Here is a 124,905-nt window from a genome sequence, read left to right on the forward strand (position 1 = left end):
AAATGGCAAAAAGCCATGAATGATGAAATGAAAGCCTTAATTGACAATGATACGTTTAAACTTGTTACACCTCCAACAAATAGAGACATAGTGGGGGGAAAATAGGTTTACACCGTAAAAGTAGGGCAACATGAAGAGACCCATGAAGCCCGGTATGTAGCAAAACGATACTCGCAGACTCCCGGTATTGACTACAACGAAACTTTTCCGCCAACTGCAAGCATGAGTTCTATCCGTGTATTGCTTCAACACGCTGTTCAAAACATGTTATTGCTTCAGATATTTGTAAAAACAACTTATCTTAACGCCCCAATAGACTGCGAAATTTATATGCATCAACCCGAAGGATATGAGGAAGTAGATAAAATGGTGAAAAATTAATGTACAGGTTGAAAAATCTTTGTATGGATTAAAACAAAGTGGAAAGAATTGGAATAACGTATTGCATGAACAATTAATCGGGAAAACTTTCAAATAATCATTAGTCGACCCATGCGTTTACACGATTTGAAGGAAAAGATGTTACTATTTTAATAGTATGGGTAGATGATATTATCATTGTTGCTACAATAACACATTAATGCAGAGTGTCAAGAAAACTTAAGTGACCGTTTTAAGATGAAGGATTTAGGAATATTGTCCTGGTTCTTAGGGACTGAATTCAAATGCTCAGAAAATTAAATAAAATTAGTCAAAGGCAATATTTTATAAAGTTACTAACAAAATTTGGCATGTCGGAGCGTAAACCCAAACCCTCCATCATCTTCCGATACAAATAAAATGTCGCATGATCAATCGCTTGAGTTAGAAGATCCGAGTCTTTACAGACAAATTGTCGGTAGTCTTATATATGTTATGACAGGAACTAGACCTGATCAGTGCTTTATTGTAACATAGCTGTCTCAAAAGATGGCAAAAAAACCGACAAAGCAAACCTAATAGAGGCCAAGCATGTTCTTAGATACTTTTAGGATACAATAGATCAGACAATTACATTTAGAAAATGTGAAAGTGTTTTAAAATTTATTGTTTTTTCTCATTCTGATTGGGCTGGCGATGTGGATGACAGGCATAGTATTTCAGGTTACGGTTTCAGGTTTAGTGAGAACGGTGGTTTGGTTTCGTGGACGAGTAATAAGCAATCTACAGTTGCTTTGTTAACTTGTGAAGCTGAGTATATGGCATTGACCGAAGCTATTCAGGAAGCAAAATTTTTGAAACAGTTGTGTGTAGAGTTGCGTATTTGTGGAAGGGCGAGTGTGTTTTGTTGAATGTTGATAATCAGGGCGCAATTAACTTAGCAAAGAACCGTATGTACCACAAAAGGTCTAAGCATATACATATTATATATCACTTTATCAGAAGTGAAATAACTTAAATAGAGGTTGGTAAAATAGAAATTATGTATGAAGACATGAAAATGTGGCTGATATATTTACAAAATCTGTACGTAAGATTAAACTAAGTAGATTCAAAACATTTATAACTGGTATATAGGTATTAATTTGTTAATTTAGTTAATGAGCAAGTGGGGTGTTGAGTCATGCTCATAAACCACAGAAACATGTTAAGAAATAGTATGTGCGTAGTTTGGTTTATCAATGTATCCGTTCAAACAGGGCTAACAGCCAAGGAACAGTTATTGACGTTAATTAAATTTCCTTATGTACCAAATACATAAATATAACATTCCTCTCAGACCCATTCTTTCCTCCATTAATCACTATTCGTATAAACTAGCAAAGTTTTTCATCCCTCCTAAAAGCCTTCACTATAAGCAACCTCATCATCAAAGACTCTTTTTCGTTTGTTGAAGAAATCCTAAACTGCGATATCAAATCCAGTAATGTTGTCCTTGCTAGTTTTGATGTCGTATCCCTATTTACTAACATACCTGTTGACGAAACTATCCACATAATATCAAAAGCATTTTTAACAACCACCAGTACTTCAACGGACTCACTGCAACAGAATTTGAAAAACTACTCTCTCTAGCTGTTAAGAACTGTCACTTTATCTTTAACGGGAAAATGTACCAGCAAATTGATGGTGTGGCTATGGGAGTCCATTGGGCCCTCTCTTTGCTGATATATTCATGTCCTTTCACGAAAATTCTGGCTCAATAAATGTCCTTCTTCATTCAAACCACTACTTTACCGACGCTACGTTGACGACTGTTTTTACTTTTCATTCCTCCGATCACGTCCCTCTCTTTCTTGACTATCTGAACCGACAACACCCTAACATCACATTCACAGCTGAAGTCGAACAAAACAAGCTCTCATTTCTTGACATTGATATCTCTCGTACTAATGGAAAATTCACCACTTCCGTCTACCGCAAACCTACTTTCACTGGCCTTTTCACTAACTTCCACAGCTTCATCCCACTTGCCTGAAACTTTCATTAGTCTCCTGCTTACTTCACCGCATCTTCAATCTTTGCTCTACTTACGAAAATTTTCATACACAACTCGATTTACCAGAGTCACTCACCCAAAACGGTTTTCCTTCACACATAATTGACCAAATCACACTTCGCTTCCTGCAACACTGCCTAAACCACCTGTCTTGACTGCTCACAAAATGCCTATCTATTTCTGTCTTCCTTTCCCGGCATACTCCTTCAAATTCGCACACAAATCAATAGCCTTTGTGCCAGCCTTCCCACATATATCCATTAAATTTGTTTTCCGCCCTTCTCAACGTATCTCTTCTTTCTTCCCTTTAAGGACAAAATTCCCAAACCTCTGAGATCTGGTGTAGTCTATTTATTCAAGTGTCGAAGCTGCAACGCCTCGTATGTGGGTCAAACCACGTCATCTACACACCAGATTACGGAGCACGGGAATATCCCCATACAGGCAACCAAGTTTCCCACCCTGCATCATCAAGCATTCTTGCTCACATTAACGCAACTGGACACACCCCAACAGAGCGACTTTAAAATAATCTCCTCTTCCAACGATACTTATGAACTCTCCATTCATGAAAGCCTTCTAATCAATAAATACAAGCCTTCACTTAATGTGCAAGAACTCTATTCCATTAACCTCTTTTAATTTCTCTTTATTTTACTTCCTAACTTCCTTATCATGTATCCATTAGACACCGCCTCCTTTATTAGTAATTTAACACCTTTTTGTAAATATAATATCTTGTCTTAACATCCTATTTATTATTTGTCTGAAGATGTCTTGAGTAAAGACGAAACGTCACAATAAATTTAACTTTACAATTCGTTTTTTTTGGTCTATTTCTATGGCTCTAATCAGAACTTTATGTTGGGCATTAATTTTTATCACACGAATTCCTTATGTACCATATATAGCTTAAATAGAGGAACTATTCCGACCAATAATAATATTTGTTATTTGTAATAAAGACTATAAATACTGCTCTGTAAAATAAGAAAAAATGGATCAGTTCGATCATTAAGTTCACTCGTGATTGTTACTAAAGGAATACCGAGCATATTACGAAAAGAGATATGGCGATAAACTAGAACTCAACACATTTACACCAACAAAACAGTACCACGTGTCTGTTTCCTACAAATAAATTGGGTGTGGCAAAGGCCTCCTAGAAGTTTGAGTGACAGTCGGGCATTTGAGCTTAACTCCATGGTGTCGTTTGCATAGGCAATTAATGAAAAGCTAAAATGACGTCTACTGAATTAGGTTATATGAAAAAGAGAGAGAGAGAGCATGAAGGAAAAGGCTTATATAAAGGGCCATAGCTCACCTGCAATCTACGTACTATATGAATGAAGAAAAAATTCTTTTTGATAAAAGCCATGTTATATAAAATTAAAATTATTGCACATAATATGCATAACTGAAATTCTGTAACATGTCATAATTTTGTATCATCTTGTTGATTGTTTAGCCCTGCCGTACCAATGATATTTGAAAAGACTAGTGAAATTAATTGTTGGTGATAATGGAATAGTCTGTATTTTGAAATGATAAATTATCCAATGTGTTATTGAATAAATCCCACCATAATCGCCAGATGTATCAACATAAAACATATGAAGTGCGAATTCCACCACGAAAATGACATTCAGGTTTTTTATAACAAATATAACAAAATTCTAGACATAAGAACAAACAATGACACTCTGATAGGTGAACTTTATAATCAACATACCTTAACAAATTTAGGAAGATTAAAGATAACGCAACCATCTACATGATGTCTTTGCTTTTTCTTGATAATAAAGAAATTAGAATGTTCAATAAATGCTTGAGTTTAATCACCTGCTGTTTTTATTGTAAAATATTGAATTCTGTTCATAACAGCGAGACGATAAAATGAGATGGGCAAATTTTAAATTTTAGCTATGACTGATGAGAATACACGAAGGGATGATTTATAACTTTTACAACAAATTATGTTTCAGTTAAATTTGATAAACCTTATACACAGTTTACATATATTTATTTGAATTATTGAAATGTTCTGGAAACTAAACTATTAACAAACGCAAAGTTGAGTCAGCCAAGACAAAATATGTAATACCATTTTTTACCAATAAGATAGCTCAAAAAAAATTAAGATTATAAACAACAACTTTTCCAATAATTATTTTTGACGACTGATACTAGGTAAGAGGGTTAATTTTCTCACATCTCAGTAATCAGAGATACTTCAATACTGATAGCGTTTGGACTTGACAGTTCATCATGCAAAGTTTTGTCATTTTGTAAACTTTTGACACAAACAAATATTTTAAATAGTCTATCTTACAACAAGTTGAACAATTATAGACCAGAAAAAAAATCACGTGTACTATCACGTGAAGAAGTAAGTTTTTTTTCCAAGTGGGCGCAATTTCTAAAGACATAGCTAGCAAAACGTTTTTATGTCATCATCTGTGTTAGGAATAAGATAAATAGATAGATGACTATATGAATGAGAAAAAAATTCTTCTTGAAAAAGCCATGTTAGATAAAATTAAAATTATTGCACATAATGGTATGTATAACTGCAATTCTGTGACGTGTCATAATTTTGATTTATATTTTTGATTTTTTAGCCCTGCCGTACCAATGATATTTGAAAAGACTAATGAAAATAATTGTTGGGACAATGCAAGAAAGGTCAGTATTTTGAAATGATAAATTATCCAATGTGTTATTGGGAAAATCCCACCAAAATTAACAGACGTATCAATATAAAACATATGAAGTGCGAATTTCACCACGAAAAGGAAAATTCAGGTTTTTTAAGATAAATATAACGAAATTCTAGACATAAAAACCAACAATGACACTATGATAGGTAAACTTTAAAATCAACTTACCTTAACAAATTCAGAAAGATTGAAGACGACGCAACCAACTACATAATGTCTTTGCTTTTGCTTGATAATAAAGAAATTGTTCACTAAATGTTAACTTATAATCACCTGCTGTTTCTATTGTAAAATATTGAGTTCTGTTCATAACAGCGAGACGATAAAAAATGAAAATCTTATATGTGCACAAAAATTTTAGGTACCATGTAAAACTAAGTACACGCCTAAGAAACGACCAATCACAACACAACACGTTTCTTTGACTTGAAAAAATTTTTTAACATTAACTCAAACTGTCAATGATTCATTTAAATCTCTACAATCTTACAAACGCAAAGAATATTTGCCAAAAGTGAAATATATATTTAACTATTTTTGATAACAATTTCAGGTGAATGTGATTTTTGATGTTCGTGTTAGGAGAGAACTTTCTCTTTGATTGAAGTGTGAAATGTAAACGACATTAATGTGTTTATGCAAAATATGTGACCTAAATGTACATCTTTTTATAAAGTTTCCGTTTTGCTAATGTTAATTCTTTGCTTTATTTTAGACATGAACATTTTTCTTTAAATTACACACGAACGTCAAGTTGCATCATATTAAGCATTATTGAATTACCTTTTAACTAAGATTTCTTTGGTTACTTTAAGTGCTCATAATATATGCTAAAAATCTTAAGCAATCAATCAATCCATAGTTAACTAAAGAAAAACTATATTGATAATAGTTGCACTAAACACTAATGTTGTAAATGTTTTGGTTAAATTGAACACTAAACAATCATAGTAGGGTTTTACATTGATTTAAATATCCAAATTCCTCAAAGATGTTTAAAATCTGTTATGTTTTACGTTGATGGAGCTAAATATGTTGAACTTGAGATTTAGATAAAAAGTAATAAAAGAATAAAAACGGTTTTTTTAATTCTTCAAAAGACCATAACAAAAAAAAACTACAGTACATAATAAACATGCATAACTGAAATTCTCTGACGTTTCTTCATTTTGACTGAACACGTTAATTTTGTAACTTTGCTGTATTAATATAATTTAAAATAAACGATTGGAGTAAAATGGTATTGATGTGAAAAAAGCCGTATTTTCCACGTGTAATGTATCCAAAATTAATTTGTGTTTGAAAATCCCACCAAAATGAAGAAAATTTATCCATATAAAACATACGTGGCACTAATTTATAAGTTATATTTAACTACAATATTCGTGACATCAAAACAAAACAATTGACACATGGAAACGAAACATTAAATCATAAGGTTAAAATACACTATTACATAAAGGCGAGTAAACTTTAAAATCAACATACCTTCACAATTTCAGAAAGATTAAAACGACGCAACCGACTACATGATATCTCAGGTGCGGCGTTCTAGTCGATTCTGTGGAATAATTTAAATGATTTACGTTTCGGGTCACGTGATATATGTTACCCCTACCCCTACGAAAAAGGCTCCTACAATATACCGGAAGAAAAACCCCTTTCCTTTTACCAACCAAACAATTCCTCAACAATTTTATTGTATAAATACTATAAACAATTTTAACCAGAAGCTGAAGCAGTTGCTAATTAGTCTCGAAATCTTTATACAACAACGATGGAGATGTAGGGAATTTTCAGTATTTTCTGATTAAATACGATATGTATAGTTTCAAAACTTATTTTTATTTAAGACTTTTTATAATTCAAATTTTCGACAATTTTCATTTTCAGATGGATGATAAAAGTTTTTACAAACTTTTACTTTGCCAGACGTCATTTCAATGTAGAGTGCATCTGTGGAATCTTTATTTCTTAACTGTAAATCGTGTTAAGTCCTTTAAGAGACATGTTAGTAGTGGAAGAGATACTAAAATAGAATAGGATAAACCTATGTGTTTCTTGCCCTTTGTTACATGTCTAGCATGTGAGGAGTTTTGTCTTCATAATTTCACAGCCTTTACGTGGAATCCATAATTGTTAAATATGTGATTTTTTAATCTCACGCAAATAACACATTTATTAACATTTATTTCTTATAGAACAAATGTAAATGGTTTTAAAGTTTCAATGGATCATAATGGATCATAATGGATCGCCATTTCCACTATTCTGTTCAGAATCACCCTCCATTACGGTCAGAATCATGCATGTTGCATTATTTATTAGTTTGCTGTCCTTATAGCGATTGTTTTTGAAAACGAATAAAGTTGGAAGATGTCGTACTGTTCATCCTGCTCATAAAAAATCGTGAAGTTTTTGAATTCTGTGGTAAAACTGTAAAAGTTTGCCTTGATTTAATTTTGTGTTTGACATCCTATCATTAAGCAACGAATTTTTTATTGCATGAATTTGTTCAAAGATATTTGCTACGGAGATAAACCACTGAATATTTATGCATCTCGTTGGAAAATTTAGCCTGAGACACAGAAAATAATAGCGAATAATTTCCTTTGTAAACATTTTTCACTCCTCCTCCCCCCTCCCCAAATTAACGTTCTGGTTATTGTCTTGGATTGGTGAAAATACAAAGTTTGATGCTAGTGCTGCTTTTTCCTGTTTATATTTTACTGTAGAAATGAACTCTTCTTATATTTGATACTTGGTTTGCCAATAGTGTCTCTTTATACGTTGGTAGTGGTAGACAAAAACATCAAAGGTTCCTACACAAGTGGACCTTCTGTTAAGATATCTATTCTGTGATGTGATCATAAATTATGTTAATGTTATATGAAGTATCCCACATGTCACATGACCATGAATATGAGCATTTAATATACACGACAAGTTTTTTTAAAATAGACATGTTTCACATCTCATGATAAGTGATACAAGGTTTATATAAAAGTAATATGATACATAAATTAGAACAATAAAAGGAAATAAGATAATATAATGATGAGCGTCCGAGTATTATAAACTAAATATTGTATTGAATTTAAAAACTTGAACATTAAGGTCAGGGTTAGTTTTGTTAATTTGGAGTGCTTCTTTGATTTTAAGGGTGAATGAGGTGTCAGCAGTGTTGACGATTTTAAAGCAAGAGAGTGAATAGTTGGTTTTACATGAGTGAGATTTAAGAAGGTGTCGGTAGATATGAGAGTTTTTGTTTGTTGTGGTTATGTTCCCGATTCTGGTGGATAAATGGCGAGAAGTTTCGCCAATGTATCGGGAATTACATCCCGCGCAATCAAATTCATATACCACCATAGATTTAATTGAATCAGGGATTGGGTCTTTGAATGAGAAAAGTTTTGATTTTGAATGATGTGAAAATTAGTCGAATGTCAATATCTGTACAGAAGCGTTTCATGTTTGTAAGTCTGCGTTGTGTGTGTCTTGAGTAATGTCCGATGTATGGTAGTTTGAAGTATAGAGTTGTTATTTTGGAATTTTCATTTGTCTTGGTTGTGATCGTCGTGTCAGGAGTTTCGGTGTCTAGTTTTAGGTTGTTGCTTTGTTTGTTGTCGAGATATCGTTTTACAGTTCTGTTAATAAAGTGTAGTGGGAAAGAGTTTCGTAAAAAAGTGCATGTGATGTTTTTTATGTCTCGTTGAAAGCCATTGTTCGTATTGTTAAGTTTGTATGCTCTGTCAATTAGTGTGCGTATAAGTACGGTTTTGTATGAAAGTGGTGTGAAACCACTATTCACCCTCTTGCTTTAAAATCATCGACACTGCCGACACTTCATTCACCCTTAAAATCAGAGAAGCACTCCACATTAACAAAACTAACCCTGACCTCAATGTTCAAGTTTTTAAATTCAATACAATATTTAGTTTATAATACGCTCGGACGCTCCTCATTAATTTATCTTATTTCCTTTTTATTGTTGTAATTTAAGTATCATATTACTTTTATATAAACCTTACTTTTATACTGAAGATGGCATCATGAGATGTCGAAACATGTCTATTTTCAAAAAGTTGTGTTTATATTAAATGTGTATTGGAAATCAAATTATTGTAATAAAATTAATGCCCCATAAAAGTTCTGATTAGAGCCATAGAAATAGACCAAAAATATTGTAAAATTGAATTTATTGTAACGTTTAGTCTTTACTCAAGACATCTTCAGACAAATAATAAATAGGATGTTAAGACAAGATATTATATTTACAAGAAGGTGTTAAATTACTACTAAAGGAGGCGGTGTCAAATGGATTATATGATAAGGAAGTTAGGAAGTAAAATAAAGAGAAATTAAAAGAGTTAAGTTGAATGGAGTTTCCTTGCACGTTAAGTAAAGGCTTGTATTTACTGATTAGAAGGCTTTCATGAATGGAGAGTTCATATGTATCGTTGGAAGAGGAGATTATTTTAAAGTCGTCTAAGTTGGGGGTGTGTCCAGTTGCGTTAATGTGAGCAAGAATGCTTGATGATGCAGGGTGAGAAACTTGGTTGCCTGTAAGGGGATATTCTCAAGTGTTCCGAAATCTGGTGTGTAGATGACGTGTGGTTTGACCCACATACGAGGCGTTGCAGCTGACACTTGAATAAATAGACTACACCAGATCTCAGAGGTTTGGGAATTTTGTCCTTAAAGGAAAGAAAGAAGAGATACGTTGAGAAGGGCGGAAAACAAATTTAATGGATATGTGTGGAGGGCTGCAGCACAAAGGCTATTGATTTGTGTGCGAATTTGAGAGAGTGTATGCCGTGAAAGGAAGACAGAAATAGATAGGCATTTTGTGAGCAGTCAAGACAGGTGGTTTAGGGGCAAAGGTGTTGTTAAAGAAAGCGACGTGTGATTTGGTCAATTATGTGTGAAGGAAAACCGTTTTGGTGAGGTGACTTTCTGGTAAATTCGAGTTGTGTATGAAAATTTTCGTATAAAGTAGACAAAGGTTGAAGATGCGGTGACCACGTCATCTACACACCAGATTTTCGGACACTTGGGAATATCCCTTACAGGCAACCAAGTTTCCCACCCTGCTTTATCAAGCATCTTTGCTCACATTAACGCAACTGAAAACACCCAATAGACGACTTTAAAGTAATCTCCTCTTCTAACGATTCTTGTGAACTCTCCATTCATGAGCCTTCTAATCAATAAATACAAGCTTTTTTAATTAACGTGCAAGGAAACCCATTCCATAACCTCTTAATTTCTCTTTTTATTTTGCTTCTTCCTTATCATATAATCATTTGACCCGCCTCCTTTACCAGTAATTTATTACCTTTTTGTAAATATAATATCTTGTCTTAACATCCTATATATTATTTGTCTGAAGATGTCTTGATAAAGACGAAACGTTACAATAAATTCAATTTTACTATATTTTGGTCTATTTCTGCATGGCTCTAATCAAAACTTTATGTTGGGCATTAATTTTATTACACGTTTTCATAAAAATTTACTATTGCTATTGCGCATTCAATATACCGACAAGTTTTTAAAATAGACATGTTTCGACATCTCATGATGCATCTTCAGTATAGGTGATAATAAAAGTGATACAAGATTTATATAAAGAAATAATATGATACATAAATTACAGCAGTAAAACGAAATAAGATAAACTATTAGGGAGCGTCCGAACGTATTATAAATTCAATACAATATTTAGTTTATAATACATCGGACGCTTCCAAATAATATATCTTATTTCCTTTTTAATATTATGAATTTATATCATATTACTTTTATAAACCCTGTATCACTTATTATTTCACTGAAAGATATCATGAGATGTCGAAACATGTCTATTTTAAAAAACTTCGTGTATATTAAATGCGCATTAGCAATAGTGCTTTTACGAAATTATCCATGAATATCATATTTCCTCTACTACCTCGTGACCATGCATGATGTGTATCGATGTAGAACATAACTATTATATAGTAGAAATTTATTTCTTTTATTATTATATAAGATATATGAAAGTTAACAAGTTGATTTTCCAAACTTGATTCGAGCTAGCTCCAAATCTCACCAAAATCAACAAATTTATCTTTATAAAACATTTACATACGTACATAGAGCGAAGTAGAATAATTTACAGAAAAACAAAATAATCGATAAATGGACATGAAACATTAAATCACAAAATCAAAATACAATATAACAACGAAAGGTAAAGTTTAAAATCAACATACCTTCACAAATTCAAAAAGATTACAAGACACAACCAACTACATTATATCTCAGGAGCGGCGTTCTTGTCGATTCTGTGGAATAATTTAAATGATTTACGTTTCCGGTCACGTGAGATATGTTACCCTACCCCTAGGAAAAAGGCTCCTACAATATACCGGAAGAAAAACCCCTTTCGTTTTACTAACCAAACATATCACCCCCATTCGCCTTATGAGACATGGCTAAAAGCCGGTAAAGTACGGGTACAAAACGTCGGCAGATAGTCGTGGAAGATACATACGTTGTACTTTGGTCGTTTAACTTATGTTATTGTGTCATTGGTAATATCGATAATATTTTCTCATTTGTGATTTTCTTGCTGATAATTTTAAAAGATGCCAAGGTACACCAAATAACGGCCTTATAGCTGTTAGACTTTTCAACATTTATTTTCATTTTATAGATTTTTATGATAATTTTTGTTGGAGCAATAAAAGGTTTAAAGCAACTGTAGCTGTCACATATCATGATGAGGATGGCCATGTTGAGAGAGAGGAGGTGCATTTGTCAGAATTGGTTACTGAGGATCATAGATGAGGCTGTTCTTTTAACAGTCCTGATAATTGTGGTGCATTGGAAGGCCATGAACTGGGAATGGAACAAGATAACAGTGATCTTGAAAGTGATGTTCACCATGATTGTGAAGAATCATCTTATTACCAGAAAGTTGAAAGAAAACAAAAAGCATGGGAAATTTTGTGACATTTAATTATAAAGAATACATTTCAGTTTGCTGGGAAAAATTGGAGCAATCTGAAGTGTATTCATTGTGATAATGAAGCAAATTTAGGTGCAGCGATTGTGGTCCAATGGCAAAGTATTGTGAGAACTGTATGTTAAAGATGCACACAACCATAAATATTTGTCATCATGTTGAAATATTTAAGGTAACCTTTATGAGCTAGATATTATAAAAGTGTTTACAGTTAACTCTCTCAACACTTGCAACAAAAAATGCAAAAATAAAATGAGAGTTTACATTGTGAAACATGCTACGAAGCACTAATCTAATATTTTTTATGAATGCAACAAAGGGGATTGATTACAACTAATTTCTTCGAGGTTATTCATTGCTTTGTAGGATGGCATGTTTTGGCCATATAAACTCATGAACATACTGGTGTATGATTGTTCATGCCAAACAGCTCGTTACAAAAGAAGTGTCTCTGTTGTTGATGTTTAAGGTAAGTTATATGTAAAATGTGCTGCAAAAGTTTTTTCATTTTAGCTGGGATGGTTCAACACAATTATAATTTTGGATCTTTTTCAATTTTGAGGCACCTTTTGTACTGTTGAGGTACAGTTTTGCTCATGCTCTCCAGAGTTTGTTCAACTTCTGCAATTTGGCATTTGGGGTGAAACACTTACAAAACCAAGAATTGCATTTGCAATTGGTTTTTTGATTAGATTCATTCTGTGCAGATGGAATGCCAGGCATCAATAAAAAGCATTTGTCAGTCATTTGAAGAGTTTAATGATAACCACATATTCTCTTCTTATGCAACACCAAAATTGTATCCTGTCATTATAGATGCTTTTAAAGAATTTAGGTAACTGCATGTAGGTCACTGATTTATTGCACTGCTGTACTTCATATGAATTGCTGGGAAAGTTGCAGTCAATTTTATAGCCTAAGAATCTCATCTTAAGAGATGTATTTAATTGGAGGAAATCAAAATGCTAAAGTTTATGATGGGAAAGGATTTTGCCTCAAGTATTACTATCTTGCACTGTATTTTGTATATGTCATTTGTTTAAGAGTGGATAATTGCTTTCTTTGTGTCATTGTTTTTTTCAGAATTTCCAGACATAAACTAAACATGTTGAGCTGTGTTATTCCTGAGCTTGATGAAGGAAATATCTGTCTTACTTGTCCCAAAGTGAGTATATTCGTATTACTTGTTTAACAATGACAATTTAGTAAAAAGAACATTAGCAATGCTATCTCAAACACCTTTTTGACTGCATCATTTGCATCATTGAACTCAAATAAATTGCATGATTTTATCCTTCACCATTTTATTGAAGACTGATGGTGTGACTTTGAGTCTCTTGATGCTCTATTTATTGGAAATTTTACTAGTTGTTGCTGTGTTTTCATTTTCTGGTAAAATCCCTTTTTGTAGTGTATTCCAAAACTGTGGTAATACATATGCCAGGTTATCAACATTATCTGAGATCCAACATCCAAGTACAATCCGTAAGTATGCGCTGTAATGTGTGGTATTGCTTTGGTATATTGATGGAATATTCTTTGTGGTTGGCTTAGAAAATAATAGCATGCTCTTGAAAAAGGCATAGTTATAGCTTGATATAGCCATCAGAATCATTACAACCACGTCACAAACATTGCTACATGTTTGGAATTGATACTCTTTCGAACAATTGTCTGTGCACTTGTGTCCTCCTCTAACCCGGCATCTGCTATCAGGATCATGTGTCATTGTTACTGAGTAGTTGAGTTGGCTATGCTGTCGCAAATATTATGTGCCTTGATGAATTTATCTAAAATGTGTAGAAGAGTGTTCGGAATTTGCCAGCCTAATGAATCCCCATATGTAATGTTTTTGTCATTAGTATAGCAAAGTACCCAATGGTTTCCGGGGTGCAAATCATCTCCAAGGAATGTGTTGCCATTGCTTTTTTCTTCCAACATTTATGGCAAAACAGAATTTTGAAATGAATTCATATTTAGCATGGTGTTGGGCTGTTGTGGGTGGTTTTGTTCCATTGAGGTACATAATATGTATCTTTTCTTTTGGTTTAGGTTTGTTGTCAACCAGCATGTGGTCTCTTGACACCAATCTGTCAACACATAACCTGGACATCTCATTGGATGACAATCCTCGTTCTTTCATAATCTCACTGTATGGGGTTCTGTACAAACTTCTGAAGGCTGTAATTGAAGCAGCTGATGGATGTTCCACCACCGTGTCTGGTTTGTTCAATGGTTGTGAAACCAGGCAATTTCCTCTTGACTTCTACTTATGCTTTTTAAGGTGTAGAATTTCTGCAGATTGGTGATGCAATTGATATCTAACCTTCCTTGTGATTAGTTGATACATGCTCCTTTGCTTGCCAGATGCCTCAACTATTTTTCTCCATTGTTGCAACTGGTCCATACTTGGCATAGATGTTACATGGCAAGGATCAACAACTGAATCATCATCTGTACTGCAATTTACACTTTGGTTAACCATTTCTCAATCTTTGGCAAAAAGACTCAAAAGCATGACCTCTAGTTAGCTTGCTCAGTACGGGCTCTATCTTTTTTGAAGCATTTTTGAGAGACAAAACCTCCAAATAAATTTTGTACATATAATTAACAAAACTAATTTCCATTTCTATACTATGAATTTTTAATGCAGGACTTTAATCCTATGTCATGTCAGGGCCTATATTCATGTTGCCTTGCACCCCATCCCATTACACTGCAAAGGTCTGAACTAAATAACCTAAATAACTGCATAATTTGCATGTAGTGCAATGCAGTGGAGTTCCGGTAAGTCAGAATACGTTTATGTTTAGTAGTTATTATAAATTTAAAATACTATAATAACAAACTGCTGATTGTTATTTATAATTACCAATTATTCAAAAATATTGCCAATACGGCAGTTGTCAAGTTGTTTCATGTATTCTGACTTCCTCTGCAGCGAAAATAGTGTTTGCAATTCAGTTAATATATGTGCATATGCTTAGTGTGATGAAGCAATTAAACTCAATACCTTCGTATTGTTATTCCACATACACACTACGAATAATAAAGAACTTAAAACGTTAAGATATTTAGCTTTATTATAGAGCAATACAATGGAAGAGAACAAGAAATTGACATTGCGCATACGATGTGTTTTTACAAAAAGTTAAATGGGTAAAATCGTATTTCGCGCAAGACGATAAAACAATTCGCGCGAGTAACGATGGTGACATTTAATATTTATCTTTCAGTTCACGTTTCACGTGACAAATTTCAATATGGCTTCTGTGCTCCGATCTCTCGATTTGGCAGTCCCAAATCGTTGGTTACCCATAAAGTGGTTATTCTGATGAAGAGAGAAGTAATAATGATAAATCTAAAGAAGATGAAAAGACAAATCAGAGAGAACTGTAAATATGGATGCTCTAAAATCTAAGTTTCTTTTAAACAGCGCGCCAATTGTTGATGCTAAGGTAAAGTGTAATAGTTTTTATCCAAAGTCCTAACTAGGCAACTACCAACACCAAGGCGAAGTCTTTGATACGATTTGCTATGCTTTAAAGGAAGGAATTGATTGGAGAAGGCACATCGATCCGTCAATGAAAGAAGTTACATTTAATGCAAAGTATGACAAACTCGTTTCTGCTTCGGTACGTTAATAATTTAATCATTGTCACCATTTACATGCACATGGACAAAATCATGATTTTGAAGAAGTCCACTATTTTAGATTGGATAAAAAATCCATTTAAAACGAAGCATCAAAGAGCACATAAAAATATGTTGTCTGGCTGTGTTGAGCCAGCTCATATCAGTAAATTTCAATTTGATAATCAACTAAAAACATTCTCATGTTACGGTAAGAGCAAAAGCAAGCATAGTTTGAGAAAAAATGTATTTGTTAATGAGTTATGTGTGATCTTTTTGGTTTTAATAAATCACAGGTTATGCATAGATCCAAGTGATGACACAGCTTACATTAGAAGAGATTAGTTTACAATATATGTATATAATATTATTTACAAGTGTGCTTATAAGCATAACTGTGATATAGCATACATCTTCAACGATAGTCATGTTAGTGCAGGAACACATCTCTCAAAATTTTATGTGTTTTACATTGTGGGATAATTTATTGTAGTGTAGATTGATACTAAAACCCAATACAAACCAACTTTTTCATCCTTTATTAGTTTCAGACTAACTTTTATACATAATTCACAGTATGTAGAGGGTATGAAACCTCCTACACATCAAACATGTTCCTCAGTAGAATGCACCAAGACTGAAATAGAATAATGCTGAAGTATTATATCCACTCAATTACTTTGAATGATTCAAGCTGATAAATGTTTATTTGGGTGGATATGATGAATGTGTTTGTCATGAAATTACCTTAAAAACATAATGTAGTACATGGCTCTTAATTATTAGTAAATAGGCTTGGTATTGTTTTATGTTTATATCAATTGTTATCCATTAAGATTTGTTGGGGATGTTGAGAAAGCAAAAGATAGCAAGGGATTGACTGTGTTTGAAGCTACAAAACAGCGGGCAGGTGATAAGAGTAAGAAAGAGATAGGGGAGATCCTGGTGTGATTGATGGATATAGGGTACGATTACTACAATAATCATAACTTTTGAAAGGTTGTCCTACTTTCTCTTATTCTCTGTTATCCTATAGGACCATGGAGTAAGTTTGTTGATGAAGAAACTATTGCTAAACCATCTGAGGTATTTCATTTACCCAAATGAAGAGTTTTATAATGATATCTTTAAAATCAAACAATTATTTTTCTGGCGTTTTACCTTGGTGAATACAGGAAGAGTCGACAATCCTTGAGGAGTATGAATTATCGAAGAAAAACAAATCGAAGAAAGATGATATTAAACCTTCAGAAGAGAAATCCACATTACACAGTAACTTAAAATTTTCATACTTTCTTGTGGTTTCCTAAACTTTACCAAATGTTATTATTTTTCAGTTAAAGATGCATATGACTATCAAGGAAGATCATATCTTCACATTCCACAAGATCTTGGCATTAATCTCAAGTCAGATAGTCCTCCAGAACGTTGCTTTCTACCAAAACAACATATTCATACGTGGTATGTAAACTGTTACTTTCTGTTACTTTACTGTAAAACAAAAACGGAAGAAATATGAAAGTTTACTTACTAAAATGTCATAGAAACGCCATGGAACGTCTGACTTAGAGTCATCAATATACTTTAAATTTTGTAGATTTTAAGGAAAACACACAATAATTGAATTAAGTTTAAAGACAGTTTATGATATAATTCTTGATGGTATTGAGGAAGTTCAATTATACATTACAGTATTCATTAGAGAAAGCGTCTCATCCAAATGTAAACTTAAAATATGAGCGTTTTTTAATATGGTGCTTCTCTTTGATTGGAGACGTTTAGGTGATCATTTGATATGTTTATAAAATCATATTTATCAGTGTATTATTTATTATAAAGTAATGATTTGTTCTAGTACTACGTACGTATGTTTGTAGATATTGTATTGGACTTCCTTAGCACTTGTTTTAAGAAACACGGCTAACCTGACATTTACTTATCATTTCACTCTAAAGATGACTACTGCCAAGGTTGTCAAAATGTCAGTCAACATCAACACCAACAGTTCTTCACAGGACTCTACTAACCTCGACAAAAACGTAACGATACTTCCTGATGCAAATATTCACTTTATACAGCACTTTTTAATAACATTTAAGTATTTGTTTTCCTGTAGTTCATCCTTCTACCGTCGTGATAAAAGAAAGCAATGGAGATATTCTTACTTATGTATTATTGTATTTTTTTATCTTTCTCTTAGGTCTGGTCACACTAAATGTGTTTCTGCAATAAGATTCTTTCCGAAATCTGCTCATCTTCTTCTGTCGTGTAGCATGGATTGTAAAGTTTAAGGAAAAAGTCATTTTCTCCGTCTTACATGTCGTTGTTCATTTTAAGTTTGGTTGTACATCGATGAATGTTCCTCCAACATCACTGGAGGTGAGAATTTTTAACAAAATACCATCACGACAAGCAATACATTTGAAAGAATACAATTCCTTTCAGAAACTGCAAGATGATATTCATGTAAGCGCCAACGGCTCTGTTTTTGTAAAATGTAACATAAGACGAGGAATTTTACCCAGGTAATGTGGGATATTTCACATTCATTTGCTTACTGGTCACATTTTTATTGATTCAAAAGGTTGTTAAAAAAATAACATTTGCATTTTGTTGTATCTTTTGCAATGTACATAGCGTTCCTTCTTAAGTGTTTACTGTCCTAAATGGGTCTTGATATCTTTGGATATTATATGTTCAATAAATTATATTTATTTTAGAATGTTAGAGAAGATATTAGACACACGTATTATGGTAAAGAAAGCTATGAAAGATTGTAAAAATGATAAAGTAAGTTGGTTTTATTAAACCTTTGTTTTCGAAACGATCTTTTATGTTTTTATAAGATCCAGTAGCTAAAACGTCATGGAGTTTTCTTCATGTTCAAAAAAGATGCCTTTCCTCTCTTGTTTGTTTTCTTTAATTATTCAATATCATAAATAATTTACATTTTAGACTCTTCTTCAACTTCTTGATGCTCGACAGCTTGCTTTAAAGTTGATTGCAAATGTCACTTATGGTTACACATCAGCAAACTTCTCAGGACGAATGTCGTGTGTTCAGGTAACTTTGATCTTGTCATGATAGAAATTTAAACAAACGATAGCTCTCCCCATTCCATCTAAACAGACCGTGCACCGTAAACTTTGTATTCATGATAGAAATTTAAACAAACGATAACTCTCCTCTTTCCATCTAAACAGACCGTGCCCTGTAAACTTTGTATTCATGATAGAAATTTAAACAAACGATAGCTTTCCCCATTCCATCTAAACAGACCGTGCGCCGTAAACTTTGTATTCATGATAGAAATTTAAACAAACAACTCTCCCTTTCCATCTAAACAGACCGTGCGCCGTAAACTTTGTATTCATGAAAGATATTTAAACAAACGATAACTCTCCCTTTCCATCTAAACAGACCGTGCGCCGTAAACTTTGTATTCATGAAAGAAATTTAAACAAACGATAGCTCTCCCCATTCCTTCTAAACAGACCGTGTGCCGTAAACTTTGTATTCATGATAGAAATTCAAACAAACGATAGCTCTCCCCATTCCATCTAAACAGACCATGTGCTGTAAACTTTGTATTCATGATAGAAATTTAAACAAACGATAACTCTCCTCTTTCCATCTAAACAGACCGTGCCCTGTAAACTTTGTATTCATGATAGAAATTTAAACAAACGATAGCTTTCCCCATTCCATCTAAACAGACCGTGCGCCGTAAACTTTGTATTCATGATAGAAATTTAAACAAACGATAACTCTCCCATTCCATCTAAAACAGACCGTACGCCGTAAACTTTGTATTCATGATAGAAATTTAAACAAACGATAGCTCTCCCCATTCCATCTAAACAGACCGTGCGCCGTAAACTTTGTATTCATGAAAGAAATTTAAACAAAAGATAACTCTCCACATTCCATCTAAACAGACCGTGTGCCGTAAACTTTGTATTCGATAGAAATTCAAACAAACGATAGCTCTCCTCATTCCATCTAAACAGACCGTGTGCCGTAAACTTTGTATTCATGATAGAAATTCAAACAAACGATAGCTCTCCCCATTCCATCTAAACAGACCGTGTGCCGTAAACTTTGTATTCATGATAGAAATTTAAACAAGCGATAGCTCTCCCATTCCATCTAAACAGACTGTGTGCCGTAAACTTTGTATTCATGATAGAAATTCAAACAAACGATAGCTCTCCCATTCCATCTAAACAGACCGTGTGCCGTAAACTTTGTATTCATGATAGAAATTTAAACAAACGATAGCTCTTCCCTTTCCATCTAAACAGACCTTGTGCCTTAAATTTTTTCATGATAGAAATTTAAACAAACGATAGCTCTCCCGATTCCATCTAAACAGACCTTGCGCCGTAAACTATGTATTCATGATAGAAATTTAAACAAGCGATAGCTCTCGATTCCATCTAAACAGACCGTGTGCCGTAAACTTTGTATTCATGATAGAAATTAAAACAAACGATAGCTCTCCCCATTCCATCTAAACAGACCGTGTGCCGTAAACTTTGTATTCATGATAGAAATTCAAACAAACGATAGCTCTCCTCATTCCATCTAAACAGACCGTGTGCATAAACTTTGTATTCATGATAGAAATTCAAACAAACGATAGCTCTCCCATTCCATCTAAACAGACCGTGTGCCGTAAACTTTGTATTCATGATAGAAATTCAAACAAACGGGCTCTCCTCATTCCATCTAAACAGTCATGTGCCGTAAACTTTGTATTCATGATAGAAATTCAAACAAACGATAGCTCTCCCGATTCCATCTAAACAGACCGTGTGCCGTAAACTTTGTATTCATGATAGAAATTCAAACAAACGATAGCTCTCCTCATTCCATCTAAACAGACCGTGTGCTTAATAACTTTGTATTCATGATAGAAATTCAAACAAACGTAGCTCTCCCGATTCCATCTAAACAGACCGTGTGCCGTAAACTTTGTATTCATGATAGAAATTTAAACAAACGATAGCTCTCCCGATTCCATCTAAACAGACCGTGTGCCGTAAACTTTGTATTCATGATAGAAATTCAAACAAACGATAGCTCTCCCCATTCCATCTAAACAGACCGTGTGCCGTAAACTTTGTATTCATGATAGAAATTTAAACAAACGATAGCTCTCCCGATTCCATCTAAACAGACCGTGTGCCGTAAACTTTGTATTCATGATAGAAATTCAAACAAACGATAGCTCTCCGATTCCATTTAAACAGACCGTGTGCCGTAAACTTTGTATTCATGATAGAAATTCAAACAAACGATAGCTCTCCTCATTCCATCTAAACAGACCGTGTGCCGTAAACTTTGTATTCATGATAGAAATTCAAACAAACGATAGCTCCCGATTCCATCTAAACAGACCGTGTACCGTAAACTTTGTATTCATGATAGAAATTCAAACAAACGGTAGCTCTCTCATTCCATCTAAACAGACCGTGTGCCGTAAACTTTGTATTCATGATAGAAATTCAAACAAACGATAGCTCTCCCATTCCATCTAAACAGACCGTGTGCCGTAAACTTTGTATTCATGATAGAAATTCAAACAAACGATAGCTCTCCCATTCCATCTAAACAGACCGTGTGCCGTAAACTTTGTATTCATGATAGAAATTTAAACAAACGATAGCTCTCCCGATTCCATCTAAACAGACCGTGTGCCGTAAACTTTGTATTCATGATAGAAATTCAAACAAACGATAGCTCTCCCCATTCCATCTAAACAGACCGTGTGCCGTAAACTTTGTATTCATGATAGAAATTTAAACAAACGATAGCTCTCCCGATTCCATCTAAACAGACCTTGCGCCGTAAACTTTGTATTCATGAAAGAAATTTAAACAAAAGTTAACTCTCCCCATTCCATCTAAACAGACCGTGCGCCGTAAACTTTGTATTCATGAAAGAAATTTAAACAAAAGATAACTCTCCCCATTCCATCTAAACAGTCCGTGTGCCGTAAACTTTGTATTCATGATAGAAATTCAAACAAACGATAGCTCTCCTCATTCCATCTAAACAGACCGTGTGCCGTAAACTTTGTATTCATGATAGAAATTCACACAAACGATAGCTCTCCCGATTCCATCTAAACAGACCGTGTGCCGTAAACTTTGTATTCATGATAGAAATTCAAACAAACGATAGCTCTCCTCATTCCATCTAAACAGACCGTGTGCCGTAAACTTTGTATTCATGATAGAAATTCAAACAAACGATAGCTCTCCCCATTCCATCTAAACAGACCGTGTGCCGTAAACTTTGTATTCATGATAGAAATTTAAACAGACGATAGCTCTTCCCTTTCCATCTAAACAGACCTTGTGCCTTAAATTTTTTCATGATAGAAATTTAAACAAACGATAGCTCTCCCGATTCCATCTAAACAGACCTTGCGCCGTAAACTATGTATTCATGATAGAAATTTAAACAAGCGATAGCTCTCCCGATTCCATCTAAACAGACCGTGTGCCGTAAACTTTGTATTCATGATAGAAATTTAAACAAACGATAGCTCTTCCGATTCCATCTAAACAGACCGTGTGCCGTAAACTTTGTATTCATGATAGAAATTCAAACAAACGATAGCTCTCCTCATTCCATCTAAACAGACCGTGTGCCGTAAACTTTGTATTCATGATAGAAATTCAAACAAACGATAGCTCTTCCGATTCCATCTAAACAGACCGTGTGCCGTAAACTTTGTATTCATGATAGAAATTCAAACAAACGATAGCTCTCCTCATTCCATCTAAACAGACCGTGTGCCGTAAACTTTGTATTCATGATAGAAATTCAAACAAACGATAGCTCTCCCGATTCCATCTAAACAGACCGTGTGCCGTAAACTTTGTATTCATGATAGAAATTCAAACAAACGATAGCTCTCCTCATTCCATCTAAACAGACCGTGTGCCGTAAACTTTGTATTCATGATAGAAATTCAAACAAATGATAGCTCTCCCGATTCCATCTAAACAGACCGTGTGCCGTAAACTTTGTATTCATGATAGAAATTCAAACAAACGATAGCTCTCCTCATTCCATCTAAACAGACCGTGTGCCGTAAACTTTGTATTCATGATAGAAATTCAAACAAACGATAGCTCTCCCGATTCCATCTAAACAGACCGTATGCCGTAAACTTTGTATTCATGATAGAAATTCAAACAAACGATAGCTCTCCCCATTCCATCTAAACAGACCGTGTGCCGTAAACTTTGTATTCATGATAGAAATTTAAACAAACGATAGCTCTCGATTCCATCTAAACAGACCGTGTGCCGTAAACTTTGTATTCATGATAGAAATTCAAACAAACGATAGCTCTCCCATTCCATCTAAACAGACCGTGTGCCGTAAACTTTGTATTCATGATAGAAATTTAAACAAACGATAGCTCTCCCCTTTCCATCTAAACAGACCTTGTGCCTTAAATTTTTTCATGATAGAAATTTAAACAAACGATAGCTCTCCCCATTCCATCTAAACAGACCTTGTGCCGTAAACTTTGTATTCATGATAGAAATTTAAACAAACGATAACTCTCCCCATTCCATCTAAACAGACCGTGCGCCGTAAACTTTGTATTAATTGATTGTGTCTATATTATATATATTGTATATTTACCAATACACATATATATTTTAGATATAATAAATATATGATATATTTACTACAGATAATGGGTAAATATATAATATATATAATATAGATACATGTTGATTATTATGATTATGTTAAGCCTGAACTAAATCACGTGCTCAGATTGAAAATCTGTCAAGTGTTTATTGTCATACTGGATTCATTTTACTCTTAAAACCATCTGAATATTCTTTTCTGTTTTTCATCAGATTGCTGACGCCATTGTTCGTAAAGCACGCGAGACCCTGGAACGAGCTTTCAATCATGTGAACACAAGGGATGAGTGAGGTGCTCGTGTGGTATATGGGGACACCGATAGTCTTTTCGTATTAGGAAAAGGTGCCAGTAAAGAGGAAGCGTTTAAGCTTGGAAAAGAAATTGCTGATGCTGTTACTGCAGAGAATCCTAAACCTGTGAAACTAAAGTTTGAAAAGGTCTTTATCTGTTATAAAATTGTATCTATTTGAGAGATTTGGACTTTATAATACATTTATGTATAACTAGGGATGATTTTTAGGTATATATGCCTTGTGTTCTTCAAACAAAGAAACGTTACGTTGGTTATATGTACGAAACATTAGAACAGAAAGATCCAGTGTTTGATGGGAAAGGAATAGAGACTCTACGGCGAGATACATGTCCAGCGGTCGCTATGGTATGGAACAATCGACAATATTTACTGTGTCATCCAATCACACAGGACTCTGCAGGTGGGGGAGGAGTAGTTTTGAGTTCAAAGCAGTCTGTGATTTTAATTTTCTAATAGATTTTAGAGAAGTCTTTATGGATTTTAATTGAAGAAAGAGACGTGAGTCTTGTAAAGAGCTTTGTCCAGCGGCAGTTCGTTAAAATGATGAAAGATAGAGTATCGATTCAGGATTTCATCTTTGCTAAGGAATATCGTGGCATGAAAAGATATAAACCAAAAGCATGTTTTCCAGCTTTGGAAATTGCAAGGTTCATTTTATTGTTTAAATGAAAAATCCTCTTTATATTGTTGTCATGATTACAGTTTTACTATTTCTATTTTTGTATAGACGTCATTTGTCACGTGATCGTCGCGCGGAACCTCGCGTGGGAGAACGTGTACCTTACGTCATTGTTAACGGCAGTCCCTGGACTACCATTGATTCATTTGGTTAAAGAGTAAGTTCAAATGTTGCTGTCTTTCATTATTTTATGTTATGTATCATGACAAAAGCTGTTGGAATATTATTAATAAATACTTTAGTATAAATATGATTGTCTTCATTAAACAATCTTCTTGTTTTAATTTTCTTCAGTCCTATTGATGTGTTAAATGATAAAAATCTACGCCTCAATACCATCTACTATGTTCAGAAACAAATACTTCCTCCATTGGATCGAGTTTTTTCCTTGATTGGTGTTGATGTATTTTAATGGTATACACAACTACCCCGCTATATCCCTCGACATCGTGTTATTGCAAGGAAACAAAAAGTTAGTTGTCATAAGTACATTCATGAATTGATGTAAAAGCTAAATTAATTTATTTGAACAAATTTTAGTGTTCTATTTCTCGGTTCTTTACAACTCTACACTGTCCTGTATGTGAACAATTAACACAGCACGGTTTGTGTCAAAGTTGTCGTAGCAACCCTCAAAAGTCTGTCTTTATTCTGGCAAGTAGAGTGGGGAACTGGGAAGGAAAATACAGTCATCTTAAAGAGGTATGCATAATAAATAACCTAATAATTATGGTTTGTCTTTTTCATGACATTTAATTTATTTTCATATTGTAGATATGTTTTCAGTGTTGTGGAGCTAGAGATGAACAACTGAGCTGTATATCACTGGATTGTCCTGTTATGTTTAAACTAGACAGTTTAAAAACAAATATGGAATATGGAATGACATTAAGAGACTTTCAAAAAACAATTGAAGAAAGTTATGGTCAGTCAGAGGTAAACAATATAACCACCAAACGTTGATGGTATATTATCATCGTTGAAATCTTGATGAAATAGAGATTTCAAATTTTTCACTAGAGCATTTTCTTGGCGAAGCACATTTGTTATAGATTTAACTTTGTGAGGTTAAACCAAAGACGGCCCAAAAAATCACATTTGGATGCGGACATGTTTTCGCTCGATGAAAGCGGAAATCCTTTACATCCAGTGTCGTAGTTAGACATAGAGAAAGACATGAACATCTGGGGAGCATATTTTCTAACGCCAAACGCGTGAGCCTTTCTAGCGACGTCTATAAAGTCATGCCCACAATTAGAAAATTTCTAAATCAGGAGTCCGTCAATAACGATTTCTAGTGTTTCTGGAGTATGATTTTCCATATTTCCTCAGCGCATCTACAAGCACCAAATTCAGAGCTTGTAGATGCGCTGAGGAAATTTTTAATCATATATTTTTTGCATACTTTTTGTCTTCTTAAGCTTGTTTTGACAAATGCATATCAGACTCATAAACACTTTGTTATGGCACTCGTAATATCCGTGACAACGTTAGGAAGATTTTTATTTTTCTCTATAACTTTGTACCTGCATATTGCATGTCATATCCAAGCTTTCCTTTGATTAAACGGAAAATGGTTTTTATTCACTCTTACACCTTCTGCCTTTATAATTAGTCGTTCTGTATTTCTAAAATAATATTTACAAATGCCTCAACAGCATCTCCTAACCATTTTATTACCACTATTCTACATAAACAGTACTGCTGTCCGAAATGATTGTCCGAATTTTGTAGTTTGATCTCTTTCTTTGATTTGTGTGTTTACGGTCGGAAAGATGGATTGTATTCCAGACAAAATCGTCGGTAAAATGATATTAAGACAAGAGTAACAACAAAATTACACGAGCTGTCAGTGTCGGCCAAAAAATACCAACACAGTTGTATAATTTAGTTTTGTTCATGTGGAAGTTAACATGCATGACAGTATAGGTCTGACGATAAGTTTCATATTTTTACCAACACAGTTGTATATTTTAGTTTTGTTCATGTGGAAGTTAACATGCATGACAGTATAGGTCTGACGATAAGTTTTATATTCTTACCAACACAGTTGTATATTTTAGTTTTGTTCATGTGAAAGTTAACATGCATGACAGTATAGGTCTGACGATAAGTTTTATATTCTTACCAACACAGTTGTATATTTTAGTTTTGTTCATGTGGAAGTTAACATGCATGACAGTATAGGTCTGACGATAAGTTTTATATTCTTACCAACACAGTTGTATATTTTAGTTTTGTTCATGTGGAAGTTAACATGCATGACAGTATAGGTCTGACGATAAGTTTTATATTCTTACCAACACAGTTGTATATTTTAGTTTTGTTCATGTGGAAGTTAACATACATGACAGTATAGGTCTGACGATAAGTTTCATATTTTTACCAACACAGTTGTATATTTTAGTTTTGTTCATGTGGAAGTTAACATACATGACAGTATAGGTCTGACGATAAGTTTCATATTTTTACCAACACAGTTGTATATTTTAGTTTTGTTCATGTGGAAGTTAACATGCATGACAGTATAGGTCTGACGATATGTTTCATATTCTTACCAACACAGTTGTATATTTTAGTTTTGTTCATGTGGAAGTTAACATGCATGACAGTATAGGTCTGACGATAAGTTTCATATTCTTACCAACACAGTTGTATATTTTAGTTTTGTTCATGTGGAAGTTAACATGCATGACAGTATAGGTCTGACGATAAGTTTCATATTTTTACCAACACAGTTGTATATTTTAGTTTTGTTCATGTGGAAGTTAACATGCATGACAGTATAGGTCTGACGATAAGTTTCATATTCTTACCAACACAGTTGTATATTTTAGTTTTGTTCATGTGGAAGTTAACATACATGACAGTATAGGTCTGACGATAAGTTTTATATTCTTACCAACACAGTTGTATATTTTAGTTTTGTTCATGTGGAAGTTAACATGCATGACAGTATAGGTCTGACGATAAGTTTTATATTCTTACCAACACAGTTGTATATTTTAGTTTTGTTCATGTGGAAGTTAACATGCATGACAGTATAGGTCTGACGATAAGTTTCATATTCTTACCAACACAGTTGTATATTTTAGTTTTGTTCATGTGAAGTTAACATGCATGACAGTATAGGTCTGACGATAAGTTTTATATTCTTACCAACACAGTTGTATATTTTAGTTTTGTTCATGTGGAAGTTAACATGCATGACAGTATAGGTCTGACGATAAGTTTTATATTCTTACCAACACAGTTGTATATTTTAGTTTTGTTCATGTGAAAGTTAACATGCATGACAGTATAGGTCTGACGATAAGTTTCATATTCTTACCAACACAGTTGTATATTTTAGTTTTGTTCATGTGGAAGTTAACATACATGACAGTATAGGTCTGACGATAAGTTTTATATTCTTACCAACACAGTTGTATATTTTAGTTTTGTTCATGTGGAAGTTAACATCCATGACAGTATAGGTCTGACGATAAGTTTTATATTCTTACCAACACAGTTGTATATTTTAGTTTTGTTCATGTGAAAGTTAACATCCATGACAGTATAGGTCTGACGATAAGTTTCATATTCTTACCAACACAGTTGTATATTTTAGTTTTGTTCATGTGGAAGTTAACATACATGACAGTATAGGTCTGACGATAAGTTTCATATTCTTACCAACACAGTTGTATATTTTAGTTTTGTTCATGTGGAAGTTAACATACATGACAGTATAGGTCTGACGATAAGTTTCATATTCTTACCAAAACAGTTGTATATTTTAGTTTTGTTCATGTGGAAGTTAACATACATGACAGTATAGGTCTGACGATAAGTTTCATATTCTTACCAAAACAGTTGTATATTTTAGTTTTGTTCATGTGGAAGTTAACATACATGACAGTATAGGTCTGACGATAAGTTTCATATTCTTACCAACACAGTTGTATATTTTAGTTTTGTTCATGTGGAAGTTAACATACATGACAGTATAGGTCTGACGATAAGTTTCATATTCTTACCAAAACAGTTGTATATTTTAGTTTTGTTCATGTGGAAGTTAACATACATGACAGTATAGGTCTGACGATAAGTTTCATATTCTTACCAACACAGTTGTATATTTTAGTTTTGTTCATGTGGAAGTTAACATGCATGACAGTATAGGTCTGACGATAAGTTTCATATTCTTACCAAAACAGTTGTATATTTTAGTTTTGTTCATGTGGAAGTTAACATGCATGACAGTATAGGTCTGACGATAAGTTTCATATTCTTACCAACACAGTTGTATATTTTAGTTTTGTTCATGTGGAAGTTAACATGCATGACAGTATAGGTCTGACGATAAGTTTTATATTCTTACCAACACAGTTGTATATTTTAGTTTTGTTCATGTGGAAGTTAACATACATGACAGTATAGGTCTGACGATAAGTTTCATATTCTTCACAAAACTTTTTAACAAATTGTTGAAACTGAAATTTATAATTATCTTAAAAAAATGTTTGATTGTGAGATGAAAACAATCAAAACATTTAATGATGATGAAACAATGACGTAAGCTTTGTGAGCACGTGCTTAACACTTACTCATATAAGATGGTCAAAAGTGCGTCATATATATTCGCTGAATTTCAAAAATCTTGCAAGATCATCCATGAGTAAAATCATTGCAAAACTTAAAATAGTGTTGTAAAGTCTTGACAAGATCTTGCTTAAAATCTTGCAAGATCTTGCAGGAGTAAAATCTTGTCAAGAGCTTGAAAAGATCTTATAAATAGCGTTTAAGGATTACATTTGGTGTTAATTAGTGCAAGTGTTTTTGGCTATTTAGTTCTTCGAATATCTGCGTTCATTATATGCTGTGGTGAGAATTCTGTAGAAAGAAGTTTACATTTGGTGTTATTAGTGCAAGTGTTTTTGGTTATTTAGTTCTTCGAATATCTGCGTTCATTATATGCTGTGGTGAGAATTTGGTAGAAAGAAGTTTACATTTGGTGTTATTAGTGCAAGTGTTTTTGGCTATTTAGTTCTTCGAATATCTGCGTTCATTATATGCTGTGGTGAGAATTTGGTAGAAAGAAGTTTACATTTGGTGTTATTAGTGCAAGTGTTTTTGGCTATTTAGTTCTTCGAATATCTGCGTTCATTATATGCTATGGTGAGAATTTGGTAGAAAGAAGTTTACATTTGGTGTTATTAGTGCAAGTGTTTTGGTTATTTAGTTCTTCGAATATCTGCGTTCATTATATGCTGTGGTGAGAATTTGGTAGAAAGAAGTTTACATTTGGTGTTATTAGTGCAAGTGTTTTTGGCTATTTAGTTCTTCGAATATCTGCGTTCATTATATGCTATGGTGAGAATTTGGTAGAAAGAAGTTTACATTTGGTGTTATTAGTGCAAGTGTTTTTGGTTATTTAGTTCTTCGAATATCTGCGTTCATTATATGCTGTGGTGAGAATTTGGTAGAAAGAAGTTTACATTTGGTGTTATTAGTGCAAGTGTTTTTGGCTATTTAGTTCTTCGAATATCTGCGTTCATTATATGCTGTGGTGAGAATTTGGTAGAAGAAGTTTACATTTGGTGTTATTAGTGCAAGTGTTTTTGGTTATTTAGTTCTTCGAATATCTGCGTTCATTATATGCTGTGGTGAGAATTCTGTAGAAAGAAGTTTACATTTGGTGTTATTAGTGCAAGTGTTTTGGTTATTTAGTTCTTCGAATATCTGCGTTCATTATATGCTGTGGTGAGAATTTGGTAGAAAGAAGTTTACATTTGGTGTTATTAGTGCAAGTGTTTTGGCTATTTAGTTCTTCGAATATCTGCGTTCATTATATGCTGTGGTGAGAATTCTGTAGAAAGAAGTTTACATTTGGTGTTATTAGTGCAAGTGTTTTTGGTTATTTAGTTCTTCGAATATCTGCGTTCATTATATGCTGTGGTGAGAATTTGGTAGAAAGAAGTTTACATTTGGTGTTATTAGTGCAAGTGTTTTTGGCTATTTAGTTCTTCGAATATCTGCGTTCATTATATGCTGTGGTGAGAATTCTGTAGAAAGAAGTTTCCATTTGGTGTTATTAGTGCAAGTGTTTTTGGCTATTTAGTTCTTCGAATATCTGCGTTCATTATATGCTGTGGTGAGAATTCTGTAGAAAGAAGTTTACATTTGGTGTTATTAGTGCAGGTGTTTTTGGCAATTTAGTTCTTCGAATATCTGCGTTCATTATATGCTGTGGTGAGAATTTGGTAGAAAGAAGTTTCGATGTCGAGGCTGTAGAAAAATGGCGAAATCGTGAATGGAATGAGACAAGAAGATGAAGAAAGTTACCAACAAGGTGAAAGTTGTGTTGAAGTAGAACAAACAAAGTATAGTGGATTCAGAAGATTTTCTCCTTTAAAGTTTAACAAATAAAAAGTTTGAGAAGGAAAGACAAGGATTGTATAAACATACCTTGATTCTAGTAGATTGATTGTTAACTAAAACCTTTTTGTTGCAATACATAATCTAGCTATTCTAACAGTAACATGAAGTTTTATAGAATATCTTTCTACAGCTCCTCTAACAGTAACAGGAAGTTTTATAGAATACCTTTCCACAGCTCCTCTAACAGTAACAGGAAGTTTTATAGAATACCTTTCACAGCTCCTCTAGCAGTAACAGGAAGTTTTATAGAATACCTTTCCACAGCTCCTCTAACAGTAACAGGAAGTTTTATAGAATACCTTTCCACAGCTCCTCTAACAGTAACAGGAAGTTTTATAGAATACCTTTCCACAGCTCCTCTAACAGTAACTGGAAGTTTTATAAAATATCTTTCCACAGCTCCTCTAACAGTAACATGAAGTTTTATAAAATATCTTTCCACAGCTCCTCTAACAGTAACAGGAAGTTTTATAAAATATCTTTCCACAGCTCCTCTAACAGTAACATGAAGTTTTATAAAATATCTTTCCACAGCTCCTCTAACAGTAACAGGAAGTTTTATAAAATATCTTTCCACAGCTCCTCTAACAGTAATATGAAGTTTTATAGAATATCTTTCTACAGCTCCTCTAACAGTAACAGGAAGTTTTATAGAATATCTTTCCACAGCTCCTCTAACAGTAACATGAAGTTTTATAAAATACCTTTCCACAGCTCCTCTAACAGTAACAGGAAGTTTTATAGAATATCTTTCCACAGTTCCTCTAACAATAACATGAAGTTTTATAAAATATCTTTCCACAGCTCCTCTAACAGTAACATGAAGTTTTATAGAATACCTTTCCACGTACTAAACTGACCCTAAACTTTTCTTAATCATAACCTGGCCTGATTGTTGTTGCCAGTCTTTGTAGCAGTGTATTCTATGATTGTGCCAATGTCAGCGCTGTTTAATCTAGTCCATGCAATATTTTTACTGAAGATTTATATCAGAACCATTTTATTGTGGTGTATTACTTTATAAGATCATTGTCTCTACATAAATATTCATGAAAATACAAATTTAAAGTTGTACTTTTGACTCATGCAAGGGTGTAGTATAAAATGATTGAAATCCATTTTCTGGTCCATGATTATTCTCATAAGGTAAGATGACAATTTATGCTAGAGAATGTCGCAGTGAAAATTCATTTAAACTATACTCGTCTACTGATGTATATGATAGATTCTCATACACATCAGGCATATTGGATAAGTTTGTTGATCCATGATTATCACAATATGGTGTAGAATATCCATCATTCTTCATTATCAGAGTTTTTTCTTAAAAAACGAAGCATTCTGACACCAGCAGTCACCATCACCAGCAGAAAAAAAAATCAGCAGCAAATTGGCTTTTCATACCAAATAGTTTCATGTAAACAATAGAATTATTTTAAAGTAGATGGTTTGAAACCGGGAGTATCGTTATGTGTTTGTAAATATAGATCGTCCAGGTTGGTATAGTCCTGAAAAGGACTGTTTTTGTTGTTGTTGACTGACGTTTCGACAACCTTAGCGGTAATCATTTGACTCTGATTTTTCTGTTGAAGTAAAACGTACGAATTTAAACATGTTAAAGTTTCTTTACTTGACGTCATAACTAAAATTATCATTGTGATGGGCTCCTTAGGAGCATGTCACCTTTCACAAAGACAACAAGTAACCCTTCAATGCTTTTTAAGGCCTGTTTCAAACATTACATTTTACATGTGCTGAATGTATTTAAAACAAAAGATAATTAAAAGTTTTATCTCATTATCTTTTGTTTTAAATGCATGAACTTTATCTTAAACAGGCCTTAAAATGCATTGAAGGATTACTTGTTGTCTTTATGAAAAGTGACATGTTCCTATGGAGCCAATCACAATAATAATTTAGTCATGACGTCAATTAAAAACGTTAACATGTTTAAATTCGTAATTCAACAAAACTCACTTTAACGTTGTAGGAAGAAAGGTAAATTTTGTCATTTTATTGACGAATACTGAAATATGAGTTATATGGAATAATCAACTGGCCTTAGTGTAGGCCTCGTAATATAAAGGTTTCACTGTAAAATGCTTTCATCACGATTATAAGCCTTTGATCGTGTGAAACTTGTTACATCGTTCAAACTCAACTCACTAAAGCTATTCGTGCAATGAAGGTGAATGTTCTACCGTTTAAATAGTCAAACAGAAAACATATAACAATTTGCTCATTCGTAATATATCTGATTAAGAATTTATAACGCAAACTAACGTCATATGCAGAGTTATTCATCATGAAATCTCATACATGTGTTTCATATTTTCTTATATTGTAGATGCCACAAGGATTGTGAAATTCCGTTTACCACTTGTGCCATTCACTTCAATTACTCATGTGTCATGGTGATTCATGGCCAAGAATGTTCATTTGTAGTTTGGATTCTTTGTTGATGTCAGTTGTTTTTTTATATAATGATGATGGGCCCCATTGTTATATGAACCCACCTAAAGGTGGTCAACCGATACTCACAGAAGATCAACTCTGCACTAAGCATTCTTTGAGTAATGATAAAACTGGGGTATTGAAGGGCAGTCCCTTTTCCTTCACTTGAAGTTACCATAACAGTGCATTGTGAATTGTTGTCTATCGAAATGGCAATCCATCATATCAGTAGCAACTTTATTGGTTGATGATGCTCCTTACTTCGTATATGGATTGGTATCGACATTTTGAATGGACATCGCATGACGGCATATGTACGTATGAACATTTACATTGAAGTGATTGCACTATAAAAATGGACTACGTTCTACGAAGATGGAGACAAGCAAGTAGGAAAACACGATCTATATCTTGTGGTTTGTAAGTTGAGTAGATATAAGTGTTAAATTTAACTTGTATGAGTAACTGCATGAGATAGTTAAAAGGCATCCTGATGGTCTACTTTTTTAATTTGAAGCTTAACCATGAAAATCACCAAACTTAAAAAAGTGTCAATAAAAGATGTCACTTGCTGTGAGAAAATAGCTTGCTTTCACTCGCTATTTTTTAGTAATTTTATTGAACGTTTGTTAAGAAAATTGCAATGATGCAAGTAGGGTTCATTGAATTACTAAGATAAAAATTTTACAATTAATTTTAACGATGCATCGTAAAAACTACGCGGTGAAAAAAAAGAAAAAAGACCGACCAAGTCGCCTGGATCAGACTGACCAGGACAACCCTTGGAAATCAAGTATTAAAGTTTTGTTCTTTTCAATATAATTAATTTCTATTTTTGTTCCTTCATTATGCTGACATTTATAACGTGTTTTTTATAGAGTATCTATGTCTGTAGGCCTTCTAACTGGACTTTGAATGAACAACGAAGTCGGGCAGAAAAACCAAGAAACAAGCGTCGTTATTATAAGATGCACACTTGCTAATATATTTATCCATAATGTCTATCAGTATAACGCATTTTCAAATTCGACCGTTAAAAATTTCCGTATAACTAAATGTTCACAATTGTTAAATTTTCTGACAAAACACAAGAGTGAAAGCCAGCTATTAATTAACAAGGCAACATAGAAAATTTCAATGGAATAAAGTCAAGCAGACATCAAAAATTATTTTTATGCAAGTCATAACGTCTCTTTAGTCATTTCATTTTTAAATGTTATTCGCAGGTGAATGGTCAGGTCCCTACCTACTGAATAATTTTTATACATGATTTATATATGGCTGCTATTAGTTCTCGTTTTTCGTCTATTGATTACAATTTTTGTTATCCCTCTGCACTATTTCATTTTTTGTGCTCTACAAACGTTTGCGTTTCTTTTGTACGAAAAAAATATTTGCTTTGCCAAAACGGTATTCAGCCCACATTATTATTGCTCCGTAAATTTAAATTTTTTATACGACTGTATAAGACGCACGATCTGACTACACTGCATGTTAAAGAAGATCATCGGGATCATTGAAAACAACAAAAATATAAAACATCATAAAACACTACAAAAATTTGAAGCAATTCCTCCAAATTTTTTATTTTTCTTTTATTGGAGGGTTTTTTACCGGATCCGCCGGTTTTCCCTCCCATTTCGTTTTGGTTTGGAAAAATAAACAGTGTCCACATTTGGGGCCAAGTGACATTTGTCATAACATTATTTATCGTAGTTATCATGAATATTCACGTTTCTTTTCATTTCTTGGCTTTTGGGTACATCTCCCAAAACACTGCGTTTATTAAATACAATAGCATACATTTAAAAAAATTGGCACGCAATTCATACATGTTCGTAGCCTGCAATTATTTAGCTACTGAATGAAGTAGATTTATCAACATATCCAAAATAAAATTATATATTTAAAATTATTTAACGTCAAAATTTTCAAGATTTGAAAATGCCATTTAGTTGTATGATCAAGTAATTTTCTAACCCTGGAATCCAATATTTTACCACGTGATTGCAATGGATGGAATCTGATACTGCAATCTTTGAAGATTGAAAGTGCAGAATTGCAGAATATCGCATAAATTTTCTTGTCTTATGATGAAAGAAAGCCCACACCGAAGAAAGTCATTAAAATGCTTGATGCATCTCCACAAAATGACAACGAGCACGTGACGTGAGAACCACTTGACCAAATTTATTAAATTTCTCCTGAGTAACATTAGTGCATTTCTTTAGTTCAATTTTGGAGCCAGAGTGGTTTTACCAGGAATGAAGTTGAAGATCACATTCACAGGTAGAAAATTTCCATTATACCTGCAGCCAATATGGTTCTGCTACTGCTAGAAATAAAGTTGAAGATCACGTTCACAGATAGAAAATTTCCATTATTTCTGGAGCCAATGTGGTTCTGCTACTGCTATAAATAAAGTTGAAGATCACATTCACAGATAGAAAATTTCCATTATTCCTGGAGCCAATGTGGTTCTGTTACTGCTAGAAATAAAGATGAAGATCACATTCACAGGTAGAAAAATTCCATTATATCTGGAGCCAATATGGTTTTTCTACTGGACGTTAGATATTGTCTTGTGTGGACGTTAAAGTCATATCTTTGCATCTAAATATTATATGACATTCCAATATTGTATTTGTTGTTTGTGGTGAAATCCATAATATATTGTTGAAACAATTATTTCACCAGCTGATTGATTCATTAATTGTATTATGTAGAAAGTATAAATACCTGCTTTAGTTTAGCATTCAGTCTGGTTTTTTTGTACGTGATTTGGAAATGCTTTATTAAGTACGTAATATTTTGGAAAGCTGTCTTCTATACTTCTATTCTATTTTAATTCACCACTTTCCGAGGCAGGACCAGTGGGCAGGACGGATAAAAAGAGTGTGTAATGGATAAATTGAAAAAATATCCTCTAGGGAGGGGAGATACGACACCACATGCTGTTGATATTGGATATATGGGGATATATGGGGCTGTGTGTGGCTACACTCTATTATAAAAAACATGGACGTTCTTCCCCTTACGAAAATTATCAATAGGATCTTATTAGAATTCCAATAGGAATATAAGATTCCTGTAGGAAATCCTATAAGAAGGCAACGTGAATTCATTTTTATTCCGATTCCGATAGGAAATATATTAAGAAAATGGCGGCAATTTTAAAGCCTATAGGAATATTTGAATTCTTGTACGAAATCCCATAGGAATCCATAATGGTGATTTGTTTTGCAATTCCGACTGGAAATCCTTTAAAAAAATAGTGGGATTAAAAACCTTAATGAATATTAAAATTACTATAGGAATTCTCCTGGAAATGTTATTGGAAAAACATATATAGCAATCGAAATATATAGGAAATGTTATCTATTTTTCCCCAAATTTACAACTATGGTAGATTCTTTAGAAATCTAATGCATGAAATAAACGAAGCATTGTGGTATGGAGTTGGTGGTTGTGTAAAAGACAATGATAATGTCATCTCTTGAATCAAAGGCTGCTGATGTTTGAATTCTTTACCAGAATTTAAACAACAGCTTTACGAGCTGACATTGATTAAATTCCTCAAAGCAGAGCAACAAAACATGTCGAAATTTAGTCATTAGATAATGAGTTTTCAGAACCATTACGAACACCAACAGCATGCAATTGAAGAGGAATTGATTTTCGATTTCGCCACCATTGAATTAAGTTGTTTGCTTTGTTATAGTTGGTATGCGATTCATTCAGGGATTCCTATTACAATGTGAAATCTCATAGAAAAAGAAAATTCTTATAAGAAGTGCTTTAGAAAAATTCACAGGAATTTGTAAACTTATAGAAAAATATATTTTCAAATTCTTATACAAAAAGCTATGGGAAAATTGTAAAAAAAAATCAAATCATCCTCAAATTAGCTAAAAAAAATTATTGTGAGATTTTTTCATTTGTAATAAACGTCTCTGTTAATCATTTTTGCCACGGAATTGGTCTCAGATGGTGTGAGACGAACAGCTTGTCCATTTCCAAGTCCAGGACATACAGTACATGGGATATAAACTGTAAATCCGTAACGTTATTCGACGCTAGTTCTAATCCAGTTCGATCATTTTCATCAAGAATACAAGACCTAAATATGCAGAATTCGAATAGTTCCATTCGAATGTAGTAGCTATTATGGAGGTGGGGAGGGTTCATGTTCATATTCGCTTTAATCGTTTTCCATTCTCCTGACATGCCTGTGCCTGTGTCTCTTGATCATGTTAATGACCTTGAATCTAGTTTTTAAAATATATGTTCCATCGATTAAAGCGTTAATGAAACAAAATTTTGCCAGACTGTTTTCTAAATACATTACAATAACTATTCAAGCTCATCTAGCATCTTACAAACTATTTTTGTTAAGAAATAAAAGATGTTTACTGTGTTTGCATAGTCTTATCCAATCAAGGAAACCTTAGGGAGAACTTGGGTGCTGATCAGTGCAAGCCCGAGACTGAACTTTGAGGGTTGCACCTGCTCGAAAGTTCTCACAAACGTCTCCGAGGTTTGCATAAGCCAGTGCAAACATGAAAAACATCTTTTATTTCTTTTATAAAATAACAATAATGCGAAACAGACAAAACGTTCTAATATTCTTCTAACATGTATTCATGATCGATTTGCAAATTCTCTTAGATTGATTGATTGATTTGATTGGTTGAGCGCAGATTGTTTTTCAAAGGCTAATGCAATGCAGCTCTGGACCAATCAGCAGACACGTTTCATTATGTTTATTTTATAATTATCTTTGTTACGCTGATATTGAAATCTTTTCATTATGCAAATTTTCTGGTAATGAAACACTTTGCATAACTAACGTTTGATTTCAAATATTTTGAAGTGCATCAAATTTTCACACTCCTACCTGCCATGTATTGATTATTTTCTTGTACTAGTCAATAAATCTTTTAATTATGTTGAGAACTGATGCAGTCTAAATATGACTATGCAATGTAATGTCACAAGATGATATAGGTATTTCCATAGAAAAGGAAGGTAGAAACTTCTTTTATACCATTCACTGGCACAAGCTAGCTAACATGAAAATTAAGACATTTTAAGAGGTCAATGAAATGCAGTTTGCAATGCTTTATAAACACTTTGATCATTGTCTGTAATGTTATGTGACCTCATAGATTGTTGAAAGAGATAATGTATATTTATCAGATATAATGTATATAATGAAAGATATAATGTATGTGTATGAACACATGCACTTATAGGCTTATACACCATTGATAGACTGACTTGGACAATAGCAATAATAATATTTTTTTTTTATTTACATGAATTGAGCACACTGTCATACGCACAAGTTGACTTGAAGCACCAAGTTGAAAGCTCAACAAAACTGAATAGTGTCAATACAAAGAAATGTCTAATCTAATATCGTTATCTTTGTATATTTATTTTAAATCTATTTGCATCCAAATTCAATAATACAATCTGTACAACAAACAAAATTGCATGACTCGCCATTACATTCAACGAGTATCAAAAAATTCCAATCAAAATTTTATCGACAATCATGCATTTGACACATTGTGTTTTAAGGTTATATTTGAATACAGCAAGCTAGCAAAGTCCTTTACATTTCCAGTTAATGAACTCCTCAAATAACAACTTCATGTTAAAATTAAGTTTTTCACCACTGGGAATTAAATAGAATACAATCATTCTCAAGCATATGATACAACACATGGAAAACCCTCTGTTTAGTTTTGGCTTCATTGAATTTGGTTTTGGTTAATTGGCAGGGAAACTTCATTTTAAATGCACTCAATTGCTAAAAGTGTAAAAATGCAATTTCAACATGCAAATTTTATTTGACAAGTACTTCCGCATCATTTTTGATTGTATGAATTCATTAATAGACATAATTATAACTGGACATTTAAGGAGCTCCTGTTTCTTGCTACAAGTTTACACAAAAGTAAAATTACAAAGCACAATGTCTACTGCAAAATTACCGACAAAAGTTCCATTTTTATTTTTTGAAGCACAGATATAAGTGTATCATGTAATACAATTAAAATTAATACTTCAATTACAATGTATTAATGCCAATTATGTTAGGAAAGGCAATAGAGGTATGTTACACAAATGTCTGAACATATGCGAATGGAGACAGATTTAATTCTATAGTGTGGATAAAGTATGGGATAAAATTTTTAAGCACTAACAAACAATATCAGAAATAATATCTAAATGAAATTTTCCATACCATATCAGATGAAGTTGCTTGATCTATCTCCATCGTAGCACGCAACTGCTTTCGTCGTCTATATTTTGTTCTTCTTGGAAGATCAACAGTGGAATCAACTGCATATCGTTTGTATTGCCCTCTTGAACCCATAAGAAAAGCTTAAATTACAAAACCACGAACACAAGTTTTATCAAAAAGCTAAATTTTGACAAATTTTGAGGAATATTCATGACAGACTGCTCAAGACAAAAGGAGAAAGCGTTTGTTCAAGTCAGCTGAGAAATTACTACAATTAACACTTACCGCCATTACCACAGTAACATCAATGCTGAGCTGACATCGCCAAGGTGACAAAGCAAATTTCCTTGCCACTCAAGTAATCAAGTTCAAGTTGTTGTCAGCGTTTTGCAGCTCGCTGTTGTGAAAAGGTGACCAATTGTGAAAGTTAAGGATGAAGTTTGCGATTTTCGATTTTGGAGACAATACTTTTGATATTGGCCAAACATCATGGATACAAGATAAAAATTCTACAACATTTGACAACGAATCCTGGCTCTTTACCCACGAAATAATTGTCAAGTGGCCCATAGACTTCAATGCAGCGAAACGAAAAATGCGAAAAAAATTGATATAGATACAATCAAAACGGAAAGCGAAAGATATCCAGCAAGAATTTTAAAATTTGGAGGTTGGCATTTGATTTTGATTTTTGAAATGCCACTGCAAAAATATAAATTTAAAACGTATAAATATTTCGAATAATCGTTTCTGTATAAACTAAATTTATAAAAAATGAAAGTGACAATATGGCGGACACTTACTTTTTAAAAAAAGCATTGCTGGATATATACCATTTTTTGTCATGAGAATGAGTATCTATACTTTCTCTACAAGTTTAATAATAATAGCTAATCTTTATTGAGGATGCCAACATCACTAAAAAGTGGTTTACAGAGGGGTCCTCTAAAAGTAACTAAATATAATATAACTACTTAAAAATAAAAATAAAAAGAATACAAATTGAAAAATATGAATACAGCAGGGTTTTTCGGATTATAAAAACTATAAAAATCGAAGTATTCTACATTTTATTATTAGGTGACTTTGCCTCCATGGATTCATTCTTAGAGATGTATCTGAAAAGTGGGAAAACTTCAACTCCTAAAAGAGGAAAAGGTCAAAGAATCTCACAAAAGAATTATAAATACCATTCCGACTTCGATAAGGAGGATTATGAAGTCCAGTTTGGTTCACATATAAGTAAAAAAGTATGTTTTTTATCGTGATTGGAGATTACAATCTTTTTGGTATCACTTTTGGATTCCAGCTTTTTTAGAAAGTGCTAAATATTGTACTAAAAAGGCTTTACTGTCTATATGATTGTTTTTATTTAGCCCCCTTTAAAGAGAAGAAAAGTCCAGAAAGATAGTTCAAAGAAAATCTCCTTATATTCCATGGTTAAAGAAAAATATAAACAAACAGAGGTATTCATATTGTATTAATTACTTGATGCTTCATTAGTATTAATATGTCCCGAGGAGTAAAAGATCATTGACTGGTTGTTTTTTAAAGGGACATAGCTTAATGTTAAGAACTAACTTAGGGTTTGATTTGTTAACATAGTGTTAGCTAATCCTGGGTTAAAATTTTGTTTTTGAAAGTAGAGTTCAAGCATTGGCCTAACTAACTCTAAGTTAAGACATTGACCTTGAGTTAAAAAGCGCACGACTCCAAAAAGATCAATTAACAATGTGTTCAATCAAATCAACCAATCACAGATGAGAAACCAGCTGGCAAAAAAGTTGTTTTTCCTTTTTCTATCCATTAAGTACTTTCTCCATAATGGAGGATGGCCATTTTTGGATGTGATTCTTACGTCTATTTACAGCCAACAATAGTTAGAAGTAATGAGTTTTGAAATATTTTCGTGTTTCATAAGCTTTTGTCAATTAATCACAGCTAATGTGCGTTCTTCTCATGTTCAAATATGTTATTTTAGTAAGGCGAGCATTGTATGAGTACTCGTAAAGCACTTTTTTGGATAAATTCATACGCTGAGTTTGAATATATATTTAAACATTGAAATGAAATAAGTCAAACAAAAGTATATGTTGTCGCTACTCGTCTCATAGCACAGGGCAATCTTCTTGGGAATCTTAAGCATTGTGATTAATATAAATGTTTTACTGATTTTTTAAAAGTTTGAAACAGTGCAAAATGAAGAAGACAACTTAAACGAGAATCGTTCCGTAAGTATATAAACTTTTTGCAGTTCTTAGCAGTTGACGTTGCCCAGATAGAGTAAGTTTTGCTTTCTTATTTAACATATTCGAGATTTGCCTGGTGAAAGGGTATTGTCATTATAAATGCCCTAAATTATTGTTTCTGCAATGCTTTGTTTACAGGACAGTACGTCCTTTTTACAGCTAAAAAAAATCGAAAATCGTTTAAAAGAACTTTCCGAAGAATGTAGAAACTTAAAGATACAGACGACAAATTTAGCTGCGCTGATGAATTCTGTGAAAGGTAAATGTTGGATTAGTAACAAGAACTAGCAATGTTTTCAACAATTGAAATGTAAGTTCTTTCATTTTCAGAATTACCGTCAAATGGGGTTATTTGGGACTGTTTTTACATACACATTTGAAATAATGTACCAAGGCATGAAGTATGAATAGAGGTTTTGGTGGTAAAAGTTGAGTAAATAATCATAGTTTTGCATCATCCTCATTACTGCATCATTCATTTTATTTTGTCTCTACACTTTTTAAAAATATGCTTGAGTCCCAAATTACCCCATGTGGACAAAATTGGGACAGCCTTTGATTTTGCTATATATTCTTAGTTTATACCAGCCAGGATTATATGGGACACTTTATGTTTTATAATATTCTCCCAGTTATGTTTTTCATATGTGCAAGCTTCTGGGGTGAATTGGAAAAAGGGTACACTTCAGGAAAAATACACTTTAACTACAATTAGCCGAGTAATTACAGATCAGAAATCATAAATATCCGTATTTCAAATAGTAGCGAGAGACTTGCCGAGCGGAATTCGAATTCGTGTTATTAAAATTAATGCCCAACATAAAGTTCTTATTAGAGCCATAGAAATAGACCAAAAAAAACAAATTGTAAAATTAAATTTATTGTAACGTTTCGTCTTTACTCAAGACATCTTCAGACAAATAATAAATAGGATGTTAAGACATGCTATTTATTATTTGTCTGAATGTCTTAAACAAAACAAACAACTCAATAATTTTGAACATTTTTATTCTATTTCTATCAGAAACTTATGTTGAGCGATAATTCATTACACGAATCCGTATTTCAATTTTAAATCGTAACTAAGTAACATACAACATGGCAGCCTTCGAAGCAGTACCACATGGCAGAGCTTTGAAGAAAAAGGTACAAGCTTTAAGAGGTGTGGTTCATCCACGAATGTCCCAAATTACCCTGTGCAAACCTCTAAGCCAACAACTATCCTCTGACGAAAATACTAGTCATCAGAAAACTAAACCGTTCATCTTAGATTTCAAAGAGATACATAGTGTAACAAAAATTACAGTGTTTGTAAATTTTAGTATTTTCGAAGCGTCGCAACAGCACAATTTTTTTCGTGTCTTAAAAAATGTAGCAAATTCAACAAATATCAAAAATACAAGAATCATGAGATAAAATATTATGATTTAAAGGTTTCACTCAACTGAGAAAAGAAAAAAAACTTACTGGCTTTGTGCAAAAGGAATTTTTTAAATAAATCAACTGGGTGCTTGTCAAAGAGTATGGAATGCAAAGCATTAAATATTCGTCCCAATTTACACCACTGTCCCAAATAACCCCATTTGACGGTACCTATTATTGTCAAAAGCCTGGAAACTTTAATTAATGAACTCCAGTCAAGCAGTACTCTTCAGTCTCGCCACCTGTCAACACTGATTTACCAAAACACCTGTCCCCTTTATGCCTTAAAAGTTCTTGTGATACACCTACGATTGAGGAAAATGATAATACTGGCGACGGTGTGGAAGAGATGGTAAGAATAGTACCTTCTTAGTTAAAATAAAAGTCGTCTATATGAGCAATACCTCAGCACAGTTCAGTAAAAAAAAAGTGTATATCTATAATGTCAAGTTAATATCATTATACGCAATATTGGAAATTTAAGGATATGAATATAGCTACAGGGTGTATAAAAAAAACGGAACAGTTATGAAAACGCTGCTAAAGTTGTGAGTGTGCAAAATTTGCAAAAACACTTGGTTAAAATAGTAAATAAGACTTTATTACTGAAGGTAAAGTTTTGGTGAATAATAGACTTTTTAGAATAAAAATTGTGTTACCTAGAAGCACTGTTGAAGTAGCTTGCACACTTATATAACAAAGCTGAGAAGCCATTGCAACACATGGGGTTAAATTATGAGAGTAGTAGAACAAGGTAACAAAGTTTTGGGAATTTTAGGGTATGCATCGAGAAAGCTTACCTATTCAAATTGCAAGTTATTTTGAATTTTCCCTTTTTAAATTTCATTTTTTATAATTCTTCACTTTTGTATAAATGCGATCTTAAATCAAAAAAAAAACGCGAATATTTACTTAAGTCTTAAAAAATGGCATTTAAAAGGGAAAAAACACAAAATAATCAGCAAATTGGAAGCCTAGCGTTAGCGTACGCTTTAGCCAAATTTTTCGAAACTTTACTTAAATTCGAAGTTAGCTAAAACAACATCTGCCATATTTTAAGCAAATGTGTTTCATTTTAAGAGTCTTGCTCACACTGTTAATTTCAAGGAGTTGATTTAACTCCAGAAGGAGAGTTAATAAAAAGGTAGAGAATGACTCCTATTTTGGAGTTACATCTTAGTCCAAAATTATAGCTCCGCTTTTTGAGTAAGCATAACTCCAAAAGTGGAGTTAAAATAACTCTATAAAGGGTTGTTACAATTCCTATGATTGTAACTAAATCATAATCCTATTCATTGCAAATAATTTATTCATATTTTAGCTTCCTATATAATGTATCATCTTAACTAACACTAACCATTGTGCACTAAGGATTGCGTTCTGATAATGTCAAAACATGTTTGCGCTCAAAAAAATTGTCGATTTTCTTAAAAGAAAATAACATATATTTTTCAAATATATTAAAATGTTTTAAAAATATCAAAAAAACGTTTAGAGCGTTGCTTGAAATCCAAATTTTAACGAAGCACCACGAGGCCCACGCAATATGAGCTTGTTGCCATAACGACAGAATCAATTTAGAGTTATAATTACTCCTGGAATTAAATGTTACGGTTTAAAATAACTCCATTAATTATACTCTGATTTACGAGTTATTTTAACACTTTTGGCCGAGTTAAAATTACTCCAAGTGGAGTAAAATCAGAATCCAATCATATATTGGAGTTAATTTAACTCCAATCTTGGGGCTGAAACAAATTTTTCACTCCGTTAAAAGGAGTTATTTTAATCACCTCTTTGGAGTCAAAATAACTCCTTTAAAATGACAGTGCGGGAACACAATTCTTATTCTAAAAATGGTTATTATTTGTGAGAGTTCTACTATCAGATAAACCATTTAAAGTGCAAATATTTATTGTACCAAGATTTTTTTTGATCTTGGGGCTGATTACTTAAGCGACAATTTCCTAACTGTTCAGTTTTTTTGGTAGCTACACCCGTATAGCAATCAACATATCGGTATTTTTGTGCGTAGTCAGAGACGCCAACTAACAGCACAATTAAGGTGCCTTTTGTTTAAGATAGGCATTCAAAAACAATCCAGAAGATGCTTCTTGACTTCTACTGGATCTCATAAATTTATTTTGGACCAACAGGTGGAGAAGCCAACTAGGCGAACAACTGGGTTGCTGTCTGGTTGCTAAGGTTGCTGTCTTTCAATTTATTTTTGCTAGCGGCCCTGCAGTTTAAAATTCGACCTGATATGTTTCAGGAAACCATGTTATCATGTTGAAAACTGATGAATTATAGAGTCGTAGTACGTTGTAGACAATATCTTGTTCTTCCTAAATTTTCTCTTTTAACGGAACCTAGAACCTAACTCATGCATGTGAAGAAAAAATCGTAGCTATAGCAAATGGTAAAAGCATTAAATTTAAATGGAAAAAGAAATGACACTCCATATAAATTAAACAATATTTATTCCAAACGTTATTCATTTCTATTTAATTTTTTTAAATTTGTAATCTTCGAAATGTCCGCATTTTCTACTGATGATGATACCTTGTAACATGTAACACTTGTCAAAACGTTTAGAATGATTATTCTTTACTTTACACGGAGTGTCAATTGTTTCGTGTTTTAGTAAAACACTTTATAGCAATCGTAATTGAAGGGTAATATAACTTTTTTCAACAATATGCATTTCAAATTTAAGCCTTCTAAATTTTTTATTAGGTAGCACTGGCTCCTGGTATTAAGATTTTGCATTCGCAGAGGGATTTTTTGATTTTACAAGGAAATCCAAAGAACTACACGTATGCGTTAATGGACATAATTTGGTCCAGAGAAGTGTTAGCAACACATTCCTTAACAGGAAAAACGTTTAATGCTCACAAAGATAAAACACCAAAGCCTTCATTGGATGCTCCAAAAGTTGCTGCACTGTGTGGTAAGTAAAGCTTTTAACCTTTATTCTGTTATTTTAAGATGTATAATACAGTTTGTTAATACGGTCAGCCTTGAGGATTTTTTGTGGGATGGCTTTAGAAAATTAGAAATTAATACAGGTCCTCCAGAAAACTACAACATTTAATAGAATATTTGATGTAGTTACAAGTAAATTTGAGATGAATTGCAGCATGTTTCAAGACATATACCAATCCTTGTAAGAATTCTTATATGAATTCCTATAGGTTCTTACAGCATGCTATACGTTGTTCCTATAGGCTCATCGGCCAATTTCCAAAAGGATCCTTTAGGAAGTTTTAATAGGAAGTTGGAGATCTGGTACGAATTCTTATAGCAATAATTTGTATAGGAAAACTTGTAGGAATTCCGACAACGGGATCCTGTTGAGTCACCTGAATTTTTCAGGTTCATGAGATAATTGCTTAAATTGTCCAACAAAGTGCGAAGATCATATCTACATTTAATGGTTTGCAGTGATGAAAATTCGCCCGGAGCGTTGTATTATTTCTTTGTGAACAGACTTTTGCGATTACATGTAAGGAAAAATCGACCTAATCATTGCATAATTTTTTATTAGATCTTTGGTTTTCGTTACTTATTATGTACGATCATTTGTTCACTTGACTGTTTGGTGTTAAGTAATTATTTAAACATTGAATTATTAAGGAAATTGTTACGATCATAAATGGTGTCAAAAATTAATTAAATTTATTAAGGTTTTACACAGCGCAATTAGACCAGAGACTTCACAATTAAGTTAGCGAACATCAAAGAAACGTCTACACCAACACGTTTTGGGAAAACTTGGAGAAGGAAAATGTAATGCATCGGAGCTTATTTCTTAAACGGGGATTAGCTCTTTGATATTATTTGCCTGATGTATTTTTTAGATTGTCAAAGGAGGATCATGACGGAAGGAACCGCTATCACAATTACCAAAAAAATGCAACAATTATAGAAAAAACACGCACGGAGAAATTACTGGAACTTCCAGTGGAAAACCAAGCTATACCAGTAAGATTAATAATTTTAGTGATCTATTTACTAACATTCTACGATCACTGGAGAGTCTGGGCAATTTAGATGGCATAAATGGGTTTACGCAGTGCATGATTTTTAACATGGTTTTGAAAGTGCCATGGCTAGGCAGGAGAATCAGTGGGTATTTGTTAAACAGGCAGTGCGCTTTTGCAGAAGAAGAAACGCGGTGAATCAAACACGACCATTAGCAGTTCATTAAAAGAGAGAATAAACTACGAGACAGTTCAGCAAATGTGTTGTATTCTTAGTAAAAATGTTTATATTGCGATTGTACTCACCACAAAGCTATCGAGTGAAGGGTAATAATCTTTATAATATGGTCAAGACAATGTCTTACTAAAAAAACAACTTTGTTTTAAGTGCACCCTGGAAAGCCGTCGTAAAGTTTAATACCAGAGCCTAACCTCAATCCAGTACTGTGTGGATACTCATAATTCTTGAATATGAGACAAACAATGTGCAGTGGGAGTAAAAAGGTATACGAAGATAAGGAATGGCAAAGTGTACAAATGTGTAAATAAGTAACTGGCTTTATTAAATTTGGAACATATTTTACTTTCGCCTTAATAGACTATAAAAAGTACAGTTATGTTTTGTGCATTTTCTGCTTCGTTTCTGTTAGACACATTACAAATAAAATTTTTACGTTAAAATAACCTAAACAATGAACATTTTCACGCACTTTGGCCTAGCGATCAAATGATATTATTTTACACGAAATGTAAAACTAATGTCAAATATAAGCACCTTAGCTGTGATATTATTATGTCTCAACATAACGTCAACAGTGTGACAGTAGAAGTGCCTCTTTTATTTAAGGAAAATTTTCTTTGTGCACTAAAATTTGCGCAATTATATAACAAAGCTTTACTTTATCTAATCTTTTATTTCATTCCTAATTACATAAGAACAAGTGGACTATGTTAATTATAAATATAAACACTAATATTGTACTGTCTTGCAAGAAATTACTGTAAAATACAGGCGAACAAGGTTTGAAAATAATTTGCAAACTGAAGATCAGATCGGAAATCGTGCTGTTAAAAAGTAGTTAAATTTAACCACGTGGTTAAGTCGGTTGTATAAAAAAGTAATTAGCGCTAACTGCATTTAAAAGGTAGGTAAAGTTAACTATTATATGGAGCATAGTTAACTTTATAAAACACAGTTAATTTTGGCGGCTTAGCTTTCAACATGATGGGAACGTGCATGAACATGCCCTGTGTTCTTCACATCTAACTCATGGGCTTTTGTACAACTCCACCGCATAAAAGCCAGTTACTGTCTGCATCTCTTCATTGCAAATAAAAATAAAATGAGTCAAAGGATGAGGATGCTATTCATTTAGATAACTTAACTTTGTCGTTCACGAGCTTCACGTTGACACGTTTTTTCCAAATTCTCCATTGTTTTACCAAACACCGAGTTCTTCATCAGTTTATATAATCTTATCGAAATTGTTTGCAGCATGTTTTCGTTCGTCGGTGTTAAAGTATATATAGGATTTTAGCAAGGGAGTTTGTTGAAAAACTCCAGAGCCCCAAAGCTCTGGTTTAATATGTAAATATGATGAAAGTTAATAATTAATATTTAATAGCAAAATAATTATAGAGCATGGGCACATGTTGATCTACCTTATTTGAAAGAGCAATTGGAAGGAGATACATGTAATTAATGTCGTTCAGTTTCAATACTGCAATTTTGACAGTAAGTTTGTAGATTAATGGCATACATGCGTAGCACATTTGTTGTTCGAATCAATGTAGAAATCTGACATAAAACTCAAATCTTTTATAGTAAAATGGCCGAAAAAGTACCAAGGAGAGGACGGTAAGCATTCAGTTATTATTGAAACCACGTCCATAGATATTAGAAAGACTAACTGCGCGATTGCTGATAAGGCGTCATATTGCGTAGCAAGTGTCATTGCGAAACCTGGCAAAATTATTGTTACTCATTTACTGTATGTGATAAAATACAGATAATAGGTTTTCCGCCTTTTGCTTCATTTCATTGCCTTATAACTCTTCAGGTTGACAACATTTGTAATCGAATCGTCGTTACAAGTACTTAACGTAATTAAATTAATATTAATGCTACATTTAATATAATTCTGATGAAAATATCATTTGCGAAACTTTCTGTTAAGTGGAAACTTGGTAATTTTGGTGCGTATGCCACCCAAATTGATGATTTTATTGGCTTTTATGAATCATGAAACATATTACTGTAATGGATAAAGCATTTATAAATAGGTGCAGATATATTACAGAAGTATTTTTGACATAAAAACTTAGTACTTCCTACAATGCCCATACTTTTTATAAAACCTCAAATGTCCAATTGACACTGTAGTTAAGGATTCAATCACTAGTTTCTGGTAAAAGATACATTATACTTTTCAATATATGGCATGCAATTATAATGTTGAGTCTAATTGTGAAGCTAAAGTTACATTACAAGCAAAAGTTGACATTGCTACATGCTTTCATGTAGAAAAGGGTAGTTAATTCTTCATGGTTTACTAACAACTAACCAAGCAATAGACAATGCTGAGGGTGGTGTGGCTAATGATATTTCTTTATTTTTTACTGATACTACAATCAGTGGCATATTTAGCAAATATTTTTTGGTCAGGTATTGCATACAAAGACCCATGCCATAAACATCATGATTTTCAATCATACATAAAGTAAGACAATTACTTTATTGAAGTTTAATTTACAAATTTTAAATTAGAAACAAAAATTATAAAGGTTTCTAAGAAGTCAAAATAAAAATTACTGTCTTAGCTTTAGATCTCAACTTTATAATAAAACCGTAACATAGTAATACAACAACAAATATTCTGACATGCATGTACAGGTAAAGATTAAAAGAGAATTAAATTTTTGAACAGTCGCAATATTTCATCATCCCATCCTTGATGGAATTTAAAATTAAAACATTTATAAATCTTGAAACATTTGCAAACCTTTCAAAATAACATGCTTGATCTACATATTTACAATCATGCATCATCAAAATGTGGGAATTTAGTCCACTACAGTAATAATTATTATCCTTTGGATTTTCTTGTAAAAGGACAAAAAGTACAAATAACTTACAAAAAATCTTGACAGGTGAACTTAAGATGCAGGTTTATTCAACAGAATCAGCCTGTGAGCCAAGCAGGAAATAAAAAGGAAAATGTTATTTTTTAACAACAATGCTATACCACTATTTTATTGAGCAGACATAAGGACAATATCACAAGTTCTTACAATAAGACATCAACTCAGCTGTTGCAGTCGAAACTAACATACACAAACCAAAATTGTCATTATGAAGTGTCAATACCTTTAAATAGGACAAATACAACCAAATTATTTTCGGCAGCTGCTTCAGTCAACTCCAAGTAACTAAAAAAACTACAATTATCCATAACATATAGAAACTCCTTGTATCATCATGTTTAGTCCATCAATTAATTTATTTTTAAACCTGGGAAAGATTCCAGTTAACTGTCCATAATTGTGAAATAATCATATAAACCAAGCAATCACATTTTGAGAAAGTGAAACTTTGCACAATATCAAGAAATCCACAAAACTTGCCTTTATCAAAGCTGTCATAAGACTCATCATGCACTTTGTATGCAAACTCTTGTCCAGACTGTAAATTTAATCAGCATTTTTATCATTATATCATACCCTTTCATTATAAACTTAAACCACTGATATGTATGTTACAGTGGATAACGCACCATGTATAAAATCATAGATAAAACAAACATAGATTGCTGACGTGTATACAATTTATACGTTGCCGGCCGTAGCTAATTGAATATTCCAAGATGGCGGCTCAAGCGGGCAAAAGGACTATAATTTCTATTACGAAAATGAGGTTTTTCGCATTTTAAGTCATTGTACCCTTTGCATCCCAAATCTAGCCGCTTTTTTTTGGAAATGGGAAGACATTGCAGAGTTTTTGGGATGTAAACTTGGATGCATCAAAGGAATAACACGACAAATATCGCTTCGTGAAATTGTTAACAAATTGTCACCTGAGACCAATGATAGCTGTTTTCTTAAGTCTTGATTTATTCCAAGTATTTTTATGAGAATGAAATAACTAAAAGTTAAAAATATTGATTTGTGCTTTTTGGACTTCTGATTTAATTGTTAACATACACCAAAAATGGCAGAAACATCCAAATACCTTAATAGTCAAAACACTTGATGCTGAGGAGTCTGCCTGTAGCTTTTTACTACCTACAGACATGCGCAGGTCAAATGTACAATTTTTGAAACTATACATTGCATGTGCATGGTGAGCAGGTTGACTTATTATTTATTTACCAAAGTTTTGGTAGCTTTGGTCAACTGGACCATATCTATTGGCTTTTGGATTGTTTTATATGTTTGTATGGGACTAGACTCTTGAGGTTTGACCCAATATATTAGTCTCACAGGAGAAGATGGATAATAATAAATGAGAATCAATGATATGAAATCGGCTAAAATGCTTTTCAATTGATTCGGTAAATGTTTACAAAACAAAGTGTCATGACTGAATTTGTGTGCATGCATATGATACATATATTAGTCAAGATATGGTTTAGAAGCAGAATTAAATGCTGTTGCAAGAAATGTTGCAGCCATGATATAATGAGACAAATGGATTTCATACTGTTTCATTCATAATGACAAACCACACTCATTACTGTGGCCTGTAGGTGTGTAATAGTTTTTCTCACAAGACCCTAATGTTTGCCTTGATATGAAAAAGTAAGGTACATAACTGTAAAATACTCATATTTTATATGAAACATAAAATTTTTGTCAATTTTGCTTCAGTCATTCAATGTAATACAGTAACACATTTAAAGAAGTCATTGGATCCATGAAACATTGCTTATTTGCTCTTTTGGTTTTGTCCTTCATTATAAATCACCATACAGAAGTTCACATTAAACGAAACTCGGTATTTCTTACATATTAATGCTCGATTTGATTAAAATGACCACTTGGCAAAAATTTGAAGAAGATATTTGTCGTGTTATTCCTTTGATGCATTCAAATTTACATTGCGTAATGAAATGTAGCATAAACAAGGTGAAATACCATAAACATTACATGTCACATGACTTCAACTTCAAGACAAATGTCGGTTGTGCGATGTTGACATGTCGCACCAAACACGACAAGTAAAACATAACTTGCTTTGAAAGGTACAATAGAGTCAAATGAAAATTTCTTTCGCAAGAAATGACAGTATAGACCTGTACTATAAATCACCAATGTGTTTGGGCTTAAAATAATGCATTGTTCGTCATATTGTCGAATGAAAAAAAGGGATCTTCATGGAGCCATAGCTAAAAAATTTCGCCTCAACTTCAGAACTTTAAGTAAAATACGTGTTAAAGTTTGCGAACCGTTACAAATATATTACGTATACGGTATACCTACTTTTTTTTTCCCAATTTTGTAAAATGAGTATATGAGTAAATGCTCCAAATATGCGTGTTTGAACATGCTCAGATGTCATTTGCCAAGCAGTTCGGAACATTTTTTCCATAAAATATATTGTATGGTATTGCAGACCTGCCAATTCTCCCGGTTTCGCCGGGAGACTCCCGCTTTTGCTGCATTTTTCCCGACCTCCCGACAAAGATACTAAATCTCCCGGTTTTTTTAAAGCTTAGGCTTTTAGAAGTTTGTTGCCATTTTTATTCATCGCATGGAAAGAAATACTCGATGAATAGCATTCAAAACATAACGTATTGTAGCCGCGGTGAGCCGGGAACTGGGCATGACATTCATTTTCGTTTTTTCGTATAATTATGCAACACAAAATGGCTGCCAGTTAAAATTTTTGTGCATAACACTTGAGGTAATCATTGCCATTTGCCTAATAAATCAATCTAAAAATATGTCGTATACGAGAATAGAAATCTCCAGTTTTTTTGCCAGATCTCCCGGTTTTTCTGCATTAATCTCAAGGTTTTGTATTCCCTTGGGTTGGCAGGTCTGTATTGTATTATTGACATATTGAGAGCCCGATACAAGTTGCGAAAAACATTGGACCGACATTGTTGCTACGCATCTGCTCCATTGGGCTCTATAAGACCTGGAGGGGCAAAGGGGAATGGACCATTGAGCTCTATAAGACCTGGAGGGGCAAAGGGGCCTGGGCCTCGTGGTCAAAAACATGGCGGTAATGGCGGATTTTGGTGGTCAAAACTTCCACTTTAAATTTTTTTTCAATATTCACTCCCTCCTGATTTCCAATACTGTTTGTATGAACGAAAACAAGTGAGAAAAAAAACAATTACGATACCGACAGCATATCATGTGAAAATAATGCTTCAGCATTGCGTGAAAAACACAGTACAGACACACATCAAAATAAAGAAGATCGACGGTAGAGAAACGCATATTTTGGATGTAACATTTAAGTTATTTTATGACATTTTAGCCTTTTAAAAGTGAAAATCAAACGGCATTCTTTACTAGACCTGTCAATCTCGTCAAACTTATACATTATTTCATGCTTTTGTGTGTTTGACTGTTTGTAAACCGTTTGGTGCACCTATTTTTCTTGCTTCAAATGGATAAATCTGTTTAAAAATGCTCCTAAGGAAGCGAGAAAATGTTTGCTTCAGTCCTACGACATAAGTCAACTAAAAATTTACCATGGATAAGTATCATAAGTGTATTGTCATTACCTGATAAATCTACTGAAAACTCATAAAGAAAGTATGTTGAACTAGAAGAGCTACAAAAAAGAAAAAATTCAAAACACCATGACACTGTTGCTTGGTAATTTGTATTTTGTAAACATCTTGGCAGAATCTTGGATCTTTTACTGAACAGAACTACATTAATTTTCCATTGAAATTACAAACTTGGAAACTAAAGTGCATTGGTTTCTCTGACAAAAACACTGTCTATTGCTGCATGAAGGTAAAATAGTTACTTGACAGTGTAGGTGAAGAAATTTATCAAGTTCTATAGATATTATTGTGCATTACTTACAGTTTTTTGGAATTGTGTAATATATGTCATGAACAAGATATAATTTTTCAAAAATGCTAACCCCTTCGAGCACTACTACTCATCTGTTTTGCTTAAACAACTTACAGCTACCAATACTAATTATTTATATGTACAAACTAACATTTGGGAATTAAATGATAAACAACTTGTTAAATCTTTGTATTTTACATCAAGCCTTTGAATTAGTTCCTTTTATCTCTTGGTAAAAAATATCAATGAATGACTTACAAATCAAGTTTCTCAAAAATAGTATTTTGGACAAAGAAACTAAATAATTGGAAAGGTCGCATGTTGAAGACAGACTTTGCTTCTTTGACTAGGTTGCTTGACCATGAGCAAATTTAAATTTGTTTACAATTTGTTTAAAGAATTCTTTTTATTGATTTCTACTAATTCTTCATAAGACACAAAGAATTTCTTTGCCATCTATTTTTGCTTCCTCTACATTCAAGTTCATTGTAACCAATGCATCCGATGTGAATTTGTGGATCACCTGGAATCATACCAATTATGGATTTAATGAGATGAGACAATGATATGTTTAATTTTTCATGCATATTAATGGTATAATCATAAGCTACTGTTGAACAAAAATTTCAAGGTAGAAACAAATCTTAGCACATTGTTCAACACACTACTTTTATCTTGGTTTTGAAGTAGTAACCTGTTTACTATAACAATAAATATTTCATTTACAGAAACGCTAAGTAGTGCTTTAAAATTGTTAGCATAAATCCAACTTTCCAATCTCATTATAATTGTCTACACTATACAGTCAGTCAAATTGAGCAGGCAAACAGTTTAATAGTTATTTTTATTATACAACATATACCATAGTTCTCCTTAATTTTGCATGGCACTGCATTCACTTTCAACAAAACTCTGCTGTAAACTTTCCCTTCATCTTTTCAAAAAAAAACATGAACAAATTATGCCCCATTTTTGGGAGGTAAACTCAATTCAAATCAAATTCAAATTCAGGAGAGTTTAGCTTGATGCCTTGATGATGATACAAGATGGATGCAAAACTCGATAAAAATTGACAGCTTCGCCACGTCTGGCGAGCGATTAAGTGAAGAACAAACAAGACTGGACCAAAATAACTTTAACTTAAAACTTAGTAGTAGAAACACTCTTCAAGTATCGTGTTAAAAACAAAACAGTAAAACTAATATTGTGCTACTTACCGGAGTCAAGAAATGTTCCCTTTTCTGTCGCTATTTCAGCATCCGCAAACCACAAAAGTTGGCAGTTTAATAAATAAAGTTTTAAAAAAGTGTTTATGTTAGGAAAATAAATAGTTTTGATATTTTCTATACTCGCAATCGTGGTGGTCAAATCAGGGTGGGCGACAAAAATTTTATTTCATGAGCCCGCGTCTCTCCGCTGACTTTGACCACCAAAATCCGCCATGTTTTTGACCACGCGGCCGCGCGCTAATAATTTATACTAATTTTGTTGACGTTTCCCCTCCAGGTCTTATAGAACTCAATGATCTGCTCCCTGCTCATTATATTTGAGTGTTCTCTCTGATATGTATATTACACTGGATAAGGCATCCCGTGTATAAATATAGCACGAAAATTAAAATCTGAAGTTGGCTTATTTGCTTATGACCTTCGGTCCCACTTTACTAGAATTTTCTATTACAAAATCACAGTTTTTGTGTATTTAACCGTTCTACAAACTTTCGATTCCAGCAAAATTTTTATGAAAGAGACAGAATGACCGGCAAAGATCTGTAATCTTAAAAATTTTGACTTCTTGCCTTTTTTTTTAATGGCAGAAAATTGACATGGTACAAAGTCGACCTGCATTGTTTTAAACCAGGGGTCTCCAAACTACGGCCCGCGGGCCAGATGCGGCCCGTTGGGCCTCTCAATCCGGCCCGCAGAGACACTAAAGAAAATATAATAATATTATTAAACAAAACAAACTTTGTGCAGAAAGTTCACGTTATGACGCAAGCCAACTAGCAAGAGTGGCTTACGTCAATTTTTGTCCCAACTTCCTACTGAGACAGAGTCTGTTGACATGCCATATTACACTGCAGTAAGATGGCTAAGTTGTGGAAAAGTGCTTTCAAGGGTTTTTGAGCTAAGGAAGGAGCTATTTTCTTAAATAATGAAGCTTGTGTTATGTACTTCGTTTTATTAAAATATCCGCTCTTTGACCAGCGGTATGCGGTTCGTCGACCCTCAACATGCTGGATGAAAGTTCATGTGGCCCTATGGCTGTAAAGTTTGGAGACCCCTGTTTTAAACCAAACTGGCGATTATATGATTCTATGCGTCTTAAAATATGTGGAAGTATTACAGAATCCTAATAGTACCACCAAAATATTATCTGTAGTGACGTTCATGGAAGGTTGCTACAATTTACGTATTTAACAACATGTTGTTTCGGAATGTTATCGCAAGCATCATAATATTTTCAAATTACGTAGTTGCAAAGCCAAGAAAACAGAGCTTTATGGTTAAAACTCTCTATCTGTTTTCCTTTACATCTCATGAAAATTTTTCCTTAATCGGAAATTTTTAAATTGAATAAAAACGCGAAAACTGTGATTTTGTATTAAAAAGTATATTAAATTAGGACAAATTGGTAAAACATCCACTACGTTTTACAAAAGTTCGAGTGGATGGAACTGCTTTGGATATTCAGTCCATGTATTAAATTTGAGATCAGGAGGCTTTCATGGATCATTAAGTCAGGAGTGTAGGGGGAAGATGAGATAATAGTAAAGTCGTCAAAGGCAGCTGTGTGACCTGATATGTTGATGTGTGATAAGATGCTGGATGTTGCAGAGAATTAAGCTGTTTTCCTGTCAGGGGCGAAATCCCCAGCTGCTCTGAGATTCTAATGTAAAGATGGCGTGTGGTTTGACCAACATACGACGCGTTGCAGCGTCGACACATAAAGAGATAAACAACACCAGATTTTAGGAACTTAGGAATATTATCCTTCAAGAGAAAAAAGTAGGAAATTTGTGTAAAAGGACGGAAAACAAATGTAATCCTTACGTGAGGGAAGACAGCTTTGCATAGGCGGTTAAGTTTGGTGCGTATTTTGGAAAGACTGTATGCCTGTGTAGGGAAGGGAGAAATATACGAGGTTCTTGGGCATGCTGATAATAGGTGGTTTGGGGGAAAAATAACAATTTTATTTATTATTACATTCGTATTGTTCTTATTGTTTTGATCTTTCTTTATTGTTATCATTATTATTAACATTCTTTTTTTATTATTTTTATTCTTTTAAAACACGCATTTTAAAACACCAAGTTTTACATTCTAAGAGAAAGTATCAAAGCCTATGATCAATGGTTCCCTCTGGTTATTACTATTATTATTAAATATATTATTGTTATTATTATTATTATTATTATTATTTGTTATCTTTCGCTGACTTAATACGGATTTTACAACAAAGAAACAAGTCATAACTAATGGCTAAAGTTTCTTTGCTTTTTTTGCTCTTCATGGAAGGCGATTTAAACGTCGGTTAACGAGTTAAACGCATTTCATACAACCTGCCTCAGTTAGCTAAACGCTACGATAAAAGGCGTGCATGCACCGCAGTTTTAACCATTGTTTTACTATCTGTCGGATTAAGAATATACTCGTTGGATGACGGCTAAACGTCGTTTATTGTAAACGGCTTTGGTACAACAAGTCCCTGAAGTATCTAAGTTATATTAATAAGTACAAACTTTAATAATCGTGATTTATGCAGTTGACTTCTGTATGGCTATGCTAAAATATTCTTACTTCATTAATTCACTGTATTCTTACCAAAGTGACGGCGCAACGAAATTGACCCAGGGGATGGGACCGATTACATGAAATGAAAATTCACCACGGACATTGTATTATTTCCTTGGGAAGACTTTTACGATTACATGGAACAAAAAATCAACCTAGTCAATGCACATTTTTCAATACATCTATGGTTTTTGTCACTTATTCATTTTGAATGATCATTTATTCACTCGACTGTTGGGTGTTAAGTAATTATTTAAATATTAAATTATTTAGCAAATTGTTACGATCATAAATGGAGTCAAAACTTAATTTATTTTTTTAAGGTTTTACACAAAAGATGAAGATAGAAAGTTGTTGTCGTACCTAAAAGAAAATAAAAGAAAAGAGTACGGCAAAAGCTTTTGGAAGAAAATGGCTGAAGAAAATGTAATGCATTGACGATTATTTCGTAAAATGGGATCAGCACTTTGATATCATTTGTCTGATCTAAATTTTTCTAGATGATTGAGGGAAGAACTTGGAGTAGCCTGAAATTACGCTACTATAGATATTTAAGTAAGTAAGTCAACTAATAAACACATGTTTCCTTTCAGTTGAGTAAATGTCAAAAGAGATATAATAATTACATGTGAAGAAGATAAATATTTGTTTTCTATGGACTATTAAAGCCTAAGTTTGATTTTGATATCAAGAAACACACATTTAGGCCTTATTTTTGTCTATTTCTTGATTACAGGAAACATGACTGAAGAAAATGAGCCTCAATTGTTGAAAGAGCCATCATGTAAGTTTTTTATGATTTTAAGAGGACAATAACATGGAGCAATTTCAACCCAGGCTTAGTTTGAAAATAGCTTGAAAACGATGGATGAAACCACAGCTTAAAATATTCACGTATGCGTAATTACCTACCTATTGTTTATGGAGACGATAAAAAATTAACGACAACTGTTGAAGTCAATTATTAACAAACTTTAACACAAATACAATCTAACTAGTTCATCCAATGATTTCTCTCAATCTCCAACCATCAACAAAAACGTACCAAAATTTTGGATACCTTATCAAGGCTCATAAGGCACAAAAATTATTTATAACTGTCTTAAAAAATTTCGTAAATGTCTCATCAAACCAGTTTAATTTATTATTTTTTTTGACACAACAAAGTCGCTTTTTTTACTTCCAACAAAAACAAAATCTCACCACTGTCTCGTTTTAATGTCGAGTTACTTCCCCGGTTGTAACAAATCTTACATTGGTAAAAATGAGAGATGCCATAAAACCCGACTTTATGAGACTATTGTACCCTTACTATTGTAGATCACTTCTTAGAAAGCCAAAAAGTGCAGAACATTACATATCACAACAACAGCACACTTGATCATAAAACACTTTTTGAAAAACCTAATTCAAACATTACCTAACTCGTACTTAACAATTATAAAATATGTTCCTCTTACTTACTTAAACAGAAACCGACTTTACTAATGGAAGCACTCTTTATTAAATCACACAAAGCAAAACTTAATAATAGGCTTAAAGCCAGCAAAGAGCTGCCACTATTTGCTTTCACTGCCTCAATTAACTAATACCTCCTATCCAACACACATTCCCGCACTTCCGCTAAAATCATTTAACCCACACTTAAGTAGAGCTTCTGTTGGCTTGTAAATATAGTCTGTTGATGAATTTGTAACAATATCAAAATATTACTTTACAGATAAAATCCCTTTTTTCTTTCTCAAATATTGAGTTAAGCATGAGTCTTTTATTCGGAGTATGGTTCATATTATATTACCCAATCTTAAAACGTAATTAACTTTCATCACTGACCATTATATCTAATGCTTACATTGCATTACTTTCAGTTTCAACTGCATTAAGCAGTACGAAAGACGATGGAAATGAAGAGGTAATTATTTTGAAAATGATTTATCAATATAGACTGCTTTCTAAAGTTCAGAAAAGTAAGAAGATGTAACCAAAATTTTTTTACATTACCCAGTTTAATTTCTGCAATGTTGTACGTCTTGATAAATTTGTATATGCAATCTCTACGACTTCGCACACATTATTAGTGTTTTCTATCGGTTGCTTTTGGCAACTTGACTTTCGCATTTTGTCAGAAAATTTTTGTAAAATAAATAAAAAGCTCTGCTGCTTGAGTTTCAAATTAGCAATGAGACTGAGAATTTAACAGTTTTACATGTATTGTGGTTATTGCCAGTGATAAATCGCCGTTGAGCGTATGGACACAGGGAATGATGTTAGGAATTCATTGTAGTCGAGGAGCAAAGTGGATTTGGTTTCGTCTGTAAACAAGTTCTATGGTTTTAGTTTCCCACGTGTAGAATTGTTCTCTAAACACGAAAAAATCAAATGAATTGACTCAATGACTGAAGTTATATTTTACTGGTGCATGTTTATTATTGCCTGTTATGTTTGTATAAATTATTTCCTAGTACAGCACTGATTCGTTATAAGTACCGCACTATATTCGTTATAAATAACCGTACGTCCTATGTCCCAAGTGCAGGAGTCACCATTTTATTGTGGTGATAGCCGGGAGGGCACGTTGTATATACACTTTGTATATATATATATATGTATAGGAGTGTATAAAAAGTTTTGTCTTTAGTGTACCAAGCTTGTTTAAATTCGCGTGCATGTTTAGTCTGTGCGCGTCCGAGTACTTCAGTTTCTGTCCAGTGAAATGTGCGGTTGTTTCCGTGGGTATGTTCTGCCGGTAGTGAGTTCGGATCTCGTCGTTTTATGGCGTTTTTGTGTGCAGTGAGTCTTTTTTCGATTTTCTTTAATGTTTGTCCTATTTATTGTTTTTAGCTGTCTTTACATGGTATCATGTAGATCACGTCGGTTGTATTATGGATTGTTGTTTTGTCTTTATGTTTGGTAAAAGATGATTTGAGTTTTTGTGTAGGCTTGTGGGCGACGTTAATATTAAATGGTCAAAGAAGTCTGGCAGTCATTTCTGATGTTCCTTTTATGTATGGTAATGTAATGATTTTTACTGTTTCGTTGGGTGTCTTGTTCGTTTTTTCGGTTTGTGTTTTGTTTTGAAGTTTTTTATAATCTTGTTTATGAAGTTTCTAGGGAAATTGTTTTAAATAAATATGGAGTATAAGTAGTTGCGTTCTGTTTTTTTTAGCTTATTCGGTTTTACAATGAGTGTTTATCCTGTTAAAAAGTGTTCGAATGCAGCTTATTTTGTGTTGTGTTGGATGATTGCTGTTGAAATCGAGTATTTAGTCTTTGTGGGCGATTTTGCGGTGTACTTGTGTGTTTAGTGTACCGTCATCTGTTCTGGTTAGTAGGATGTCGAGGAAAGTAAGTTGTTTGTAAAGATCTTCGTTTTTGTGAATGTTATGTTGTTTGTTGTATTGTTTATGGTGTGTACGATTTGTTCAGTTTTGTCTTTCTTGACTATGGCAAAAATGTCGTCGACATGTCTTTTCCATAGTCTCTGATGTTTGTGTTATTTGTGACTGATTATGTTTCGAGGTGTTGCATGATGGTTTCTCCACTGAATTCTCCTTCCAAAACACATATTACAGACAAATTTTAGTCACACCAATGGGGTCACCACTATCCACTTTCCTTGCAGAAGAACTGAACAAATCGTCCGCACCATAAACAATACCACAAAGAACATAACATTCACTAAAGACGAAGAGCACAACAAATAACTTACTTTCCTCTACATCCTACTAACCAGAACAACTGACGGTACAGTAAACACACAAGTAGACCGCAAAATCACCCACATAGACCAAATACTCAATTTCAACAGCAATCATCCAACACAACACAAAATAAGCTGCATTCGAACACTTTTTAACAGGATAAACACTCATTTTAACACCAAAGAAGCCAAAAAATATATATAACCAGTATGAATCTTCACATCCATACCACTAGAAATAGCTAAACAAATTACAAACGAACTACTAACAAACGACAAAATTTGGCAAGCTACAACACAACTAGACAAAAATGACATCCTAGACTTACTCAACATTTGCCCCTCCACTGAATTCACCTTCCAAAACACATACTACAGACAAATTTCAGGCACACCAATGGGGTCACCACTATCCACTTTCTTCGCAGAAGCTGTCATGCAACACCTCGAAACACAATCAGTCACAAATAACACAAACATCGGACTATGTAAAAGATATGTCGACGACATCTTTGCCATAGTCAAGAAAGACAAAACTGAACAAATCGTACACACCATAAACAATACAACAAACAACATAACATTCACAAAAACGAAGATCTTTACAAACAACTTACTTTCCTCGACATCCTACTAACCAGAACAGATGACGGTACACTAAACACACAAGTACACCGCAAAATCGCCCACAAAGACTAAATACTCGATTTCAACAGCTATCATCCAACACAACACAAAATAAGCTGCATTCGAACACTTTTTAACAGGATAAACACTCATTGTAACACCGAAGAAGCTAAAAAAAACAGAACGCAACTACTTATACTCCACATTTATTTGAAACAATTTCCCTAGAAACTTCATAAACAAGATTATAAACAAACTTCAAAACAAAACACAAACCGAAAAAACGAACAAGACACACAACGAAACAGTAAAAATCATTATAGTAACATACATAAAAGGAACATCAGAAATGACTGCCAGACTCTTTGACCATTCAATATTAACGTCGCCCACAAACCTACACAAAAACTCAAATCATGTTATGATAAAATTGAAGGTAGAATTACATAAAAAGCTAGGTGTACGATTACAAATTAGATAAAAGTGCCTTGTGTCTATGGCGACAAGAGGAGACAAGTTCGTTACGTTTGTTGAGTATATATATGTATAAATATCCCAGGAATGCCTGTTAGACAGCATGACTGTTAGTGGAGCATTAATTTAATGGGAGACTCATGTATTCAGATGTGTTTGATTGATTTCTTTTAAAATTAAATTTCTTTAAAACAATCGGTTGCATGCAACAGAATATATGGTTAAACAACCAATTCCCAAATTAGCGTTCAATAATGCGTCTATAAACAACTAGTCCATGATGTAATGCTAATTTTTCATTTAGATGTAAATTCTTATTTAAAAAGCAAACTATGTTTCAATGTTTTGTTAAAGCCAGGATAGATAATAATTTTTTTAAAATCATTTCTGAAAAAAAGATTTGCATATACAGTGCATTGTCACATAAGTTAAGTAAGTCTGCCTCCCGTTATAGACCTTATCCCTTCCGTCGAGGAAATCTTGTCGCCAGACTGGTAGTATGGTAAAAATTCTATTTTTATAATTTTCTTCATTTTTACGTAACAGGAAACAAATATTGATGAGCTCGATATGAGCGAAACCTTTTGTGAATACGGTAAGTATAGCAGAAATGTTTGCTTTATAGTTTTATATAAGGAAGTGTTGTTGGAGAGTAACACTAGGCCATTTCTAGTATGTGCTAATTAAAGTCTTACTGTTTTTTTCTATTTCATTCGAACATCTGTTGTAATAAATTAAAATATGATCGTGTCTGTCAACGTGTCTGAATTATTTGTATATTTTTTCAGTGTTTTGGCTAACGAAGAAATTTTATCCTGCAATATAAATTGTTTTGTGTTCAATCATTGCAATAGGAACAATGTACTAAACAAACAAAGAAATAAAAATATTCCAAAATTTACATAGCAGTACGGCAGTACTAAAACTTGCCAGACTGACAAGGCCACAGCTTTTTCTTGCTCATGCTTAGCGACTTTAAAGATTGAAAGTAATCAAGTTTTGTGAAAAATATAAAACTAGAGTGCTCTAAAAGCATTCTTTAATCATTCTATGTTAATGCTGACTTTTAATCCATCAGGATTCATTGTTTTGTGCATTATGTGACTAAAATATTTTATTTTAGGGCCCATTCACACAAACACTTTAAATAGATTCGAAATCAATTCGAGTCCGTATGAGGGCTAAAGTGAACACTTGTAAGTGATGCAGAAACGAATTCGATCTGAACTAACTTGGGACGCTTGAGAATGTGGTCTCCAATCGTATTAGTTTAGTCTGCATGTTTAGTCATAATGTAAACATGCAACACGAAAAGAATCGGATCAATCTTGATCAATTACGTGTTTTTAGCTTTGTTACCAAACTTTTCATGCGATCACATATATCACGTGATTCTTTCTGCTGTGTTTGCTTGCAGCAATATTTTACAATTCAAAAAGTAACGCGGTGCGACGCTTTGCATTCTTTTGTAAGTATTGCAGCATTTTTTGTATTATACTTGATCTTTTTGCTGATTTTTTACGTTCTTTTGGTATTCCCGTAAAAGTACGCCCATTGCAGTAATCTCCGCCATTTGTTTTCGTTAAATATTGTTATTATCAAAGATTCAAAGATGGTCTAGGAAAGGCGCCAAATTTTATGTCGATCATGTGAAGCAAATGCAAATAGTAATTTTATAAAAAATATAGATGCTAAAGTATGTACCCACAATACCCTATAATTTGACTAAAATACCTGCTAATTAATATCTATCCCATTGAGTTTCTTATGATACTATGTTATCAAGCGAAAAATAATGCGGATAAAACTTTAACTGTGAACACTTGTGTTTTTTCCTTTTAAAAAGAATCGAATTCGAAACAACTAATTTGAGTAGCAAACTAATTAAGTGCGAATTACCATTAGTCCTAGGATGAGAGTTACTTAAAAATATATTTTTTGTATATATCATTGAACTAAAGTACATGGAACGCAACCTCAAGCAAATAATTAAAGACATATCTTACGCCAGACACGCGAGATTTTACCCCAGACACGCGTGTTTTGTGTTTCGAGATTCTCTCTCGGAGTATTACATGATTGACTACAAACGCGTGTCTGGGGTAAAATCACGGCTTAAAAAATTATAATGGTTTTGTATTACAGGTAGTGCTCCCTGTATTTTAGTTCAATGGGATATATTAATGTTGTTACCAGGTTTTTGTGATATTTTTTACATGTTTAAATTATTATATTGTGTAACCAACATATAAATTTTTGCGACAAATATTTGAATAAGGTAAATTACGGAAATCATACGTAGTTCACAAAAATTTTGATTAAAGTGGCAAATTAACAAAGATCATTCAATAAGAATAACAGTTTAACTAAGAATTAGTGTAATGTCCTAGATAAATGCTAGTCAAATAAAAGGACTTCATACAGCAAAAACATGGAATATGTCACACGAACGTATGATGTAAAGAGACATTGTTATGTATAGTAATATAAAAAATGTCGTGTGATGTTCTGATTTAACAAGTTACTCTTTGTTACCTAATCTTAAAAAAATCAGTGACTATTTTGTTCAATGCGTATAACCAATTACTTTCAATCATAATTCAGGAGAAGGAGGAGGAGGTGATGAAGAGGAGGTAATTTTTTTATTACTGATTTATCAAAGCAGCCTGCTTTCTGTAGTAGTGAAATTTAAGACGATTTAAATTTTTTAATCGCTCAATTTAACTTTTGCGATAATGTAGGTCTTGTTATGATTTAATTTATATACGTATATATATCACAAGTCTTTTCTATGTTGGTATACGAATCAGTCATTTTCTTTCATAAACTGATATAAAAGTTTCATGTATAATATCATCATAAACTTTGTATGTTGTTGCAAAAAGAAAACATTCCACTATATGATAAAAGCAAAAAATGTAGAACTTTTACACACAGATCTGTTTATAAAATAATAAGTGTAAAATATTTGCAAAAAGTGTAATGAAATTATTATTGTACGCGTAGTTTACTATATCTTTACAGGATCAACAAAAAATCGTTCGTGCAATAAATAATGTTTTAAATTTTTGTTAGTTCATAATTTTTCTTGCAAGACCGAATGCAGCGTTTTTGTATCTACTAATTTTCTTATTATTGAAGTTAAACGAGCATAGTTTTAAGTATTATTGCACAAATTGATGCATTAATTATTTTTATAATTTTTACGTAACAGGCCACAAATAATATGCGCCATGTGATGGACATGGACATGACGAATTGTGATGGTAAAAAATCTATTTTAACCATTTTCTCCATTTTTCCTGCAGGCTACAAATAATAAAACGGTCGATATGATCGAAACATTTTGTGAATACGGTAAGTATAGCAAACATGTTCACTTTATAGTTGTAATAAGCAAGCTGTATTGTAGAGTATTTTATTTATATTTAACATTAAAGTGATGTCATGTTTTCAACGATTAGCTCGTTTCTAGTAATGTGCTATAGTTTTACCGTTTTTTTCCATATAAGTTAATCACTCGTTGTAATGAATTCGAATACATTGATATATTCCGTCTTCAAATCTCTTATCAATTGTAATTTTTTAAATATACATTTATGTTAACTCTCGTGACTACGTCTCTGAGTTATTTGTACTCATTTATTGTTTAGCCACTGATCTTATAATAGATTTTATGTAGCTTCCATATGTACCAAAAGTAAAGCCTAATTATATAGGCGGAATTCATTTCTGTTTACCCACTTCAGATACAATTACTATAGAAATATATGGCTGATAACGTTTACAAACAAATATTTTAAAATATTCAAGACATTTCGCGACCTTGCTCTTATGTCAAATATACGTCATAGATGAAACAAGTTATGTAAATCAATTTGACATGAAAATATTCCCGATATGTGAAAAATACCGGCCTTCGTATTCATTTGAAAATTGCTCGTCCAGGAAGACATTAATTTGACCCATCTTTGCCAAGATATGACAATTCACAGCTAGGTTGCTAAGTTCAGAGGCAGTAATGATCTAGAATAATATTCAATGCTTAAAATAATATTATTATTATTCATACACAGACATAAAATTGTCTGTGTATGATTGCTCAATGCGGATGTTTTTTAATAATCAGTAATTCAATAACCGAAGAATAATCATTTTCTTATTCTTCGGTTGTAATGTAACGTGTATTTTAGATTTGGAAGAAATGCAAGATAAGTTAGATAAACTTATAATAACCCTCGAATCGACGTCACAAGAAAAGGTCCCTTTTTTTATTTTTTTTTTTACGCTATCTTTGTATGATTCCCATTAAATGTCTTGTTTTTGTTAAAGGATGAAGTAAATGAAGAGATGGAAAAACTAAAAATTGAATTAGAACGTGAGACTGCAGAGAAGAATGAGGCATTTAAAAGAATACAAGAGCTTGACAGCAAAGTTAACAGTGCTGCCATTCTTGTAAAGCAATTGTTAATGTTTTATGATATCATATTTTTGTTTCATGTGGAGATTTTTTCATTTCCTAGCTTGAAGCTCACAAAAAAGTCTTGGAAAAACTTAAAGAGATCGTCGAAAAATCTGGTGGGAAGATTCCTGAAGACTGTAATGTTGAGCATTTTGTCAAGAATAGTACAAGTGCCCCACCGGAAATTCCTAATCTTGAAGCACATGCTGGTCCGTCTCCCCCTTCTCCGTTAGCTGGATTACTTACTCCTGGAGTACCAACACCTCCTAGCGGACCATCACTACCACCACCTTTATCAGGAATGCCACCATCACCTCCACCTTTCGGGGGTGCAATACCAGGTGACATTTTTATTTGCGTAAAATAATTTTGATTATTGTGATGTTCTGAACTGAACATCTATCATTTGCTCTCTCTTGTTTTTCAAGGTCCACTACCTCCCCCAGGTGCCCCTGGCCTACCAGGCGCATTACAGGGAAAGGGAAAGAGAAATGTACCAAAGCCTTCGCAACCTTTGAAATCATTTAACTGGTCAAAACTGCCTGATGTAAGTGAAGTGTTATGTTAGGCATTGACATTGTCAGCGATGTCATTCAGTAACAATGTATATTGCCATGCATGTCTCTTTATGTACAAAATTTTCATTTCTAGACCAAAATAAAAGGAACAGTTTGGACGGTAATAGACGACTCGAAGGTACCGATTTTTTGTTCAGTTTCGAATGTTTTTCAAAGCAATACTTTCTTGAAGGTTTTTCATTCAATTTATTTAATTTTTGCTTGATCAGATTCATGAAATCATGGATTTTAACGACTTTGATCGCATGTTCTCGGCATATCAAAAATCTAAGAATGACCAGGTACATTTTGTGTTCGTTTTACACTTTCTTCAATGGTCTATATCCTTTGTTGAGAGCAATTTTAATTGTTCATTTTAGAAAGACGGTGGTGCAGAAGCTTGTGTGGCTCCGGAAACAAATCGCAAAGAATTGTCATTCGTAGATAGTAGAAAAGCCGAGGTTCCATGATGCTATCAAATATGTTGAGTTGAGAAGTTGTTTTTGCATTCAAATTTGCATCGAGATCTTGTTTTTGTTTAGAACTGTTAAATTTTGTTATCAAAACTAAATACTTCTAACGAACAGTTAGCGCAAGCTGTTCTCACCATGGATAAAGATGGCGAATTATCTGTAGAAATGCTTGAACAGGTTAAATTTCCCTTCGACTTCTTACATAGGAATTAAACATTTTTACTAACGAATCTATCTTCATCCTCTTTGTTTAGCTCTTGAAGTTTGTACCCACTCCCCAAGAAAAAAATCTGCTCAATGATCATAGTAAGGAGAAAGAACAGTTTGCCAAAGCAGACAGATTTTTATACGAAATGTCCAAGTATGTCGTATATGTGAAGTGACTGCTTTAATTTCGTGTACCAAACGTACAAATCTTTTTTTTTGCTTTTAGAATCAACCGTTACGAACAACGATTGGCAACTTTGTTTTACGTGAAACGTTTCCCAGAACGAATGGGCGATATAAACACAAAAGTTAAAGGTAAAAGATCATAGATTTTCTGGGAGGAATTCCAATTTCCATACTTACATAAATAATAGCAAACGCAATTAGGATTTGTTTTAGATGCAGCAAACTTTCAAAGAAATTATCTCCAATTATGAGGTAGGAGTAAAATAGTTTAAAAAAATAAGTCTGACATGACACGGTGACATCCTCAAAGCACCTTTTGAAATCTTATCCGAACGATAGCAAGCCGTGCATTTCTTGAAAAGATGTCATTTTATTGTTTGAAGTAAATGTCTGTTGTACGTGACTACAATACCTTTATTTCAACAGCTGTGATAGAAGCATCTAAGCAAGTGTTCCGCAGCAGAAAATTCCGTGATTTACTTCAAGTTGTATTGGCCTTTGGGAATTATATGAATCGTGGAGAAAGAGGAAACGCTACAGGGTTTAGAATTGCCAGTATCAATAAGATCATGGACACAAAATCAAGTTCGAACAGCAAAATTAATCTTTTAGATTACTTGGTCATGCTTTTGGATCAAAAGGTTTGTGTGGAATTTATACTTTAGATTCACTTTAGATTCACATTAAAAAATTAGTTTTGATTGTCTCGTCTTGGGTTCCTGCAGTTTCCGGCCGTACTGCAGCTTGAGGAAGAATTGGGAGATGTTAAGACAGCTGCTAATGTCAGGTGAGGATAGAATGGGCTCATAAATTATGGATTACCATCATTGATAGGAGAGATTGCTTGCTCCAACGACATTTTTTTCCAGTCTTGTAGAGTTAGAAAAAGACGTAAAGAAATTCAAAACAGAACTCAAAACAGTTGAAAAGGTTTTTAATTTGTCCTTAAAAAAATGTAAATGTCTTTAACTTACAACTGCTCCAATTTTTCTTACAGGAGTATGATTATCATGGTAAAAATAAGGATAAATTATCTGGTGATAATTTCCTTCAAGAAACTGGAACGTTTCTCACAGCTGCACAAGCGTCGTTCAATGAACTTGATGATTCCTTGAAGGAGATGAAAACAAGAGTGAGAATTTTGATTTATTTTTATCTTCGGCCATGAAAAAGGACACATTAAATATGTTTCTACTTTTAGTACGAGAAATCTGTTTCGGCGTTTGGTGAACAACCGAAGACCATTACCTCGAAAAATTTCTTTGGCATTTTTTACACGTTTTTAGTATCTTTTGCCGTAAGTCTCTTTTTGTTGTTTTAGTTCTGTTCAACGCATGCGCAGTAGATATAAAATAACAATAAATTGACAGAACTAAATATTAATTTCAGGAGGCGAAGAATGAGAATGAAAAACGAAAGAAAAAAAAACTTGAGGAGGAAAAAAAAGCGAAAGATGAAGCTTAGGTTAGAAACAGTGGAAGTGTCCTTTTATACATTGAAGAGGGAGCTATCATAACGATTTCAGGGTAAACATGGGCGTCATTCCTGCAATAATAGGGGGGGGACCATATTCATATATTCTGTTGTGCCAGGCTGATTTCTTTTGAAAATGAAATTATTTTGAAAAGAACTTAGACAAGCATAGCAGAATATATGAATATGGTCCACTCCTCATATAAGACAGGATTGACGCCCATAAGGGTGGATAATTTTGTCATGTGTTTTCAAGCTATAGTCTCTGGCCATAGGTCTGACATACTGTATTTTGTGGCTTACAACCAACGAGTTGGTTTGATTCAATAATTAGGAATGTTAAAGAACAACTTTGAAAACATCACATTTTCATTACATGTTGGTACACGTTGTGATTGTACATGCAGATTTGTGCAGTCCTAAAAAAAGACTTGTAATGTTGGTATTAACTTCCGTTTCAATGTCTTAGTGTTAAACATCGCTGGTCATTTTGACTTTAATGACTGCACTAACTACACTTACTCTCGCTTGTCTCACTTGTCTCACTTCCGTTCCACTCATGTTTTCTATATTGTTCCTTATCGTCCCCGACGTACTCGAATGTACAATTGAAACCCAGGTTGGCTCAGCAAACTGAGTCATGAATAAATATCTATTTTTGTAATTTAGGACCTTGAGCAAGTTGCCTTAACTTTGTTAAAACTGAAATGAAATTCATAAAGGTCTGATGCTTATAAATTCAAATATTTAGAGTAATCTCTGCTTTGTTTATCGTAAAATCATTCCCAAAATTCCCAACGTGAAAAATCATATTAGTGAGTTGCTTCTTTTTAAGGAACAAATACTATTTATGCCACTTTAGCAGTCTAAGCTTGTTATTAAAATTACATAAAAAAGGCAGTTACAGTATTTTTCACAATGTACTTGCTTTTTAAAGCATTTTATAGTGTATATGTTTGTAAATATTGAGCATTTTCATTTAGATATGTTTACGCAGAACTTTGTTCTTAGGTCTGGAGAGTAAATATCGAACAACAACCTCGTTTTTGCTCTAAAATTGCAAAATACTGTTTTCTCCAGATTGTGACTTTGATACCTAAATTAGCGTATTTATGGAAAGCTGTGTATGGTTTGCTTTCATTCAAATACAAAAAGTTACTGGTACCAGTTACATATGAAAGTTATTTGACCTAGAAAATGTGAAAAATCACTGTGTGATTTTTAACATGTGAAAAAACATCTTAAAATCTGTCTTTGTGTAAATAGACAAAGTAAATGTAAGAATTCATTGTGTGTAAAAGATATCGAGCTCAAATCAGCTTGATAAAGGCGCTATTTGATCTATAGATTAATTGTACATTTCATCATTTTATTTAGGCAAAAAAGTTATTCCAATATCTTAGGAAGAAAAGTATGTTCAGAATCTTTTTTATCTCTAATTGTCGGAAATTATGGAAATAAATTATGATTGTTATTTGAGACTAGGAACTTATCGTTAAAGCGGAATAAGGAACTTATGATTTTTGAGTAATTTAGAAGGGTCAAATTAAGACGGCATTGTATTTTGTTGATGCCTGTGAACAAGTAAGGAGCTTGAATTGGAATTGATGTATAACTTTGACTAGAAATTTAAATTGATGACATTTGAGAGTTGTGTTTGACTGCGCGCTAGCTTTAGATAGTATACAGTCCCATAGAGAACCGGCGGACGCATAACTGCTTTGTGCTAACGTGCAAAGGAGAAATTTGCTACACCAAGAACTAAGGTACCTGTACGTACATCGCTGCTTTTTATCACAGAAAACATATTTCGCAATTGTCAGTACAAATTTTAAAAAACTCAGTCTGCAGTTTATTCAGTTGAAAAAATAGTAAATTGGATATGTGTCCAACTTTACGGAATCAAAACTTTGAAATAAATTGTAGAATCCCAAGATAAAGAACAATGAAAAATACATCAATTTATGAAAAAGATATCGCGTGTACTTTAAAGTTGTCATGTCTTTTATGAAAAGAATTTTTGTAAAGGAAAAAGCCACAAATTGACAACAAAAAATCCCGTTTTCGGTCCATGCCTCGCGAGACCCCGAGATAATTGAGAACTAGACGTTAATTAAGGGAAATAGATAATCGTTGTTTTCCATAAAGCCCATGGTTGGTTTGCTCGTAATACATGAGAAACGGTAAGTATAAAACGTTTAAGGTCTTCTTAACTTATAAGTGTCAAAAAACGGCACAGTGTCAAAAGAAGTTAATTGAAACGTTGCTTGATTTATTTAATAAGAAGAAGTTTTGTAAACAAAAAGATAGAACTCAAAAGCAAAAACCCCCGTTTTCGGTCCATGCTTCCCGATACCTTCTTAAGCGTAAGGCACTAGAACGCTGCATGTTAACGTTTCGGTAGAAGATTTCGGCCCCTTCCACGCTATCCTACTTGGGGATGTCAATAGCAAGCTTCCGCCCATCAGACCCCGAGATCACCTGCGATAGGCTTTAGGGACCTTACGATGCGGCAACGGCAACTGCGACGGCAACCTCAATCTACTCTGAAGGGACTGGATCGACTAGTTGCCGTTGCCGTTCTCGTTGTAGCTAATTTGTCCTTACGATAAGGCGACGTTCGTAAAAAGCGCGGGAAATCTTTATGTTGATAAAAAGTTTTTCGCTAAACAGCTAGCTTCCATATTTATATATTTTCCATGATGCCGTGCATCAGAGACGCTCTGTTGCTTTCTCATGGTGATGGTTTTCTTGGTGTAGATGACTGCATGTTGCTATACGAAATATATAAACCAAAAAACCCGAATATGTGTTACAGAAAGTACGACAAGTTTTCCATTCACATGTTTTCTGACGATGAGTGCAAAAACAATTTTCGATTTTATCGCAACGATATATACCACCTACGCGACGTAATGCAGCTACCTCTAGAGGTAACTTGTTATAATGGTGTTCAAGTCGACGGCATTGAGGCGCTTTGTATATTTTTGATGAGGTTTGCTTATCCTTGCCGCTTTGCAGATCTGGTGCCAACATTTGGAAGACCCATTCCACAGCTATGCATGATAACAAACGAAGTTATCAACTTCACATATGAGCGATGGGGACATTTGTTGTCTTCTTTAAATCAACCCTGGCTTTCTCCCTCCAATTTACAAATATTTGCTGATGCAGTACACAGCCAAGGTGCTCCATTGGCAAACTGCTGGGGGGTTCATAGATGGTACAGTCAGACCTGTGACTAGACCAGGAAAAAAATCAACGTGTACTTTACAACGGTCATAAACGAGTACACGCCATAAAGTTTCAGTCTATAGCAGCCCCTAATGGACTAATTGCTAATTTGTATGGCCCAGTCGAAGGAAAACGACATGACAGTGCCATGCTGGCAATGTCTGGTATCTTGAATCAAATGCAGCAATACTCAATGAATCCTGAAGGAGATATACTTTGTGTGTATGGGGATCCAGCTTACCCTCTTAGACCACATCTTCAAGCTCCATACAAAGGGGCTGGGCTAACAGCAGACCAACTTGCATGGAAAAAATCTATGAGCTCTGTCAGGGTGGCAGTAGAGTGGGTGTTTGGTGATGTTGTTAACTATTTTAAATTTGTAGACTTTAAGAAAAATCTTAAAGTTCACTTGAGTGCAGTGGGGAAAATGTATGTTTGTTCTGCCTTAATTCATAATGCACGCACTTGCCTATATCAGTCAACAACCTCCACTTATTTTCAGCTTGATCCACCTGCTTTAGATGAATATATTTTGACAATGAATGAAAAGAGGTATTATAAATGCTGTATTGTGCTGCAATGTTTACATAAACGTTTGACATGTTTTAACAGAGTACAGAATGAATAGACCAAAACAATAACTAAAAACAACAATATTTAATACAAACAATACAAATAACAATGTAAGTTAGACCAAAAAATTAGTCCTAATCCTTCATTATTCTTATTTATGTTTATGTTTAGAAATATTAAATGTCTTAAAAACACTGTCTTTCAACAGAACAATGATATGCAAACAAAAAATCAAATAAAACACAATGATTGTTACGGTTTTTAGTTGAATTTTGTTGCAAACTTTTCAAATATAGCTACAAAAGAAGCACTTTGCTGCTGCTGCTGTAACATCATACCTTGAGTCACTTCAAATAGCTGTTTCATCTGTTGTTGTTGCATCATTTGGGAATTAGTTAACTGCATAACTTGTTGCTCATTCTGCTCTTTTTGGCGTTCAGCTTCAAGCCTTCTAATGCGTAGTTCTTCCTGCATAAGTTCGTAATGTCGTTCACTTTCCGTTCTTGTCAGCTCGACTTCATCAGCTTTCATTTTTATATCAATTTCGCCTTTTTCTCGCAGGTATCGCATGACATCCGATCCACTGGTCCTTTTCTTCTTTTTAGCAGATGGCTCGTTATTTTCTTCCTCGCCATTCCTCTTTTTCGTTTCTTTGAACGTTTCCATTGAGCAGCGACGCATTTCTACAGCCTTTTCAACTTCTGCCTGAGCTCTCTGTTTTTTCTCGAACGTGAGTTGTTCATTTAAATGATCAGCTTCCTCAAACTGAGCTATGATGTCCTCCATAGCCTCGTCAAGTTCACTCTTCGGGTGAAATACCACTGGCTCTTTCTTCTTCTGATTGTTTTCTTTTGTATTTCTTTTCAAGCAGTTGATATCGATCGCGAACAGATCTCTGAGATACATGGAATTTTGGCATTTCCAAAGCATTGAGCGATTTAGCAATGTTTTCCCAAATTTGGCCTCTTTCAGTTGATCCTCTTCTGTGAATCCATGGTCTAAATAGCAAGATTTCTCGTGATAAAGCTATATCATGGCTTGAGGACCATTTCATAGATGCGCGTGAAGCAACAGTAGTGCTACAAAGAGATATTCAGAAAAATATGTAAGCATTTTAAGCCATAAGTAGCCATTTAAGCATAAAGGCTGAGTCAACCATAACCTCATTTACATATATTAAGCCAAAGATAACAAAACTCACCTCGCCATTTGACAATCGAATGATTTTTGCAAGATTTTTGATTTTTTTTCTCTGCCGTTCTGAAGCGACGCCAAAGTTGTTGTTTTCACGTCGGTTCCGTCTTTTCAAAACGTGTAAACAACGTACAGATGGTGCGTGCGCATGCTCAGTTAAAAAAAGGGATCAAACTCCGGTGCCGTGGCAGTTGCCGTTGTCGCATCGTAAGGTCCCTTTTGCTCGGGGTACGCAGGGAGAGTGCGGTCGCGACCCGAAACGTCTGGACCCCTAAGCCACTGCATACATATCGCACCCAGCTTCCACTGCTAGTTGACATATATTAAACCTATATTTAGCTTTATATTTATATACATAAATTCAAAGCCTTATGAGAGTTGTGGTATTATTGAAGTCACTACTGCGCATGCCCAGACGATTTCTTCAATAATTTGCGACTAATAAAGTGAAATAAAGTGAAACATCCTATCCATCAGAGGCGGTCCAGGCTGGTGCAACTGATGCGAGTGCATCAGTCATAAAATTGAATAGTCAATCTTTCACAACATATTATAACTTACAATCAATACGAGCAAAATGCAAGAAATATATCAGATTGGAACGTTTATAGTTTCTAAATGCTTTAAATACCTTAACACTGAGAATATATGGACAACAAATGTACATTGATGATTGAGAAATATTGTTAAAAACCTTCGTCGATTGTTTACATGTGAGTATCATTTTGATTACTGCCGCATTATTAAAAAATGCGTCGCTAAATATGGCGTTTTTATGTGTCGAAATTTTTAGCGAAAATTTGTTTCATCATCCAGCTACACTGAGCTGAATTTGTATTATTACGTCACGGTGGCTAGATAATAGGGAGTTTTAGCATAGCCTACGAGTACGACTACGAGTACGATTTACGTCATTTTGGCGCGAAAAAATTGTTGCGACAAGAAAAACACGTAGCCGTCATCAATCTGAGTACGATGTTTTGTAAAAAATTCGTAGTCGTGACTACGATGTCTTTTTAAGCAAAGAAAGTAGGTATATTTCTTCATTCTGTAAGAAATTAGTTTACAGTACTATTTTCGAGCATCCAGGCTTTAATTTAGAACCCTTTTGAGCGCAGATGTACATTAAAAAGGAAAATATGACCTGCAAAACTTTCATGTATTTCGTACGCAAAGTGAAAGGTAAACAAACAATAAAATAGTACAAATATATCGTACATAAAACTTAAAATAGTGAAGATTTTTCAGTCTAAAGAGTCCTATATTCTCGCAAAACCAGTATTGTCGATTCTTTGATATCATTATTGACAAATAGAGCCGTAGCTGCTTCGCAAACGTCGGTGTTTTACACAATAAAAAGGCTCGTTCTGTTGTTTACAACTAAAGCAAAATTTTGACGAAGCGACAACGACAACAAACTTCCTCGTGCCATTCCCTTACACGGTCAAATTTCGTACTCGTTCTCGTAGTCGTACTCTTGCTAAAACTCCATTGAGTTCTATAATAACTGGAGCGGCTAACTTTACTGGGGCGAGGTCGCTAAAAAAATGGCGGCCAACTGACGTATTTCCGCTGAAATGATCGCTTTGCAGAAAAATAATATTCTCGACCTCCCCGTGGTGTCTACAGTAAATTATAAAGAATTTTTCAAAAACAAACACGATATCACAGAATATGGATATCGTTAGTTCCATATTCTGTGACGATTCTTTTTTGGCATTTCTTTTATAATGCCAACACTTTATTCGTTCATATGTTGATGTCTTAGTTTCCACAAAAAGGAACATATCGCTTCTCACAGGTGAGGTAGTTGTTTGTTTTGTTAGTCCGTCAACGATTGAAAAACAATTATACATGCACTTTTAAGACTGACTTGAACGCCAAATATACTGATGTTTTCCTGTTTTTGTCTATAAAATTCTGCAAACTTTTCTGTCATGTGTTAATGCATGAAATCGTAAATTACCTATCTATTTGCAAAATAGTTTCCCTAAAGCAAAAAAGACCCTGCACACATTTTGCTCTGTGAAAAGTATCAAAAAGAAATGATCAGCCCCAACAGTACCCATGATTTGGAGCAGAGTTTGTTATGTTCTATTTCCTGACAACATGCAGGGAAGACCAAGGAGTAAAGATGGCTGGAAGATGTTATTGACCAGGCAGAGTCTTCAAAAAATGATGTTGTAAAGATAATTGATTTATTGTCTGCCTTATCCAGAGTTATTTAATTTGATCATGGTCAAATTCTATGGATGGAGACAATGGATTCACTAAGGATGCCTTGAATGCTTTGAAGTTAAAGTTCATGAACCAAAAAAAGATGGCAAGAAGGTTGTGTGTGTTTTGATGCTTAATTAAATGCCAATTCACAACATATAAAATGGAAAGGCTATGAAGTTTGTGTCTATGTAAACATTTGTACTGAGATTGATGATGACTCGATGCAGATGTGAAGCTTCAAACTGTATAAGCCATTGGGTTTTATGTTACTTAATGTTTAAATCATGTCATATCTTTATCAAAATATTTTAGTTGAGTGTTGTTTAAATGTTACTAATATCTAATGCACTATACTGAAGCATTAAAGATTCAGTGATGAAACCTTTAAAATTACTGTACTGTGTATTTTTTATATATTTCTTATATTTCTTTAAGAAACAGTTTGAGCTTATTTACCTATTAGAGTACAGAATGGAGATTTATCATATGCATCATTGCTGCTTTTTTAAATAAATGTTTTTCACTTTTCAAAGCTTTTCTACAAATATTTTGCTTCTTATTTCTTTTCATGAGATTGATGATATAGAGGTAATATAATCCAATAACTTTATAATTTCTAGAAAGCTTTTAAGCTTCTAGCATAAAAGTACACTATAGGTATTTAATTCATTTGGTTTTATTGCCTTGCTATGACATATCCATATGCATTTCATCATTCATGTATGAATAAAACACCAAATGTGGATACTCAGAGAACAAAATGCACTACCAACTACTTATGAAATTTATTATTGAGGTGAAAACTGTGTTAATCATTCAAATTGTGCACTTATATTGCAAATATAGGAAAAACAAAACAAAGTGAAAAAGAAGGGTAGAAGTATTAAAACTAAAAATGAATTATAAACACCATTGGAAGCATAAGTGTTTTGATGATTATTTGCATTTTGCCCAATTTATATATCAATACAACAAAATCAAAATGTGCTACAACTTTACAAGTATTTGATGCAGTTGCAGTTCAGAACATCACAAAAAGGTTACTCAAAGTAATTTCTATACAATATTGTTTGTTTTCATTTACCAAACCTATGCAGACTTGAGTCTTTTTGAAATTTAATATGAAACTCAATTACAGAAAATCCGTAAATATCCAGAGATTTAATATTTAGTTTTTTAAAGAAACAAGTAAAAATCCTACAATTGTGGCGAAAAAAGGCCATTGCCTTTCCACGAAAAGAAGTAAAATAGCAATGATAACAAATAAGCTAAATTCTCTCCCGTGAACCACTGTGGAGATGAGCTATGATATACTTTTTTGTATAGACTAAAGAGTGTAATCGATCAAACAAGTTTGACGCTGGTAAGAAAACGACGCATATCTGCATTCATACATGTGTAGTCGACATATAACTCTTTCGTCGATAGTTATAAATGCATCCTCGTAGGAGCCGATAACTAGAAAGCTAGGTTGACTCGCTGCTACGAATTGTAGGTTTTTATCGTGATTTTTATCAAAAAATTGCTTGCCGAATCCCAAATACACACATACATTTTCTTCTCTCTCTCCTCAGGAGGGAGTGGGAAATTGTGAAATTTTCGGAAAAGCGGTCAATTTCGGTAAATCTCAGCGGCAACGGACGAAATCCGCCATTTTTTTGGCGTCATCAGATATCTAAGGCCGCGCTTGAGATAGCCGCTCCAGTTATTATAGAACTCAATGTAAAACTCCCTAATAAATCACTTACGTCACGGTGGGGAAAAAGTGCACCATTGGTGCAACAGTCCTGAGTCTCTTTGGCCGAGTGAACCACCTAAACGTCACGAATTTCATTGTTTTTTAGCTACGTCACGGTGGGAAATCGCTGCTGACTGCTGCACTTAAGCCCACGAACACCCAAATTTCATTCTGACTGGTGCACTTGAGCCAGCGTTATAAATCTTCAAACCTTCAAAATTATAATTACATGACTATGGCATTTGGCTTATTTATATATTGAAGTCATCATGGCTGAAAGTAGGCATATATACGATTTTGGCTCATTGATTCAAGACAGTAAAACCAGCGAGATTTCTTCTGTAAGAAAGGATTATGAAGCAAAAGTCTACTGCCATTCCGACTAAAACAGACCTGTTTCGAAAAGGAAAGCTGGCGAGAGATCTTAACGCAGAGTTGCTTATCCCTAAGCATATGGGAGATAATTGGCGGGCTTTAAAGTAAGTATCTTGAAGTGCTTACTCTTTACTATGCTTGCAATGTAATGCATAGCTGTAGGTCTATACTTGTATTTATGTAATGCTTATGGCTTACTCTCTTTAATGTTAGGAATATGATGGGAAGGGGCACATGGGGTGTTTATTCCCTGTTGAATTTATTTAAATTTCAAAGCATCCTGACCTGCATTAACCTATTAAATTGAAATTTACTGTATTCTATTTTACAATGTCAATTTTCAAACTCCATGTCCAATATTGTTGGCTATTGATGGCTTTAGCCAGTAGTGTAATGCAATGCTTTGGATTTATGCCATAACTAGTGTGCACATATTTATGCATGTTGTTGTGCCAAGTTTATAAAGTGTCATATAACATAAGATCACAAAACATTTTATTCACAACTATATGTTTGAATTTGGGTAATCCTGCATATTTATACTGGAGATTTCTTCGGATTAAAGTCACTGGTAGAAGTCTCTACGTACTTCCTGGAGAAATCTCCACTCTAATTCTGCTCACATGGATATTTTGATTTCAAAGTTAATATACATAAAAATATAAGAGCTAATAATTTAATATTACATTACTTCAGGATATTTCATAGATATTTAAATATTCCATGTAATATGTTGTAATATGTGCTCAATGTGACAGACAGAGAGGGCACATTTTTCATACATTTTGCTTGTTTATAAATACTAACTTTCTGAGCTATGCAATGTGTTGAATGTAAGAGCTATGCCGGACCAACCATGTAATTCATTAGAGTTTTTCATTTTCAAATTGCATGCCTAATATTGTCAATTCCCTGAAATTTAGCAAAGCAAACTGTAATTACATATTATTTCAGCCACAACAATTCCTTATTATTTCTTCCACACCTAGCTTGATAATGACTTTCATATGAAGTTGAAATATTGCTTTGAATCTTCTCTGTTGCTGTTATAACTGGAATCTTGAGTTTACAAGATGATGTTTTTTTGAGTGTATGCTCTCATTTACAATCATGCACAGTGTGCCAAATTTCTAAATTTACCATAAAACATTATGATCACAAAAGGGTGGGTACACAGCAAAGCATTTCATTTACATAGATTTGATGTTACTGTATTGTCTTTACATGATTATTATTATCTCAAAATTACCCACTATACATAAAGATATTAGAGCAACAGTTCTATATTGTAATTCTTTAACATATTTCATTGTATATTACATCACCATATTTTATTTTTGCATATGTGCATATGTGTATCCTGATCCTTATGTATAGAAGTCCTCACCATTGCTATTTGATTAAAGCTAGGAGGGTACGTAGTATTAGCTATTAGGTACGTACTTATACTCCCCTTGAAAGCTGGTCTCATAAATTTGGTTGGGAAAGTATAGTACTGGCATTACCATGCTTAGATTCAATTATCTAAAAAAATATTTATGGATTGTTAAAGGCAACCCAAAACATTACAATTTAAGGCTTGATGAATGTTCCCCTAAAAGGCTTTTCTTTATCAACATAGAGTCAATAGTGATTTTATTCAATAGACTTTCTAATTTTTATTGCTTGTGTAGAACTAGAGGTGATGGTAACTGCGTGAACATTTCTTTGCTATATCTACGTATCTTTTTCTGCTGTTGGTGGAGTGATATTATCAATGAAAGAAGAAGAATAACATTTATCATTACTTGTTGCCTGCCTTTAGTACGATGATTACATCGTGAACATTTCTTTGCTATGTCTACGTATCTTTTTCTGCTGTTGGAAGAGTGATATTATCAATGAAAGAAGAAGAATAACATTTATCATTACTTGTTGCCTTCCTTTAGTACGATGATTACATCGTGAACATTTCTTTGCTATGTCTACGTATCTTTTTCTGCTGTTGGAAGAGTGATATTATCAATGAAAGAAGAAGAATAACATTTATCATTACTTGTTGCCTGCCTTTGGTACGATGATTACATCGTGAACATTTCTTTGCTATGTCTACGTATCTTTTTCTCCTGTTGGAGGAGTGATATTATCAATGAAAGAAGAAGAATAACATTTATCATTACTTGTTGCCTTCCTTTAGTACGATGATTACATCGTGAACATTTCTTTGCTATGTCTACGTATCTTTTTCTGCTGTTGGAAGAGTGATATTATCAATGAAAGAAGAAGAATAACATTTATCATTACTTGTTGCCTTCCTTTAGTACGATGATTACATCGTGAACATTTCTTTGCTATGTCTACGTATCTTTTTCTGCTGTTGGAAGAGTGATATTATCAATGAAAGAAGAAGAATAACATTTATCATTACTTGTTGCCTGCCTTTGGTACGATGATTACATCTTGAACATTTCTTTGCTATGTCTACGTATCTTTTTCTGTTGTTCGACAAGTGGTATCAAGTGTGATTAATGGTCAAAAACTTGTGCTTCCTTTGTGAGATATAAAAGGTTTCTTTGCGTTTCACGACAAAAAATATGCCAAGCTTCTACCTTTTCAAAATCACTCGTGGTTTGGAATGACACCTTCCTTATTGTAAGTTTTGGCGAAGGTATGAAACTTGATAAATCTGATATTAGTAATGAAAATGTTTAAAGGTTAGTGGAATTTTAGATTTTATGTCATTGAAATTTGCGAAGAGTTTACAAACTAAGTAAAGCCAAGTTTTTTTAAATTCTGTTGTCAAAACGCAGGAAATCGCATTTCCGACGATCTAAAATATAAAATTTTCCGGGGGGTATCCTCCCAGACCCCCCTACAGAGCTCGCAGTGGTGCATCACGAAAATTGCTGGATCCGCCCCTGATATTAACGTTGTACAGACTGCATCAGTTGATGAACAAGTGCAGTTTTCGGCAAGTTTGCGTGAATGAGCATTCATTTCGTATTTGCACTTTCATAACGATTACATGAAAGTCGACAAATTTATACAGTCGCACTACATGACTTTCTCATATTGTTCTAAAGCACTTCACAAGTACTGCTTTCTTCACGGACAGTAATAGTCCACTTTATTTCTCGTAAAATGTTTCATGTTGTAAGGCTAGTCATGCAGTAAATTCGAAATATACACAACGTCGCAATTTTAGATCGACTTTCTTAACTATATCTCACTGACTTCCAAGATAAGTATTAACGTAGTTACGTAACTGCGTTAACTTATTTGAAACATACAACACACCTTACATACCTGAGCCAATAAAGACAGAAGTCCAAACCAAAAACATGTACATGATCATTTGCTCTTTATTAAAAAAACTAAATTAAATTAACAAATAGGGCAAGCAATTACTGAAGAATTTTTTTTAGTTCGATGTGCGTATCAAACAATCAACGCAAAAACTCACCATTTTCAAGAGATTTTTCTGAAACAATTTTGTTTACGTGCTGCTGCGTTTAAGTTTAAGCGAGAATGAGCAAATTTTTCTCCAAGGAGTCATTAACAAATTCTTTTCAAAGCCACTAAAGGTGTTGTGTAAATACAGGCGAAAAACAAGACGAAACATCAATATAGATTTCAAGGCATTAAAGTTTTGTACAGCACAAGTCTCTTTTGTCAGCACATATCCTGTTTTGTTTCCTTATTTTTTCATATCTTGAAATTAATAGTTAGCAAGCGTGATGAGGATTTAATGTGCTAAGGGGGGCAGCGACAGTATATATACAAGCACTACATAAGTTTATTATGATAGTGATTTTGCCTTGAGCTTTTGATATTTTCAAGATAAAAAGCAATTCATGAATACAAAGAAATCGCACGGTCGCATTTTGTCAAATAAAATAAGCAAAATAATTCGTATGTGTACTGTACACAAGAACACCAAATATGAAATAAAAACGTCCTAGATTTTCTTTACAAAGCTTACTCCACTATCCATTTCTGCATGGTATTCAGTAGCTTTTATTTGAAGTTTGGAATAAAAAGTCTTTTGTTATACTGAGAATCTTGACTTTACCCGTATGTTTGTTTCCACAATAATATTTACACGAATTGACGTCTTTTGAAGTTATATTTTCACGATGCTTTTGGCACAATTTTCGACTAGAATTGATTGAGAAAAATACGATTTGCGAAAATAAATTAGCAAATAAAAATTTTAAATGTAAATTTACACCAAGATCTGAGAAATATTCTCAATGGCACTCTAATTACGTACCCTGTATATCTTACAAATTACTTAGGCAGCAGCATTTTCCGATAACAGTTTTGATAAAAGCTATCAGATAAACTATGACCTTGCGCTGTACAAAAGTTTAATGCCTTGAAATCTATATTGATGTTTCGTCTTGTTTTTCGTCTGTATTTACACAGCACCCTTAGTGGCTTTGAAAAGAATTTGTTAATGACTCCTTGGAGAAAAATTTGCTCATTCTCGCTTGAACTTAGACAAAGCAGCACGTAAACAAAATTGTTTCAGAAAAATCACTTGAAAATGGTGAGTTTTTGCGTGAATTGTTCGATACGTACATCGAACTGAAAAAATTCTTCAGTGATTGCTTGCTCTATTTGTCAATTTAAATTTAACTTTTTTATAAACAGCAATTGGTCATCTACATGTCGTTCGTTTGGACTTCTGTCTTTATTGGCTTAGGTATGTAAGGTGTGTTGTATGTTTCAAATAAGTTAACGCAGTTGCGTAACTTATCTTGGAAGTCAGTGAGATATGGTTAAAAAACTCGATCTTAACTTGCGACGTTGTGTATATTTCGAATTTACTGCATGACTAGCCTTACAGCATAAAGTTGCGCACTCATCTGCCTCGGTAAGAAACGTTTTACCAGAAATAAAGTGGACTATTACTGTCCGTGAAGAAAGCAGTACTTGTGAAGTGCTTTAGAACAATATGAGAAAGTCATGTAGTGCGACTGTATAAATTTGTCGACTTTCATGTAATCGTTATAAAAGTGCAAATACGAAATGAATGCTCATTCACGCAAACTTGCCGAAAACTGCACTTGTTCATCAACTGATCATCATCATGCAGTCAGTCGTAAGCGACGAGGACTGTTCTATGGTTGGATTGAAGCTCTCCAGGCCGGTCTGTTATCAGCCAGTTGCTTCCAGGTTGTCACGTTGATGTCTCTCCTCTTTAGATTTCGTTTCATGACATCTTTGAGTCTGAGTCGAGGTCGGCCTTGGTTTCGTTTCCCTTCTACTAGTTGGCTGTACAATAGCTGGCGTGGTAAACGAGATCTCTCCATACGATGGACATGACCAATCCATCTTAAATTCTTTTGAATCAGCATGTCAGCCATGTGTGGCAGGTCAGTCAGACGGAGAATCTTAGCGTTTGCGATCTTGTCCCGCCATGATATCTTCAGAATGTCCCGCAGTTGTCTCATCATATACGCACTCAGTTTCTTCACTTGAAGCCTGTAGATTGTCCATGCCTCTGCTCCATAAAGGAGTGTTGTCAGCACCACCGCCTGATAGACCTTGGCTTTAACTCTGGTCGAGACATGCTTATTTTGCCATAGCCGATCGTTTAGTTGACTGAACGCTGCACTCGCCCTTCCCATTCTGTTCCTCAGCTCCTTTTCAATCTTAGCATTGCTGGAGATTGTACTACCCAGGTAGTTGAAGTCTGTGGTCTGGACAAGAGGCTGTCCGTCTATGGTGATTGCACAGGGTTTTGGGGGAGGGAGTAGAAGCTTTACTGGCTGGTAGAGGCACTCAGTCTTTTTGATGTTTATCTTGAGGCTAAACATAGCGGCAGCTTGTGCAAATTTGTCCACCAATGCCTGCATCTCTGCTGCACTGTGAGCAACCAGAGCACAGTCTGTACAACGTTAATATTCATCGAACACCGTTGCATTTTACTACTCGTTGCCTTATTATTTAATTAGGTGGAATTTTGCGCTAAAAAAATATCGCAAACAAAGCATTTTATTCTTCCGAACACACGACCTTCGCACATGTGTTAGAAGAATCGAAAAATACAACATAACCGAAACAAAGAAAGTAAATCACGAGTGATTTCGTAATTTTTAAGTTGTATACTGCATAGTAAAAGAAAAGAATGTGATGCATGAATGACGATTGTATGATTGTGGCGTGCCAAATGTCCGTATTATTTATACGCTATCTAAGTGCAAATACTAAATTAAGGTTTATTTACGTCTAAGGCTATTCGTCAAGAAACAAACTGCTTAGCCTTTAATAAGCACTTCTCGAAGCGGATTTAGGGGGGGGCGAAACGGCCGCTGCCCCCCCCCCTTTTGCTAGAAAAAAAAAAAATTGAATAATAATAAAAAATGGCAGGAAAGTTTTAGTTTTCAAACAAATTCAAAGAGTTCGCCCCCTTTTTCATAATCTCCTGGACCGCCCCTGGCCAAGGTTCTAAACTAACCATTCTTGAAACTAATTTTATTTGCAATGTTTCGAAACATTTTTTTCTGAGAAACTTTGCACTATCCTTGGATTCGTACTTTATATAGTTATAACAAAATTTGCGGACTTCATACTAAAAAACCTATTTTGGTATGTAGCACACACATTGATTCAAATTGAAATTGAGGATTTTTTAGATTCAAAGATGATATTGAAATCGCAACCAAGAAAAGAAACAAAAAGTCCAGCTATCTTAACTTGGATAGCTGGACTTTTTTTTTCTTTTTTGCTGGATAGCTGGATAAAACGATCCACAGGAAGCAAGTAACAAATAACCAGGAAGCAAGCCGCTCTTGCAAGTAAACAATGAACTATCCCAAGTAATTCATTAACTGCTTAAATATAATAAAATTGATAAACTACTGGATGCATTAAGTCTGAACAATGATCATCCAACTTCTCACTTGTCTTAAGGCAATGAATGATGAATTTGACATCCAAGAGACTGTAGATTATGCAAACCTTAATAAAACCTGCACAATTCTATTTCTTGATGGATCTTGTGGAACAACAACAACATCTGAGCATAGACTAACAGTTGGTCTTTTTGTTACTTGAATATAACTGAAAATAATATGATCAAATCAAAATAATATGATCGATGTTCAAGATAAATGTAGGGGTGGCACATTAAAATTCAACATTGGGTTGAAATGCATCCTCCATTTCTGTTAAAAAAGCTTTGAAACAATTACCTCCTATGTCTCAAGAAACTCAAAACTTGTGTCTTCATACACACGCAGAACTCAGCATTTGTAAGTAGAAATCCTAATTTTCACGAACCTTGTTATACCAGTAGAAGAAGCTGAAACAAATTGATCACCGCCAACACTTTGGGCAGTGCATTTCACCTTGACAGGACGGCCAGGTGAGACAATGCTAAATATAAGTTTTTTGTTTGAGATAAACCAGGAACAAATTTAAAGGTAAAAATATCGAAACTTTTGAAGAACACCAACCTAAAAGTAATGGAAGTTTGTCTTTCTCCTACTAGTACATCCCCACTTACAAAAGTCACGTTTGTTCCACCCACTTCAATGATTAAAATATGACAGTCTATTCGTACCTGTTATGAAAAAAGCACGCAGATAACAGCTGTAGATATTTTTATGGCTCATTGTCATACGAATATGATATTATACTAGAATAATACCTTGTGTATCTGAGCTTCTTCACTCAACTCAACTTTAATATTTCCAGATTGCTGGTACACAGGTATTCAAAGAACATTGTTTGGGTACATTCCAGTCAAAATATTCACCACTAAAAATTTATCACAAAAACTACTGTACTGTGTACGCTAATGATTTTTCTTTCAAAATGAGAATGGTTATCTGACTGAAATTCAATATAACTCATTCAGTCTCATTGTCAATTATTCCCAATACTAATTTTTAACAGTCAATACAAAACAAAAAACTCTTTAGTTTCAAATTTAAAATCCCCAAGATGCTTATTGACAGCAAATAATAATCAGCTATTCGTACTGGAGAGTTGCAAGTTGCTTCTGAAATTACGTAAAATGAACATACCAGATTGTGCTCGGCAGGTTTTAAAAAACTGCAGAAATATTAAAATAGATATTATGTGATAAAATACGCATTTCATCTTCAATTTTGCCAGAAGAACAGCAAATATTGTCGAACATTTTTACAAAATAAACAAAATTAACAAATGCATTACCGCGCACGCTCAAACTTTCCGCTTTTTTCAAAAGACCGCTGACACGTTCTGAGTCATTGTTACGTATGGTTGTAAGTTATCATTTCGTGTATGGAATGGTATCGACATGTTGAATGTACATCGCATAACGGCATATGTACGTATGAACATTTACATTAAAGTGATTGGACTATAAAAATGGCAGAAACACCAAGAAACAAGCGTCATTATTATAAGATTCTCACTTGCTAATTTAGTTATCCATAATGTCTATCAGTATAACGCATTTTCAAATTCGAGCGTTAAAAATTTCCGTATAACTAAATGTTCACAATTGTTAAATTTTCTGACAAAACACACGAGTGAAAGCCAGCTATTAATTAATGAGGCAACATAGAAAATTTCAATGGAATAAAGTCTAGCAGACATCAAAAATTGTTTTTATGCAAGTCATAAAGTAAAGTCGTCAATGATAACCTAACCATAGAATTGAAGACGTTTTTATGACATAATTTTTTTGTGATATTTCAAGTTTAGTGTTGTGGAATGGGTCACAATTTACAACGTTTGCTCGATAAAAATATCACATTTCATCAAGTCATTGCCTACGTGATTTGTTTCTTCACCAGTAAGTTCTTCTTCCTGTATAAACTTTTACTAAATAATGGAAAATTCAGGGCATCATGAAAATATTTTGAAAATAGAATATTCGAAAAATAGGGTTTTTTCTTGGGTGTGGTATCTCAAAAGGAATAATCTCCCCCTCTCCCCCCTTCTCCCACCTCCTTCCTATAAGGCTATTGAATACGTATAGTTTTGCTTCGTGTTTAAAGTTAAAAATGAGATGATTGAAATTCTAAACATTTTTAAGTATGTAAAAATACATTCACATTGGAACACATCCTTTCAACTTTGAAAATCTTATTGATGCTTATGGTCGTGACTCTAAGGATCTACGCTTTCATTTGAGTGATCTGGGGGATTCTGGGAATGATACGTACATCAACCCTATAAGAAAACAAGATGCAGTAAGACCACATGACGTCATCAATAATTTTATTCTTCAGGATTTCTAAGGTGTGAAATGATTGGTTTTTTCATCCACCAATCATCAAAGGCCAAGGCACCAAGGCAAAGGTTTATATGGAGTTTTGTTTTGTTCTTTTTGTTGTTTAATAAGAAAAATCTTAACATGTACATTATATACATGAAAAATTTATACTGTAAGTTTTCCAAAAAGCCCAAACACTGGCTTTGATATGTAAATATACAAATTTCTGTTCACTGTGATAAATGGTGAAATAAAATTTGTATTTAAAAGAATTGTGTGTGGAGAGAAGAGCAATAGTTTGGTTACTTGATTCAACATTTCTTTCTATTTACGTTTGGGGATTTACACCTTAATTGTTGTGACAATGTTCTTTTTTTGCTTACATTTTAATGTAGTAAATCTCATTTTTAATTTATATTTGATTTTTTTGGGATCAGAGGGAATCACAACATTTTGTATTGTGATTTTGTGGTAAAATCATTTATATAGCTGGGATAATCAGTTTCAAAGCAATGTAAAGTATAAACTATAGCAAAAGCAAGACATGAATGTCATAGCAAGGAAAATGACTCATTACTGTCCATATCAGTAGTAAAGACACCAGTAGAAATGACTCATTTACTGTTCTTATCAGTTGTAAAGACATTAGCCAAAAATGTCTGGTCATGTCATTTACTCCTGAACATGGATACATACTTTAAAGGAGGGTGTTGCCCTAGAAACATATTCCCAATATAATTTTTTTATACTTTGTACACAATTTCTCTTATGTTCAAATAATGTTTTGGTAAAAAACCAAGAAAAAGTTCCTTGTAAAGTGAAATACAAACTGTTACACACAATGCCAGAGCTCTTCAAGATACCCTGGGAATAAATGGCATAGCAGACTCTTTATTTTGGGTAAGAGGCACATATTCATATATTCATGTTCTGCCACATTAAGTTCCTTTGAAATCCATTGTTTTCAACAGATTAAGACATGCATATATGAATTTGTGCCCCCAATTAACAAGTATCCTGGCCACTGCTGGGATTTTTTATATATTAGTAAATCTGGTAGTCTAAAATCAGGTAGTTGGACACTTAAATGTGTCATTTTCACTTCTTTCAATGCTATGGCAATGATATCCTACTTTTTCTTCTTCAGGTTATTTATAACTTTTACTTTACACTGTCTTGAGAGTTTGAACTATAATAAAGTATTATTGAATCAATCATTAAATAAATATTTCCTCCAAAATAAAAAACAAACATTGTTACAACAGTTAAAGTGTTAGTCCCCAAATCAAGTATGATTGAATCAAATAACAATAACTGCATGTCCATTTCAAACAACTACATTTCTCATAAATAGAAAGTATATTTTGTAAATTATATGAATGAATAGAAATAAATATAGAAAAGACTGTATTCATACTTATATAGCAAAGCAAATCTTGTGGGCTTTTCAGCATTTCAAAAAGGGATGTTACATGATCATGGTTGCTGTAAGATCAGTATTTACTCTCATTACACAAGAAAATGACCCAACAACATTCATTTTAAGGAACTTCACAACTTCTGAATAGCTAGATATTGGAAACTAAACTCATAAATATACTTTGACAGTTCCATACAAGTTTCTTAATAAAAACTGTTCCAGTAAATAAATGACAGTTGAAAACTTGAAAATACAAATGTTTGAATACTGTCAATAATATAATTATACCTTTTGTAAATATACAACTGTTGTTATTTGAACTTTTGTTATTGTCGATTTCAGTTAACTTTTCAAATGGCGGTTGCCAAGTTACTTTCTAATGTTGCCAACTACATTTCCAAATATGGAATATTCGTTATGAACTTGTCAACTTAAGTTGACAAGTTGTGTACTTGAGTACTGAAGTTGTGAACTTGAGTACTGAAGTTGTGTACTTGAGTACTGAAGTTGGGAACTAAAGTTGCGAAGTACTGGCATACGCGAAAGGTCTTTGTACCCTGTAGACATTTGGCAATGAATCCGTTCAGTAAGCAAGGAAAAGCTTTACCAATAGAAGTAAGAAATGAAATACTTGAAAGGTGGTTAAATAACCAGTGTTTGAGAAACATTTTGAAACAACTAAATCTACCGTATAAGACTATATCAAATATAATAGATCTATGGGTAGACACTGGTTCTATTGCACCTCGCCAGGGCGAACGTGATTTTCGAACCACGCGTACAGATGACGTTATGGCATACGCTGAATATCTAAAAATTAATAAACCATCTATTTACGCAAAAGAGATTCAGCAACACCTAGAAAATATCAAAGTTTGCCTTCCAGCAAACATACCTAGCAGGTCATCCATTAGTAGAATTTTGAATAAAGATCTTGGTTACTCTTACAAGATAATAAGTCAAATTCCTCGAGAGACAGAACGGCCGGACGTTATGGAGAAGTTAGAAGCTTACGTAGCAAATATTTCATTGATTGAATGCAACCGTATGCATTTCTTTGATGAGTCGCCTGTAGTTGTTACGAGCGGCAACAGACGTCGAGGGCACAGTATGCAGGGTACTCCTGCATTTAAAATCCAACCATACTCTTCTAGTGCCACATTTACTGTAAATTTTTTACATAATGTGAACGGCGTATCGCATTATAACACTCTAAGAGGGCCGTCAAACGGATTAGAATTGCTAAAGCTTTTCCTTGCTTACTGAACAGATTCATTGCCAAATGTCTACAGGGTACAAAGACCTTTCGCGTATGCCAGTACTTCGCAACTTTAGTTCACAACTTCAGTACTCAAGTACACAACTTCAGTACTCAAGTACACAACTTCAGTACTCAAGTACACAACTTGTCAACTCAAGTTGACAAGTTCATAACGAATATTCCATATTTGGAAATGTAGTTGGCAACATTAGAAAGTAACTTGGCAACCGCCATTTGAAAAGTTAACTGAAATCGACAATAAAAGAAATCTACAATACAACTGTTTCTAATCGATCGTGACTAAAACACCACACGAGTACATACGAGTACATACGAGTGACATACGAGTACATACGAGTAACATACAAGTACATACGAGTGACATACGAGTACATACGAGTGACATACGACTATTTTCTGGTCAACAAATGAGAAACAACACAATTTCTTCAATACATTGATATTTGCGTTTATTTTTCCTTGTATTTGTGTGGACTTTGGGGCAACCATTTGATGGATTTAAATGCTGAAAAGGTATTTTACTTTCATACTACATTCATTTGTATGTTTTAGTTGAATTTGTTATAGATATTTTGTCGATGCGATTTGCCAGTATTTGAGCGCTTTTTGACACACTTTCACCTAGGAAATACATATTTATGAAAGCGATTATACATTCATTTTGACTCTGAAGATGACTACCGCTAAGGTTGTCGAAACGTCAGTCAACAACAACAAAAACAGTCCTTCTCAGGACTATACCAACCTGGACGACCTACATTTACAAACATGTAACGATACTCCCGGGTTCAAACCATTTACTTTATAGATAAGGATCCAAAATGCACGAATTTCACCGAATGGCTAAGTATAGTTAACTGTTTTGCCATTGTAAATACTCACTCCGATCTGTTTTGCAATTTTTACTTCCTACACTTTTTAAAATAAAATCAACGATGAAAATCAACTTTGTTTTCTAAAAAATATTACCATATTTAAACTGAATTAAAACTATAGCTATAAACAACAAATCTTACGCTATTTCTTGAATATCAACATTTACGTAAAACGTTTACATGTGTCAAAAAGCGCTCAAATACTGGCAAATCGCATCGACAAAATATCTATAAAAAATTCAACTAAAACATACAAATGAATGTAGTATGGAAGTAAAATACCTTTTCAGCATTTAAATCCATCGAATGGTTGCCCCAAAGTCCACACAAATACAAGGAAAAATAAACGCAAATATCAATGTATTGAAGAAATTGTGTTGTTTCTCATTTGTTGACCAGAAAATAGTCGTATGTCACTCGTATGTACTCGTATGTTACTCGTATGTACTCGTATGTTACTCGTATGTACTTGTATGTTGTTCGTATATACTCGTATGTCACTCGTATGTACTCGTATGTCACTCGTATGTCACTCGTATGTTACTCGTATGTACTAGTATGTACTCGTATGTACTCGTGTGGTGTTTTAGTCACGATCGTTTCTAATCAGCTTTAGTACAAAGAAGACATACCTAAAATGAAAAGAGAAATTGATTATCTTCTTCATTGAAAATGAGCTACAAATTCATTAATAGAAGTCCAAATGCTTCAGTTTCAATATCTATAGTTTGTTTATAACCAAATGACGATTGTTGTACATTACCGCAATATTAACATGGTCAGGTCCAAATGCTTTTGTTTGAATTTCTATCGCTCGTTCATAAAAATCTTTTGCTTTTTCGTACTCTCCCATATTATCGTAAACCGAACCCAGATTGTTGTACGTTGTCGCAATATTAACATGGTCAGGTCCAAATGCTTTCGTTTGAATTTTCATCGCTCGTTCATAAAAATCTTTTGCTTTTTCGTACTCTCCCATTTTACGGTAAACCGAACCCAGATTGTTGTACATTATCGCAATATTAACATGGTCAGGTCCAAATGCTTTCGTTTGAATTTTCATCGCTCGTTCATAAAAATCTTTTGCTTTTTCGTACTCTCCCATTTTACGGTAAACCGAACCCAGATTGTTGTACATTATCGCAATATTAACATGGTCAGGTCCAACTGCTTTTGTTTGAATTTCTATCGCTTGTTCATAAAAATATTTTGCCTTTTCGTACTCTCCCATATTATTGTAAACCGAACCCAGATTGCTGTACATTGTCGCAATTTTAACATGGTCAGGTCCAAATGTTTTCGTTTCAATTTTTATCGCTCGTTCAAGAAAATCTTTTGCTTTTTCGTACTCTCCCACTTTATTGTAAACCGAACCCAGATTGTTGTACGTTGTCGCAATATTAACATGGTCAGGTCCAAATGTTTTCGTTTTAATTTCTATCGCTCGTTCATAAAAATCTTTTGCTTTTTCGTACTCTCCCATATCATTGTAAACTGAACCCAGATTGTCGTACGTTGTAGCAATATCAACATGGTCAGGTCCAAATGTTTTTGTTTGAATTTCTATCGCTCGTTCATAAAAATCTTTTGCTTTTTCGTACTCTCCATTCTTCCAAAGCAATGAACCCAGCTCGTTGTGCGAATATGAAACATCAATATGATCAACACCTAACACTTTAGTTTGAATTTCTGTTATTTCATAAAGTACTTTAGTTGCAAGTTTATAATTGCAAAATCTTTCCAAAACATCTACAAAATATTTGGCAAATTTCCAATTTCTTTCAACAAGTTTTTTTGATTTTACATCGATCAACTTATTTAGGAAATGTTGAAATGATGAATTTGTTATGAATTTAATTAGATGTGGAATTATTTTGATTTCATCTTCTCTGCCTTCAAAATGATTCAGTGCCCAAGCAACTTGACAGGCAAGATCAGCTGCAGAGGAATTATTTTCGTTATGTTTACGGCCAAAGGTCTGCGATGAATAATTTATGATGGCTTCCTGTACAACGCTGTGCAGGCGGATGTCGTTGTTTTCCGTTTGAAGGAATAAAGAACAATGCTTTAATTGAAGACAGACATCTTCTGCAGATATTTTTGGATCAATTCTTTTAATAAATTGTATTATAACATCTTTTGGTAACGGATCGAAAGATATTATTGAGAAAAGTTTAAAAACATGTTCCAACAAGATGGATTCTTCAGCATTTTTTTGAACTGCTAACATAACAGTTTTCATTCCTAAGTAAGCTGAGTTCATTTTTTGAAAATTGCCATCCATTTTCTGACGCTTTCCTTCATTCAACTTATACAAATATTCGTCCCAGGTGAATGTAGGATTTGCACTTTTTACATCACCTACGTAGGAAGCAGCATTTGCGAGGAACAACGGTTGACGATCTAATTTGTCTGATAAATCCTTTAAAAATTTTTCATCTTTGTTATGAATATCAGAAAAGACAGATAGAAGTTGTCGACATTCTTCATCATTCATACCATGACTAACTGAAATGTGTTTATTTAGATTTCCATCTGGTGGTATAGCATCTGTATTTTGAACAGTTACTATAATTTGACCATTTTTCCAGCCATGATCACCAACTTGAGGTAATAATGGATAAATTTTATAAAGTTCAACCACGTTATCTAGAATAATCCACCATGTTTGCCAAGATTTCAGTTGCTGTGTCAGCAATAACTGAAAATCTTTAATTTTCTCTTCGCTGCTTTTTGCTTCTTTTCGAATATTTTCAATGACAGTTTTATCATTGCTTAATCGTTGATAAAGTTCAGCATAAGTTTTCAAAAGAGAGTCGATATCTTTTCCTTCGAGTGTCATCACAAATGTCGTATTCTTTTCCCAGTCAAACGAGTTCCACAATTCTTCGCAAATTTGTCTAGCTAATTGAGATTTACCACTGCCAGGATTACCAGAAATATAGTAATATGTTAGTTCATTATTGTTAGTACTGCGCAAGTTATTGAGATCTGCTGTGATTTGATTAAGTAATTCTGTACGTTCAACCACATCGTGATTTGCTTTGCAAGGAAGTACTTGAAAAGAATAAAATATGTTTCGTTCACTTTTTATTTTGATAATTTCAGTGAACGAAAATCCTAAATCTTGAAATGAGTTTTCAATATCACAAACCATTGTATGAAATTTCGAATCAGAAACTTTTCCTTTATTTTCATGGATGAATTTGTTTCTTACATCACGAAGTTTGTCCACAGCAGCTCTAACTTTATCATCAATTTTTGTTCCAATTGAGTGGGTAAACAATATTGCTTTACATATTGTCGTGCAATCCCACTTACTTGTGTCACCATCTTTAAGTTTTGACAATATTTTTTCATCACGAAATATTTTTTTTGATCTTTCAATGTTGAACAATTTCTGACCACTGACGTTTGTATTTTCCCATTCTCCAAGAGATTGTTTGTAATGAGTGTTCCATTCTTGGATAAAAAGATCAACAAGTTTCTTTTCAACATCTGTAAGTACTTTCTGCAAAGAGGAGTTATTAATTTCTTCCCTTGACTGCATCTAAAGATCATAAAATTATTAATATTATCGTAAATTGGTTCTTTACTTAGAGTTTATAGACAACTAAAATTGTTGAATATCAAACATAGCTACGTAATGTTACAGTTTTACTTGTACGTGTAAATGATTATCGAGGAGGGCACCTGAAAACAACGCAATTGGACATTTTAGTTTTCCTACATTTAGGCATTTGGCTACATTTTGGTAGTGGCGTCGCCAGGATTTTGCGAGTGGAGGGCACGAAATTTGCACCACGTCAGTCACTTGCGAAATGGCCTAAAAATTGTTTCTGCACTGGAAACTTTTGAAATATTTATCACAACATGAATAGTTTCAATTTTTTAACTTCCCAGTTTAACCTTGGCGGATTTGTACATTCTTCGTGTTGTAACGTTACGTAGATTGATTATTGATTTTAATGACATGTTTTTTATATTATAATACTCCCAGAATTGCAGTATTTTCATGAGCCTTACTCTTAGTCATTGCTATATTTGTATTTTTGTGTCTACAAGTTTGAGTCTACGAGTATACTTGTCCACGATCTCATACAAGTTCTATGATATGGTGTAATGTGGTTTATGATAAGCATCACAATATTACTTGTTCTTCCTTGCCCACTAGAAACTTGAATTATTGTTTTGTTGTTTTTTTTCATTTTTAAGAAATTAAAATCTTCACCACTCGGCTAACAACCCAGAAAGGGTAATTGCAACGCAAACTAGTCTACATTAATAGGGAGCGTCAGAGCGTATTATAAACTAAATATTGTATTGAATTTAAAAACTTGAACTCAATGTTCTCAACCCTGACCTCAATGTTCAAGTTTTTAAATTCAATACGATATTTAGTTTATAATACGCTCGGACGCTCCTCATTAATTTATCTTGTTTCCTTTTTATTGTTGTAATTTATGTATCATATTACTTTTATATAAACCTTGTATCATTTATTATTTCACTCATACTGAAGATGGCATCATGAGATGTCGAAACATGTCTGTTTTAAAAAACCTTGTCGTGTATATTAAATGCGCATTAGCAATAGTGCTTTTACGAAATTATCCATGAATATCTTATTCCCTCTACTACCTCGTGACCATGCACATGATGTGTATCGATGTAGAACATTACTATTATATAGTAGAAATTTATTTCTTTTTATTATTATATAAAGATATATGAAAGTTAACAAGTTAATTTTCCAAAATTGATTCGAGCTAGTTCCAAAATATCACCAAAATCAACAAACTTATATTTATAAAACATTTACATACGTACATAGCGCGGAAGTAGAATATTTCACAGAAAAACAAAATAATCGATAAATGGACATGAAACATTAAATCACAAAATCAAAATACAATATAACAACGAAAGGTAAACTTTAAAATCAACATACCTTCACAAATTCAGAAAGATTACAAGACACAACCAACTACATGATATCTCAGGTGCGGCGTTCTAGTCGATTCTGTGAAATAATTTAAGTGATTTACCTTTCCGGTCACGTGAGATATGTTACCCCCTACCCCTAGGAAAAAGGCTCCTACAATATACCGGAACAAAAACCCCTTCGTTTTAGCAACTAAACAAATCACTCTGAAGATGACTACCGCTAAGGTTGTCGAAACGTCAGTCAACAACAACAAAAACAGTCCTTCTCAGGACTATACCAACCTGGACGATCTACATTTACAAACATTTTACAAACATCAAACAAATCACCCCATTCGTCTTATGAGACGTGGCTAAAAGCCGGTAAAGTACGGGTACAAAACATCGGCTGGTAGTCGTGGGAGATACATACGTTGTACTTTGGTCGTTTAACTTATGTTATTGTGTCATTGGTAATATCGATAATATTTTCTGATTTGTGATTTTCTTGCTGGTAATTTTAAAAGATGCCAAGGTACACCAAATAACGGCCTTATAGCTGTTAGACTTTTCAACATTTATTTTCATTTTATAGATTTTTATGATAATTTTTGTAGGAGCAATAAAAGGTTTAAAGCAACTGTAGCTGTCACATATCATGATGAGGATGGCCATGTTGAGAGAGAGGAGGTGCATTTTTCAGAATTGTTTACTGAGGATCATAGAGTAAGCTGTTCTTTTAACAGTCCTGATAATTGTGGTGCATTGGAAGGCCATGAACTGGGAATGGAACAAGATAACAGTGATCTTGAAAGTGATGTTCACCATGATTGTGAAGAATCATCTTCTTATTACCAGAAAGTTAAAAGAAAACAAAAAGCATGGGAAAATTTTTGACATTCAATTATAAAGAATACATTTCAGTTTGCTGGCAAAAATTGGAGCAATCTGAAGTGTATTCATTGTGATAATGAAGCAAAGTTTAGGTGCAGCAATTGTGGTCCAATGGCAAAGTATTGTGAGAACTGTATGTTAAACATGCACACACGTAAATATTTGTCATCATGTTGAAATATTTAAAGTAACCTTTATGAGCTAGATATTATAAAAGTGTTTACAGTTAACTCTCTCAACACTTGCAACAAAAAATGCAAAAATAAAATGAGAGTTTACATTGTGAAACATGCTACGAAGCACTAATCTAATATTTTTTATGAATGCAAGAAAGGGGATTGATTACAATTAATTTTTCATTGCTTTGTAGGATGGCATGTTTTGGCCATATAAACTCATGAACATGCTGGTGTATGATTGTTCATGCCAAACAGCTCGTCACAAAAGAAATATTTCTGTTGTTGATGTTAAAGGTATGTTATATATAAAATGTGCTGCAAAAGTTTTTTCATTTTAGCTGAGATGGCTCAACACAATTATAATTTTGGATCTTTTTCAAATTTTAGGCACCTTTTGTACTGTTGAGGTACAGTTTTGCTCGTGCTCTCCAGAGTTTGTTCAACTTCTGCAATTTGGCCTTTGGGGTGGAACACCTACAAAACCAAGAATTGCATTTGCAATTGAGTTTTTTGAATTGATTCATTCTGTGCAGATGGAATGCCAGGCATCAATAAAAAGCATTTGTCAGTCATTTGAAGAGTTTAATCATAACCACATATTCTCTTCTTATGCAACATCAAAAATGTATCCTGTCATTATAGATGCTTTTGAAGAATATAGGTAACTGCATGTAGGTCACTGATTTATTGCACTGCTGTACTACGTATGAATTGCTGAGAAAGTTGCAGTCAATTTTATAGCCTAAGAATCTCATCTTAAGATATGTATTTAATTGGAGGAAATCCAAATGCTAAAGTTTATGATGGGAAAGGGTTTTTTCTTCAAGTATTACTGTCTTGCACTGTATTTTGTTGATGTCATTTGTTTAAGAGTGCATAATAGCTTTCTTTGTGTCATTGTTGTTTTTAAAATTTACAGACATAAACTAAACATGTTGAGCTGTGTTATTCCTGAGCTTGATGAAGGAAATTTCTGTCCTACTTGTCCCAAAGTGAGTATATTCGTATTACTTGTTTAACAATGACAATTTAGTAAAAAGAACATTAGCAATGCTATCTCAAACACCTTTTTGACTGCATCATTTGCATCATTGAACTCAAATACATTGCATGATTTTATCCTTCACCATTTTATTGAAGACTGATGGTGTGACTTTGAGTCTCTTGATGCTCTATTTATTGGAAATTTTACAAGTTGTTGCTGTGTTTTCATTTTCTGGTAAAATCCCTTTTTGTAGTGTATTCCAAAACTGTGGTAAAACATATGCCAGGTTAACAACATTATCTGAGATCCAACATCCAAGTACAATCTGTAAGTATGCGCTGTAATGTGTGGGATTGCTTTGGTATATTGATGGAATATTCTTTGTGGTTGGCTTAGAAAATGATAGCATGCTCTCGAAAAAGGCATAGTTATAGCTTGATATAGCCATCATAATCATTACAACCACGCCACAAACATTGCTACATGTTTGGAATGGATATGCTTTTGAACAATTGTCTGTGCACTTGTGTCCTCCTCTATCCCGGCATCTGCTATCAAGATCATGTGTCATTGTTACTGAGTAGTTGGCTATGCTGTCGCAAATATTATGTGCCTTGATGAATTTATCTAAAATGTGTAGAAGAGTGTTCGGAATTTGCCAGCCTATTGAATCCATATATGTAATGTTTTTGTCATTAGTGTCTACATAGCAAAGTACCCAATGGTTTCCGGGGTGCAAATCATCTCCAAGGAATGTTTTGCCATTGCTTTTTTACCAACATTTATGGCAGAACAGAATTTTGAAATGAATTCATATTTAGCATGGTGTTGGGCTATTGTTGGTGGTTCTGTTCCATTGAGGTACACATAATATGTATCTGTTTTTTTTTGGTTTAGGTTTGTTGTCAACCAGCATATGTGGTCACTTGACACCCATCTGTCAACACATAACCTGGACATCTCATTGGATGACAATCCTCGTTCTTTCATAATCTCACTATACGGGGTTCTGTACAAAAGCTTCTGAAAGGCTGTAATTGAAGCAGCTGATGGATGTTCCACCACCGTGTCTGGGTTTGTTCAATGGTTGTGAAAACCAGGCATACTCCTCTTCGACTTCTACTTGTATGCTCTTTAAGGTGTGAAATTTCTGCAGATTGGTGATGCAATTGATATCTAACCTTCCTTGTGATGTGTTGATACATGCTCCTTTGCTTGTACTTGATGCCTCAACTATTTTTCTCCATTGTTGCAACTGGTCCATACTTGGCATAGATGTTACATGGCAAGGATCAACAACTGAATCATCATCTGTACTGCAATTTACACCTTTGGTAAACCATTTCTCAATCTTTGGCAACAAAGACTCAAAAGCCTGACCTCTAGTTAGTTTGCTCAGTACGGGCTCTATCTTTGTTGAAGCTTTTTTGAGAGACAAAACCTCCAAATAAATTATGTACATATAATTAACAAAACTAATTTCCATTTCTATATTATGAATTTTTAATGCAGACTTTAATCCTATGTCATGTCAGGGCCTATATTCTTGTTGCCTTGCACCCTCATCCCCATTGCACTGCAAAGGTCTGAACTAAATAACCTAAATACCTGCATAAAATTTGCAAGTAGTGCAATGCAGTGGAAGTTCCGGGGTAAGTCAGAATATGTTTATGTGTAGTAGCTTATTATAAATTTAAAATACTATAATAACAACACTGCTGATATTGTTATAATTATTACCAATTATTTCCAAAATATTGCCTATACGGCAGTTGTCAAGAAGTTTCATGTATTCTGACTTACTCTGCAGCGAAAGTAGTGTTTGCAATTCAGTTAATGTATGTGCATATGCTTAGTGTGATGAAGCAATTAAACTTGCAATACCTTCGTATTGTTATTCCACATACCGCTTTTCACGAATAATAAAGAACTTAAAACGTTAAGATATTTAGCTTTATTATAGAGCAATGCAATGGAAGGAGAACAAGAAAGTTGAAAATGCGCATACGATGATGTTTTTTTACAAAAAAGTTAAAGAGGGTAAAATCATATTTCGCGGCAAGACGATAAAACAATTCGCGCGCGTAACGATGGTGACATTTAACATTTATCTTTCAGTTTACGTTTCACGTGACAAATTTCAATATGACTTCTGTGCTCCGATCTCTCGATTTAGCTACAAGTCCTAAATCATTGGTGTCTTATCAAAGTGATTCTTCTGATGAAGAGAGAAGTAATAATGATAAATCTAAAACAGGTGAAAAGTCAATCGAGAGCACTGTCAGAATGGATACTCTAAAATCTAAGTTTCTTTTAAACAGCGCGCCAATTGTTGATGCTAAGGTGAAGTGTAATAGTTTTTATCCAAAGTCCTAACTAGGCAACTATCAACATCAAGGCTAAATATATGATACGATTAGCTATGATTTAAAGGAAGGAATTGATTGGAGAAGACACATCGATCCTTCAATGAAAGAAGTTACATTTAATGCAAAGTATGACATACTCTTTTCTGCTTCGGTACGTAAATAATTTGATCATTTGCACCATTTACATGCACATGGACAAAATCATGATTTTGAAGAAGTCTACTATTTTAGATTGGACCTCAAAATCCGTTTAAAACGAAGCAGCAAAGAGCACATAAAAATATGTTGTCTGGCTATGTTGGGCCAGCTCATATCAGTAAATTTCAATTTGATAATCAACTAAAAACATTCTCAAGTTACGGTAAGAGCAAAAGCAAGCATAGTTTGAGAAAAAATGTATTTGTTAATGAGTTATGTGTGATCTTTTTGTTTTTAAGAAATCACAAATTATGCATTAGATCCAAGTGATGACACAGCTCACATTGAAGAGAAGTTAGTTACAATATATGTATATAATATTGTTACAATGTGCTTATAGCATAACTTTGATATAGCATACATCTTCAACGATAGTCATGTTAGTGCAGGAACGCACATCTCTCTAAAATTATATGTGTTTTACATTGTGGGGGAGGATTTATTGTAGTGTAGATTGATACTAAAACCCATTACAAACCAACTTTTTCAGCCTTTATTAGTTTCCGGACTAACTTTTTATACAATATGTAGAGGGTATTAAACACTCCTACATCAAACATGTTCCTCAGTGAATGCATCAAGTCTGAAATAGAATAATGCTGAAATATTATATCACTCAATTACTTTGAAATGATTCAAGCTGATAAATGTTTATTTCAGTGGATTATGATGAATGTGCTTTGTCATGAAATTACCTTAAAAACATAATGTAGTACATGGCTCTTAATTATTAGTAAATAGGCTTGGTAAGGTTTTATGTTTATATCAATTGTTATCCATTAAGATTTGTTGGGGATGTTGAGAAAGCAAAGGATAGCAAGGGATTGACTGTGTTTGAAGCTACAAAACAGTGGGCGGGAGATAAGAGGTAGAGAGAGGATAGGGGAGATCCTGGTGTGAATGATGGATACAAGGGTACGATTACTACAATAATCATAACTTTTGAAAGGTTGTCCTACTATCTCTTATTCTCTGTTATCCTATAGGACCATGAAGTAAGTTTGTTGATGAAGAAACTATTGCTAAACCATCTGAGGTATTTCAATTACCCAAATAAAGAGTTTATAAAGATATTTTTCAAGTCTAACAAATATTTTTCTGGCATTTTACCTTTGTGAATACAGGAAGAGTCAACAATCCTTGAGGAGTATGAATTATTGAAGAAAAACAAATCAAAGAAAGATGATATGAAACCTTCAGAAGAGAAATCCACATTACACAGTAAGTTAAAATTTTCATACTTTCTTGTATTTTCCTAAACTTTACCAAATGTAATTATTTTTCAGTTAAAGTGCATATGACTATCATGGAAGATCATATCTTCACATTCCACAAGATCTTGGCATCAATCTCAAGTCAGATACTCAGAACGATGCTTTCTACCAAAACAACATATTCATACGTGGTATGTAAACAATTCTCCATTTAGTTCATTTATTCAAAATCAAAATATGGAAGTTAAAATACCAGAAATGACGTTAAACACGCTATTGAATTTTAGTTGTTCTTGTATTTGTTTGTTTTCTGTTACTTTACTGTAAAACAAAAACGGAAGAAATATGAAAGTTTACTTACTAAAATGTAATTAGAAACGCCATGGAACGTCTGACTTAGAGTCATCAATATGCTTTAAATTTTGTAGATTTTAAGGAAAACACGCAATAATTGAATTAAGTTTAAAGACAGTTTATGATATAAATCTTGATGGTATTGAGGAAGTTCAATTATACATTACAGTATTCATTAGAGAAAGCGTCTCATCCTGTGAAACTAAAGTTTGAAAAGGTTTTTATCTACTGTAAAATTGTATCTATTTGAGAGATTTGGACTTTAAGATACATTTATGTATAACTAGGGATGATTTTTAGGTACACATGCCTTGTGTTCTTCAAACAAAGAAACGTTACGTTGGTTGTATGTACGAAACATTAGAACAGAAAGATCCAGTATTTGATGCGAAAGGAATAGAGACTGTACAGCGAGATACATGTCCAGTGGTCGCTAAAGTATGGAACAATCGACAATATTTACTGTATCATCCAATCACCCAAGATTCTGCAGGTGGGGAGGGTAATTTTAAGTTCAAAGCAGTCTGTGATTTTATTTTTCTAACAGATTTTAAAGAAGTCTTTAAGGATTTTATTTGAAGAAAGAGACGTGAGTCTTGTGAAGAAGTTTGTCCAGCGGCAGTTCGTTGAAATGATGAAAGATAGAGTATCGATTCATGTTGTCATCTTTGCTAAGGAATATCGTGGTATGAAAAGATATAAACCAAAAGCATGTGTTCCAGCTTTAGAAATTGCAAGGTTCGTTTTATTGTTGAAATGAAAAATCCTCTTTATATTGTTGTCATGATTACAGATTTACTATTTCTATTTTTGTATAAACGTCATTTGTCACGTGATCGTCGCGCGGAACCTCGAGTGGGAGAACGTGTACCTTACGTCATTGTTAACGGCAGTCCTGGACTATCATTGATTCAATTGGTTAAAGAGTAAGTTCAAATGTTGCTGTCATTCATTATTTTACTTTATGTATCATGACAAAAGCTGTTGGAATGTTATTAATAAATACTTTATTATAAATATGATTGTCTTCATTAAACAATCTTCTTGTTTTAATTTTCTTCAGTCCTATTGATGTGTTAAATGATAAAAATCTACGTCTGAATACCATCTACTATGTTCAGAAACAAATACTTCCTCCATTGGCTCGAGTTTTTTCCTTGATTGGTGTTGATGTGTTTTCATGGTATACACATCTACCCCGCTATATCCCTCGACATCGTGTTATAGCCAGGAAACAAAAAGTTAGTTGTCATAAGTACATTCATGAATTGATGTAAAAGCTAAATTAATTTATTTAAACAAATTTTAGCGTTCGTTTTCTCGGTTTTTTACAACTCTACACTGTCCTGTATGTGAACAATTAACACAGCACAGTTTGTGTTAAAGTTATCGTAGGAGCCCTCAAAAGTCTGTCTTTATTCTGGCAAGTAGAGTGGGAAACTGGGAAAGAAAATACAGTCATCTTAAGGAGATATGCATAATAAATAACCTAATATTTATGGTTTGTCTTTTTCATGACATTTAATTTTTTTTCATATTGTAGATATGTTTTCAGTGTTGTGGAGCTAGAGATGAGCAACTGAGCTGTATATCACTGGATTGTCCTGTTATGTTCAAACTAGAGAAGTTAAAAACAAATATTGAATATGGAATGACATTAAGAGACTTTCAAAAAACAATTGAAGAAAGTTATGGTCAGTCAGAGGTACACAATATAACCACCAAACGTTGATGGTATATTATCATCGTTGAAATCTTGATGAAATAGAGATTTCACATTTTTCACTAGAGCATTTTCTTAGGGAAACACGTTTGTTATAGATTTAACTTTGTAAGGTTAAACCAAAGGCGCCCCAAAAAATCACTTAAATTGCATAAACCAACGATAACTCGCCCCATTCCATTGTAACAGACCGTGCCCCTCAAACTTTGTATTGATTAATTGTATCTATATTATATATTCATTTTTGTGTTTGTTTTTATTATTTATTAATATATATTTTTTACGTAAATATATAATATAGATACAATGAATCAATACAAAGTGTGCCGCGCACGGTCTGTTACGATGGAATGGGGCGAGTTATAGTTTGTTTATACAATTTAAGTGATTTTTTTGGCCGCCCATAGTTAAAATTTGTTATTTAAACATTCATATTTTTATAGCACAAATGTAAAGAGTTTTGGAGTTCCAGTAATTTATAATGGATCATAATGGATCACCATTTCGCTCTTCTTTTAAGGATTGCCATCTAATACAGGTATAAATGTACGTAAATGATCACAAGAAATATTTTTTTGCTCAATTGACTTAATTTCTTTGGATATACTAAACAATGTCATTTCTATTATTCGTAAAATATTCTTTTGTTTTTGGACCACTAACATTGTTTCATTGTAGCTCATTATTTTCGATATCAACAGACGCATAAAGGCAAGCAAAAGATTAATTAAGCATAGACAAACAAACAACGAAACATGCAACATAGATATCAAAATAAGCCGAATAACAAATAGTGACTTTCATGTTAGTAAAATATTTATTTCTTCAATTCATTTACCGTTTCACCAGGTTGGTTGCTGACGCATTCGACAATTGTTTGTTTAATGTGCTTATAACATTTTAAACTTTCCTTTTAATAATTATACAGGATGTATCATTGAAACATTCTTTATACAATGATAATTTGTAAAAAATAGGCGCTCGATGAGTACGTAAGGATTTGCTTTTTTATGATTGACAATTACAAAATACCAGTATAATTGATATAATCTGACAAAAATGAGTGGGAGCTCAAAACTTTGGGTATCAAAACAAAACACCATAACAAGGTTTTGCCAATACAACCACTACAACTTTGTTGTTTACATTTTCTATGTTATGTATCTGCATAATGTCAAAAACATCTCGCTATTGCCTGCGTTTCACTAGTCTATCGAACATTTGTGTCTACTATCAAATCTCTGAACAAACAAACGTTTAAATTAATAAAAATTAGGGAATGGTATATAAAAAAGTGGAAATATAAATTACACTATATCTTAGTAATGAGATGCCCCGATTGTCGTCGAAGACATTTCTCAATACTGCCTTTGAAAACGTTTTAACCTATGAATTAAAAAGCAAATAATGTTTCCTTACCATTATGTTATTTGCTTATATATTTTCAAAATTATCCCTGTTCCTCATCAGAAAATTTTAAATAATGACAAACATTAATGTCGAAATGTACGTTCAGGCGGTTAACGAATATTCGAGTTCTCGGAAAATACCGCCATTTTTTAAGTGCTTTTTATGTCATTGAGTTTACTATTTATCTTAGGCCTGTTTGAAACGTCGAATTTTACATGAGCCGAATGCATTTCAAACAAAAGATATCGAGGATTTTTTTCTCATTTTCTTTTGTTTTTAAAGCATTCCGTTCATGTAAATGCGACGTTTGAAACGGACCTTACCCTTACAGCGACATAAAGAGTTTTCTTCTTAAGCCTGGTTCACATATGACTGAGACATAACTGAGGCATTATTAAGGGCAAGCCCGAGATGCTTTCTGATCTTGTGGCTGAGGCAGGCCTGAGGCATGTCTGCGATGCTTTTCAATGACATAATTCAAATCGCCGATAGACCACAAAAATTTAGCTGCAATTTGAATTTGACAAAGTAGTGCTTCGTAATTTAAAAACAGCGTTACTATTAGCAATTTATGCGACCCTTTTAACAGTCATTTCAAAATACATCAAAGATGGGAGAGCCGGTTTGGAAAAAAGAGACTAATTTGTATTTCACTCTTTGATTTTTGTACTCTGGACACGATTTATCATATATAGTCCGATAGTTTCGTATTGTATCCATAAGTTTTTATTTTTATCTTAAAGTGATTGGAATTTTTCCATTGAATCGTTTTTTGGTTCCATGTACTGTGTTGAAAATTTGCATGATTCAGCGGCAATGATTGATCTCTACGCTAGGAGGTATAAATGTTTTTAAAGTAAGTTTCTTGAGTGGGATTTTTAATGCACTGTAGCTTCTATATTATACGTATGTAGTTATTAATTTATTATTTATTAAACTACGTTTAATTAAGGCTCCTTGAGTATCAATTTTTGCTGAATCATGCAAATTGTAAATGTCAGATAATTTCAAATAATGTCAAGGTTGAAAAATGAGACATCGCCATGAAATATGTTATAGTCAGTCAACAAATCAGCAAAATCAAAGTGAAGCACCTTTCATGATGATGGAAAAATGCTCAAAGGTGAAAGAATGCGACTTTGACCAAAATGTTTCAACGCGCTTGCATTCCACTCATTTTCCTTCCAAATCGCAACAAACAACATAGCATTCCATAGCTAGAACCTAGAACTCTTTGTTTAAATATTTAAAACTGAAGTTATTTATTCAGTAATTTACACACATCAGCAAGTAAAAGTTGGATTACCTTTTTTTGAAACACCCTGTATCAAGAACTTAGATTCCCAGACCGTGGGGGTTCACCTTTGGATAAATTAACTTAAATGTATATTTTATTAAATACGTGTATAATTTACGGAAAATAAGAAAATAAGAATCAAAGGAAGATATCAGAATTCAGTCCTTTAATAACACCATGACAACTCGTAGCGTATAGCAAGTCTATCAGTGCTATGAAAATAAATATTTTATTCTTCAATTACCTTTTCGTTACTCAATACACTACATATGAGATGACAACAGTAAATACGTGCCAGACACACATAATTAGAGTAAAAGCCCCATTTTTCTTGGCTACATCACTACCTAAAACATGCATAAAGATAAATTACATTGTCAGGTGGTCACCAATGCCAGATCTATCAAAACGTTTGTCAGCAAAGGATTTTTATTGTGTTTAGTCTTTACAGAAAGGAATGGATTTGTGGCTCCATTCAAGGAACAAGATTCTTTGTTAGCCCTGGCTTTTGGGTATGTTTTCTTTCTCCTGTAACTGAGCAGCAACAGTTGTATTTTCACTTTTTGTTGGCAAAGGTTTAAATGGAGTGTTTGTTTTGTTCTTTTTTTTGTTTAATAAGAAAAATCTTAACATGTACATTATCTACATGAAAAATTTATAGTGCTTAGTAAGTTTTCTAAACAGCCCAAACCCTGGCTTTGCTGTTTAAATATACAAATTTCTGTTCACTGTGATGAATGGTAAAATATAATTTGTATTGAAAAGAATTGTGTGTGGAAAGAAAGTCAATAGTTTGGTTACTTGATTCAACATTTCTTTCTATTTACGGTTGGGGATTTACACCTTAATTGTTGTGACAATGTTCTTTTTCTGCTTACATTTAAATGTAGTGAATCTCATTTTTAATTTATATTTGATTTTCTTGGGATCAGAGATAACCACAACATTTTGTAATGCGATTTTGTGGTAAAATCATTTATGTAGCTAGGAGAATCAGTTTCAAAGCAATGTAAAGTATAAACTATAGCAAAAGCAAGACATGAATGTCATAGCAATGAAAATGACTCATTACTGTCCATATCAGTAATAAAGACACCAGTAGCAATGACTCATTTACTGTTCTTATCAGTTGTAAAGACATTAGCCAAAAATGTTTGGTCATGTCATTCACTCTTGAACATGGATACATACTTTAAAGGATGGTGTTGCCCTAGAAATATATTCCTAATATAAACTTTTTATAGTTTGTACACAATTTCTCTAATGCTCAAATAATGTTTTGGAAAAAAATAAGAAGTTCTTTGCAAAATGAAATACTAACTGTTACACACAATGCCAGAGCTCTTCTAGTTGCACTGGGAATAAATGGCATAGCAGACTCTTTATTTTGCGTAGGAGGCACATATTCATATATTCATGTTCTGCCACATTAAGTTTCTATGAAATCCATTGTTTTCAACAGATTAAGACATGCATATATGAATTTATGTCCCCCCAATTAACAAGTATCCTACGCCACTGCTGGGATTTTTTATATATTAGTAAATCTGGTAGTCTAAAATCTGGTAGTTGGACAATTAAATGTGTCATTTTCACTTCTGTCAATGCTATGGCAATGATATCCTGCTTTTTCTTCTTCAGGTTATTTATAACTCTTACTTTACATTGCCTTTATAGTTTGAACTATAATAAAGTATTATTGAATCAATCATTAAATAAATATTTCCTCCAAAGTAAAAAAAACAAACATTGTCACAACAATTAAGATGTTAGTCCCCAAATCAAGTATGATTGAATCAAATAACAATAAGTGCATGTCCATTTCAAACAACTACAATTCTCATAAATAGAAAGTATATTTTTTAAATTGTATGAATGAATAGAAATAAATATAGAAAAGACTGTATTCATACTTATATGGCAAAGCAAATCTTGTTGGCTTTTCAGCATTTCAAAAGGGATGTTACATGATCATGGTTGCTGTAAGATCAGTATTTACTCTCATTATACAAGAAAATAATCCAACAAAATTCATTTTAAGGAACTTCACAACTTCTGAATAGCTAGATATAGCAAACTAAACTCATAAATATACTTTGATAGTTCCATACAAGTTTAATAAAAACTGTTCCAGTAAATAAATGACAGTTGAAAACTTGAAAATACAAATGTTTGAATATTGTCAATAATATATTTATACCTTTTATAAAATTACAACTGTTGTTATTTGAACCTTTGTTAAAAGAAATCTACAATACAACTGTTTCTAATCAGCTTTAGTATAAAGAAGACATACCTAAAATGAAAAGAGAAATTGATGTTCTTCTTCACTGAAAATGAACTGAAAATTCATCTCCTCTTCTTCTATCTCCTTGTACGTTTTCTCAAAGACAGGAGTATTTTAGCCACTAGAAAATAAAAGATTAATAGAAGTCCAAATGCTTCAGTTTCAATATCTATAGTGTGTTTATAACCAAATGAAGATTTGTGTATATTATTGCAGTACATGTTCAGGTCCAAATGCTTTTGTTTTAATTTCTATCACTCGTTCATAAAAATCTTTTGCTTTTTCGTACTCTCCCATTTTACTGTAAACCGAACCCAGATTGTTGTACGTTTTCGCAATATTAACATGGTCAGGTCCAAATGTTTTCGTTTGAATTTTCATCGCTCGTTCATAAAAGTCTTTTGCTTTTTCGTACTCTCCCATTTTACTGTAAACCAAACCCAGATTGTTGTACGTTGTCGCAATATTAACATGGTCAGGTCCAAATGCTTTTGTTTGAATTTTCATCGCTCGTTCATAAAAATCTTTTGCTTTTTCGTACTCTCCCATTTTACTGTAAACCAAACCCAGATTGTTGTACGTTTTCGCAATATTAACATGGTCAGGTCCAAATGCTTTGTTTGAATTTCATCGCTCGTTCATAAAAACTTTTGCTTTTCGTACTCTCCCATTTTACTGTAAACCGAACCCAGATTGTTGTACGTTTTCGCAATATTGACATGGTTAGGTCCAAATGCTATTGTCTGAATTTTCATCGCTCGTTCACAAAAACTTTTTGCTTTTTCGTACTCTCCCATTTTAGTGTAAACCGAACCGAGATTTCTGTACATTATCGCAATATTAACATGGTCAGGTCCAAATGCTTTTGTTTGAATATGTATCGCTCGTTCATAAAAATTATTTGCTCTTTCGTGCTCTCCCATATTTTCGTAAACCAAACCCAGATTGTTGTACGTTATCCCAATATTAGCATGGTCATGTCGAAATGTTTTCGTTTGAATTTCTATCGCTCGTTCATAAAAATCTTTTGCTTTTTCGTACTCCCCCATATTATTGTAAACCAAACCCAGATTGATGTACGTTATCGCAATATTAACATGGTTAGGTCCAAATGTTTTTGCTTGAATTTCTATCGCTCTTTCATAAAAATCTTTTGCTTTTTCGTACTCTCCCATAATATCATAAACCAAACCCAGACTGATGTACGTTTTCGAAAGATTAACATGGTCAGGTCCAAATGCTTTCGTTTGAATTTCTATCGCTTGTTCATAAAAATCTTTTGCTTTTTTGTACTGTCCCATATTATTGCAAACCGAACCCTGATTGTTGAACGTTGTCGCAATAATAACATGGTCAGGTCCAAATGTTTTCGTTTCAATTTTCATCGCTCGTTCATAAAAATCTTTTGCTTTTTCGTACTCTCCCATTTTACTGTAAACCGAACCCAGATTGTTGTACGTTGTCGCAATATTAACATGGTCAGGTCCAAATGTTTTCGTTTCAATTTCTATCGCTCGTTCATGAAAATCTTTTGCTTTTTCGTACTCTCCCATATCTTTGTAAACCGAACCCAGATTGTTGTACGTTGTCGCAATATTAACATGGTCAGGTCCAAATGCTTTCGTTTCAATTTCTATCGCTCGTTCATAAAAATCTTTTGCTTTTTCGTACTCTCCCATATTATTGTAAACCGAACCCAGATTGTTGTACGTTGTCGCAATATTAACATGGTCAGGTCCAAATGCTTTCGTTTCAATTTTCATCGCTCGTTCATAAAAATCTTTTGCTTTTTCGTACTCTCCCATATCATCGTAAACCAAACCCAGATTGTTGTACGTTGCCGCAATGTTAACATGGTCAGGTCCAAATGTTTTTGCTTGAATTTCCATTGCTCGCTCGAGAAAATCTTTACCATTTTCATATCCTCCATTCTTCAAAAGCAATGAACCCAGCTCGTTGTACGAATATGAAACATCAATATGATCAACACCTAACACTTTAGTTTGAATTTCTGTTATTTCATAAAGTACTTCAGTTGCAAGTTTATAGTTGCAAAATCTTTTCAAAACATCTACAAAATATTTGGCAAGTTTCCAATTTCTTTCATCAAGTTTTTGTTTTGATGATTTTACATCGATCAACTTATTTAGGAAATGTTGAAATGATGAAGTTGTTATGAATTTAATTAGATGTGGAAGTATTTTGATTTCATCTTCTCTGTCTTCAAAATGATTTAGTGCCCAAGCAACTTGACAGGCAAGATCAGCTGCAGACTTTTTAGAGTTATTTTCGTTTTGTTTACAGCCAAAGGTCTGCGATGAATAATTTACGATGGCTTTGTGTACAACGCTGTGCAGGCGGATGTCATTGTTTTCCGTTTGAAGGAATAAAGAACAATGCTTTAATTGAAGACAGACATCTTCTGCAGATTTTTGTGGATCAATGCTTTTAATAAATTGTATTATAACATCTTGTGGTAAGGGATCGAAAGATATTATTGAGAAAAGTTTAAAACATGTTCCAACAAGATGGATTCTTCAGCATTTTTTGTACTGCTAACATAACAGTTTTCATTCCTAAGTAAGATGTGTTTATTTTTGAAAATTGCCATCCATGTTCTGTCGCTCTCCTTCATTCAACTTATCAAAATATTGCTCCCACGTGAATGTCGGATTTACACTTTTACACTACCTACGTAGGAAGCAGCATTTGCCAGGAACAACGGTTGACGATCTAATTTGTCTGATAAATCCTTTAAAATTTTTCATCTTTATTATGAATATCAGAAAAGACAGATAGAAGTTCTAGACATTCTTCATTGTTCATACCATGACTAACTGAAATGTGTTTATTTAGACTTCCATCTGGTGGTATAGCATCTGTATTTTGGACAGTTACTATAATTTGACCATTTTTCCAACTATGATCACCAACTTGAGGTAATAATGGATAAATTTTTTGAAGTTCAACAACGTTATCTACAACAATCCACCATGTTTGCCAAGATTTCAGTTGCTGTGTCAGCAATAATTGAAAATCTTTGATTTTGTCTTCACTGCTTTTTGCTTTTTTTAAAATGATTTCAATGACAGTTTTATCATTGCTTAATCGTTGATAAAGTTCAGCATAAGTGTTCAAAAGAGAGTCGATATCTTTTCCGTCGAGTGTCATCACAAATGTCGTATTCTTTTCCCAGTTAAATGAGTTATACATTTCTTCACAAATTTGTCTAGCTAATTGAGATTTACCACTGCCAGGATTACCAGAAATATAGTAATATGTTAGTTCATTATTGTTAGTACTGCGCAAGTTATTGAGATCTGCTGTGATTTGATTAAGTAATTTTGTACGTTTAACTACATCGTGATTTGATTTGAAAGGAAGTACTTGAAAAGAATTAAATTTGTTTCGTTCACTTTTTATTTCACTAATTTCAGTGAGTGAAAATCCTAGATCTTGAAATGAGTTTTCAATGTCACAAACCATTGTGCGATAGTCAGTATCAGATATTTTTCCATCTTCATTATGAGCGATTTTGTTTCTTACATGACGAAGTTTGTCCACAGCAGCTCTAACTTTTAAATCAATTTTTGTTCCAATTGAGTGGGTAAACAATAATGCTTTACATAATGCTGTACAATCCCACTTACTTGTGTCACCATCTTTAAATTTTGACAAAGTTTGTCTATCACAAAATTTTTTCTCTGATATTTCAATTTTAAACAACTTCTGACCACTAACGTTTGTATTATCCCATACTCCGTGGTCTTTACTGCAATGAGCGTTCCACTCTTGGATAAATAAATCAACAAGTTTCTTTTTAACGACACTTTTAAGTATTTTCTGCAAGTAGTTATAGTTCTTTTCTCTTCTTGACTCCATCTAAGGGTCAAAAAAATATTAATATGAACATAAATTGTTTGTTTAATTTGAATTTATAGACAACTAAAATTGTTGAAGATCAAACATGGCTACGTAATGTTACAGTTTTACTTGTACATGTAAATGAATATCGAGGATGGCAGCTGAAAACAACGCAATTGGACATTTTAATTTTCCTGCATTAAGCATTTGACTACATTTTGGTAGTGGCTTCGGCAGGATTATGCTAGTGGGGAGCACAAAATTTGTACCACGTCCGTTGCTAGCGAAATGGCCCTAAAAATTGCTTCTACACTGGGAAATTTTTAAAATATTTATCACAACAAGAATAGTTTCAATTTTTTAACTTCCCAGTTAAACCTTGGCGGATTTGTACATTCTTCGTGTTATAACGTTACGTAGATTGATTATTGATTTTAATGAAATATTTTCATGTTATAATACTTCCAGAATTGAAGTATTTTCATGAGTCTTACTCTTAGTCTTTGCTATATTTGTATTTTTGTGTCTACAAGTTTGAGTCTACGAGTATACTTGTCCACGATCTCATACAAGCTCTATGATATGGTGTAATGTCGTTTATGACATGCATCACAATATCACTTGTTCTTCCTTGCCTACTAGAGACTTGAATTATTGTAGAATTATTCTTTGTTTTTTTTTTATTTTTAAGAAAATTAAAATCTTCACCACTCGGCCAGCAACCCAGAAAGGGTAAATGCAACGCAAACTAATCTACACAGCTAATAGAATGCTTCCCTTAACAGTAAAGTTGTGCGAATTCCATAAGAGCTACATTAATGCCATGTGCTTCTTTTTCAATTTCAAATGATGCATTTGAAGATTCCCTTCCCAGGCCCTTACTTTAGCGACGCCACTGCATGTTGGAATGAAAATGGAAGTACTGAGTTTTATTATCACTTAGGAAGGTGTTTAACAATTTGTCTAACTGACACACAAAGTTTGTGCAGGCAGTCGAATTGAATACAATGACTATTTAGTCAGCTGTACAACAAAAATATATATGAAGTAGAGTGTTCTGTAATTTAGCTTATGAATTAAAAAAGATTTCCTATTTCTTATAAAAGATCTGGTTGCCTTGTAGAATTAATTGTTAAGACAACCATAAGAAATTAATCTTCCTTCCTATAAAAAAACATGTTAAACACAAGGCATGTCACGTTTGATGGAAAAAACAAAAATTTTGTTGTGTAGAATGCAGATTGAGACTGTGTCCAGGCGTACATTTAAAAAATTATTCAATTATACACTGTGAAATTTTGTGGTGTATTCTTGCATTACTGTTTGATAATATTCCGTTTGTAATCGACATCTGAATTTCATGTAAATGCCATAAAATGTACAATTCAGTTGCCGAGTTTTTTTGCATGCATTTCAATTTTTTATAAAATATGCCTAACACTTAAAATGTTTTGGAAAATTTAGAAAATGACAAAAAGCTTAAAAAAAAATTTGTCTTAAATTTAAATCATCAAAAGTATACAACGTGTCTGTTTCTTACAATAAAAATTTCTTGTGGCACAGGCTTATTTGAGAGGGGGCACAGGACCCCAATCGTTTGAGTAACCGTCGGGCATTTGAGCTTAACTCCATATGTCATTTGCATAAACAATCAAAAAAAGACAAAAAGACGTCAATGTAATTAATTATAAGGAAGAAATGGAGCATGAAGAAAAAGATTTAAGTAAAGGGAGTTAGCTCACCTGCCATCTACATACACTCCCATGCACACAGATTACACTTAGTAATCCAGAAATCACTCTCATATGTTGAACCATTGCATTTTAAAAGAAAGCAACCAGTCACATACCCTTTTTGGTGATGCACATCTGTATAACAGCAATCCAAAGCTCACACTCAAATCCCAATATGAAACCAGGTGTTTGTGTTGTTTAAAATCCGTCAATGCAGTTATTCGACAAGTCAAGAGTATTACCAAAGCATTGGTTTAATTAACAAACCATAAGGATCCATAAACATCCCCGCCTGCGAATTTATAATTCGATACTGTTTGAGGTTTCGTATTCGACTTCTGTTTTGCTTCTTCTAAAAATAAAATTGTGAAAATGTTAGTGCCTTAAACATATATTTACAAAGTAGCACTATGGATATTATCAGTGCTCGTAAAACAGCACAAAGAACAGTTCTTTCTCTTCAATGTTATCGTAACGACAAAAACTTGATGGTGTCTGACAAATGGCAGAAAACACTGGCAACCAAATAAAGGATGTTATCAAGAGACACGAAATTTTCATTCAAATAAGCAACTGCACCAAGAATTTACCATTCTATAAGACGCCTCCAAGCTTTAGTTGGTGGGTCATATAATGACCAATATAATGATCATAGTATGTCAGCCATTGCTTATCATCGAGTGAACACTTATTTTGTTGCTTTACACATAGTTCTTGCGAAATCAAAAGGAAGGCTTACTTTGGTGGACAAAGATATCTTGTTTATCATTGGTGACGTAGTGTTAAATGACAGCCTAGCAGAATTTTCCCCCAAGTTCACATTTTTTCTGACTTTCCATGATGCATGAGTGTTAATGCCAACACCAACCAAACAGAACAAGAAACACATGCAACTGGGAATGATAACGACCAATTTGCCTTAAGAATCGATTCTATTAGCATCTACCGCAGAGATCCCACGAGATACTACGCATGCCCACCTTAGTCATTTTCTACCTTGCTCACCGCCATTACAGATGGCGTGTTTGGTCATATACGAATAATCCATAAAATAGTTTGCCCTCCGGCTGTGTAGAACGACAAAAAATTTGTAAAAAACTATACAGGACAAAACATCTACATAACCACTGAGTTTGCGCGGCAAACTCTTTTTCTGTGGTTAGATAATCGATTCAACAACAAATGGCACAGGTCAGCGAAGCAATTGAGCAAGCATATCTCCTAGAAGAAGGAAATGATGGGAGAACTACTTTGTATGGCCTTAACAGGAAAGTCGATCAATTTACTGGCTTGATGAATACTTTTGGTCTTGTCGTAAAAAAGCTTAAGCAGGCTTATGATGCTGCACGCCAAATGAACGATGATGTTGTTATGTCTGAAGGTGAAACTGATGACGAACATCAACCAACGGGGCTGCTGCTGTAGTTGCAGATACAGCTCCAGCTCTAGCAAACCAAAGCGATGCTTCGGTAGATGAGCTGATTCACGAAATGACTGAGAATGAGCCGATAGACCAACCATTGCCACCAAACATTTCTAAAACCCTGACCAGCATTTTGTCCATTGGACATTATGAAAATGGAAGGAAGGGGTAAAACGACCCGAAAACTGTGACCTGTTAAGATTTGCAAAGGTGAACCCAGAAATTTGGGACATTGCTAGGAAATCCACACGTAGCATGGATGCACGTCAACAAAAATTACATGCAAGAAGCCTTAATAAAGGGCCTCATTCCGATTTCCCGAATTGCAGGAACGATTAGTACCTCTCTTGGAACAAACACTACAACACATGCACCGACACCAAAGGTTATCTGGGATGGGCTGTCCAAATCAATTGAGCTTCTTGCTTCAGCTAATCATGATCTGAACATGTTCTGCAGGGACTTGGTCAAAGTTGACCTTGACGAAAATTACAAAGCAATCAGCAGCAACAAGGAACCTGTTGCTGCAGAACTGTTTGGTGATGATTTAAAGGAACGCCTGAAAACAGTATAAGAAAGCAAAAAGGCTGCACAGCAACTGACAAGCCAAAAACGGAAACGCTGTGATCAACGGTCGACCAGCTCATATAATTCCAATGTACCTTTTTTGATCCAACGTCGGGGCGGTCATTTGCAAAGCCGACACCAACGACGCAACTATTATCAAACCAACCCAAGAGGAAAGTCGAAACAGGGGAAAAACACTAAGAAAGAAGTGACTCCTACTCTCGATCGTGTAAGTTTTAGTAAACGTGAGTGTAGTTCTTCTGTCATGTCTGGGGGAGACAATGATTGTAGTATAGTTGCAGGCCGGATACAACAATCTATTGGGAAGTGCAGGGAGCTAACTCACGATCCTTCCATTTTATCAGCTGTAAGCGGATACAACATTGATTTTCTTATAGATCCAATCCAGCTGAAACAACCCAACTCTATAAAAATGTCTCCTTCAGAAGTCCAAAATGTCGATCATCAAGTTACAAAATTTCTAGAGAAAGATATCATTGTCACAAACATGCATGAGTTTATCTCCAATATCTTTCTTGGAGCAAAGAAAGATGGATCTTTTAGAATGATATTAAACCTAAAAGAGCTCAACACATTTGAAACATATCACCACCTTAAAATGGAATCTATCCATACTTGTACTCAACTCATGCGACCTGGGTGCTACATGGCATCCGTTAACCTTAGAGATGCCTATTACTCAATACCAATACACATAGAGCATCACAAATACTTAAAATGTATGTGGAAAGATAATCTGTACCAATTCACATGCCTTGGTCAAGGATTATCTTCCGCTCCGCGTTTATTTACAAAGATACTCAAGCCTGTATATTCTAAACTGAAGGAGCTTGGGCACATTGATGGTTACATTGATGACTCTTTTTCAATGAGCTACTCCTATTTAGAATGCGAGCAAAACGTACATGACACTCTACAATTGTTTCAGAAGTTAGGATTTCTACCCCATGAAGATAAATCTGTTACAGAACCCACAAAGATTTTACAACATTTAGGGTTTGTGTTAAATTCAATAGATATGACTATCTCTATATCCATAGAAAAACACAACAAATTATGCGAGGTTGCCAGGGGGGTGCTAAAATCTGACCCTTATACCATACGGGAAGTGGCTAAGTTAATTGGTATAATGGTAGTTTGTTTTCCTGGCGTTGAATATGGCCCACTGTTTTATCGTAATCTTAATAGGGACAAAACAACAGCCCTTAAGTTTAACAGAGGTAACTTTGATGCGACATTGAAACTCTCTCCTTCGGCGCTGGAGGACGTATCTTGGTGGATTAATTAATATTACCACATTGGGGGGAGGGGGCTGCCACTCTCACCATTGCGATAAAATTGCCAGGGAAATATGGGCGTGGTGCAGAATCAGGGACATATGGCTAACTGTCAGCTATATTCCTGGGAACCTTAATGTGATGGCTGACAAAGCTTCCTAAACATTTGATGATTCCAAAGAGGGGAAGCTTGATGTTGAATTATTTCTTGAAATAACAGCAAATTTTGGGACCCCAAAAGCTGACATGTTTACTTCTAGACTAAACTTTCAACTTAAACCCTATGTTTCGTGGCACCCATATCCACAGGCGTGGGCTATTGACGCATTTTGCATTGATTGGAGTAAATTGTTTCTTTATGCTTTTGCACCTTTTAGTGTTATATCACAAGTTTTACAAAAAATAGAAATCGCCCAGGCACGGACAATTCTCATCGTGCCGAATTGGCCAACTAAATTCTGGTATCCGATGCTGGCAAGATTAATGATTCACCGACCCATTCTCCTACCCAAAGACAAAAGCAACATGAGCTTACTATCCAATCAAACAAAAGAACATCCACTCAAAGGGAGACTAAGACTAATAGCTTGTCTCTTATCCGGAGATCACTCTCAAGTAAGGACATTTCATCACAAGCTCAAGCAACAATACTTAATTCTTGGCGGCCAAGAACACAAAAACAATATCAGGTGTACCTTAACAAATGGCAACTCTATGTTAATAAACGGAATGCAGACTCCCTTCATCCAACTTTACAGGTAGTTTTAGACTTTCTACAGCATCTATTTGATCAAGGGATGAGTTACAAATGCATAGACACTGCTCGAAGTATGTTATCTTCATTCTTTATTACCGAAGGGAATTTTACGATTGGTACACATTATATGTTTCAGAGATTTATGAAGGGATTGTTCCAACTTAGACCAGCACTACCAAGATATCAAGTGAACTGGGACACCTCCATTGTTTTAGAGTATATAAAGACACATACTTGCATGTATATTGCAAGAAAAGGAAATACTTTAAATTCATATTTGTTACTATTTCTGGGTATGTTTGATACATCTCCAATTAAAATATGTTTATAACTTAATGTCGTATTTGCTGGTAGGCATAAATTGTGTCGACATGACTTTTAAATCTCGTGGGATCTCTGCAGTAGATACTAATACAATTAGGAAATTGAACGAAACTTACCTGAAGTTGAAGTCCCATTGGGATTCTATTAGGATCTACAGAGCAGAGATTACACGCCCATCCATCATGTTACTGCCTCCCTGCATATCGTTCATATGCACATTTAGGTGGTTTATGTGGCCATTATCTTTGAAATATGACCAATGTGCGCATGGGTAGAATCTCGTGTAATCTCTGCTCTGTAGATGCTAATAGCATCCCAATCGCTCTTCAACTGCAGGTAAGTCTCGTTCAATTTCCTAATTTTGTGTCAATATTACTGAATTTAATGTTGACATCAAATAAAATACATCAAAGATAATTGTTTTCTGTTGATCATGCATAGGATATTTAGCAAGAGAATCCAATAAGAAATGAAAAAAATGTTGTGCTTCTTGAAGATAGTCATGTCAGAAAAATTAAAATCATTCCGCATAATGATATGCATAACTGAAATCCTGTGATGTGTCATTATTTTGACACATTTTATTGAATTTTTAGAATAATATTTGAAATGAAGTGTTGGAATGTATTGCTAGCGATGATGCTGAAAAGTTCAGTGTTTTCCAAAGTTAAATTATCTAAAATTTATTTGTAATTGTTTAAAAAACCCATGAAAGGCAACAATTGTTAGTCATATCAAAAATGCCTTTCATCAAAGACACAGAAAGGACACAAAATAGTGATCATGCAAATCTGTAGCAACTAATTTTGGCAAAGTTATCTAACGCAAAATTTGCGAAATATAAAGATCTAAATGAAAAACTTCCAACTCTCTTTCCATGTAAATATTCAGGTCCTATATTCACTATAATATTAATGGTTTTACGTTGACATACCATCTAAATTGACCAAAGATCTTTAAGATCTTGTTGACTGTTTTTGGTTGACGATTCAGAATATGTTTAACAAAAGATTTGTAAATTGTATAAGACGTAACAAATTAATGAAAAAAGTGAAATGTTTTACACGTTTTAATAATAGCCATGTTAGAAAAAGTAAAATTATTACACATAATGAGATGCAAATCTAACATTCTTTGACGTGTCATTATTTTGACTCATCTTGTCAAATTTGTAGATTCTACATACATATAACATTTAATATAAACTTTTAAAGTGTGTAGTTTATATTAATCAGAGAAAGGTCAGTACTTTACAATGGTAAATGGTCCAAAATAAATTACCGTTTGTTTACAAATTTCATCAAAATTGACAAATGTTGTCCGTATAACACATGCGTAGTACTGAAATTATTTATATAAGTCATTTGTGACACATTACATAAAAACAATCAATTACAGATAAACTTTAAAATCAACATACCTTCACAAATTTAAAAATATTAAAAGCGACGCAACCATCTACATGATGTCTTTGTTTCTGCTTGATAATAAAGAAATTGGAATGCTCACTAAATCTTAAATTTTAATCACCTGCTGTTTTTATTGTAAAATATTGATTTCTGTTTATACCCAATTAAATATGAAATGCAAATTTTTTATTTCAGCTAAGACTGAAGTAAACACAAAGAAGTTTTGACTTGGAAGCTTTATGCCAATAAACCTTCCACAGTTTACTATTATCTATTTCAATTATTGAACATGCTGCCTTACATGCAAACTAACTGAAGTAAACATAAAGGAAGACGGGGCAGCCTGCCTTTTACAAGTAAGATAGCTCAAAAATTAAAGATTTATAATTTATGAAGATAAGAAAATCGATAAACAGAGCTTCTCTGTTTAAAAAACCCATCAATATCAACAAATGCTATTCATATCAAAAATGCCTTTCAACAAAGACACAGAAAGGACACAAAGATAATGATCATGCAAATTTGTAGCAACTAATTTTTCCAAAGATATCTAACGCAAAATTTGCGAAATATAAGATATCTAGGTAATAAACTTCATACTCTCTTTCGATGTAAATATTCTAGTCCTATATTGTATAAAATGTTGTACAAGTCTTGATAAAAGCCATGTTAGAAAAAGTAAAGTTATTGCACATAACGACATGCACATGTAACATTCTTTGACGTGTCATTATTTTGACTCAACACCTTAATTTAATAAACTTTCCTGTATTAATATAATTTGATATAAACGATTGGAGTAAACTGGTATTGATGTGAGAAAAGTCGTATTTTCCACGTGTAATGTATCCAAAATTTATCAGTGTTTGAAACTCCCAACAAAATGAAGAAAACTTATCCATATAAAACATACGTGGCACTAATTTATAAGTTATATGTATCTATAATATTCTTGACATCAAAACAAAAAAAAAATGATACATGGACACAAAACATTAAATCAGAAGGTTAGAAACACCATTACATAAAGGCGAGTAAACTTTAAAATCAACATACCTTCACAAATTCAAAAAGGATAAAAGCGACGAAAACCAACTACATGATGTGTTTGCTTTTGCTTGATAATAAAGAAATCGGAATGTTCAATAAATGCTTGATTTTAATCACCTGATATTTTTATTGTAAAATATTGAATTCTGTTTATATCCAATAAAATATGAAATGCAAATTTTCTATTTTAGCTATGACATAAACAAACACAAAGAAGTTTTGACTTAAAAGCTTTATGCAAATAAACCTTTCACAGTTTACTATTATTTATTTCAATTATTGAACATCCTGGCTTACATGGAAACTAACTGAAATAATCATAAAGGAAGACGGGGTAGCCAGCCTTTTACAAGTAAGATAGCTCAAAATTAAAGATTTATAATTTATGAAGTTAAGAGCTTCTTTGAAATTGTCAGCGTTCCAACTTTGAAACGTGGTTAATGAAGTTTTGTCATTTGTAAACTTTTGATCTGTATAAACAAATAACTTGATCAGGGGCGTGAGAAGCAATTAAAAGTTGGGGGGCTCAAGTTTTAGGGGCAGTCTTTATTTAAAAAAGGAATTTCAGAGTAGTTAATCTCCAAATCTCTAATTTTGAATAATTTTGTCACATCTCAGTAATCAGAGATACTTCAAAATTGATAACGTTTGGACTTGACAGTTCATCATGCAAAGTTTTGTCAATTTGTGAACTTTTGACGCAAACAAATATTTTAAATTACGGTGGCCCGTATCTGCAATACACGAATAAATATATGAGCGCACTAACTAAAGTTGAAATGCATAAATAAATTTTTCACTACAAAATTCAAAATATATTCTCGCATAAAGAAGTTTAAATGCACGAGAAAATAGGAAAATACACAACTAAATATTTCACAATGTACCAACTCCTTTTATATAAACATTAACATAAATACTTTATGCACAAATATATTGTTCTCAATACACAACAAAATGTCGCATCTGTGAACTTCAACGATCATAAGGGAACACTTTACGAATAGTCCTGTTACTGCCATTTATCCATATCACGATTGCAAAACGAAGAAACTACTTAGATTAATTACAGTTACAGCGTATATTGCAGCGATTTCGAGCGCATTTTATTTTGGAAAATGAATAGTCAGAGTCGCGCTGAAAAGAAAATCCATCTTGCAAAGAGATTATAGAGCGTTACTTTAAACAAGGCTTTGATTACCAAAAGATACTTTGTTTTTTGTCTCAATACCATGGCATCAGAATTTCTTTGAGAACCTTAAATACAAAACTTCACTATCTTGGGCTTAAACGAAAGAACATTGACTATAACTAAGATAATGTTAAAACTCGTATTTAGCAAGAGCTTGACGGTCCTGGCTGTTCTGGCGGTTATCGTGCGGTTTGGCATACACTGCGAATTGAAGGTATGCAGGTTCCACGAGATGTCGTTAGAGTTATCCTAAAGGAACTTGATCCTCAAGGTGTACAACAAAGAAATTCCAAAACTCTTCGTCGTCGAATTTATCACACCCCAGGCCCAAACTATACATGGCACGTGGATGGATATGATAAGTTAAAACCTTATGGTTTTCCAGTTCATGGGTGCATTGATGGCTACAGCCGCAAGGTCCTGTGGTTTAAGGTCTGCAGAACTAACAATGATCCTGCAGTAATTGGACACTTTTTTTTAAATGCTGTGAAGGAGTTTGGAGGTTGTCCCACTGTACTTAGAACCGACAATGGAACTGAAAATACAATTTTGGCTGCCATTCAATCTTATTTTCGATGTGATGGGGAAGATGAATTTGCTGGTGAGAAATCACACAGGTATGGCACTTCACCCTCTAATCAGCGCATTGAATGCTGGTGGTCCTACTTGCGCAAGAATCGTTCCAGTTGGTGGATGAATTTTTTTAAAGACCTTGTTGAAATTGGTCAATCCTCATTACTTCCAAGTTGTTGGATGCTTTCATTAATAGCTTTTTGGACAGCCATGTTCTCATCTAAACCAACAGGCCTACAATAGAAATTAGGTTGAAACAAAAGTGAATTACTGAAAACATTACAAACTTAAACTAACATAAAAGGACAAGTACTCACAAGAAATCAGCAACTTCAAACAGTAGAACGTAATGATTACATTCAGCTTTGTTCAGATTAATCGATGGTTCATCAACATTTTCACTGGATTTGCCAATTACTTTATTTGATGATGGTACATTGTTGCAGTCAATCCAGTCATCATCAGAATCACAGCCCATAGCTCTCTCTATCGCACGAATCTCATTTTCCTCATCACTTAACCAATTTGTAAT

At 33.6% G+C, this 124,905-nt stretch overlaps 7 protein-coding genes, 6 long non-coding RNA genes and 1 pseudogene across 18 annotated transcripts; 10 read left to right on the forward strand and 4 right to left on the reverse strand.

Moving 5' to 3' along the window:
- Positions 1–7,535: 7,535 nt before the first annotated feature.
- Positions 7,536–11,560, reverse strand: LOC124456864. Its single transcript, XR_006952524.1, has 2 exons — positions 11,397–11,560; positions 7,536–7,961 (listed from the first exon to the last, which is right to left on the reverse strand). It is a non-coding gene; the product is annotated as an uncharacterized LOC124456864 (long non-coding RNA).
- Positions 11,561–15,543: 3,983 nt separating this feature from the next.
- Positions 15,544–15,980, forward strand: LOC124456857. The gene is made up of 3 exons (XR_006952516.1): positions 15,544–15,609; positions 15,700–15,786; positions 15,867–15,980. It is a non-coding gene; the product is annotated as an uncharacterized LOC124456857 (long non-coding RNA).
- Positions 15,981–18,070: 2,090 nt separating this feature from the next.
- LOC124456841 lies at positions 18,071–25,475 on the forward strand (annotated as a pseudogene).
- A 14,332-nt stretch (positions 25,476–39,807) lies between these two features.
- Positions 39,808–42,644, forward strand: LOC124456846. 2 transcript variants are annotated; one of them, XM_047007169.1, is made up of 6 exons: positions 39,808–40,262; positions 40,673–40,842; positions 40,969–41,058; positions 41,776–41,823; positions 41,980–42,100; positions 42,172–42,644. In XM_047007169.1, exons 2-6 carry the CDS (start codon positions 40,687–40,689, stop codon positions 42,219–42,221), a joined length of 465 nt encoding a protein of 154 aa, XP_046863125.1. In that variant the 5' UTR covers positions 39,808–40,262; positions 40,673–40,686; the 3' UTR covers positions 42,222–42,644. The 2 variants fall into 2 exon arrangements, with proteins under 2 accessions (XP_046863125.1, XP_046863126.1); XM_047007170.1 differs by having other exon boundaries at positions 42,001–42,100.
- A 247-nt stretch (positions 42,645–42,891) lies between these two features.
- Positions 42,892–48,111, forward strand: LOC124456849. Of its 3 annotated transcripts, XR_006952505.1 has the most exons (5): positions 42,892–43,615; positions 45,420–45,468; positions 46,000–46,213; positions 47,124–47,247; positions 47,635–48,111. XR_006952505.1 is itself a non-coding variant. In XM_047007174.1 (4 exons), the coding sequence occupies exons 1-4, from the start codon at positions 43,584–43,586 to the stop codon at positions 46,565–46,567; spliced, it is 372 nt and encodes a 123-aa protein (XP_046863130.1). In that variant the 5' UTR covers positions 42,892–43,583; the 3' UTR covers positions 46,568–46,778. The 3 variants fall into 3 exon arrangements, 1 of the variants encoding a protein (XP_046863130.1); XM_047007174.1 differs by lacking the exons at positions 47,124–47,247; positions 47,635–48,111 and adding an exon at positions 46,491–46,778; XR_006952506.1 differs by lacking the exons at positions 42,892–43,615; positions 45,420–45,468; positions 46,000–46,213 and adding an exon at positions 46,972–47,052.
- Positions 48,112–58,834: 10,723 nt separating this feature from the next.
- Positions 58,835–67,109, forward strand: LOC124456860. The gene is made up of 6 exons (XR_006952520.1): positions 58,835–58,862; positions 59,947–59,990; positions 63,426–63,474; positions 65,484–65,512; positions 66,188–66,236; positions 67,073–67,109. It is a non-coding gene; the product is annotated as an uncharacterized LOC124456860 (long non-coding RNA).
- A 120-nt stretch (positions 67,110–67,229) lies between these two features.
- LOC124457359 (disheveled-associated activator of morphogenesis 1-A-like) lies at positions 67,230–67,909 on the forward strand. The gene is made up of 3 exons (XM_047007626.1): positions 67,230–67,334; positions 67,403–67,682; positions 67,770–67,909. Exons 1-3 carry the CDS (start codon positions 67,230–67,232, stop codon positions 67,907–67,909), a joined length of 525 nt encoding a protein of 174 aa, XP_046863582.1.
- Positions 67,910–68,455: 546 nt separating this feature from the next.
- On the forward strand, positions 68,456–70,282 carry LOC124456851 (disheveled-associated activator of morphogenesis 2-like; the record flags this gene model as incomplete). The annotated part of the gene is made up of 9 exons (XM_047007176.1): positions 68,456–68,548; positions 68,626–68,732; positions 68,805–68,893; positions 69,191–69,405; positions 69,490–69,551; positions 69,634–69,694; positions 69,762–69,896; positions 69,966–70,061; positions 70,154–70,282. Coding segments are annotated over 9 exons (933 nt in total), but the record flags the coding sequence as incomplete, so codon positions are not given.
- Positions 70,283–79,359: 9,077 nt separating this feature from the next.
- LOC124456862 lies at positions 79,360–81,457 on the forward strand. Its single transcript, XR_006952522.1, has 2 exons — positions 79,360–79,675; positions 81,245–81,457. It is a non-coding gene; the product is annotated as an uncharacterized LOC124456862 (long non-coding RNA).
- On the reverse strand, positions 80,742–81,531 carry LOC124456865. Its single transcript, XR_006952525.1, has 2 exons — positions 81,483–81,531; positions 80,742–81,095 (listed from the first exon to the last, which is right to left on the reverse strand). It is a non-coding gene; the product is annotated as an uncharacterized LOC124456865 (long non-coding RNA).
- Positions 81,532–86,385: 4,854 nt separating this feature from the next.
- LOC124456856 lies at positions 86,386–87,744 on the reverse strand. Its single transcript, XR_006952515.1, has 5 exons — positions 87,590–87,744; positions 87,211–87,320; positions 87,017–87,123; positions 86,841–86,936; positions 86,386–86,621 (listed from the first exon to the last, which is right to left on the reverse strand). It is a non-coding gene; the product is annotated as an uncharacterized LOC124456856 (long non-coding RNA).
- A 5,468-nt stretch (positions 87,745–93,212) lies between these two features.
- Positions 93,213–116,125, reverse strand: LOC124457360 (the record flags this gene model as incomplete). Its single annotated transcript, XM_047007628.1, has 3 exons — positions 115,897–116,125; positions 94,170–95,897; positions 93,213–94,124 (listed from the first exon to the last, which is right to left on the reverse strand). Coding segments are annotated over exons 2-3 (2,640 nt in total), but the record flags the coding sequence as incomplete, so codon positions are not given.
- LOC124456845 lies at positions 98,355–101,274 on the forward strand. Of its 3 annotated transcripts, XR_006952503.1 has the most exons (5): positions 98,355–98,640; positions 98,734–99,007; positions 99,257–99,338; positions 99,585–99,658; positions 100,229–101,274. XR_006952503.1 is itself a non-coding variant. In XM_047007167.1 (4 exons), the coding sequence occupies exons 1-4, from the start codon at positions 98,544–98,546 to the stop codon at positions 100,259–100,261; spliced, it is 486 nt and encodes a 161-aa protein (XP_046863123.1). In that variant the 5' UTR covers positions 98,355–98,543; the 3' UTR covers positions 100,262–101,274. The 3 variants fall into 3 exon arrangements, 2 of the variants coding, with proteins under 2 accessions (XP_046863123.1, XP_046863124.1); XM_047007167.1 differs by lacking the exon at positions 99,585–99,658; XM_047007168.1 differs by lacking the exon at positions 99,585–99,658 and having other exon boundaries at positions 99,266–99,338.
- LOC124456843 (pre-mRNA-processing factor 17-like) lies at positions 101,467–103,056 on the forward strand. Its single transcript, XM_047007164.1, has 6 exons — positions 101,467–101,674; positions 101,765–101,851; positions 101,932–102,061; positions 102,138–102,192; positions 102,683–102,934; positions 103,023–103,056. Exons 1-5 carry the CDS (start codon positions 101,477–101,479, stop codon positions 102,768–102,770), a joined length of 558 nt encoding a protein of 185 aa, XP_046863120.1. The 5' UTR covers positions 101,467–101,476; the 3' UTR covers positions 102,771–102,934; positions 103,023–103,056.
- Positions 116,126–124,905: the final 8,780 nt, after the last annotated feature.

The sequence above is a fragment of the Xenia sp. Carnegie-2017 genome, unplaced genomic scaffold (assembly GCF_021976095.1).
Source record: "Xenia sp. Carnegie-2017 unplaced genomic scaffold, XeniaSp_v1 HiC_scaffold_6, whole genome shotgun sequence".
Lineage (NCBI taxonomy): Eukaryota > Metazoa > Cnidaria > Anthozoa > Malacalcyonacea > Xeniidae > Xenia > Xenia sp. Carnegie-2017.

Bases quoted from the DNA above. Each gene is read 5' to 3' on its own strand.
- LOC124456845 (XM_047007167.1), top strand. From the start codon at position 98,544: ATGTTTTGGCCATATAAACTCATGAACATGCTGGTGTATGATTGTTCA. The intron at 99,008-99,256 runs GTAACTGCATGT...TGTTGTTTTTAA, and splicing joins GATGCTTTTGAAGAATATAG to AATTTACAGACATAAACTAA. The intron at 99,339-100,228 runs GTGAGTATATTC...TTTTTGGTTTAG, and splicing joins TCTGTCCTACTTGTCCCAAA to GTTTGTTGTCAACCAGCATA.
- LOC124456846 (XM_047007169.1), top strand. From the start codon at position 40,687: ATGGATTCATTCTTAGAGATGTATCTGAAAAGTGGGAAAACTTCAACT. The intron at 40,843-40,968 runs GTATGTTTTTTA...GTTTTTATTTAG, and splicing joins GTTCACATATAAGTAAAAAA to CCCCCTTTAAAGAGAAGAAA. The intron at 42,101-42,171 runs GTAAATGTTGGA...TTTCATTTTCAG, and splicing joins GCTGATGAATTCTGTGAAAG to AATTACCGTCAAATGGGGTT.
- LOC124457359 (XM_047007626.1), top strand. From the start codon at position 67,230: ATGGAAAAACTAAAAATTGAATTAGAACGTGAGACTGCAGAGAAGAAT. The intron at 67,335-67,402 runs GTAAAGCAATTG...TTCATTTCCTAG, and splicing joins TTAACAGTGCTGCCATTCTT to CTTGAAGCTCACAAAAAAGT. The intron at 67,683-67,769 runs GTGACATTTTTA...TTGTTTTTCAAG, and splicing joins TTTCGGGGGTGCAATACCAG to GTCCACTACCTCCCCCAGGT.
- LOC124456843 (XM_047007164.1), top strand. From the start codon at position 101,477: ATGACTTCTGTGCTCCGATCTCTCGATTTAGCTACAAGTCCTAAATCA. The intron at 101,675-101,764 runs GTGAAGTGTAAT...TATGATTTAAAG, and splicing joins CGCCAATTGTTGATGCTAAG to GAAGGAATTGATTGGAGAAG. The intron at 102,193-102,682 runs GTTAGTTACAAT...TTATCCATTAAG, and splicing joins ACAGCTCACATTGAAGAGAA to ATTTGTTGGGGATGTTGAGA.
- LOC124456849 (XM_047007174.1), top strand. From the start codon at position 43,584: ATGATAATACTGGCGACGGTGTGGAAGAGATG. The intron at 43,616-45,419 runs GTAAGAATAGTA...TTGGACCAACAG, and splicing joins GCGACGGTGTGGAAGAGATG to GTGGAGAAGCCAACTAGGCG. The intron at 46,214-46,490 runs GTAAGTAAAGCT...TTGTTCCTATAG, and splicing joins AAAAGTTGCTGCACTGTGTG to GCTCATCGGCCAATTTCCAA.